Source organism: Nuphar pumila, chromosome 1 (assembly GCF_984573655.1).
Source record: "Nuphar pumila chromosome 1, dmNupPumi1.hap1.1, whole genome shotgun sequence".
Taxonomy (NCBI): domain Eukaryota; kingdom Viridiplantae; phylum Streptophyta; class Magnoliopsida; order Nymphaeales; family Nymphaeaceae; genus Nuphar; species Nuphar pumila.
In genome coordinates this window covers 173,833,444-173,957,371 of record NC_143249.1, presented here as the reverse complement: position 1 = coordinate 173,957,371, position 123,928 = coordinate 173,833,444, and the positions used below count along the sequence as shown (strand labels likewise).

The following is a 123,928-nucleotide window of genomic DNA, read 5'->3' as shown; positions in this document are numbered from 1 at the left end:
CATGTTATTTCTTATTTGCTTACTTCAATTTTTCTTCCGTATTTCCTTTTCATTCTTCATGCGCATGCATAATCGCTCCATAGTTGTATCCCACTTTCCACTCCATATTACGTTTTAACACTAGCTTCCACACTTCCGCTTCACGCATCGCTTCTTGTGCCCATTTTCTTTCATGTTAATTATGTGTTTAACTCATCTCATAGGTCAAATTTGCAAAAATGGCTTGTCTACATTGTATGGATGGTAAGAGGAATCAACATATATATGAAAAATGATTGTACTGTACGGCTAATTTGACATGTTTTCCGAAATGATTCATGATTTTTGCTTCTCCCTATATCCAAATTTGCAAATATTTGGTTTTAAAAAGACATTTTTACACTTCTCACATGCAAAGTTCTTAAATATATGTGAATTTTCTTTCAAGTATGTGACTATTTTTTGTAAAACAGTCTATGTTCTCATATCTGTATCTCTATTATCTGGCATCAAAAACTTGTGTTTTTATAGTCGTTGAAAAGTTGAGATACATGCCTATAACTTTTTGTTTTGAGTTACAACCAAAAAATTTTTTGGGGTTCCCAATTCTAAGTTTCAAAACCGGAATAGAAACATGCTCTACAGACTGAAATAGGCACAACTACACCTTTTTTGTCTAATCTATGATATTTTTCGATCACTTGCACTAAAAATAAAAAAATAAAAAAATAAATAGACATGTTGAGACGTAAGCTTTTCATTGCCACCAAGATCAACTTGATTTGATAAGCGGTTGGAGAGAAACATTATGTGGAAGATAGACTATTTGGTTGTTCCAGTCTGCACAACATGCTTCTATTTCAGTTTTGAAATACAAAATAGAAACCTTAAAAGGGTTTTCAGCTCTAACTCAAAACAGTAAAATTATAAGCCTATGTCTCAACTTTTCAGCGACTTTAAAAACACAGGTTTTCGATGTCAGATTAGAGAGATGCCGATCTTAAAACATAAATTATTTTACAGAAAATATATATGTGAATTTTCTCCTAAATATATGTGATTTTTCTCCTATATATGTGATTTTACTTCTATATATGTAAAGTTCCTCCTAAGTATGCATGCAGTTCCTCTCATACACATGATTTTCTCCTAAATATAAGTGAAGTTCCTCCTATATATATAATTTTTTTCCTAAACATGTGATTTTTTCTTAAATACGTGTGATTTTCTAAGTTTAACAGGATGTTCACATCTATTTTTATACAAACTTCTGAGGTGTATGCAAACTTAGTCAGATATTTGCAAAGTTTTAAAGTTTCAAAGTTTGAGTTTATTAGGATGTTCACACTTATTTTTATATGAACTTCCTCATTTTATGGGTATATTTTGTGCAAACTTTCTCATCCTCGTAAATATTTTAATCAAACTTCATCATTCTCACATATATTTTAGATGCCAACTTTTTCATTTTATTCAGATTTTCTCATCCCTGCTGATATTAAATAGTATATCTTTCAGATGACGTTTCTCTTTAACCGCTCATCAGATCAAGATGATCTTGATAGCATTAGAAAGCTAATGTCTCGATCTAACTTTTTTTTTTTGTTATTATTCTAGATTTTTTGGTGCAAGTGGCCGAAAAATATCATAAAACAGACAGAAAATGCGCAACTACGCTTGTTCATCTCTTGTTTTAGGAATGTTGTCGAGGTTGTATCTCAACGCTCGTTCATCATTTTTCAACGAATTAGGTGTCATTGAAAAAGTATTTATGTATAATTTTTTTTTTGCTTTTTCCAAAATCCTTCATTTTATGTATCAAAATATCCTCTCAAGACAGATTGTTTGATTGTTTTAGTCAGCATAGTATATTTTAGTCTGGTTTTGAAACTCAAAAATAGAAACCCTAGAAGAGTTTTCGGTTCTAACTCAAAACATGAAAGTTATAGTCCTATTTCTCATCTTTCCAACGACTATAAAAACATAAGTTTTTGACATCGGATCGAACAGATAAAGATATGAAAAGAAAGACTTCTAAAAAAAAGTTATATATTTGAGAGGATGTACAAAAGGTAAAGAGGTCCTTTTAAATACAAATATTTGCAATTTTGAATATGTAAAAAATATAAAAAAATTTATAAGGCATTTTAGGAAAACATGCCAAATTAGCCATACAATCAATTTTTGTCATATATATATATATATATATATATATATATATATATATATATATATATATATATATATATATATATATAATTTTTTTTTGTAAATCAGACTTTGAATGTAATATACTATGTTTAGTATGAAATGAGTTTTGAATCATGTGAGTTTTTCAAAGGCTTAAAAAATTAATGGTCCACAATGTATCGCAGTTTCATGACTTGAAAAATCATAATTTTATATTAAAAAAACATGATCTAATACTTGATCCTTAGTAAACAAACCATGCTAAATGCATTTATATGGTCAGATTGAGTAAATACGGCCTGCAACGTGTGACTTACAGCTCAATAGTTTTGCATATTCATTAGTACAAAATATAAGGGAAAATATTAGATACTAATGAAGGTAAGGAACTAATGAGCTAAAAATCATTTTAACCACGTGTTCAGCACGGTTTGTTTGCCAAGGATCAAGACTTGGATTGTGCTTTTCTGATGTAAAACTGTAATCTTTTGAGTTATAAAATTTTGGCACATTATGGGCCGTTAATTTTTGACACTTTTAAAGACCAAATTACTTGTCATAATCACATGATTCAAAATAAGTTTCCTACTAAAAAAATCATGTAGATCACATCCGTAACATTTGATCTACAAAAAAATAGAAATTTTCAAAGAAAAAAATGATTTCTACTTATTAGTTCCTTACCTTCATTAGTAGCCAATATTTACCCAAAATATAAGCCCTACATTAAGATTTGGTGCTACTGACCGCACAAACTATTAAATATAAATCACCTTATTTTCATATTTTTAAAATTAAGCCTTATGGATATGAATCATATGATCTACCAGGTTTGCTTAGTAGAAAATGAATTTTGAATCATGTGATTGTAGCATGTAAGAAGTTTTTGAAGGGCTTTAAAAATCAATGGCTCATAATGCACTAAAATTTTACTACACAAAAAAATAATATTTTTAGATTTGAATAACATAAAGGTTTGATCCTTAGCATACAAACCATGCTGAACACATATATGTGGTCAGATTTGGTCCATAAAGCTTGAATCTATGATTTTTAGCTCAGTAGTTATGTGCCTTCAATGGCACCAAATAGTAACACACACAAAACGCCCAACAAAACTGAGCATGTATAACAAATAAAAGAATTTATTTAATAGGGAAAAAATGGGCAGTAAATTGAGCGCCAATACAGCTATCAAGCAGCATGATACAAGATGACTGGAACAAGGGATAAGGAAAAACAATGAGAAGGCCGAACCCCAATAGTTCACCGTAACCAAAATAGCGATGCCTAGAAAGAGAATAACATGAGATGAAGAGAGGACGGAAAACTAGCTCCAAGGGTCATCCCAGCCTTTTGGCCCCTCTCTCTTAACAAAGTCTACAATTGTTTGCACTGCTTCTTCCACTCTATTAGAAAGAGAATGGTTCCCCCATTCAATCTCAACTTTCTCAGCTCCTCCCATGGCTTTGCATAGCCTGCAGAGAAGGGGAAAAGATAAAGAGTACAAGTTATTGGCCATTACAATGTTCAACAGTAGAAAACTGTTGAACTCGGGCAAGAAAGATCAACTGAAAGACAAACATAAAGGGAAAAAGAGGAGAAATAAAAAGATTCACCTTTCAACTAGTGCTTTCTTATTAACATACTCTGGAACATATTCATCGTTCATGGAGAAGATGACCTATAGATAATCAATATCTCAAATGATCAAATGCTTGACAGATACAATGCCAAACCAATAGAAGATATAGTATGGTGGTTAAAGCTTTAAGATACAAGCAATCACAAGTTTCCATAGATTGTCCACTTCAGATCACGAGACACAGAGCATCTAGTGGGTCATAATCGCTGGAATAGTACTCCCGTATCTAGTGACTTGCATGACCAAATGAGCCAGACATACAAGCCGGACTAGCCCATTTTGACTACGCCAAGACGGCCCAGTGTAACTCGAAACCCAGTCTAGGCAGGCCAGGCAAAAAGCTGTCCACCCTTTTAAAGGTCAGGCTAAACCACAGCGGCCTATCAATGGGCTGCAGCCCAATCAAAACAGCCCATCCATTTGGACAAACCGGGAAGCAGATCAAAACTTCAGCACAGGCCTTCCCTGCCCAACCTAGGTCCGTCTTGGATGACCAGTTGTTGATGGACAGCAGAAACCTAAGCCACTGGCCAGCCAGGTTGATGCTCAGCATTATCAACAGACATCAGATTCGACCCTGTTTCTAGCTTATAACATATATCGATTTATTTACTGATGCTACCCCAGTGCACCAGGGTTCATAAGTATCTAGCACCTCATGATTCAAATATACACGATCTTTATGACCAAGATATGTTACAGACCCATTTTCTACCCCAGGTCTGACCCAGAAGATCCGCCCCAATGGTAGCCACCCAGCTGGAGTACCGCCCGCTGAGACTGTGCGGAGAAAGAGATAGAAAGTCCCCCACTTCTTCCAGGATTTTCTAAGAGACCCAGCCCGGAGTCCTGCCCAGGCTAGGAATTTGGTGGGATGCCCCCCTTGGAATCTCATCCAGGAAGGAACTATGAATGTATATTACTCTTTTATCCTTTTGTTTTATAAATAGGCATGTATAGTTCCTTATTTTCTTAATGTAATTTATTGAGTTCAACCTCTAAATTTCGTTCTTTATGTATGTGATTGCTCCCCAAGGGAAAAACTCTGCTACCTCACCCGTTCGTCCATTCCTGCTCATCAACAGTAAGTCGAAAACGTATTTCTCCCATCCAGCTGCACCTACACCTTCCACCACGATCCCCACACCCACCAGGTGAGATCCCCTTCTTTCTGCCTGTCGAGTGTCGACTTTCCCTTGGTCGTGCCCCCTGCCCTAGGACACGCCCTAGCTACTCACCACCCCTCCCACGCATCTCTAGTCGTGTCCCCTCGTTGAGACACGCTTCTCTCACTTCTCGCCTGGCCGTGTCCTTGCCCGGCAACACGCCCAGCATGCAGCAGCGTGTCCGACACTTACCCAGACATGTCGTCGCGTCCTCCGTCGCAGCTGCTGCACTCCTGGCTCCGCTGCTGCACCCTTTGCTGCTATTGCAGCAACCCAGTGATGACCTCGGGACCAGACCAGCCCTAGTCGTGCCGATGGGGATTCTTTCTGAGTTCTAATCTACGCTCCGCAAGGCCAAAACCGATCCTTTGAGAATCAGGTTCTATCATAATACTTGTCAGTGTACCTTTATAGATTTTATATATGATCGCACAAATTGCCATCTATATATAAGAAGAAAGTCATTAAGATTGCATAAGGTGTTCAAATGCTGAAGAAACTGTCTTGACCAATTAGGTTGTGCAGGACAATACTTCAAAAGATTTTCAAGAATTAAAGAAAATGAGAAAATTTATTGAGCAATGAGCACAGGTTTGATTCCAGAATAAATTTAAAGCAAATATTAAGATTTTTAGATCAGATTCTAGAGGAGAATTTTTATCAAATGTTTTCAAAAATTATCTTGATCATCATGGAATTGTACATCAAAGATCATATCCCAATACTCCTCAACAAAATGGTTTAGCCAAAAGAAAACATCGGCATATTATTGAAACCACTAGGACTCTACTTATATAAAAAATGTTCCTTAAACTTTTGGAGTACGGCGGTTTATTTGATTGACAAAATGCCTTCAACTATTCTTGTAAACATTTTTCCTATAGAAAATTTGTTTAAAACTCCCCCCCCCATTACAAAAGATTAAGAGTTTTTTATTGTAAATGTTGTCCTCCCCAAAAAAAAATGATAAATTTTTCGCAAAAGCTATTCCTTGTGTATTTTTGGGATATGCAAAAAATAAAAAAGGATATAGATATTATGAGATTGAAATATACAAACTGCATGTTTCAAGAAATGCTACTTTTCTTGAAAAGGAAAATGGATTTGATAAGGTTTAGTCTAAGTTAGATTATGAGAACTCTTTCCTTTTTTATCTAGTTAATAAGCATGATGACATTAATGATGATTTTGATAGTAATATGCATGAGATTGATGATGTTGATGCTCATGATGTGCATGAGAGTGACAATGACGACACACATGAGAATGATAATGATAATAATGATATTCATGATGATATAGTTGAACCTCACAATGAAATACAATTCTATACTCGTCGTAATCATCTTCCATGTGCCTTAAAAAAGTATTTTCAAAACCAAGACATAGATCAACCTAATATTAGAAGATCCATGAAGATCTCCAAAACACCTAGTAAATTCATGTCCTATGAATCCTTTGAACCTAAGTATAAAGCATGTCTTATGGCCACCCACTCATCCATAGAACTATCTTTTTAAAATCAGGCTAAGAATCACTAAGAATGAATTGAAGTTATAAACAATGAATTAGAAGCCCTAAAAAAGGCAATAACTTGGAAAATTCAATCATTACCTAGAGAAAAGAAAACCATAAAGTGTATATGGGTCTACAAAATTACGATTAAAACTGATGGGACATTAGAAAGATACAAAACTACGATAGTGGCTAAAGGTTATGACCAAGAATATAGAATAGACAATGAGAAAACATTTACTCTGGTAGCTAGAATGACTATTGTTAGAATACTTATTACTATCACATCTATTAGAAAAGAGCCTATTTATCAAATGGATATATAAATAATTTTCTCGATGGAATCTTAATGAGAAAGTTTATATGAAATCTCCCCCAGGACTAGGGTTGGTACATGGAAAGGTCCTTCGCTTGCGCAAGGCCTTATATGGTCTGAAGCAGAGTTACCAGTCGAGGAAGCGGGAGCGGGAAGCGATACGGGAAGCGGGAGCGGGAAGCGAGGCACTTTAAAAAATTTAGGAAGCGGGGAAGCGTGGGACCACTTAGAAGAAAATTCCGAACCGTCTCGGAAACGACCTAGGAAGCGAACCGGAAGCGAGGGGAAGCGAAAAAAATGAAAAAATGGGGAAGCGAGGGGGAAGCGAGGGGGAAGCGTGGGGGAAGCGTGGGGGAAACGTGGGGGAAGCGTGGGGGAAGCGCGCTTCCCATAAAAGGGGGACGCGCTTCCCATAAAAGGGAAGCGCGCTTCCCAAAAAAGGGGGACACTTCCCCTCACGCTTCGGAAGCGCGACGTTTCGCGCTTCCGAAGCACGCTTCGGGGAAGCGCGCTTCCCCTTTTGCCTAGGCGCTTCCGGTAACTCTGGTCTGAAGCAAGCTCCTAAGGCTTGGTATGATCATTTTAGTAGTGTAATGGTAAAACTGAGTTTTAAATTTTGTTGTTACACTAACACAATGTTGTTTGTTAAATCTTCTGATATAAGTATAGTAATTCTACTTCTCTATGTGGACGACATGATTATCACAGAAGGTGATAAGCAGGGATTTAGTCATATCAAAGATATCCTCAAGACCAACTTTGATATGACAAACCTTGGTTTTCTTCATTATTTTCTTGGTATTGAAGTAGCATATTCACCTCGTGGTTATTTTTTATTACAGGCTAAATATGCAGCCAAGGTAATATAAAGATCGGGACATACTGATGAAAAGCAAATGAATACTACATAGGTCATCAATGCAAAGATCAAGAAAGATGATGGAAAACCCCTAAAAGATCCAACTCCATAAAGACATGATTGGAGTTCTAACCTATCTTTTTATTACTCAACCTGATATTGCAGATGCTATTCATTCGACTAGTCAATTTCAACATTCCACCACTACAGTATATATGAGTGTTGTAACGATGATTGTTAGATATATTAAAAATACTATTAATCATGGTTTATTTTTATCTTCTTTCCCATTAGAAGTAATTGAATATTCAAAATCTGATTGGAGAGGAGACATGAATGATCGACCCTCAACCACAGGTTTTTGTATCTTTGTAAATGATTCCTTAATATTAGGGGTGTCAATGGGTCGGGTTTACTCGGACCTGACCTGAACCAAACCCTATAGGTTTCAAGTATGGTGACAAATAAGAAGACCAAATTAAGACCCAGGTCCGGACCCTAAGGTCTGATTAATAGATGGACCCAGGTATAGTTTGTGAAATTTTATACCAAACTTGGGCCAGACTCGAGTTTCGATTAAACCCGTAATTTTTCAATGTAAAAATGATAAAAAATTATTTTATCGGTTATGGTCCGCATCTGATTCATGTAGTTCTTATCGGGTCCGAGTATTGTTTCTCTTATAGTATACCAATTAGACCCAGGTTCGGACCCACCCAAAAATCTAGTCCAAGTCCGGTTCCACCTGTGTCCGAACCAAACCTGACCTGTTGACACCCCTACTTAATATCATGGAAGTACAAAAAACAACAAAAGGTAACCCTATCATCTACAAAAGCAAAGTACTAGGTTATGACAACTATTACTTCCGAACTGGTGTGATTGATACAATTGCTAGAAGACATGGGAGTTCACATAGCAAAACCCTCAAAATTATGTTGTGACAACAAAAGTAGTCTACATCGCAGAAATTCAACATGTTTCATGAGAGAACCAAAAACATAGAAATGGATTGCCACTATGTTAGAGAAGAATTCTTGAAGAAGACCGTTACATTGTCATATGTATAATCTGAGTATCAACGGGCGGACTTCTTCACCAAGGCACTTCCATCTCCAAGATTTCACTTTTTTTCTTGACAAACTCTCGGTTAACATCGTGAGTTTAAAGGGAGGTGTTAAAATATTATTTGATATATATATATATATATTATTTTTCTATATTGTAATAAAAAATATCATCTAGGGGTATTTTGGTAATTATGCTTATGTAATAGGGTCTGCCCATTAGGGGCAGAACTGACTTTTTCCTTTTTATTTCTGTATTTTTTCATTTTTATTTTTGTTAGGGGCTATATGGTCTTTAAGACCACAGAGTCAATGGGACTCCCAAAGGGCTAGATTTCTAGCCATTGGGGCCTCTCCATCGGCTCTATTGGGCTCATATTGCCCTCTTGAGGTGTATAAATAAGGAACATTTGTTCCTCTTTTGGTCATGCATATTTTGTGCATTTCTTGTTAATAAACTTATTATTTTTTAAGTGTTTTTTTGGCCCTTAGTAGCTCTTGTGCTTAAACCCATATTTGGGTTGTGTGAGTGTCTCTTTGGCCCTTAGTGGCTCTTGTGCTTTGAACCCTTTTTGGGGTATGTGTTTTGCCTCTTGAGTAAGGTGTGAGAGCTCTTTCATCTCATTACAACCCTTACCTGGCATGGTGTATTTGTCATGTGGCCAAGCCTCAATCTCAATTGATCATCAGTAAGGTCTGAACTGAACATGTCATCATCTCCCATGTAAGCACACAGTGAGTAGTACCTGTACAAAAATCATTTATTCTCGTGAGCAGCAAATAGAGTAACAAAGATTTTAACAAAATATCCTTGACGAGCAGCCATGGTTATGCAAGAAAAGTCATTAATGAGTTGAACACAGGCACAGGTGTGTGTGTGTGTGTGTGTGTGTGTGTGTGTGTGTGTGTGTGTGTGTGTGTGTGTGTGCATGCGTATGAGTTTTGGGTCACAACCAGAATCTGAAACCAAATCCAATCAGATGTAATCTCCATTTTCAGGGATCCAGGTCTACTTCACATTCAAATCCATGTATACCTCATATTCATTCAAAGAGGGCTGAAGTGGTTTATATATTTGTCCTGATCATACTCCACCCCTTGTTAGCAACCAAACAAATTAAGCTCTGTTTGGGAGCTAGCATTGGAGTGGATATGAGATGGGCGACGGGAGTGGAGATAAAAATGGGTGAAGGAAGTAGAGTTGACAACTGCATCCTCGTGAGGATACAATTGAAATGGAGAGATGGAAGGTCATCTTCCAAATCCAGGATCCCAAACAGAAATAGTGTGGTGGATTCAATGAATCCTCATCTCTCAATCATATCAGGCTCCCAAACAGAGCCGTAATGGATGGAATTACTCCATGATGCAAGAGGAGAAAAAAATCACACACACACACACATAGAGAGAGAGAGAGAACACATTTGCCCTGATCTGCTATCTGTTAAGTTGTACATGTATATATATTTTATTTATAATGATGTAATAGGTAATACCCTCTAGGGGTATTTTCATCATTTCACAGAATTGTAATAGGTTCTGCCCATTAGGTGTACTTTAGTTCTTTTACTTTATTTTGTTTTTTTGTCTTTTTCTGTTTTTATAAGGACTATTTAGTCAAAGACCAAATAGAGCTGGTGGGTTCTTTTTGAACTAGTCAATGTAGAGTTGACTAGTCAATGGAGCTGTTGGAACAATCCAACAACTATATTTATTTGGAACAGTTCAACAAATATATTTGAGACTACCTCTTGTGTATAAATAGGGGTGAACCAGAGTTACCGGAAGCGCCTAGGTAAAAGGGGAAGCGCGCTTCGGAAGCGTGAAACGTCGTGCTTCCGAAGCGTGCGGGGAAGCGCCACTTTTAAATGGGAAGCGCGCTTTTTTTATGGGAAACACGCTTCCCTTTAATGGGAAGTGCGCTTCCCATTACGCTTCCCCAATTTTTTTAATTTTTTTTTGTATTTTTTATTTTTATTTTTATTTTTTTCGCTTCCCCCTCGCTTCCAAGGTTGCTTCCGGTTCGCTTCCTAGGTCACTTCCGAGACGATTCTCGACTCGCTCCTAAGTGGCCCCATGCTTCCCGCTTCCTAAAATTTTGAAAGTGCCTCGCTTCCCGCTCCCTCAACTGGCAACCATGGGATGAACCCCAACTTGTTTTTCAATGCTCTTCTAAAGCATTCTAACTCACATTGTGAGTATATTATGAATAAAATGTTATATATTTTATTCTTGCTTTTGTGCTTTAATGCATGGTATTTCCCATAGTGGCTGTTTGTATTGCCTATGTTGGCATCTTGTATTATCCCATGGTGAACTTGTGCATGTGCACGTTGTGTTTATGTTATCGTAAGCTCTTTGTGGTTCTTGCTTTTGTTTTTTCGCATATTTTGTGACATAGTATCAGAGCGAGGGATTCTTGATCTTGGTATCTTGTCCAAGTTCGTGCTTCGAAAGAAAATTTTGGATTGATATATATGGCTTGGACTCAAGGCTTTCGTGTTTTGGTATGAATCTCTTGTTTAATTAAAAAAATGTATTTATAATATATATTTCCTTTGGCTATTTTTTGGGTATGTAAAATGTGCTTTTTGAATCAATTGGAATTAGAGTTTTGTAAAATGTCTTTTAATGAAAATATTATTTTAATGGCTATTGTGTTTATTTCTTTTGACATTAACCCATAAGTAGTCTACTCTCGAACTCCTTATGCTAAGTTTTCCATCTTATTATTATTTTTAATACAAAAAATATATAATCTTATGATCTCATGTATGTATATATCTATATATATATATTTATTTATTTATTTATTTATTTATTTTGGGTTTTTTGGACTCCATTATGATTATTGGTGACTTTATGCCTGTGTCAAAGTATGTTCTTTGAATTCTATTTGGTGCTTTCATTGAGACGTGCTCATTAAAAAAATTAAAATTCTTGTATGTTTTATATCTTGAGTCATCATGACTTTAAGTTCATTAGTCATGCCATGGATGTTTTGTATGCTCTCATGAGATTGCTCTATCGACATATCTTCATATTTATGTGTTGTGGACATATGTTTATGCATGTTTTATGTGCCATTAATAATTATGTGTCATTTCAAATTGTTTTTGGTATTTTAGGTTGAAAAATTAAGCATTTGGGGTATTATTTTATGGTCTCAAATTAAATTGAAATCAGAGTTTTATCTTAAAAATCTCTTTTTAAGTGAGTTATTGTTTTATTGGATCTTGCGTAAGCATGATAAGTCAAAATATATTTCGGGTATGTTAGTATCTCATGTAATATCATGGTGTTCATATGAATATCTTATGTGTTTCTTCATATTTTTTTGTGGGTTTACACTTATTAGATTATTGCATATACTTGAATTTTGATCTCTTTGTGAATATCCATGATTAGTTGTACTTGTGTATACTCTTGGTTTTTCGTATGGTTCGTTCAAAATCTCTCTATATATTTTTTATTATCTTTACTGTTATATGCCATTGTTGTCTCATAATATACTTGCTTATATTGACCATGCATATAATTACATATAATTGCATCATTTGATATCTTGTTGTGCATATGATTGCACTATACTCATTCTAAAGTTTTCATCAACCTTTATTGGATTTGATTTGAAACTTTGTTTATTCAAATTGGTTCTTATATACGAACTCACTTATTTGAAAACTAATTTTCGTGAGTATGTATTGCCTCCTTATAGCATTTGTTTGGTCCATCACAGATTTTTATATGATGACTCATTTATTTTTAGCCTTGTTGTTGAACTAGAGTTGTTTGTTGCAGTGAATTGTGTGCACCTCAATTTTTTGTAAGTTTAGATTGTCGGCTTGTGGTTTGACTATAACTGACGATTGTTTGATCTCTGATTTTGTGGGTGTATCGTATCACTCATTTGTTTATTTGACCATTGTTATTATAGATGCTTATTTGTGATGACTATCTATTTTGAAACCATGATGTTTCGAAAGATTGTTAAAATTAATAATGACACTTAATTTTTTAGTGTCATTATATATAGATAAAAGATGTTTATTCACACCGTGTATGATTTTAGCCCATCGTTGGCATTATGATCATGCACTTGTTCTAGTCGTTGATACAATTGTTTTGAGTGTCATTATATATAGACAAGAGATGTTTATAAACACCTTCATGTGTGTCTTTAACCCTTTAATAGCATTATGTCTATGCTCTTGTTCTAGTCACTGATACACTTGATTTTTTGAGGTTTGGAAGTCTAGTGAGGTGTAGTCGAACTATTGTTGAGATTTGCAAAATATTATTTCTTGATATTTATAAGATTTTTAAATCTCTTTATATCTTTCGCAAATTGGTGTTGATTTGCATATAGCATTCCCTTTGTTATGTGGGATCTTTTAAAATCTTTTCATGAAATTTTTAAACTTTTACTACTTGTTTTTTCTTGTATGGAAAAATGCTTATCGATAAAATTTTATGCATTCCATTGATAACATATATATATATATAGATAGATATATGTTTTAAAATTGTTATTTGGTTCTCTGTATTTAAACTCATTCTAGGATGTGTGAGTGAATTTTAATGGGTTGTGATTTATGGGATTGCTCACATTCATTATTATGAGCATTAAATGCATTGCATATATATATATATATATATATATATGTTTCTAATTGATTATCTTGTCCACATTGTTGTATGTATACATTTAATTAACTCCTCTTTTCTTGAGGGTTTCTTTTTTGAAGTGTTACACTTTTTATGCTTGTTTTTAGTATAAATTGATGATTTGTTCTAATTGAAGTGTTTTTCTAAAATTTTGATATATTATTAATACATGATTGTTTATCTCTTCTTGATAATTTAAATGTTCTTTAAGTGACCCCAATGGACATTTTATTAGATTTTTATTATTTTTTTTAAAATTCCGACCATTATGCTTGTTTTTATAGGAATCAATTCTTGGAGCATTTGATTCTGATGCATGGATAGGTTTTTATAAGTTTCAAAATCAACGACATACAATTTTCATAAATTTTTGAGGCTTTAAATACCATTTTTTCTATCCAAAATTCATGATCCAAGTGTTGATTTAGAGTAAATCAATCATGTTGAACACATCTGTATAGTCAGAATTTTGAAAAAAACACCAAAAAATTTCCATTGGGGAAGTTTGGGAGGGTTTCCATTAAAGAGGTTTTCATTCCCCTATATAAATATATATATATATATATATATATATAATTTATAATGATGCAATAGGTAATACCCTTTAGGGATATTTTTGTTATTTCACAACATTGTAATAGGTTGTACCCATTAGAGATACTTTAGTTCTTTTACTTTATTTTGTTCTTTTTGTCCTTTTCTGTTTTTATAGGAACTATTTGGTCAATGACCAAATAGAGTTGTTGGGTTCTTTTTGGACTAGTCAACATAGAGTTGACTAATCAATAGAGCTGTTGGAACAGTCCAACAGCTATATTTATAGCTGTTGAAATAATCCAACTGCTCTATTTAAGACTACCTCTTGTGTATAAATAAGGGTCAACCCCCCTCTTCTAAAGCATTCTAACTCACTTGAGTATATTATGAATAAAATATTATTTATTTTATTCTTGCTTTTGTGCTTTAATGCATGGTATTGCCCTCAATGGTTGTTTGTATTGCCTATGTTGGCACCTTGTATTAGGTGATGGTGGACTTGTGCATGTGCACGTTGTGTTTGTGTTATCGTAAGTCCTTTGTGGTTCTTGCTTTTGTTTTTTCGTATATTTTGTGACACTATCATATTTATACAAAATAGCATGCATACTCTGTTTGTCACTTGTGTAATAGCCAAACTAGGAAGCGGAAGCAGGAAACGAAAGCAAAAAGTGGGGCATTTTAAAATTTATAGGAAACAGGAAGCGAAGTATCAATTTGAAAGCAAAATAGGAATAAAAAAAATGAAGCAATATGGTAACTAAATAGGAATGGAACAAGCAAATAAAAACTAAAATAAAACTGATTATTCTTATATTTCATGATTTTTCAATAAAAGAGTTAATTTTTTGTTAAAATCTAACAATAATGGTTACCAACTTAGAGAAAGTACATGAAAAGTGAGTGGAAGCGTGAGAGAAAATACATGAAAAACATGAAAAGAAATGTGAGAAAAGCATATAGAAAGCATATGTTAAAATATGACCTTGAATGCAATAGGTTAAAAAATGAACCAATAATCACGCAGATAAAGTGTGAATACACAAACCCATTTAAAGGGTTACCAAATGCACATAAAATGCAAACCCACAAAGGAGTTAAGCCAAAAGGTTAAAAGAATACATCTTTATTAGGAGAGTGAGGGTAAAAACCCTTCACACTAAAAGAAAAACACATTGTAAGGGAGGTTTACCCCATATTTATAAATGAAGGGAGAGCTAGGGAGAGCCAACGTCTCTCTACCTTTTTTACTAAAGTCAAATGTTGACTTTAGTCAAAAGGTTTACAAGGCCCAAAAAGTAAAAAATAAGAAAAATAAAAAGGTTTCCTAACTAAAATAAAAGGAGAACTAATTCCTAGTTAGTCTAGGGGAAAGGGAAATGACCAAAATGCCCCTGATGGGTATTTTGGATAAAACAGAAACACACACACACACACACACACATATATATATATATATATGGTGTACATCAATATTTTAACACCCCCCCTCAAACTTTGCGTGGGAAAACAAGAAAGTTTGAAGAATACAAGAGGAAGAATCTCAAGTCTTCAAGTAAAGATGCCATTTTGATTTGCAAAAGTCTTCCTCCAATTGTCTTTAATGGTGATAATCCTAAAGCATCTTTCATGATCTTATCAAAGGTACTTCTTCTGTCTCATCTTCAAAATCATGTGGAACAAACCAAAAAAAATGATCCAAGTAAAAAATATCTTTGCAATTTAATGAAGTAGAATGTGAAAATATCATTAAGAAAACATCAAAAAGCATAATTATCTTATTTAAAGCACAGGATCCATCAAGATAAGATAATTACTTATGCATGTAAGGAAGTGAAAATACACTAAAAAATATCTCTCGACAAGTTCTCACAAATACACCACAAGAACCATAAAGGTTCACAAAGAGAACTCAAGAACATAAACTACCCGAAAATGGGTATACAAACATGAAATAAATAAATTTAATGAATTGGGATAAAATACCATACAAAAGCAATGAATTACAAAGGGGATTAGTCCCTGAAAAAGGTGTTTTAGATGTACAGGTCTCGGGTCTAGATATCAAGACTCGAGACCCGACCCGCACCCATACATTGTATGTACAGTTTTTTTTTATTTCTTTCTTTTGGGTCCGGACATTATAATAGATCCAAACCCATACTATACACTTGCATATTAATATGAGGTTTAGGTCACGATTTCTAAGATAGAAATCATGACAGTTGCAGTCCCTTTCTTCCTCTATTCTCTTTCTCTTTTCTCCACATGTCCCAGAGCAGATTCACACATGGTATCAAAGCGAAGATCCGTCTAGGGTTGAAGAGGCTTCTGAAAGGTGCGATCGACCGATCAGAGGTTTGAGGTCTTTCTCTTGTCTTCTTCTCTTTCTCAGATTCTTTTAATTCTTTCTCTGATTTCTTTAATTATTTCTACCTCTCATTTCCTCATCTTCTTCCTGATTCTCCTCTGGTGAACTCATACCCACGTGGGTCTGAGGGGCTGATAACGTGAATTCACGGAAACCCTGTGCATCAAAAAAAGGGAAAAAGAAATTTCTTTTCATGTTGATCGCTGAAATCGATTCACCCATCCACGTGAAACCCCGATTCCCTTCACGTAAAACCTGATTCCTCCTTCCCCCTTTCGCCCGGTATTTCCAGATCTTGTGCACCGGCCATACTTTTGTTTTTGCACATCCCCCTCTTCGCATCTACCCTGCGTATCCAAATCTGACAACAAAGTTGTGTCAGATCTGAGATACTAAGCCCTCTTGTTGTAGGTATTTGCTGTGTGACAACGTTTTTAAACCTGATCCTCATCCCACTTGCGTTGCCAACTTAGGTCTGATCCCCCTTAAATCTGACAACCTCTGATTGTCAGTTTTAAGGGTTACACAGCCGCAAAAAAAAACTTCCCTGGCAAAAGACTGAGCACTTTTTTTATCACCCATGTTAATTTTACTTTCGCCATGGATTCTCATTCTTCTCAATCAAGTATTTCTTCAAGCTTTCTCAACCAACTCGTTTCCGAAAAGTTGAACACCTCAAACTTCTTGATTTGGAATAGACAAATCATTCCTTTTATAAGGAGCCAAGGTCTCTTAGGTCACCTGGATGGAACCACTCCAATCCCGCTAAAATTCGTTACGCGAGAAGAGAAAGATGATAAAGGAGTGAGTTCAATTGTGTATGTCAAAAATGCAGAATATCTCAACTGGGAAAGGAAAGATCAATCAGTAGTTGCATACATCACTTCTACATTGTCTCAAAAGGTTCTTTTTGCAATCCCCGACAATTGCACTGCCCTGCAGCTATGGGAGAGATTAGTTCAGACGTATTCACAAGTTTCACATGCAAGGATGGTTTTTCTCAAGAGGGAATTTCAGCTACTGAGAAAAGATTCCATGACCATCATGGAATATCTTAACAGGATGAAGACTATCACAGACCAACTTGCAGTTATAGGATGTGCCATGAGGGTCAGTAATATGGTACAATAAACTCTAAGTGGATTGGGATCCGACTATAATACGATTGTCACCTCACTATTGTGTCTGCTTGCCCTTCCTACTTTTGATGAGCTACGAGCTAAATTAATTCAGTATGAAATGACTCTGAAGGGTTTTTCTGAAGGAGCTCATGTTCATACAAATTCCCAAGAAGTTTTCGCCACAGAAGTGACTTACGGTCGAGGGCGAGGACAAGGGGGACAAGGGCGAATTGGACACAGAGGACGTGGATTGCTTCCCACCCCAAATATGCTCACTCATACACAGGGACAAATATCCATTCTCACTTGCTTCCTTTGCAACAAAAAGGGGCATATCAAGGCAAATTGTTGGCACAATCAAGAGAATAAAGGAAAGGCTGTACAGACAGAACCCAAAAGAAAGTCCACTAATACCAAAGACAGTTGAGAGATTAAAGATATGTTGATATCTGCGTTGTCAGAATTGAAGTTAAAGCAGAATGATCAAGGCACTTGGTTTGTTGACTAAGGGGCAGCAACTCACGTGATTGGTGATGCAGGTAAACTTTCTAACTCTATTCCTTATTTTGGCAAAAGTAAAATTGTCACCGACGATGGATCCCACCATCCTGTCTCTCATGTTGAAAAAATTGTCATTCCCATGTCACATTCCACTCTTAAACTTTCTGATGTCCTTCATACTCCCAACATCAAGAAAAATATTGTCTTTGATTCTAAACGTGTTGATGATAATCATGCTTCAATCAAATTCACTCTCTTCTCTGTGCAGGTCAAGGACCTTCGCACGAGGGAAACATTCGTTGAAGGAAAAAGACAAGGCAATATGTATGTCTTTGAAGAAGCTTCATGCCATTCCATCCGCCCTCCTCATCTGGATTTGAAGTCTTCGTTAGAGTCGTGTTCCCATCATTCTGTAAATGTTTTTAGTATTTCTGAATGTAATAAGCCTTTCTTATGGCATAGTCGATTAGGACATTGTGGGAGTCATTTTATTAAAAAACTTATTTCTAATAATCTCATTCCAAAAGAAAGTCTCAATGGAGATGAGAAAAGTCCTAAGTGTTCAAGTTGTCTTTTATGCAAGAGTCATGTATTGCCTTTTCATTCCATTAATAAAAGAGCTTCAAAACCTTTTGAAATAATATGTTCTGATGTATGGGGACCCGCCCCAATGGCCTCTAGCTCTGGAAGCAGATACTACATAATCTTTGTTGATAGCTATTCTCGATACACCTGGATATATTTCATAAAAAATAAGTCAGAAGTTTTCTTTTTGTTCCAAAACTTTCTTTCCTTAGTAAAAAATCAATTCTCTAAGTCCATCCAATTTTTCCAATGTGATGGAGGTGGGGAGTTCTCATCTAGTGACTTTATTTCTTTTTTCCAAAATAATGGGATAGGAAGAAGGGTGTCTTATCCATACACTCCTCAGCAAAATGGGATTGTTGAGCGAAAACATAGGCACATCATTGAAAGTGACATGAGTATGTTGCATGACAGTAACCTTCCCATCAATTTGTGGACAGAAGCCTTTCATTCTGCCGTACATGTGATAAATAGACTGCCTATGGTTGTTCTAGAAAATAAGTCTCCTTATTACTGCATTTTTGGAGTTCATCCTAGTTATCATGATTTGCGTGCTTTTGGATGTGTTTGTTATGTGCACATTGATCCGTCTCTGAGAAACAAGTTTCAGGACAAGGCTCAGAAGTGTAGATTTGTGAGATACGCAGATGACTATAAAGGATATAGGTGTTATGATCCTATCAACAGACACATCAGAATCTCAAGAAATGTTGTCTTTGATAAGCAAAATTTTGATGCTGACACAACGAAAATGTCCTCTAACACAACTGAAGTTTATTATCCTGGCTGAATTCAGAACTTTTTGCTAGTTCAAATGAAGATTGTTCTACAGATTGTGTGAGGCAAGAAGAAGAAATGTTTGAGACTTGAGACTACTGGAACATCGGGATCACAGAATGAGGAAGAAGTACTATCATCGGTACACAGCAGATACAAGGGCATCTCTTATTCTAGACAGAAAACAACAACATCAAGCCTTCTAAATCGCGCCCCAGCAGACAATCCTACTTCCTCTCACACTCTTGAAGTCAGAAGATCAAATAGCATACGACACCCTATTGATAGGTGGGTCAGCTATAACAACTTCTCTTTGGATTTTCAACTCTTTTTAACTGCTCTCAACAAGGAAGATGGACCTATTATGTACTATCAGGCAACCACTTCTACCAAATGGGTAAAAGCCATGAATAATGAAATGCAAGCCTTACATGAATGTGGAACCTGGGAAATTGTTCCCAGACCATCTGATAAAAATGTTGTCAGATGCAAATGGGTCTACAAAATTAAGTATAAACCAGATAGAACTATTGAACGATACAAGGCAAGATTGGTGGCAAAAGGGTTTGCCCAAGAAGCAGGGCAAGAATATGATGAGACCTTCAGCCCGATGGTGAGAATGGGAACGATTCGAATTATTCTTTCTTTGGTTGTTGAGCATAGATGGAAGCTGAGTCAGCTTGATGTGAAAAAATGCATTCCTGCATGGGGATTTGAAGGAGGAAGTATATATGGAACAACCCCCTGGATATCAAGAGCAAAATTGTAAAACTCATGTGTGCAGGCTAAAAAGAGCTATCTATGGTCTAAAAACAAACATCTCGCTCTAGGTTTGAAAGCTTCTCGCTTGATATTCAAAAGCATGAATTTTCACTCTCTCTACTAGATCACTCATTATTCATTTTTAGAGGTCAGGAAGTAATCACCCTACTGTTAATTTATGTTGACGATATTGTCATCACAGGAAACTCTAAAGCTCACATCAAGGAAGTTAAAAATCTACTTGGTCAAAGGTTCAAAATGAAAGATCTTGGTGCTCTGTGCTATTTTCTTGGTGTAGAAGTTGATAATCAGGCTTATGGTTTAACCCTCACTCAGCACAAGTATACAGTAGATGATCTCGGCAAGGCAGGTATGAGAGACTGCAAGCCTCTAGGAACTCCAAGTGTACTTCACCAAAAACTTAGCATTCATGATGGAGATCTGTATGAGGATCCCACCCGGTATCGCATTCTAAAAGGAATGTTACAGTTAGGGATGGCAGTGGACCGGGGGAAAGCGGGGCCCCGCCCCGCCTCGCCCCGTTTGGACCGGGGATGAAGGGTATGAAACGGGGATGGAGGCGGGGATGAAGGTTAAAATCCATCCCCGTCCGGGGGTGGAGGCGGGGATGGACTGGCACGTTCCCCCGCCCCGCCCCGCCCCGCCCCATCCCCGCCCCGGCCCCGCCCCGGCCCATCCCCGCCCCGCCCCCGGCCCATCCCCGTCCCGGCCCCGCCCCATCCCCGCCCCCAACTCAGATGAACTGTTTACTAACCCTAACTCCCTTCCCTAATTTCCTAACCCTGGAGCCGGGCGACGTTACTGTGCACGTAGGACGCCGGGTTCTCGATAGCGTACCGGACTCCGGCCTGGGCGGCGAGGTGCATCACGTGGGTGAAGGCGACGAGGTCGAAGAGCTTGGCCAGGAGCCGGGCGTCGTTGATGTCGCCGGCGATGACGAAGACGCCGTGGTCGCCGAGGATTCGACGGCGGGCCTTCTTGAGCGAGGGGTCGTAGTAGTCGTTGAAGTTGTCGAGGCCGACGACACCGTCACCGCGCTTCCGGAGGGCGAGCGAGACGTGGGTGCCGACAAAGCCAGCGGCGCCGGTGACGAGCACGCTCATCCCGCGGGGTCGGGGACGGGGGCGGGGTCGGGACGGGGACGGGGCGGGGGCGGGGCGGGGGCGGGGCGGGGACGGGGACGGGGCGGGGACGGGGACGGGGCGGGGGTGGAGGACATGAAACGGGGATGAAGGCGGGGGTGGAGGATAAAATCCATCCCCGCCGCGGAGGCGGGGCGGGGGTGGAGGATAAAATTTTGAGGCGGGGCGGGGGTGGAAACCTTGTCCCCCGCCCCGCCCCGCCCCACTGCCATCCCTAGTTACAGTATCTCACATTCACTCCTCCTGATATTGTTTATTCAGTCAATCAAGTGTCTCAGTTTATGCATGCCCCACGTACTGAACATATGGAAGCGGTTAAGAGGATTCTTAGATATCTGAAAGGGACCATTGGAGACAGATTGATATATTCACCGCAGTCGTCGGGCAAGGATGAACGCGAACTTATTGTATATTGTGATGCAGACTGGGCAGGAGATCCTAATGAACGAAGATCTACATCAGGATATTGTGTCTTTATTGGAAGGAATTTAGTCGCTTGGAGCAGTAGAAAACAAAAGGTTGTTGCTAGATCAAGCACTGAGGCTGAGTATAGATCCATAGCTGCAGCTACTGCCGAAGCCACGTGGGTCAAGCATCTCCTAACTAAAGTAGGAGAAACGATCTCTCGCTCTACCTTGTTGTGTGACAATCAAAGTGCTCTCAACATGTCATTCAATCCAGTACACCACAGTCGTGCTAAGCATATTGAGATCGACCAACATTTTGTAAGACAAAAAGTTGAAGAAAAAGAGATCGAGCCTGAGTTTGTCAACACTGAAAGACAAGTTACAAGCATATTTACAAAGGGCCTGGCAAAAGATCGCTTTTGGATGCTTAAAGACAAGTTGTTCATGGTTCAAAACCATGATCAACTTGAGGGGGGGTGAAAAAGGTGTTTTAGATGTACGGGTCTCGGGTCTGGATATCAAGACTCGAGACCCGACCCGCACCCATCCATTGTACGTACAGTTTTTTTTTATTTCTTTCTTTCGGGTCCGAACATTATAACAGATCCAGACCCATACTGTACACTTGCATATTAATATGATGTTTAGGTCACGATTTCTAAGATAGAAATTGTGACAGTCGTAGTCTCTTTCTTCCTCTATTCTCTCTCTTTTCTCCAAAAGTCCAAGAGCAAATTCTCACAGACCCCATATTTATAGGGAAGGGGAGAGGAGCCTCAAGGGAGTCTTTGGACTACCAACGGCTCTATTAGAGTCGTTGGGAGTCTAACGGCTCCCTTGTGGCTGCACCTTTTTGACTAGTCAAAAAGGTACTTTTTGACTAGTCAAAAGGTGAAGGTTATAAGAGTCCTAAAATGAACTGATTTAGCTAGTTCTAGTTAGGTTTCAACCTATGTCACACGGACTCGGCTCCAAGGTCGACGCACCCGCGTCGACACGCACGGACACGGGTGAGGCTCGAACTCGGTCAACCCGACCCTGGGTGGGGTCAACGCACCCAGGGTCATTTTGGTCCATCTTTTGAAGAAAAAAAAATTAAATTTTATGGGCTAAAGAATTTAAGGAAAAAAAAACCCTGAATCAGGCTTCACAACTCATGACATGTCTCCTAATGGGCACAACTTTGATGGAGTCGTTATATATATATATATATATATATATATATATATATATAGCCAAGTCCCCGTGTCCAAAAATTTTGAAATTGCGCCGCACCCGTATCGCACCCACACCCATGTGACATAGGTTACAACTAGAAACAACTAAACCAAATACTAACTAAAGAAAAAAGAAAATTACATGAGATTACATAATTTTAACAATGCATACAAAGTGTGTTTTCAAGAAGTCTCATATAGACCAAATTTCAAGATCTGAAAATGAGTAAAAGTGAGAATTTTAAAATATATGCGAAAATGTATAATAAAAATGCTTAGTGCATTCACACGGTCCAATAATGGACAAACAAGAACCCACAATGGGGAATATCAAAATAGTCCACAAAGGAACACAAGAAGCCTTCAAAGAGGCAACACATAAAAAATATGAACTTTATTGAATGAGGGCTTGAAAAGCCATTATGGGCATATGCATACGATATCATGTAGCTAAAATAAGTCATTAATGGACATGCATAATCACATTTCAATCAAGTATATTACTTGAGCTTACAAGAGGCAAGTGTTTATTGAATAGAGTAATTCTCCTGAAAAAGATTTTACAAAGGAAATGCTTAAATGATAAAAGAAAATGTATGAACCTTACACCAGAACAAAGATAAAAACACATGCAAGTCCACTTATGGGACAAAGATACTTCCTTAGATACACAAGAACACGTGCACATACAAATTATGCTTATAAAACATGAACATGAGTTAGAAAATCTCATATGCAAATGAAAACCAAATTACACAATCCCATAAACATGGAATTTTGCATATCTCAACAATAGTTCATCCATTACAAGCAATCACCTCATTAGACCTCCAAAACCAACAAATTAAGTGTATAAGAGACTAGAACAACATAAATATAATGTCACTAACGGGCCAAAGACACACACGGTGTGTATAAACACCTTTTGTCTACATATAATGATACTTGAAGTGAGTGTATCAGCGACTAAAGCAAGAGTACAACAGTCAACCATGGATTAAAAGTCACACACAAAAGTATGAACAAACATCTTTTGTCTACATATAATGACACTCAAAATCAAGTATGTTCAGCGACTAGAACAAGAGTACAAAGCCAATCATGTGCTAAAATACAAACGAAGGTATAACGAAACATCTCTTATCTACATAAAATGACACTTGAAATGAATGTATCAACGACTAGAACAAGAACACAAAAGTCAACCATGGGTCAACATCATACACAATGGTGTGAAACAACAAGACTTGTCAAAATATAATGACACTCAAAACAAGTGTATCAGCTACTAGATCAAGAGAACAAAACCAACAATGGGCTAAAAACACACACGACGGTGTGAACAACATTTCTTGTCTACATAAGGTAACACTTAGATAGGAGACATAGAAGGAGAAAGTCAATTAAGGTAAGAAGACTTGTAATGACAAATACTAATGCAAATAAAATTGACAATTTTAAACATATTTCGAAATACTATGGTTTCAAACCTTAGACATCCATCACAGGTATACATAATTAAGAGCATTCATAATAAAAACAATGGCAAGTCATAATCAGAGATCACATAACAAGTCATTTAAAGTCAAACTACACGTTGACAATCTAAAAAGACATACTACGAGGTGCACATAACTCACTTCAACAAACATCTCTATATAACAAAAACAAGGTCAAAAAGTGATGCATTAAATAACAACTTGTGATGGACAATAAGAGTGCCATAAAAGGCAAAGAATACTCTATTAAAAACAGCATTCTTTCGAACATGTAATGCTACGTGAAAGAACCATTTTGGGATAATCCAAGAATAAAACCAAGCTTTAATTAAGCAACTATATTCTCAACAAGTGCAATTCAATGCAAGAAAATGAGAACATGTTACGGCCAACATAGGCATCCTTTAATAGAAGTGATACAAGCAAGAGGTTTGGAAATCTCCTGTGAAAAATTAATACACGAACGAACAAGTTTATAAACTTGCATCATTAGAAGAAAATCCAAACTAAAGGATTAAGCTTAACATAGTCCATTCTTCAAAAATGAAATCTTTTATACCAAAAGATCTTATTATGCAATAAACACAATATGAAATTTTTGGCAAATAATGCATACTAAGGTTCTATATTATGTGAGAAATTCTTTAAAAGATCTTTCTTAATGAACACAATGGTTCATACAACATACCACAAAAACTTTTCAAGGCAAATAATGCATACTAAAGTTCTATATTATGTGGGAAATTCTTTAAAAGATCTTTCTTAATGAACACAATGGTTCATACAACATACTTACCACAAAAACTTTTCAAAAGAGACCACCAAGATTCTTAAATAAACCAAAAACATTGAAGGACCTTTACAATCCTTCTTTTCACAAGGATCGCGGAATTCTCATAAATAGTTATCACTAACAAGAACCACTTAGGGTTCATACAAAAAAGAAAGACAAAGACTTAACTCAAATGTGAGATATTCATATTCAAGAATTACCAAATTCATATATCAATTAAAAAGTGCACTAAGACACATAAACAAGACTCTGAGAGGTCCTCGATTAGGTTTCAAATGAGAGTCAAGTGCATTAATCAAATACCAATAATACTTATTTAGCAAGAAAATATATATATAATTTTAGAAGTTAACTTATAAGTCAATCATGAAACAACTATACAAAAATCATCAACAACAACAACTACGCCTTCATCCCAAAACAATTGGGGTCGGCGATATAAACCAACAAAGAAAATCATTCTGGGTCTTCCACATGAATCCTTCTCCTCCATTCATTTCTATCCAATGCCATGTCCTCGGTGAGGTTCAAAGCATTCATATCCTTTCCTATCACCTCCATCCATGTCTTCCTAGGCCTACCCCGACCTCTTTTAACTAATATATTTGTCCATTTCTCCATCCTTCTAACTGGAGCATCATTAGGCCTTCGTCGAATATGTCCAAACCACCGTAAATGATTCTCTCTTATCTTATTTTCAATGGGTGCAACGCCTACCTTCTTACGTATCTCCTCGTTCTGAATTTTATCTTTTATTGTATTTCCACACATCCATCTCAGCATACGCATCTCAGCTACACTCATTTTTTTAATATGATGTCTCTTGGCAGCCCAACATTCCGTACCATATAGTAAAGCGGGCCTAATAGTCGTCCTGTAAAACTTTCCCTTTAACCGCAATGGCATTCTACGATCGCACAACACTCCAGTTGCACTCTTCCATTTCATCCACCCAACCCTTATCCTATGATTTACATCTCTATCAATTTCTCCATATTTTTGAATGATAGATCCCAAATATTTGAAAGAATCATCCACCGGTATTTCTTGCTCACCAAGCTTCACTACACTCCCATCACTACGTTGCTTACTAAATCGACATTCCATGTATTTTGTCTTACTCTTACTCAACTTAAAACCTCTTGCTTCCAATGTCTGTCTCCATAATTCTAACTTAGCATTAACCCCAGCTCTAGACTCATCAATTAAAACAATATCATCAGCAAACAACATACACCACGTCACATTTTCTTGAATTGATCTCGTAAGCTCATCCATCACTATAGCAAATAGGAAAGGGCTTAAAGCAAATCCTTGATGTAACCCAACCGTTATAGGAAAATTGGTTGTCACCTCTCCACAAGTGCGGACATTGGTTACTCTCTCTATATCTCTCAATAAGTTGTCTAAGAAGATATATAGCTTCCATAGTTGATATTTCAGGCATAAAACCAAATTGATTCTCCGATATCATGACAACCTTCCTCAACCTATACTCAATCACCCTCTCCCAAAGTTTCATAGTATGACTCATGAGTTTTATACCACGATAGTTTGTGCAATCTTGTATATCACCCTTATTCTTATATAGAGGCACCAAAGTACTCTTCCTCCACTCATTAGGAGTCTTATTTGTCCGCCAAATCTTGTTAAAAAGATTTGTCAACCATTCTAAACATTTCTCTCCCAAGCATTTCCAAGCCTCGATAGGTATACCATCTGGGCCAACTGCCCTTCTTGATTTGATTTTCTTCAAAGCCTCTACAATTTCTTTATTTTGAATCTTGTGCATGAAGTCACGATTCATCTCATGAAAAGGAATGGAAAAGTCTCCAAGATCCTGAGCATTATTTTCATCAATCTTATATAATTGAAGACAACTATACAAAAATCATCAATCTTAAATAATTGAAGACAACTATATTTGAAAAAAACATCACTACCTGGAGGACCATAAATTACTATTATATGTTACGGGGTAATTGATGAATGTGTAGAGAAGTATGTGAATTATCACAATCCTTCATATGCTAAAATTTTCAATCTCCACCCAACTTTCTTTAAGAGCTTCCTACACATGTAATTCATGTTTTCAAACAAAGTTAAGTGTATACACAAGAGATAACTTTTAAAATACCAAAGTTACTTTGTAAGATTTAAATTCAAAGAGTCGAAGAATTTTATCACAACCATGTATGTTCATCTATATAAAAATTTCTATAAAAAGAGTATTTGTGTATAAACACAATGCCAAAAAAACAAGTGTGCACAACGGCACGGATACTCATGCACAAAGGCATGGAAAAAATATGAACTTCAATATATTGAATCCCAAAAGGGGCCTTACAAAAAGCTTTTAATACTTGAAGTCAACATACAAATAAAACATACACGAGTTCAAATAGGATTGACATCAAACTTAAAAGATAAACATGATATACGACCCATTTTTGAACAATCATATATCTAACAAGTTTACCAATTTAAAAAAATTTATTATTTAAAAAATATTTTTAAAACATGCGAACAAGTGAAATATGATATGTGAAAAGTAAGAGTTCAATGTTCAAATACCACAAGCACTAATTGTGCAAATAACATTTTGATTTTTAAAGAGAGCATAGTGATAAAGAAAACACATGCAAGAAAATAGTTTCATAACGCATGATACTTTAAAAAAAAAAATACATACTGAATAATCTTCAAGAAAAAGAAGAAAAACAATGAATACTTCACCATTCTTTGAAGTTTCTTGAGTGACACACTTTTCAATGCACCAAAAGACAACCTGATCACGACCTTGCTCTGATACCATGTCAAAAGATGACCTTGAATGCAATAGGTTCAAAAATGAACCAATAATCACGCACATAAAGTGTGAATACACAAACCCATTTAAAGGGTTACCAAATGCACATAAAATGCAAACCCATAAACCCACAAAGGGGTTAAGCCAAAAGGCTAAATGAATACATCTTTATTAAGAGAGTAAGGGTAAAAACCCTTCACACTAAAAGAAAAATACATTGTAAGGGGGGTTTATTTACCCCATATTTATACATGAAGGGAGAGCTAGGGAGAGAGAGTCGTTGGGCTCCCAACGACTCTATTTAGAGTAGAGCCGTTGGGAGCCTAACGTCTCTCTACCTTTTTGACTAAAGTCAAATGTTGACTTTAGTCAAAAGGTTTACAAGGCCAAAAAAGTAAAAAATAAGAAAAATAAAAAGGTTTCCTAACTAAAATAAAAGGAGAACTAATTCCTAGTTAGTCTAGGGGACTACGGAAAAGGGAAATGACCAAAATGTCCCTAACGAGTATTTTGGATAAAACAGAAAAACATTATATATATATATATGTGTGTGTGTGTGTGTGTGTGTCCAGAGCATTGGTGAAGACATCAGCTACTTGATCTTCGGAAGATATATGATCTGTGCAAATATAACCAATCTGAACCAAGTCACGTACATAGTGACAATCAACTTCAATATGTTTAGTCCTTTCATGAAATAGTGGATTGTTGGCAATATATGTAGTGGCCCTGTTGTCGCACAGCAACAACATAGGTAGAAATACTCTCACCTGAAGATCGGTTAGAACTGATTTTACCCACATTATCTCAGTTGTGGTTTGAGCCATAGCTCGATATTCAGATTCAGCACTCGACCTGGCTACAACAGTTTGTTTCTTACTCCTCCAAGTAATTAGATTTCCTCCCACAAAAATACAAAATCCAGTTGTTGACTTTCTATCTTCAATGGACCCCACATAATCTGCGTCAGAGTAAGCAACAACATCAAAGGAGGAATTTTGTTTAAATAACAGTCCTTTACCAAGAGATGACTTTAAGTACCTGAGAACCATCATAGCTGCATCCCAGTGAACTTTAGTAGGTTTATCCATGAATTGACTAATTTTACTCACTCTAATGAAATGTCAGGTCTATTAACAGTCACATATAACAACTTACCTACCAAGGACCTAAAACTGACACTATCCAAATATTCAGACTTCTCATCAAACAAATGAGTTTTAGGAACCATAGGAATGCTAGCTGGCTTCGCTCCTAACATTCCAGTCTCTTTTAATAAATCCAAAACATACTTCCCTTGCGACAAAACTAAGCCCTCCTTGTTTCTTGCCACCTCGATACCCAGAAAATATTTGAGAGGACCAAGATCTTTAGTAACAAAATGTTTCTGCAGATGAGCCTTTGTTGCATAAATATCTTGGGCACTGCTCCCTGTCAATATGATATCATCGACGTATACCACCCTAACAACATTTTCAGCACTAGTTTTCTTAATAAACAAGAAGTGGTCTGAAGCTGACCTGACAAAGCAAAAAACCGACATTACCTCAAATAATTTGTGAAACCATGCCCGAGGACTCTGCTTGAGGCCATAAATAGCCTTCTTCAACTTGCACACCTTATGACACTCCCCCTGAACCTCAAAGCCCAGGGGTTGATGCATGTAGATTGTTTCATGCAAATCCCTGTACAAGAAGGCATTCTTTACATCCAACTGACATAAGTGTCATCCATAGTGAACAACGACAGAAAGGACGAGATGAATAGTGCCAAGACGAGCAACTGGGAAAAAAGTTTCAAAGAAGTCAACGCCAGAAGTCTCAGTATAGCCTTTGGCAACCAACTGGGCTTTGTACCGTTCAATTGACCCATCTGAGTTGAATTTAATGGTATATACTCATTTGCAGCCAACAATATCAGCATCACCAGGTGGGATCAACCAAGTCCCATGTGCCCCGAGAGCAAAGGGCATCCATCTCATCTTGCATAGCCTGCAACCATTTGGGGTCTAAAAGAGCTTGACTGTGATGGAGCGAAACAGAGGAGGTAGACAGAGCGGAAATGAAATTCTTCAAGGATGCACCAAGATTAACTTCTGAAACAAACTGAGAAATGGGATGAAGGGTGCACTGTCTCTTTCCTTTGCGCAGAGCAATAGGAAGATCATCATCAAGAACAGGAACTTCAGTATGTTCAGGGATACTCACCTCAGGAGAAGTAGATAATGGGGGCATTGAGGTAGGTGGCAACCTGTGAGTGTATACTATATGAGGGTTTTGGTAGCGAGACACAACAGAGGATGGAGCCAAAGGCTGAAGAGGAAAAGACTAATGGAAAAGAAGGGACCGGAAGAGGAAGGATATCGCCATGGCTCTCCTGTAACCTTGGAGTAGTACTTGAAAAATAGGGAATAGTCTCAAAGAAGGTAACATCCGCACTGACATACTCTTTATGGGATATAGGGTCATAGCAACGATATCCTTTTTTATTCTTAGGATATCCAAGGAAAACACATTTAATAGACTGTGAAGCAAGTTTATCTCAATTAGGACCCAACTTATGCACAAAGCACACACATCCAAAAACTTTAGGGGAGATGGGAAAAAGAGGAACCTATGGACGAAGAATTTGAATAGGGATCTGGTCTTCTACAGAGCTTGAAGGCATGCGATTTATGAGAAAGCCAGCAGTTAAAACAACATCGCCCTAGTATGATGCAGGCATATTGGATTGAATCATTAAGCAACGAGCAACATTCAAAATTTGTCTATGTTTCCTCTCAGCCACGCCATTTTGTTGGGATGTATGAGGACAAGAACATTGAGGTTGAATCCCATTTGCAGAATAAAATTAAAGTCTTTGGATTTGAACTCAAGAGCATTATCAGTGCGAACAACTTTAACACACACATCAAATTGAGTCTTTATTTCGACAATTAAAGATTTGAGAACAGGAACTTGAAACCGATCTTTTAATAGGAACACCCACGATAACCTTGAGAAATCATCAACAATAACCAAATAATAACGACACTGAGACCTACTAGGACCCCATACATCCACATGAAGAAAATCAAACAATCTTTGACTTGACGGACTCTGACTGGAGAAAAAAGAGCTCCGGTGATGTTTTCCCAATTGACATGTTTCACATTGAAAAGAAACTGACGAAGATATATGAAGAATGACACGACAAAGTTTTGACACTGGAAGGTGACCCAGACGATGATGCCACAACAAAGGACTTAAAGATGATGCCACAGCAGAATAGACTGAACCCACTGGTTGATGTAGATAATAAACGGCACCTTCCTCATAGCCGCCACCAATCCTCTTTCCCGTCAGCAAGTCCTGAAACGTGCAACACATGGGATCAAAAATCACCCTACCGTTCAACTCTTTAGTTATTCGACTGACAGATAATAAGTTATGTGGAAATGAAGGGGCATGAAGAACATTTGACAATTGAAGAGTAGGGAAAATAGACATGTTTCCCTACCCTAAAATTGGGGAAGAACTGCCATCAGCAAGGACTACCCTTTTATGATCAGAAACAGGCTTCAAACTTAAAAAATTACATGAATTTCCACACAAGTGTCCAAATGCCCCTGAATCAATGATCCACCTACCACCTTGGCCAGATAGGCCATCACATGCAGAGCACGCAACATCATCTACTGGAGAGCTCAAAGTAGATGGACGTAAGGCCAGAAGCTCGTCATATTCAGCCCTGCTAAGAGTCACTGAATCATTGGTAGAATTAATATTGAAAGAATCTGCATCTGATTTGACCACTTGAGCCTTGGGAGCAGTTTTAGCCGTCGAAGGAGGAGGCCTCCCATGTTTGCCAAAGCATCTATCTTCTAAATGACCAAATCTGCCACAGAAGGAGCATTGAAACTTGCCCATGCTTCCAATACCACGACCACGACCTCTTCCTCTGAAATTCGGGACAATTCCTCGACCACGACCAAATAAAACAGATAGAGCAGAGGATTGGGTTTCCGATTGAGAATTAGGAAGAGACCTATGTCACAGGGACTCGGCAAAACAGGTGTTGCACCCGCGTCGACGCGACGCGACGCGGGATCGTGTGCGGGTGCGGCACCGGGTGCAGTCAACACGACCCTGGGTGCGGTCAACGCACCTAGGGTCATTTTTGTCCAAATTTTTGGGCGAAAAAAAATCCCCCCCCCCCCCGATGAAAAGGAGGAGGATTAGGGCAAAAAAAAAAATTTGCCCTAATCTCTCCGCTCTCTCCCCCTGAGCTCGAGCTCTCCCATCGCCGCCCCAGCTCCGCCTCCCAGACTCCTCCTCTCGGCTCCTCCTCTCGGCTGGCAGGTATGTCTCTCGTCTTCTTGGGTCGGCTGGGGAGGGGCCGAGCACCCCCCCCCCCTCTCTCGGTCTCTTGTTGGGTCGGCAGGGGAGGGGCTGAGCCTCCCCTGCTCCCTCATTTTTCGGCACAGGAGGGGCCGAGCCCCTCCCCCATCTACCTCTTTTTTTTGGGTCGACAGGGGAGGGGCCGAGCCCCTCCCCCATCTTTTTTTTTTTTTTGAGTCGACAGGGGAGGGGCCGAGCCCCTCCCCCATCTGTTTTTTTTTTTTTGGGTCGACAGGGGAGGGGCCGAGCCCCCCTCACTCTCGCTCTCTTGTTGGGTTGGCAGGGGAGGGGCTGAGCCCCCCCTTCTCCCTGTATTTTCGAATTGATTTGAAAATTGTAATGTATTTTTTTTTGTGTTTTCAGGATAAAAATGACGGATAAAGGGAAAGGACTTGCGTCATCCTCATCCCAACATATGAGTTCTGCTGTTAGTTTTGCTGATAGTTGCAGTGGGATTGATGATGTGGGGCCACTATGGGTACATGTAGATAAACTTGCAAAAACTGGAGAAGGAGGTGGTGGAAACAAAAGATTTCGATGCAAGCTCTGCGAAAAAGATTTTGTTGGGTCTTACACAAGAGTGAAGGCTCATTTGTTGAAGATACCAGGACATGGCATTTCAGCTTGCAGAAAAGTTGATGAGGCAATGTGAAGGCAATACAAGAAAATACAAGAAGAATATGAGAAGAGAAAGGCAATGGCCGATTTTTCTGCTCTTAGTGTGCCATTTGCAAGCCACCAAGAAGATACTGAAAAAAAAAGAAAAGTCAATCTAGGAGGTAGAGGAACGATACAAGCAGCATTCAATACATATGGAAGAGAAGAATTGGATAGAAAAGTTGGGAGGTACTTTTATTCTGGTTCACTCTCATTTAATGCGGCTAGAAATCCTTATTGGAAGGATTTAGTAACATCCATGGCAAATTGTAATTTGAGTGGTTATGTGCCTCCAAGTTCAGAAAAAATACGAACCACACTTCTTGCAGAAGAGAGGGCAAACGTGGAGAGGTTGCTAGAAATTAAAAAATATTCATGGGAGCAAATGGAGTTTCTATTGTGTCTGATGGATGGACAGATATTCAAAGGCGTCCATTAATCAATTTCATTGCTTGTTCGCTTAGTGGCCCAATATTCTAGAAAGCAGTTGATGCATCTGGGGAATATAAAAATGCAGAGTATTTGAAGGGATTGTTTATAGAAGTGATAAAAGAAGTGGGTGATCAGAAAGTGGTACAAATCATTACAGACAACGCTTCGGTTTGTAAAAGTGCAGCGTTGAGTTTGGAGAGTGAGTACCCTCATATTTTTTGGACTCCCTGTATAGCACACAGCTTAAATCTAGCCTTAAAGAGCATATGCAACCCCAAAGAAGAAGAAAATTCACAAGCATATGCTTTATGTTCATGGATTGAAGATTTAGAAAGAAATGTCAAAAGCATTAGGAATTTTGTTGTTAACCACCATCGTGCTAATGTTATATTTAATAGGCATTCTAATTTGAAATTGTTGAAGGTCGCTGAAACACGTTTTGCGTCCATCATTGTGATGATGAAGAGGATTAAAAGAGTGAAGAATGCTTTGATTAACATGGTGACTGATGAAAATTGGACATTCTATCGTGTTGATGATGATATGAAGGCTCAAGAAATTAAGAAATTCATTCTTGATGATGAGTTTTGGGACAGAGTGGTATACTTCCTTCAATTTACGCAACCTATTTGGGAAATGTTAAGAGAAGTTGATAAGGATGAGCCCATGCTTCACAGAGTTTATGAAATGTGGGATAATATGATTGAAAAAATACAAGCTATAGTTTTCATGCATGAAGAAAAAAATCCTGCATTGGATGATTCAGATTTTTTTAATCATATTCATTCAATTTTAGTCAGAAGATGGGTTAAGAGCAACACTCCTTTGCATTGCATGGGACATTCTCTTAATCCAAAATATTATGCAAATAAGTGGCGGGCTGGTGGTATTGGTCGTGTCCCTCCAAATTTAGACCCAGAGCTATCAAGACATAGAAATATGTGTATGACAAGACTTTTTCCAGAAGCACATCTTCTACATCAAGTCACACAAGAGTTTGAAAAATTTTCATCTTCGAGATTATATGCACCGGCATTATTCGCGAGAGAAGAAGATAATATAGATCCTATCACATGGTGGTCAACATTTGGATCGGAAACACCTCTTCTGCAACGTCTTGCATTAAGATTGCTATCGCAGCCTGCTAGTTCATCTTGTTGTGAAAGAAATTGAAGCACATATTCTCAAATCCACAACATGAAGAGAAATAAACTCACCAGCAAGCGTGCAGAGGATTTAGTATATGTTCATTCAAATCTTCGATTACTTTCGCGAAGCAATGATGAATACAGGTACTAATTTGCTCTCTTAGTTATTTGATTATTTCTTAGTTTTCATTCAAATATACTTGTATTGTATTTATCATTTTCAAATTGGGTTCATAATGCAGACAAGGAACATCCAAATTTTGGGATGTAAACCCAGAAGAGTGTGACTTCGAGGGAGAACATGAATTCAACGTAACAAACATGGATTTAGCTGAGCCCAGTATTCCTTCTAATGATGCATTTGATGATGAAGAAGAAAATTATTAGCATCCATTACTTCATCAGGATATACTTTGGTATGTAATTTAGTTCTTTTATGCATACTTATTTGATTGATATTTAGGTCGATTTATGTAATTGCTTTACTTATTTGATTGATAATTTGATATTTAGGTTGATATACTGCATGCATGATGAATCATATTATGAGTTTATGACAATGTTTACTGTTAAATGTTAAACTGTTAAAACTTCAAAATTTTATATATATATATATATATATATATATATATATATAATTTTTTTTTTACATTTTTGCCCCTGCCGCACCCCCGCACCCGGGTTTTTTGGAAGTGCCGAATCCCCGCACCCGCGCCCGCACCCGCTCCCGCACCCGCACCCATGTGACATAGGAAGAGACATAGCAAGCCTGCTCAGTCGATTATATGCATCAGCAAGTGTAGGAACGTCTGATCCTGTCAACATCTGAACTTTAGCCACCGAATACTCTGATGATAGCCCCTAAAGAAATCGAGCCAACATGGTCTGCTCCTGATGAATCTTGTTTGTTGCAGCACAAAGGTCTATGTGCATTCAGCCTCTCAAACGCAGCCTTTACTGATGCGTAGTATTGTGCCAATGTATGATAACCTTGCTGGGGTAGATAGATTTTCTGTTCTACCTTAAGAATACGACTCACATTAGTTTCTTGTGAGTATGTATCCCTCAAGTTATCCCACATCTGCTTGGCTGAAGAATAATAAATAAGACCATCGGCAATATGTGGCTGCACACTGTTCATAATCCATGACATAACTATAACATTGTCCTCTTTTCACGTTGCATATTTTCCAATTTTTTCTTTAGGTTCATACTCCAATAAAATATGCTTCCTGCGATGACCTGAAACTGACATCATAAATGTTCGAGACCATTTTGCATAGTTGGTCTCATCTAATTTTACTGATGTACCATACGAAAAAGGATTTGCGAAGGCTTTATAATCTGTCGAAGCCTCTGTTTTTTGCTCTCCTTTTTGTGAATCAGCCATTACAACAATAGTTAAAATATCACAGCAGCCACTGGACCTTCACACGGTCTGAGATCAGATTTCAGATCAGATATAACTCCAAAAAAAATATTACTATAGTCAGATGTCACCAAAAAAAAATCATGATGCACTAAAAAAATCTGATGGAGCAGATTAGGCAGACGCAGCTTTCAATGAACGGCTACTAATAAAAGGATGCAGCACGTCCAAACTGATCAAATTCAACGCTCTTTCCAAAAAAAATCATCCACAACACAGCTCTTCCTGACCTCACAAATTGATCCACCAACTGATATGATCTTAGATCTCAGATCAAACAAAAAAAAAATTGACTACTACACGATGTAGGGCAACCTTGCCTAGATGAGTCTCCAATCTTTTAAACAAATAAAACTGATCTGCTACATACCACAATCGTGCGGAACTTAATCCACTAACCTCTATTCATCTGATCTCTTTCAACTTTTAACAGCAACCTTCGCGACTTTCGACATCAACGATCAGATCTGATCCAGATTCCTGTCACGACACCATACCTATTTTAATGGTGTTTCGGCTGACAGAGACCCAATATCAGATCTGACCCTTCCTTGACAGACGTCCTCCACCCAAAATAAGCAAACCTAATCGATGATGTAGAAGACTAGGGCACCGACCAGATTTGCTGCTGCTGAAGAAGATGGGCAGACGTCAATAGGCTTCAGGCGGGAAGGACCTCACCATGCTCTGATACCATGTTGAAGTTGACTCCCATAGAGACTCCCAAAAGTGATTATCATATTAGGTTTAATCTCTTCTTAAATAGAAATTAAACATCTGTGTCAAATTACAAAAAGACCCACAGTATAAAAGACAATAACAAATAAGGGACAATAATACACAAACCCCAAGCTGACCTTATAAACACATCTCAACATATATATATATATATGGTGTACATCAATATTTTAACAGCATAAACCATGCGTGTGAAGCATAGAAGAAGCGTGGGGGAATCGAGATTCTCATAAAGTTTCAAAAGCGAGTATCACACTTCCGAAGCAAGTTTTTGGGAAGTGTGCTTTCCACCTACCTAAGAAGCTTCTGGTAACTGTGATCCTAAGCACAACTTTTCAGCATCAAAAGTTCAAAACCATGGTTTATGAAATCAATCCTTTTATTTAATTCATTTATAACATATGGTAATTAAGAGGTCTTCTAAATGCCAGCATTTTGGCCATTCTTAATGGTTGTAACCTGCATTCTAGACAAGGCTGATGATGTCAGGACTTGTTTCTATAAGTGCTTCACCTTTAGCATGGCAGTCAACGTTGTAGACATGGATCTGTCTACTGTGATTCAAGTGTTAAAATGTATATATATATATATATTCTATATATGTATATATATATATATATATTCTATATATGTATATATATATATATATGTATTTATCTATATGTATACATATTCAAATATGTATATATATATATATAAATATATACATATATATGTAACCAAACAAATATATATTTATCATTTTTATTCGTTATTTTTTATTTTTATTCTTCAGTTTCTTTTCTTTTATTTTAGTCAACTAAGAAGACTAGAAATCTAGTCGTTAGAACTAGTCTCCCTCCTTGTGTATAAATACGGGATCTTATCCCCTTTGTAAGTATGATTCTTGCATACCTTTGTGAAGATAAATAAATATATTTTTTATATTTTGTGAGCTCTCTTGGTGTGTGCCTGTAAACACTCCAAATTTTCCAAGTCCATTCCAGACATCTTCATTTCACAGATGTCAGTCCTCTGTAGGGCAGTATCGAGTCTCACCCATAGGTTTATCCCAGTTTAGAGACCAGTTTACCCCCCCCCCCTTTCAGTTAATAAAATTACCATTTTACCCCTAGGTCACCCTTAGACTTCTCGTTAGTTAGGTTTAACCAAACTCATCTCGGGTTCAGAAAAGTTAGAATGACTGTCATTTCTACCTCCTCTGAGCTCACCATGAGCGAATACTGACCATTTCAGCCAATTTAGCTCATTTCAGGCCAAATAAGCTCACTTTAGTTCAAATCTTAACCAAACTGTCCCCGAGTCAATCAAATCCAGTAGATCCCATCCCAGTGAGTTTGATCTAAGTTCACCAGGAGTTCGAGTAGTTCAGTTTCAGTTCAAAGTCACTTTTTCACACTCGGACCTTCGTTTCAGCTCATTCGAGCTCATTTTTAGCTCGTTTGAGCTTAAAACAATCCGGATCGAGCTGACTCCAGCTGGTTGAGCTAGTGATTTAGCTCCGAAATTAATTCATCTGAGTATAATTGGCTTCTGAATCAGCTCATTCTGAGCCAATCCAGCTCAAACTAGTTTAGTACCGTGTTTCTACCCCTGCAGGGCGAAGACCCAAAAAAAATAAAATTATCCGGGACACTGTTTCCAACAATTTCTGAATTGGGAAAAAACCCAAATTCAGACTCAGATTTATTCATTCACCTAATACTTCATCAATACCCGAGATCTGATCCATTTCAATTCAGATATTGGATCCAATGTTGGATTTGATGTCTAATTTCTTCCCAGACCTGGATTTTTTATCTGATTCGTTCAGAAATCCATATCCAGAGTCCGATTTCATTCTTTGAACCTGGAATATCTCATCAGATATCTAGGATCCAATTAAGCAACTTTGGATCCATTTCAGTATGGGTCCACCATCTGATCTATTCAGAAGTTCAATTCAATCAAATTTCTGAACTCAAATTCATTTAACATCTCAGATGCAATTTCACTTATTGATTTCTGATTCAGATCCAAGATTCAATTTCATTCTCAGAAATTGGATCCAAGATCCAAAATCAAAATCCCAAATTATTATGAATTTGAGGCTTTTCCATTTGTAATTCTTCAGAAATCCATAATTTAGGGTTCGATTCCCATTTTTGAACCAAATTCCTTCAAATCGAGATCCAGATCCAATCTTTTCAAAACTTCGGATCCAGATCCCTTTCAAAAACCCAGTTTTTATTCTAGTTTCAAAATCAATCTTGGGAGTTCAAATCAAAATTCATCATTTTGCAAAAAATCCTTTGAAAAACATCCTGGATCCAGTTCAAATTTCAATTCGGATTTCGAAATATCAAAATAGATCCAGTTTCAAAATCCAATTTTTATTTAAAGTTAATTGGGGATTTTCAAATTCAAAATCAAAATCCAATCTTTATCCCCAATTTTAAAGAAATAACCTTTTGAATTTCAAAAATCCTTTAAAAAATACCCTGGATGCAGTTTAAAATCCAATTTGGATTGCGAAATATCAAAATGGATCCAGATCCATTTTCAAAATCCAATTTTTTTTCAAAATCAATTTGGAGATTTCAATTTCAATTTCAAAATCAAAATCCAATTTTTATCCCCAAATTCAAGATAAATCTTTGAAATTTTAGAAACCAAAATCAATGTTTTGCAAAAATTCTCAAAATTTCAATCTGGATCCGGTTTTGCCAAATTTGGAATTTATAAATCAAAAATCGATATTTGAAGTTCAATTATTTCTAAAATCCCCTTTTTTATTTTCATATTTCATTCCCCTTCTTTCTTAAATTTTCACAATAAAAAACCAAAAAAATTATTTTCACAGAACTCCGCCTGTGTAGTTATACACTGCCGGTCCCAAGCCCGGATAAAGGAGGAGGGTTGCGGTAGGCTTGTGACAGCCAGCATAAAAACTTTGTCATATCCTATGAAAATGAACCAATATGAGAATTTCGTTGGGGCGTTCCCTACTGAGCGACGCGTTGTACTCTCTAGGCCCGGAGGCAGTGATAAATGTGCAAGGGTTGCTAGGTCGTCGCCCAGAAGCGACGCGTCACACCGGCGCCCGGGTGTGGTGTCAAATAGGCAAGGGTTCCCTCACTTTGTTGGACGGGTGGGGGTAAAGAAGTTAGTCCAAGACCATAAAATTAGGTTAGCCACTTGGAACATAGGGTCTTTAACTGGTAAGTTGGTAGAGTTAGTAGATGTTATGTGTAGGAGAAAGATTGATATTTTATGTCTTTAAGAGACCAAATGGGTAGGTGAGAAAGCTAAAGTGATAGAACCTTGGGGATATAAGATTTGGTATACAGGAATAAATAGGAATAGGAATGGAGTAGGGATTGTTATGAGTCGTCAGTTTATAGATAATTTAGTTGAGGTCCGTAGGAAGGGTGATAGAATTTTACTTATTAAATTAGTATTAGGTACGGATATTATTAATATTATTAGTGTTTATGCACCTCAAGTAGGTTTAGATGATTCCATTAAGCATCAATTTTGGGAAGATTTAGATGGAGTAGTACAAGAGACATCCTATGGAGAAAAGCTTTTCATCGGCGGTGACCTTAATGGACATGTAGGCATTAGTAGGGATGGATTTGAGAATATCCATGGAGGCTATGGTATAGGAGAAAGAAATGAAAGTGGAGAAAGGATTTTAGATTTTTGTTTGTCCTATGATATGATCTTAGCAAACACTTGGTTTAGGAAGAGGGAGTCTCACCTAGTAACATTTAAAAGTGGGGTTAATACGAGTCAGATAGATTTTTTCCTACTTAGAAAGAGAGATAGGGGTTGTTGCATCGATTGTAAGGTTATACCAGGAGAAAGTGTAGCTACACAACATAGAGTCTTAATTTTAGATCTTAGAATTAGACAATGCCGCAAAAGGGATAGACATAGGATAGATCCTAGAATTAAGTGGTGGGCACTGAAAGGAGCTAAACAAGGAATGTTTGTAGAGCAGGTAGTTAAGGAAGTTGATTGGTGTCTCGAGGAGGATTCAGAATCAATGTGGAATAAGATAGCGGGTGGTATGAGAAAAGTAGCTAAGGAGGTATTGGGTGAGTCTAAAGGCGGTGCACCACTAGGTAAGGATACATCATGGTGGAACGAGGATGTCAAATTAGCTATTAAGGTTAAAAGAGAGTGTTATAGAAATCTAAGTAAGAGTCGTGATAATGAGAATTTGGAGAAGTATATGATAGCAAAGAAGGAAGCTAAAAAAGTTGTTCGAAACGCGAGGGCTAAGGTATATAAGGAGGTTTATGACAAGTTGGATACCAAAGAAGGCGAGAAGGATATTTATAGGCTTGCAAAGATGAGAGATAGGAAATCGAAGGATTTGGGTATGGTTAGATGTATCAAAGATGAAACGCAAAGGGTTTTAGTCAAAGATGAGGAGATTAAGGAGAGATGGAAAGATTATTTTGATAAGCTATTTAATGATAGTCATGCTCAAGATCTTGGAGACTTCTCCATTCCTTTTCATGAGATAAATCGTGACTTCATGCGCAAGATTCAAAAGAAAGAAATTGCAGAGGCTTTGAAGAAAATGAAATCAAGAAGGGCAGTTGGCCCAGATGGTATACCTATCGAGGCTTGGAAATGCTTGGGAGAGAAAGGTTTAGAATGGTTGACAAATCTTTTTAACTTGATTTGGCGAACAAATAAGATGCCTAATGAGTGGAGGAAGAGTACTTTGGTGCCTTTATATAAGAATAAGGGTGATATACAAGATTGCACAAACTATCGTGGTATAAAACTCATGAGTCATACTATGAAACTTTGGGAGAGGGTGATTGAGTCTAGGTTGAGGAAGGTTGTCATGATATCGGAGAATCAATTTGGTTTTATGCCTGGAAGATCAACTATGGAAGCTATACATCTTCTTAGACAACTTATTGAAAGATATAGAGAGAGGAACAAAGATTTGCATATGGTTTTTATTGATTTAGAGAAGGCATACGATAGAGTACCTAGGGACGTTCTCTGGTGGACAATGATGAAGAAAGGTGTTTCTCTCAAGTACATTAGTATAATTAAAGATATGTATGAAGGAGTAGTAACCAATGTCCGCACTTGTGGAGGGGTGACAACCAATTTTCCGATAACGGTTGGGTTACATCAAGGATCTGCTTTAAGCCCTTTCCTATTTGCGATAGTGATGGATGAGCTTACGAGATCAATTCAAGAAAATGTACCGTGGTGTATGTTGTTTGCTGATGATATTGTTTTGATTGATGAGTCTAGAGCTGGGGTTAATGCTAAGTTAGAATTATGGAGACAGACATTGGAAGCGAGAGGTTTTAAGTTGAGTAAGAGTAAGACTGAATATATGGAATGTCGGTTTAGTAAGCAACGAAGTCGGGATGGGAGTGTAGTGAAGCTTGGTGAGCAAGATATACCGGTGAATGATTATTTCAAATATTTGGGATCCATCATTCAAAAGTATGGAGAAATTGATGGAGATGTAAATCATAGGATAAAGGTTGGGTGGATGAAATGGAAAAGTGCTACTGGAGTGCTGTGCGATCGTAGAATGCCATTGCGGTTGAAGGGAAAGTTTTATAGGACGACTATTAGACCCGCTTTACTATATGGTACGGAATGTTGGGCTGCCAAGAGACATCATATTCAAAAAATGAGTGTAGCTGAGATGCGGATGCTTAGATGGATGTGTGGAAATACAATAAAAGATAAGATTCGGAACGAAGAGATACGTAAGAAGGTAGGTGTTGCACCCATTGAAAATAAGATGCGAGAGAATCGTTTACGGTGGTTTGGACATGTTCGGCGAAGGCCTAATGATGCTCCAGTTAGAAGGTTGGAGAAATGGGAAAATATATTAGTTAAAAGAGGTCGGGGTAGGCCTAGGAAGACTTGGATGGAGATGATAGGAAAGGATATGAATGCTTTGAACCTCACCGAGGACATGGCGTTGGATAGAAATGATTGGAGGAAAAGGATTCATGTGGAAGACCCAAAATGAATTTCTTTTTTGGTTCATATCGCTGACCCCAATTGTTTTGGGATGAAGGCGTAGTTGTTGTTGTTGTTGTTGTTGTAGAAGGGCGCCACTTGGCATTTTTAACCAAATCGTTTTTCAAAGTACCTTTAAAAATCCCCTTTGCTTTTAAAAACCCACGTGAGCATCACCCACAAGGTGATGCCATGTGTCAGATTTTTCAAAAAAATCTCATTTTGCCCATCTCTAAAATAAAAAAAAGACACACATGGGCACCCCCTTGCAAGAGGGTGCCATGTGTCAAAAGATTTCACAAAGGGCACTTTTTCCCATTTACAAATTTGGGAAAAGACCCACATGGGGTTGGCGCCAACCCCATACGAGCCCCCCCCCCCCCCCTGCCACATAGACAACCATGGGCAAGCAAGGGTGCCATGTGCAAAAACTTTTCCAAAAGGACATTTATGCCCCTTTACAAAAAAAGAAAAATGCCCAAATGGGCTTGACTTCTACTTTTTGAGAATTTTTAGTCTCATATCTAAAGTTTTGCAAAAGCCAACCTCATTACTCAACTATAAATAGACCCCTTGGGGGTCTCTCTTCTCATCAAGTTGAAGATTGAGAAATTGAGAGAATAAAAAAAATCTCCTTATCTTCCCTTCTCCTCTCTCTTCTCTTTTTCTCATCTAGGAGTGAAGAGTTTTCCAAAGAAGAAAACTCCCCTCCTTGGCATTTGGTGGTTCAAGCTTGGAGTTAGTGGCTGGAGCAAGGAAGAAGAAGCCTAAGGTAGGCCATCTCTCTTCATTTCTTTTTTATTTCTTTTTCTCTTTTCTTTCTATTCTCTTAAATTTCTCAAAAATCCCCCCCCCCCTCCGCCCTTTCTTCTCTTTTTTCTTGCATTTTCTTTCAATTTCATGTAATAGTAATGTAGATCTAGTTTAATTCCATGTAAATTTTCATTTCCTATGTTTTGATTCATTCAAATTGTTATTTACATTATGTATTTCCATTTTAGCCATTTAGAATTAGGATTTGATCGTCAATAGATCAAATTCTATATTTTATGGGCAAAATCAATTTCAATTTATGTCCCAATGCTTTTGATTTCATTTCATATGCTTTCATTTATGTTTTTATATCATTTTCATTATCATCAATGATATAGAATGATAGATCTCACGTTTTGATCATTGGATCAATCTATTTTGAGATTCTATTTCATTCAATGGTGTTGAGATGATATTTTCAATTCTAGTTCGTTTTTTCCTTCATCATTTCGCATATAATTAGGTCTTATTTTGATCTCATTTTTTTACCACATCTTTATTAGTATGTTTTCAAGATCCACACCAAAAATCAGATCATTCTGATATGTTTTGATCCCTCAAAAAAATCAGGATTCGGACCCTGCTGTTTAGCCTCGTCTGGATTTTCACTGAAATTAGACCAACTTGTTTGAGTGATTCCTCCCTAACCAGAGATGACATTTCAAATCTGTAAAAAGGAAAATCTCCAGCATTAAATCTAGTTTCTTCATGTAAATTTTTATCAATTTCAAAGGTGTAGTGATATCTGATTTTGTCCAAAAACCGCAAATATGTTTTACTGTGTCACTTTTATGGTATAATTTTTAACCCATTTGGTTTCAATGATATCTACTTAATGGGAGATCATTTTTAAAATTTGTAAAAAGAATCGTCTTCATCTGCATGTTTAGTTTCCTCGTGTAAATTTTAATTCATTTCTATGGAATATTTTTATTTCTTTTTCATTTTAAGTTGAAACCTTGTCTGTTTGCAATTACAGTCATTATTTTGACTTAAAACCAACTTGTTGCATTCATATCTCCTTAATGAGAGATCATTTTTTAAATTTGTAAAAAGGAGTTTTCTCCTTAAAATGTCTAGTTTGTGCATGTCAATTTTCATAATTTTTCATTTATCATTCGGATCAAAAATCAGAAACATGTTGAATTTTCTTTCACAAGCTTTTACAGATTTTTGATCAACTTGATCAGATGAGATCTCCCTTATGGAAGATCATTTTTTATATCTGTAAATTGGAGATTTCTCCTTTACACCTCTAGTTTATCTCCATAAATTTTCAGTGATTTCTAATACGTTTTCATATCTTATTCTGATCAAAAGTCGGAACCCTGTTACTTAACCTTTTTAAGCATTTTTTTTGAATTTCATTTCAACTTGTTTTGATGTGTTCTCTTTAATGAAAATTCATTTTTGAAATCCGTAAAAAGAGTTTTCTTTCATTTTAGTTCTAGTTTATCCACATAAAATTTCATAATTTTTTGGCATGTTTATGGATTTTTCCTTTATTTTTTGGGGCATAAAAAAACTAAGTTATGGATTTTTCTTCAATTTTTCAATAATTAAAGAAAATCCATAAATGCCTACATTTATTTCTAACATGTTTGTTCATTTTGCAAGATTATTTCTTTTCTTTATTTTCAATTAATGTAATTCATTCAAGTATTGTAATAATACATTAATGAGAAAATTTACTTTATGCTTAGTTTAGAATGAATGAGCATCTTAGTTTAATTTTCTTCATTTTAATTTGTTGCATTTTTTTTTTCTTAAAAACACTATGGAAACATGAATGGCACGTGCACCATTTAATAAAAGATAAATAATGTTAAGTAAAGTTCGTATTCACGGCCATAGTCGAGATATGAATAATACTTAAAATTGTCATTCTTTGTTAAAATACAATTTATTTTAAAAGATCATCATATTTCAAATATATTTTCTTCCTTTATTAGAATCTAAAATAAAGATTAAATCAAAGTATATTCATGGTCATAATCATAAATATACGAAAATTTAATCTTGTTTTAATTCTATAAAGGCACAAAAATCCATTTCATTCTTTATTGAAATTTAGATAAAGATTAAAATTAGAATATGTTTGTGACCATAGTTATGAATATATTAAAGTTTTAATTTTGTTTTAATTCTATTAAAGAATGAAGTTTGATTTTAATTCCAATTTCAAATAAATTCTTTTTAAATACATTCATCATTTAAGATAGAATTGCATCAATATTTTCCATTTTTCCAAATTATCCAAGTATTTTCAATTTCAAAGTATTTTCCAAGTGATTTTCGAAGTTTAATTTTCATTTTGTTATCAAAAGTAAAGATCAAAACTATTTCGAAATTGAATTTCAATTTAAAATTTAAAATCATTTGCAAATTCAAAGTATCTTCAAAATCTAAAATAATTTCAATTTTGACTTCAATTTCCAATTTCATTCAGTTTTAAATTCTATTTTTAATTTTCAAAATTCAAATTTATTTTCCTTTCCCATTTTCGAAATTTAAATTTAAACTTCATTTTCATTTCAAATATTAACTTCAAATTCTTATTCAGATTTCAAATATTGATTTATTTCAATTTTAAAATCAATTTCAATTCTCCATTTTCAAATTTTAAATTTTAAATTTTGAATTTGATTGCAATCTCAATTTTCCATTTTCTTCCAAAATTTAATTTCAATTTTCTATTTCACTTAAACTTTAAATTTTAAAATTTGAATTCCATTTGAAATTCAAATGTCAATTTCAAATTTTCTATTTTTCAAATTTTCTATTTTTCAAATTTCAATTCTTTATTTCATTTCAATTCTCGATTTTTATTCCAAATTAAATTTTGAATTTCATTTTGAATTTCTAATTCTAAATTCCAATTTCATTTCCAAAACTTCAAATTTCAACTTTTTTAGTTTAAATTTCAAATTCAATTATATTTTCAACTTCTGATTTCAATTCTTTAATTTTAAATTCAAAGTTCAATTCTAATTTTCAACTTCAAATCTAATTCTGATTTTCAAATTCAATTCTAAAAGCAATCACAAAATTCCAAGTTTGATTCTGAATTCAATTCTCAATTCAAAAATCCAATTCCAAATTCAATTTTCAATCAATTCAGACTTCAAATTTCTTAACTTAGAATTCAATTTCAAAATTCAAACTGTCAAATTCATTTCAATTTCCAAATCTAAATCGATTTCTGAACTTCAAAGTCATCTCTTAAAGGATACTTTCAAATCCATTTCAAAATCACTTGGAAGATTCAGATTTCTGAAAAATTATCAAAAGCATACATATTCTCAAACTTAAAATCATAGCAAAAGCATGATTCAATGTGTATTTTAGGACTTAGAATAATTTCTTAGACAAATTTAGGCAAGTCAAAGGCATAAATTTAATCATTTGTTCAATTGCCCCTAGTAAAGGGGTCAAGAACGGTTGAACCTCGTACCGACGAGCGAATCCCGTCTCCCCATTTTCTCGCAAATTTCAAAACGAAGGCGAGTAATTTCAAAACATCTTTATAAAAGGTCAAGTGAGACGTTGCGAGAGTTTTTCTCTTTTTTCCTAAAAAAGAATAAAAGAAAATTTTTTGCAACGATCACAGTGCCCTTAGTAGCCTTTGTGAATGTGCCCATAGTGGCTGTTTGTGTGTGTTCATTTAGATACTTTGGTGGACATTTGCTCTCATTTGGTGACTCTACTCACTTTACATCAAGTACCCCATAGCCTTCTAGAAGAAGGCTTCTTGTCCTTGAGTAGACTTAGGATATGATTACAACTTACTGCAGTTTTAGGTAACATGCATCATCCTGTTTATTTTATCTTCCTAATATGCATGGAATGCCAAATTAACATATTACTGAGTATTTGGTTGCATATTTTCGGATAAACATATTTTACATAGTTATAATACCAAATTTTATGATATTCACACCTTATCCCCAAACTCACACCAACTCACATGTATGCAAATGTGCAAAAACTATCCAATCAGGTAAAAACTTATTATACATGGCAAACTTCCATGTCAGTTCTATAAAAAAATCACTAGAGGGTTCAACAAAACATCCCTATACGTTTACAATAAAATTACAGAAAGAACTAAAAGTGGCACATATGTGAGGGAAATATCAAATAATGAGCTCGGATGATAGAAAAAAGTTCTCTTCTAAATGATTATAAGGTGAAGTGAAATAATGGTTTTCAAATGAAAAAAAAATATCTACAAAAAAAATGTAGTAAGACACAGATAATGACAGGTAAAAAAGCTTCCAAATATAGAATCTTGTCATATTACCCACCTATAAGCAGTTATTGGAGCTTCTGGATTTGCTTCCCTGGGCATTAAATCCATTTCTCGACCTTCACTAATCAATTTTGCAGCCAGATCAATCATTGCAGCAGTTTCAGGAAGAGTTGCTCGATACTCCCGATCACTCACTGGTGCCTAAACAATATCAGTCAGTTGAACTTAGCTGTAAAAGAACTAGTAGGTCATCATACACTTAAATCAAGTACTATTGATGCTAGTCAAACTTCACAAAGACATCATTTCTGCGACATGGTTGATAGTTTCAATACTTGCACTATTCCCATTTCTTCCTCTTAGGCATCCATTAGGCATAAGCTTAGCAAAATAGGTGACAGACATAGTGTCACCCATAAAATATAGACAGTGAAATATAACTTTTAATCACCTATGACAATTTTATGGTCACATTCTAGACTAAATTAACAAAGATTCCCTGTATCTGCTTCGCTTGTTCAAAAAAAACATAATCTAGAAATGAAAACCAATTAATTTGGGTGAGCATGGATAGCCAATTTACATCACACAAGAATCCCCAGATCAGAAAAATCAGTATCACACATTAAAAAGTAAAAAACCACCACATTCTCATATGAATTAATGTGTTCTTCGGATCTGAAACGTTCAATATGACCAAATCTCTCGAGTTATATATAGAAGTTTCCTATATTTGTTTCCTGAACTTTACATAAATATGGTAACTTCAGCAGAGATGTGCTTGGTAGAGCTAATTTGGGAAGGAGGACGTGCAGTTGGCCCAGTGGGTAGCATGTACACGAGTCCAAAGTTTTAACCTTAAAGACCCATCTACACCCTATTGTTTTCTTACTCTTAGAAAGATCTTGAAATTCCTATGTCTTAGCCTTTTTAGAGCTTTGAGTTCATTTTCATCGCGAAATTACCTTTAACGATGTAGGTGATTATGGTGGTAAGTAGTACCTGTAAAATGGCCCCGCGCACAGCCCTGGAGCATGCAGTATTCGTACGCATGTAATGCACTATATCCTGACACATAGCACAAATGCAATGAATCCATTTAGTTTCATGAAAAAGAACAAGTAGAATTAACTTTTCAGATTCTGTCAAGTAACCAATCCATTACCTGACACCCAGTACTGTGACCAACCAATACCACACCTTCTGAGTTTTCCTTGTTTATTAAGTAGCTAATCAGTTGATCAATCTCCAGAGAGTCCTTCAGTGTGGACACCAGAGAAATATTAGGAAATGACATCATATATTTGTGAAGCTGATGACCATTCTAAAACCTTGAGTGTCTTTATGTAAGGATGACGGCATAATTAAGTAATGAAAGTACTTCCACTTCAGCTCAAAGAATAAAATAAATATAGGCCTTGGGATGGTAAAAAGCATTCCTTCTAGTTGCACATATAAATAAAAGTGCCAACCTATCGAGCAACATCCTCCTCAGTATAAGATTTGAAATGTATAGATCTAAAATTGTTATACCAAACAAGCAATCGCAATCCTAAATGCATCAAACTAAAGAATTTAAAGGCAAATGATCCTCCAATTCTCATGCAAAAGAAGCATTTTAGTTATATTGTAATAGCAAATTTTTGTGGTGTTGAGTATAACTGACAACTAACTACCATACTTGAATTATCATATTAGATTATTATTATTATACATCAAGCTGCAAAAAAGGTTCAATTTGGTTGCATGTAGAGAATCCCCAACCAGCAAACTCAAGCACAGAAAGTGAACATAGAATTATAGTACAAGCAGACTTAACTAGTAACAGATAGTGTGACGGAACTTCTGAGAAGAACACAAACACATCATTAGGTGGTAAAGGATGTAACAGCAATCAATGTCCACAAGTAGCAGACTTTAACAAGTTCACCCAGTCATTTTGCTTCAAAATCTTGAAATGGTGGTCCTCGTGCTTCATTTATGAAAAGTTTAAAATATCATCTTGAAAATGGCAGATGTGTGTGTGTCTATGTCGCAGGGATTCGGCTAGCAGAGTGCCGCACCCGCGTCGACGCGACTCGACGCGGGTGCGGCACCGGGTGCAGTCAACCCGACCCTGGGTGCGTTGACCGCACCCAGGGTCATTTTTGTCCATTTTTTGGATTTTTTTTTTTTAAAAAAAATTGCCCTATGAAATGGGCTGCGGAATTTAAAAAAAAATCTTTGGGGGGGGGGGGGGGCTGCCCCCCTATAACCCCCCGCCAGAGGGGGCCCCCCCGGACCCCCGCCTGCTGACCGCGCAGCGGGACCCGCGCCGGGGGGAGCCCCCGGACCCCCCTTCCTGCAAGGGCAAAAACAATGAATCAGGCTCCACAATCATCTTTGGGGACAACCATATAAGATAAAAAAATGGTAAAAAATAAGTTGGGCATAAATGTCATGGACCTTAACAGCTACCATGCATTCATACATATACACTATACATGATATATATATATATACATTTTTGCCCCTGCCGCACTCCTGCACCCGGGTTTTTTGGAAGTGCCGAATCCCCGCACCCGCACCCATGTGACATAGGTGTGTGTGTGTGTGTGTGTGTGTGTGTATATATATATATATATATATCATGGGAACATGTTGAAATCAATTTTCGACCAAGAGTGAGCAATGAACTAATGATTGGACAAAAAACTCCCTAAATTAATACCACTAGGATAATGTGGGCATCATGGTAACATGGGGAAATCAATTTAGAACAGTCGTGAGCAGCGATCTAAACGGACAAACTGCCTAAAATTAATATCACTAGGATAACTTGAGCATCAACAAGAACACTGAGAGAATCAAGAACAATGCGACTATACATGATAAATACCTAGAAAGGCTGTTGAGAACAAGAAATTCAGGGGAAAGACGTCCCTTTATATAGAAGAGAAGGTTATGATATCTCAATATAAACAAACGGACTAATGGTCCAGCTACAATATTACAGTCTATGGTGCCAATCTTAGGTACCCTTTCCTGAACACAACCGGTACCTTGTGACACCAAAATTAGAATTTATATACCACAGAATAACACTTTTTAACAATTAGTATGAAATGAAAACAGATAGGATATTGAGATTCCCATACAATATCAGCCCTTAACGGTGCTAAGGGTACTTCAATCTTTCATAAGATGCATGTTAGTAGATGAAAACTTACATGTGCTTTTGTTCTTTTATGGAGAGTATATCTGAGCATATGCACACATTTAAATTTAGAAAGAAGAGTCATTTGGTGCAAAGATTACACTTTATCAAAACTGTATCATGGCCTAGGAATCCAAACAAGGTTTTAGGGGTAACAAGTTTTAGGGCAAATTGACATAAAAAGAAGTCCAGCAAATGTTACTCAATATCTGTCTGTATCAGAGACTGCTTACCTGCTTCAAGCTAGAGATGCCATAGCCTGTATATGAGGATGACAACAAGGGTTGAACAAGTGACCACTTTTCATTTTCCATTGCAACAGATAAAGGTTCCAAATATCTGAAAAAATTTATCATTCTCATAAGAACAGAATCCTAACTGAAGAAAACTAAACCCATTCCATAATTATGGAATATATTGTTGTACAAATAAATAATGCATAATTTATGAAAAAAAAATGGCATAATCCAGGCAACACATCGTGTAGTATGAAAAGTTCATTAGTTTCATCAGGATTATCATTTTTCAGACTTAGATGATCCTCTATAATTATGAATATCACATTAGAAGACTGCTACAACACAACTACCATAGCTGATGATATATCAATTTATAGAAATTATTGCAACAAAACATGCTTAACATACAACATGAAATACATATTTTTTTTCGCATAAAGAAAGAAAGATTCAACAAAACAAGTAATAACAAATAAAATCAAAGAAAGGATAAAACAAATAAGAAAGGACAGGGCAGAAAAGAAAAGGTATATTAGTGATAAATGTCAGCCAGATAAAGGATGCTGCAGATATGCAGTTTTCCCATCCAAATATTTGAATATTTTCTATATTTCTTGTTTCCCCTGTGGTGACATCAGCAGCTAACATAGTGGAAAACCAGAAAAAAGAATCTAAAATCAACTCTAAAAATCGGAATTTGTGCTTTCTTCATATGCTAATTACACTACTTAGTTGGAGTCTCAAATGTGAAATGTGGCTTTCAAGAATCAAAGCTAATAAGCAACCTTCTTACTACCTTCAACCAAAAATACCCATGATTCCCAAAGCAAGAAACATATGAATGGTGGCCACTCTCAATCTGGTGGAGTGCAGCCCAATTTCAATAGGCATATGAAAGTTCAGAAATTAAAATAGGAGGTGATTGATGAAGATTTCAAAGGATAGAGCCCTCATAATGAATGAGGGCATCCGACATCATTATGTGTTTGAAACCCAAGATGAACAATTTCACTATTCTGCTTTTCTTGGAGGTGCCTTCTGTGACCTTTTCCAAAAAATTGCTTTTGGATAAAGAAAGTCTTACTTCATGTGCATGTGAACTTTTCATATCGCACTAACATGGCTTCAAAGCACCATAGAAATGAAAATTTCCAAGTGTATCACTCATTCAACTATGTATAAATACCATCTTTGATAGGTGTGTATAGTTCACAACACCAATTAACAAATAAGAAAGATTTTAATCACGTCCTAGAAACACAAAAGCAAAAGCATAAACAGAGGAAGACTGATGCAAATGACAAAAAGACTGCTCATGAGACGTGTGGATGATATCATAATTAGAACCAATTAAAGAATAACTACGTACAACTAAGCAATAACCTAATGAAGCAAGAAATAAAGGAGGGTTTTTCAGTCATTTCAGAATTAGTCCTCTCCCCCTTGTCATCTTCTTATGTAGTCGAAAATTCCAACTTGTATCTAATGATTCTCTAAGAATCCTAATTTGCAACCGGTTACAATTTAATCACTGTTAGATCTTGGACTTAAATTAAACACACACAGATCTTGATCTGGAAATGGAATAGATCCAAACTACAATGATGAGTTATATGCAAAATTTCTTTTTCCATTAGTATGCCAAGTAAATCTATGTACAGTAGGGTTCACTTGGCTTGGCATTAGGTCCCCAACTACATCCGCTGCAGAGACTGAATCACCCTCACTATGTTGATTTATATTGCAATCATAGACCATACAATCACTTGCATCATTCTCCCTTAGGCTTGAGTAAATTCATCTTTGGATGAAATCAGCTATTTATGGTATGAAGATAGATGAAATACATTAAAACTAGTCAAATTTGCCAATCATTACGCACCTCAATCAAATATCCATTATTCCAATTTCTTAACAACCTTAGTATCAAGAAAACATATTTTCTTGGCTTCCTAGATTATTCCCTAACTATTAATTAATAGATTTCTACGTTCAATTTTAATTCTAGCATTAAAATATACAAGCTTAAGGAACAATGTTCCTTCCTTCCACATCAATATCTTAGGAAAATTGTAAATAACAAAAATAAGCATAATATGGAAAAGAACTTCATACTTTGTTGCCAAAAAACCATCTGTAAGTCCACCAATAAAAATAACTTGTTGCTTGAAATCTCCAGTTTTAAATGCAACCTACATCATGAAAAAAGTTCACGGTGAAGTTTGACAACATAGAACAGGTATAAACAAAAAGGGGCAATATAAGAGAACATAACTAACAAAAGCAGTTGACAATAGATAAATGCATAAGAAAATTTAAATAGAGTAATCAACCCTCAAAGGCTCAAACTATATATATCCCACCAAAAACTAATCATTGAAGTATACAAGAAATAGCTACAAATCTTGTATTCATTTTGCTAATCCAACTCTAGCAGCTGCATTATTTATTGAGTGAGTTTGCACCACGCATTGTATATTTAAAGTATACGTGAAAACCCCTGGTCTTCCATGTGAAGACTAATGTGCCACTCCAGAAAGATGCAAAAATTTTCACTATGCAACAAACGAAAGTTACCTACTGAGCGACGCGGTGTACTCTATAGGCCGGGAGGGTTGCGGTAGGCCAGTGAAAGCCAGCATAAAAACTTAGTCACACCCTTTGAATATGAACCAATATGAGAATTTCGTTGGGGTGTTCCCTACTGAGCGACGCGGTGTACTCTATAGGCCAAGAGGCAGTGATAAATGGCCAAGGATTGCTAGGTCATCGCCCAAAAGCATCGAGTCACACCGGTGCCCGAGTGTGGTGTCAAATAGGCAAGGGTTCCCTCACTTTGTTGGACGGGTGAAGGTAAAAACGATAGTTCAAGACCATAAAATTAGGTTAGCCACTTGGAACATAGGGTCTTTAACTGGTAAGTTGGTAGAGTTAGTAGATGTTATGTGTAGGAGAAATATTGATATTTTCTGTTTACAAGAGACCAAATGGGTAGGTGAGAAGGCAAAAGTGAGAGACCCTTGAGGATATAAGATTTAGTATACAGGAATAAATAGGAATAGGAATAGAAATGGAGTAGGGATTGTTATTAGTCGTGAGTTTATAGATAATGTAGTTGAGGTCCGTAGGAAGGGTGATAGGATTTTACTTATTAAATTAGTATTAGGTACGGATATCATTAATATTATTAGTGGAGAAAGGATTTTAGATTTTGGTTTGTCCTATGATATGATCTTAGCCAACACTTGGTTTAGGAAGAGGGAGTCTCACCTAGTAACATTTAAAAGTGGGGTTAATACGAGTCAGATAGATTTTTTCCTACTTAAAAAGATAGATAGGGGTTGTTGCATCAATTGTAAGGTTATACTATGAGAAAGTGTAGCTACACAACATAAAGTCTTAATTTTAGATCTTAGAATTAGAAAATGCCGCAAAAGGGATAGACATAAGATAGATCCTAGAATTAAGTGGTGGGCACTGAAAGGAGCTAAACAAGGAATGTTTGTAGAGCAGGTAGTTAAGGAAGTTGATTGGTGTCTCGAGGAGGATTCAGAATCAATGTGGAATAAGATAGCGGGTGGTATGAGAAAAGTAGCTAAGGAGGTATTGGGTGAGTCTAAAGGCGGTGCACCACTAGGTAAGGATACATCATGGTGGAACGAGGATGTCAAATTAGCTATTAAGGTTAAAAGAGAGTGTTATAGAAATCTAAGTAAGAGTCGTGATAATGAGAATTTGGAGAAGTATATGATAGCAAAGAAGGAAGCTAAAAAAGTTGTTCGAAACGCGAGGGCTAAGGTATATAAGGAGGTTTATGACAAGTTGGATACCAAAGAAGGCGAGAAGGATATTTATAGGCTTGCAAAGATGAGAGATAGGAAATCGAAGGATTTGGGTATGGTTAGATGTATCAAAGATGAAACGCAAAGGGTTTTAGTCAAAGATGAGGAGATTAAGGAGAGATGGAAAGATTATTTTGATAAGCTATTTAATGATAGTCATGCTCAAGATCTTGGAGACTTCTCCATTCCTTTTCATGAGATAAATCGTGACTTCATGCGCAAGATTCAAAAGAAAGAAATTGCAGAGGCTTTGAAAAATATGAAATCAAGAAAGTCAGTTGGACCAGATGGTATACCTATCGAGGCTTGAAAATGCTTGGGTGAGAATGGTTTAGAATGGTTGACAAATCTTTTTAACAAGATTTGGCGGATAAATAAGATGCCGAAGGAGTGGAGGAAGAGTACTTTGGTGCCTATATATAAGAATAAGGGTGCCATACAAGATTGCACAAACTATTGTGGTATAAAACTCATGAGTCATACTATGAAACTTTGAGAGAGGGTGATTGAGCATAGGTTGAGGAAGGTTGTCATGATATCGGAGAAATTGATGGAGATGTAAATCATAGGATAAAGGTTGGGTGGATGAAATGGAAAAGTGCAACTGGAGTGTTGTGCGATCATAGAATGCCATTGCGGTTGAAGGAAAAGTTTTATAGGACGACTATTAGGCCCGCTTTACTATATGGTACGGAATGTTGGGCTGCCAAGAGACATCATATTAAAAAAATGAGTGTAGCTGAGATGCGTATGCTGAGATGGATGTGTGGAAATACAATAAAAGATAAAATTCAGAACGAGGAGATACGTAAGAAGGTAGGCGTTGCACCCATTGAAAATAAGATGAGAGAGAATCGTTTACGGTGGTTTGGACATATTCGACGAAGGCCTAATGATGCTCCAGTTAGAAGGATGGAGAAATGGGAAAATATATTAGTTAAAAGAGGTCGGGGTAGGCCTAGGAAGACTTAGATGGAGACGATAGGAAAGGATATGAATGCTTTGAACCTCACTGAGGACATGGCATTGGATAAAAATGATTGGAGGAGAAGGATTCATGTGGAAGACCCAGAATGATTTTCTTTTTTGGTTCATATCGCCGACCCCAATTGTTTTGGGATGAAGGCGTAGTTATTGTTGTTGTAATAAAGGAAAGTTACCCGTAAAGTTTCTCAATTCAATATAATAACAAATAGGCACTTTTAAGCTTTCTGACCTATTGTCTGCCTACCTATCTAAAGAAAGAATAATAAAAACTTGATATTTTAACTCGTGCAAAAAAAAGCCACTAAAAAAAGGAATGGTCAATGATGTGTTACCTTAGTTGTCATAGGCGCTAGGCGGAGAGCTCCTAAAAAGGCCTAGGTGGTACCCAAAATAAAATAAAAAAACATAATAAGAAACATGTATATTGTCTTCTCTTTCTTCTTCCTCTTCTTCTCCTCCTCGAAGAAGAAAACAAATGATGTCTTCAAAAAAAAAGCCTAGGCAGTGACAGCCTAGGCGGCAATATAGGGACCCACCGCCAAGACCTGGTCGCCCAGGCGGTGGGGTTGTGCCTAGGCCGCGCCTTTGACAACTAAGTGTGTTACTTTCAATTTTGTATTTAGAAAAGGCTATAATTACCATAAGAGAGAGAGAGAAAAGTTGTCAAAGTTAAGTTGGTAGCTATGTCACAGTGACAAGCCCAAATAGGCCTGTCTCACGGATGACATGGTCAAACACAAAGTCAAACACGTTTTGACTTGCGACATGTTGATGATGTAATGAAATCAAGCACAAAGCAAATCATAATGTGCATAAGCACAAGAACAAGTCCTACATGGGACATTATAAATGCCAAAGGCAATACAAAAGCACTTAAGTGCATATGTAATGGCTACAAAGAGCCTAAATGTGCACAAGCACAAGTCCACAAAGGGACAATACACAAGCCAATCAATGACAAACATAAGATCATAAGAGGCACCAAAGAGCATACACAAAAAACATAAAATATAATATCTTTATTGAAATAGAATGCTTAAAAAAGCAATACATCTATGGGACAAGAAGTCCCTATTTATATACAAACAAGACGGTCAAGAAGACCCATATGGCTGCTGGGAAACGCTCCAACAGCTAGAAATATAGTTGTTGGAGATTTTCGACAGCTATATTCACTAAAAAACAAAACTGAATTTAGTTGTTGGAGATTCCCAACAACTATATTGACTAAAAGACAAAACTGCCCTTCACAAAAGTGTAAAAGACAATAAAAATAAAATAAAAAAAGAGGTCAGTTCTGCCCCTAAAGGGCAGAGCCTACATGTACAGAATTATCATTCTGCCCCTAATGGGCAGAGCCTATTACATGTACAAAATTACCAAAATACCCCTAAAAGGTATTACCTATTACAAAGGGAAGAAAAACAATTTAAAATTATATAATATATATATATACTCATATACGAATATATATATATACGTATATATGAATCAATACATTTTAACACTCCTCAAACTTACGGTGTGAATACCGAAAGTTTGAAAATACAAAATAAAGGAAAGGATCGAAGTCTTCATTGATAATCTTCATCAAAATGCCTTCATCGGCTATCTTCATCTTCATGATATGATGCATCAAAAATAAAATTTCTTTCTCAACCCATATCATCTTTAAGAACTTACAGAGAACAAAATAGAGGTTCAACTACACAAAGGAAGATATCTTAACTAAATAGATTTAAATGAAAACGTTTTAACACAATAGTTAAAAAATAATTATAGGTTATATGTATATAGTTTGAAAACAAATATACTTTGAACAAGAATATATATATATATATATATGTGTGTGTGTGTGTGTGTGTGGAGAAAGGATGGTTAAGTTCCATAATAAAACAAAAAGGTACTATAAACTAAACAATTTTAAAAGTGAGTACGATATGCACCTTAATCAATAATTTAAAAAAAATAGAAATATTAGCAACAATTTAAACAAGATACAATAGCCATTAAGATGAACACAGAGAATTTTTTTTTAAGAATTTCACGTTTAGACAATCATAACCATAAAAATAACATATTTTCTTAAGGGAACATAAATTTTTAACATAGTAGAATTTTGATCACTAAAGTTCAAAAGACAAACACATATTAGACACAAAATATCAATAAGATATAAGCAATTTTGCAATAATGTCCCAAAGGCTTAGGTAAACATTTCAAATAAGAATACAACTCATTAATTATACTAAGTAAAACACGGCAACATGTATATTAAATGTAAGAGCTCAAAGGAGCTCACAAAAAGAAAAAGAATTAATTAAATTCATACAAAAAAATGCAAGATAACCATCATGGAACAAATCTAAATATTCTCAGCATATATATTCAACATGCAATTAAAGCATATTTAATGCACATAATAATGCATGATAACCCAATAGGGTTCATGTACAAGAGGCAAAAGAGTCACTCACACAACCCAAATATGGGTTCAAGCCACATTTGACAGTTGGGGAAGCGGAAGCAAGAAGCGAGGCACTTTCAAAATTTTAGGAAGCAGGAAGCGCGGGATGACTTAGAAGCGAACCAAAAATCGTCTCGAAAGCGAGAAGAGAAGCAAACCGGAAGTGACCTAGGAAGCAAACCGGAAGCAACCTAAGAAGCAAGGGGAAAGCGAAAAAAGAGAAAAATAAAATAAAAATAAAAATGAAAACACAAAAAAATGAAAAAAAGAAAGGGAAGCGAGCTTCTCCCTAGATTAGGAAGCATGCTTCCCATTTTTTTGGTGTTTTCCACCATGTTTCGAAAGTGTCACGTTTCACGCTTCCGAAACGCGCTTCGAAAAAGCGCGCTTCCCCATGTCCTATGGCACTTTCGGTAACCCTGGTTCAAGCACAAAAGCTACTAAAAACCAAGAGGACACACATAAAAATAATAATTTCATTAAGGAGAGAATGCACACAAAATGCATGTAAATTTTTTAAGGGATAACCATTTTCCATACAAGGATAAACAGACATCGAAAAGGATTAGGAAATACATGAAGATCGATACGAGCCACTAATAAACAACAAATGCTAAAAAAGCAAATGAGTCATACAACTCACTCATAGAACTAGAGGTCAATCAAAGCCAAAACAAATATCAATACGACACTCATAAACTTGGACATTTATATTGACAAGAAGATGGAGGTGCATATATAACTCACCCCAACAACTAACTCTGGCTCCACAACACTGAGGTGCACAAAAAAGCAATTGAGTGATACAACTCACTCATAGAACCAAAGGTCAATCAACTGTTAGTCAGAGCCAAAACAAGTGTCAATACTACACTCGTAAACTTGGCAATCTATATTGACGAGAAGATAGAGGTGCACACATAACTCACTCCAACAACTAACTCTGGCTTCACAATACCGAGGTGCACAAAACTCACCTCAAAAAGACCTAATAATAATAATAATGAATGTATCAAATGAAAAAGTGATGGACTAAACTATAGCAAAAAAAATGCAACAAGAAAAACCTCGAAAAACACTTTAAAAAAGAAATTATAAACAAGAGTTGACATGTCAATCATATGTCAAGATGCAAACAAGTCATTAAAAACCTCATGAGGCCACATGTAAGACACACAATGATATGCATCAAAAATTCAAAAAACATAAAGCCTTATAAGGAATGCAATGAGATGGTAATTCAAGAGGGAAATAACCAATAGTGAAATAATCACAATGCCACTAAGGGAAAAACATACAATAATTAAAATATTAATTTTATTAATTCTCACAAATCCACGTTTTTGGCCACTAAGGGCACACACACATGCCTATAAGGCAAAAAAACATAAGCCACTAAGGTTGAGAAAACACATTTTAAAAAAAAGTATTATTTCATTAAGCTCACAATAATGCATAAAGAAAGACATTATAATATCCAAATAACAATATGATCCTATAGATATAATGCATGTGAAGAATCAAGGAGCCTTCGATCATTAGCAAAAGTCCACCTGAAACTAAAAGTGGACAAGCACAAAGGTGGTCACTATGGACACACCCACAAGTCCCACAAAAAGGATACACTAAAAAAAGGCTCAAATAAAATAATATTTTATTGATCACTCAAATCATGCAAGAAACATTATGCTTAAATTCCCATGTGATGTAAAAACATGTAAGATAATGTTTACTAAAGAGTCATAAAACCAAGAAATAACACAATCACAAGGCATAAATGATACTAAGGTCTCCAAAGAGAACCCTCACAAAAACCTTAAAAATAAATAATTTTATTAATGATTATGATGCACTAAGCATGTAAGGCACAAATCATTCAAGTGCAATGAGTGCACTCACAATAAACACCTCCCAAGAGGCAAGAACACAAACCATAAATGGGCACAACAAGAGAGCACACAATAACACAAATTTTTTTGATAATTTTTTTTTAAATGCACATTTAGAATGCAGTCATAAACCTTAAAGAGTAGTTCAACATAAATACCATAAGTTTATAAGTCATGCTCAAAAATACTAGATCATATACATACATATTAAATAAAGAGAGCTCAAAAACCTACGATTTAAACTAGATCTCATAAAAGCATACTCATGTATAAATATCATTTCACATAATCAAATAAATATTATAAACCTTATAAAACATTTAATAAAGATTTTTTTAAAATAAATCCAATAATACATTTGAAAAGCATTTAAAGGTTTAGCTTTAAAAAATAATAAACAAATTTTCAAAGATAAGAAAAATGAGTGTTTTTTCATGCGTAATACATGACATAAACAACTCAAAAAATAATCATATATATAAAGATTTAAGATACATACCAAGTCAAGATCCCCCTTGAATCCAAGCCATACATCGATCATGATTCCTTCACGAAGCATGAACTCGACCCAAAGAGGCAAAATACCAAGAAATTTTTCTTGGCTCTGATACCATGTTATAAAATGAAGCGAAAAGCAAACCATAACATGCATAAGCACGAGAACAAGTCATATAAGTGACAATACAAATGTCAAAGGCAATACAAAAGCACCTAAGTGCATACAATGGCTACAAAGAGCCTAAATGTGCACAAGCACAAGTCCACAAAGGGATAATACACAAGCCAATCAATGGAAAATACATGAGATAATAAGAGGCAGCAAAGAGCATACATAAAAGAACACAAAAAACATAAAAAAAATTAACAATCTTTATTGAGATAGAATGCTTAGGAAAGCATTACATCTAATGGGACAAGAGATCCCTATTTATATACAAACAAGAGGGCCAAGAGGACCCATATAGTTGTTGGGAATTACTCCAACAGCTAGAAGTATAGCTGTTGGAGATTCCCAACAGCTATACTGACTAAAAGACAAAACTGTCATTTACAAAAGTGTAAAGGACAGAATAAAAATAAAATAAAAAAAGAGGTCAGGTCTGCCCCTAAGGGCAGAGCCTATTACATGTACTGAATTACTATTCTGCCCCCAATGGGCAGAGCCTATTACATGTACAAAATTACCACAATACCCCTAAAGGATATTACCTATTATAATGGGAAGAAAAACAATTTAAAATTATATAATATATATATACACTCATATACGAATATATAAACTCATAATGAATATATATATATATATATATATATATGTGTGTGTGTGTGTGTGAATCAATACATTTTAACAGATGACATGCCCCAAAACATGTCTGACTCGTTTCAGTTGTGTCTGAAATCTATTTTGGTAAAAAATGAACCCAAAAAGACAGAGCTTTTGCTGTTTGTGAGGGGCATCAACCAGTCCATGTGGAGACAAAGAGAGAGAGAGAGAGAGATGGTGTGTCATTAAAGAGACATGACATCTCATTTTTTTTATCTTTTAATAAAACACGCCACCTATGTCACACGGACTCTTCTAACAGGGCACCGCACCCGCGTCGCACCTGCACCCAGGCGGGTGCGACACTTGGACACAGCTTCCCTTGTGTTAGGTGAAGTCAACCACACTGAGGTCCATTTCTATCCAAAAGTAGATTCAGTTAACCCTAATCAAGTCCATTTTTATCTATATTATATATATAAATACATAAATGCACACAAATACACAGTGTTAACTTAAAACTGTTAAAAAATTTATATATATATACTCCCCGCACACAAGTTTTTTTAAAGTGCCGCATCCGCACCCTCGCCCGCACCTATGTGACATAGCACGCCACTAGTCAGAAAAGGTTCAATGGAGAGAGAGAGACAGAGGGAGGACCATTTCATCTCAGAGTAGATTTATAAAAATGTCATTGTAAGTGAGCAATATAAAATATTTTATAATAAATGTATTACATTGATATAAATATTTTTAAAGGTATTAATTACAAAACACAAAAAGAACTTTTTAAACTTAAATGAACAATAAACATTTTTTATGCTAATATAGAACACTTTATATATATAGTGTGTCGTCGTATCGCACTTTTCAAGATTTTGCCAAATCAATGTCTCGCTTATGAGTCACGTACACGTATCTTTGTGACAGAGGCTGGTAGAGTCACCAACTTGTCGTCTAGTATATAAAATGATAAAATTCTCAAAACCATGCATTGTGTATGGGACATGAACAATAAGACCTATCTCCCACTACTCCAATCCTTCTTTTACGAAAATGTTTATCGATCAACAAGTTTATCATAAGAATAACAACGCATTTTATAACAGTTTTATTTCATTGGTAGATTGCCTTCCAGGTGCAAATGTGAACTTCTCCATATTATTTTCCTTTATCTAGGTGGACCAAAATAATTTTTACACAAGAAATCAAAGTAGGGTTGTTTGCAAATAAGCTTTAATCTTAAATGTTGGTTTCTTGCATATACTTCTTAGTGAGCATGTTTCGAACAAGCAGCAAGTGAATCAGGAAATAAAGCAAAATTGGCGAGCAGTGTGATATTTAATTCTTTCATCTTACCATGACATCATGTCATTTTAATATTTACAGTGAGAGACTTACTTGGACATAATAAGCAGCATTGTCACATACATCAGTCTTGGCCATATCTGGGCAAGCAAAAATATCAGCAAAACAAAGGTTTTCTAATAAATCTAAAAAAATGTTTGCATTCAAAAAATAAAAAATATTAACATGATAAACAAGAAAAGAATATTATTGAAATAATAATGTGGCATTTCTTGTGATATTTTAAAATTGCCATAACATTTTATCTTTTAAATAGGATTTCCATTTTATGGTGCTAATATTGCAATATTTTCAAAATGTCAATGATAACTGTCATATTGATAAGAAGCTACAACCTGAACCATCATAGAATGAAAGACAACATTAAAGTATAAATATTAAAATGTCATCAAAGGCCTGTGCGTCTTGGACTATGGAAAATTGCTGCCAAGTAGAAGTGGTGCATGACAGGTTCAAGATGCCATGTATCACTCAAGCAGCCTCCCCAACCTCCAAGTATTGCAGACATGGCCCACATGGCACACTAAAAGCAATAAGCAGCCCTAACAGGCCAAAAAAGTCATGTACATGTGTTATAAACTTTGTAAGCATGTAAAGTTATAAACAGGTAGTGTCCTTGAGTGTTATTTTATTCCCTCAATGTAAATATAAGGTGCTCATCGAGACTAGAGTACCCATATGGAGCTCACCTTGTATCAAAGTCATGTTGACTCTGCATATCTTGTACACCAGTACTAATGCAACTTATATGGCTAACACTGGCCAGTTCTTGCCCATTCCATTAACTGCTTACATCTTGTCCTGCTTTCCTGACTGCTTTTTTCTCCTTTATTCGTTTGGCTGGTTGCAAATTTGCTTATGGCTGTTTGCATGATTGTTTTCACTCATTGTTTTCTTTGTGCATGATTGTTGCCCCAAAAATGCACTGTTAAACACCAAGGTTTGTCAACAATGCCCTACTCACTGAAATATTGCACTGTTGCCTAACATCGTAGTTTGACCAAAGAAAGTTGATATTAAAGCTCCAGTTTTATGTTCTTGCAGACATAGAAAATGGCAACTTGAAAAGGCAAAATGCTAACATGAGGGATGCAACTCCCAACATGGTGAAACAACATAGGTGAGAATGATCTGCAAAGAGAGCTTCCACCAAAAATTGCCTTAAGTTGGAACTTGCTTTGATATATTGTGAGGTGCAGCTTCACACATGAAGAATGATGCAACTCAACCCATAGACACTGGTCAGAACCTTGAATAAGACATGAAGTATGCCATCAAGGTATTGAAGGCCCATTTTGGTGATGCTATTGATGATCTAACCAATGAAGTAGAGGAACCACAAATGCACAATGTGATCTTTAGGATTATTGCAAATGGCAATGTTGCTCATGAAAAAGGATCTCTTCACCTAAACTTTGGGGATGCAAAGGTGCTTGTAATGCCAAGGAGCTTGAAAACTACCTATAGCAAATGGCACGACACTTAAAGACCAAAAAGATTAATGAAAAGGAGATGGAAGTTACTATGGTGATCATGTTCCTTGATGATGACAGTATTTGTGGTGGAATCACAAGTATAACGATGTCGAGTATGGGTCATGCATAGTTGACACCTACATGATCTAAGGAGGGAGTTGTATAAACGATTCTTGAAAATATCAGATGCATGATGCATAAGATTTTAGCTCCTTCAATCTCAAGAAGACAAAATAGGATTACATGAAATATTTCATACTGATCACACTCAACATTACCAAGATGACAGAGGACACCAACTATTGCCTTCATCAATAGTTGCAACCTGAAGCAGAAAAGTGGCCAAAATTCTGTAATTGTATTGACTTGGCATTGGCTTTGGCAGTAGCAAGGTGTTTGGTTAAGAACCCTAGCAAAGAAGACAGCAGGGCTCGGACATTGTTAATGATGAGATGAGAGGCCAACATGGACAACAAGGTTCCCTTTTGTGATCCAATAATTACACTTTGTTGATTGTTTTCATGACAAAGTCCAAGTTTTGAATATCGGCACTAAAGTTTATAATTGCATTTGATCTCACAGACATATATCAAGCAAAGGAAATTGATGTCTAAGAAAACATAGTGAAGAAAAGCATGAAAAGAAGAACATGATTTGTAGAGAACTCTAAACTCTTATAAGAGAACCAAAACCAATAAGATGAAGAGTTTGTGCAAAATATCAAGACTCGTCGATAGTCCTCCCAATATAGGGTTTTATGAATGTGTTCCTCAAACACTTCACCCTTCAGTGTTCAAGCACACAAACAGAAGCTTACTTAAGTAAAATTAAACCAAAAAAGAGGGGAAAAAATACATTTTGCTGATGAGGCCATTCCTCACATTGGCCACACCCTTCACAGGTAAGATGCAATTCAAAAAAGACTGACAAAACGAAAAGATCAAAGCATTTCAATTATAGTACATGAAGGTGGTCCAGGAAGTTCCATGCAGGAAACATCAATCCAAAATAGACAAAGATGCAGGAAACAACCAGTCATTCAAAATCGGATACATAACATGAAAAACTTGCAAAAAGTCAAAATGGATAGAAAAGGTTTAGCTAAAACCATGGTTGGCAAACTCGTAGAGTCAAACCATTTGACTTGGCAACTTGGTTCAAGCTAGGGCCAAATTATTTCTAGTACGAGATAAAATAAAAAACTACCAACACTTGGCATAAACTGGTTAATTTGCCTGAGTGCCAAGATTATGAAGAACCATGTGATTTGGGCACATTTTTGCATTTTTCTTTTTAGAAGTTGGATTTGAGAAAGAAAGAGTGATGTCAGTTGAGTTTCCAAATGCCATCTTATTCTTGTTTCCAATATCCTAATAACTAATTACTAATGTGTTGCCTTCTCGATATGCCATGCAACCTTTGAGAAGAGGGCATTAGAGCACACGTTGTTGTGTCCTCTTGATTGCTCTAAAAGGTAAAAGCTATGATGAGGTTGAGACCCATTGAGAGTGGGACTTTCAGTTTCATGTTTGTATTAGTTCATTTGCTATGCTCAGAGAGAGAGAGGTTACAATTTATGATGTTAGAAGCATGTGTAATTTTTCAAATTATAGAAATGGTGTACTTAATGATTTTTGTGAACTAAAAGCTTGTTATAGGATTTGTTGTTCCAACTAAGCTTAGTTGCATTTCAAGGAAGTAGATTTCACGATCCATGTTCCATGGCAATTTTGTAAGGAAGAGAATGTAAAGTATTGAGAACAATTTATTAGAGCATACAAATTCTTGAAAAGAAACAGGATGTACAATCACGGCTGATGGTTGGAAGGGTTGCAAGAATAGAACTTTTATTAATTTCTTGGTCTATTGCCCACATGGTTTATGCTTTGTTAAGTCAGCTGATATATCAGGGATTGTGAAGGATGAAAACAACCTTCTCAACATATTAGAAGACAAATGCTTCTAATAAAATTCAAACAAAGATTCTACAAAAAAACAAAATAGAGCCAATGGTCAAAGGCAATACACATTGTTGCTCGAGATGACAAACCACAAATGGGATACATATATGAAGGGATTTTACAGAGCTAAAATGCCAATCAAGGATGTCTATTGTATTGATGGAAGCAAGTACAAATGTTATTGGAACATAATTGATGATAGATGGGAGTTACAACTTACAACTTGGACATCCACTTCATGCGGCTGATACGTCTTTAATTGAGACGAAAACAAAGGCAAGATAAATTAGAAAGAACACTAATTTCAATTACTTGTGTTATATTGTTACATTTAACTTTAACATGCTTGAAAAATCTAATATAGTAATTTTGTATTTTGATGACCTGCATGAGGCATCAATGCATCATGCACCTCGAGGGATCCAGAAAAACAACTTTCACTAGGAATGAAAGGTATCACATCTTTTAAATATTATGAAATTTTACATGTTTGGTATTTTTGGTTTTTGTCTTGATGCATATACAATTCCTTCAATGTGAATGTTTACAAGCTTGAGGATTTCATGAATGCAATTGCTCACTTTGGAGATCCTATGACCATTAGATCTAGAAAAAGGCAATTGAAAGGTGATTATTAACTTGGTGTATAAGATTTTTCAGAGATGATATCATTTAATTATGCTAATCTCTGATTTGAACCTTTATTGCTTGCCAAATTTCTCTTTAATGAGAATATCTAACTTCTTATTATTGTCTTCAAGTCAAGGTTGTATGTATTGTATCGTAACCCGCATTGTTCGGGCCCAAAATAAGATACGTATCGTATTGTATTGTAAAAAATCATAAATTTTGCAAAAAAAAAAACTTAAAAACTATAAAAAAACATACAAAATCAGAAGAAAAAAAATGCAAAAATTCTAAAAAATCATAACACAAAAATCAATGATGAAATGCACAAAATGCAACCATAAAGCTCATTATTTGAGTGTCCCATTGCCATGCCGGATCATTTGATGCCATCTTCCCCCAAAAAAGCTCAATAAGAAGCAAAAAATATGTTTTTTTTTACCTTAATCCACTTCCTTTAGTGGAAAAATGGTGGAAATGCACTCTTACTTGATGAAATCGCAAAAGCCCTCTCCCTTGCGCATGGATCGGCCCCCCAAGTCGCTCTCACAAGTCCTAGGGTGTGTGGATACCTCTCTAATGGCCTCTATACAAATGAGGGAGTCGGCCCTCAAGAGGTATTTAAAACCCAAAAAAGAAAAAATTACTTTTCAGTCCTTTTTAAGTGTGTCATACCCGTATCGTACGATACGCACTTGTATTCATTTTTCTATATAGTAACGATGCAGACAACCTTGCTTCAAATGTTTGGTCGAAAATACATGGAGTAGGATCCATAGAATTACAAAATGTTGCTTTCCGTGTTTTTAATCAAACTTGCTCATTGTCTGGATATGAGCAAAATTGGAGCATGTCGGACCAAATCTATACAAAAAGAAGAAATTGCTTGCAACAACCAATGTTGAATGATCTTGTATATATGTATTAGAATTTAAGGCTGTGAGATACGCAAATGATGAAAAATTGTGAACTATAATGTATGACCCAATATTACCATATAACATTTGCTTGGAAAATCCAAGTGTTGAGTAGGACACGCCAACTAATTACAATGATGTTTTCGACATGGGCATTTTGTGATTTCAATATCAATCATATGATGTTACATGTTCATTTTCAAAAACAATGTTTCATGTTTACAATGAACTTTGTATGATTTTATGGATAAAGTTCATGTGGTCTCTGCATCATTCAAGGATGATAATGAAGATGATGGAGAAATCATTGGTTGTAACTCTTTCACGAAAGATTATTCAATTGAGATAGCAAATCCTTTTGCTGATGATGATGATTGTTATGATAGTTTTCTATCTTAGCAGATTGGTCATTTTTAGAATAAGCCATCAGTTTTATGACGATGCTTTGTAGACTTCTATTTTGTTGGTTGACGAAGCATCTATGAGGACAGAAGTCTCAAATGCACTTTGGATAGAAGTAGAAAACATTATATAATATGCATTTTATTTTAGTTAACCTTTTAAAAAGCCTTTGTTATAGTTAATATTATGAATTGATATAACTTTAGATATTTAGTTGCTTAAAATTTAAATTTTGAAAAATTACTTCATGATTTTGTATGATATAAGTATATTCATATTTCAGGTTCAAGTGTTCCATATGCTTAGTTCAACTCAACCCTATGGTATGAAATATCAAGTACGCCCATTGTGTTTAATTTCCATTCTAATTGTGACTTTTAATCTTTCATCTTAATCCCGTTCCCTTTTTTTTACATTTTAAATATATCTTTATTTTATGGAGAATTTTATTTTTAAAATATATAAAAGGAAAAATCCTTCCGAGTCATCCAAGTTGACTCGCCAAGTCGCGAGTTGCAGGTCACCCGAGATTTGCAGGAGTTACTGGATCGGACAACCATGGCTAAAAGAAGCGAAAAAAGATAAAGAACACATCAATAGAAAAAATGGGCAAGATGGGCATGTAAGAAATGGGGGGCTGCAAAGCAAATCTCTCTCAAAGGAAGGGTGATTGCGAAAAATCACGAACTGCGAGCCTCGTTACGCAATCCACCAACACAGCAAGATTATCAGGCCTCCGAATATTAACAATACAAATGCAAAACTATCCATTGATCGCATTGCGTGCGCAATGTGCAACAATCAAACGAATCGACCGAAAGAGATTTCCAGGATTCATAAACCAAAACGGACGCCAACCATGCAATAACTCACGATTCTAAAATACTACGGAAATCATCACCATCAAAAAGCACAAACTGAAAAAGAGAGAGAGGGAGAGAATGAGAAGAATACCTGGACGGGGTTAGAGCCATACTTGAAAAGAACTCCCCCGAGCTGGTTCTTCCGGTGGACGGAACCGGAGAGGGCGTCCCCGGAAGCCGGTTTTCCGGGGTTGGCCATCATGGGCGTGCTCGTTTTAATGGTGTAGCTGCGAACGATACTCGACAACCAAGAAGACGAGGAAGAGGAGGAAGAGAGGGGAGGGGAAGGATTCATCGCAAATTCTCTTCGCCCATCCAACCAATTCCAAACATTGAAGTCTCCTGGAGCCGGATCGCTTTCCCCCCTTTCCACTGACCAGGGGATCGGGAAAGCCCTAGAGATTTCGCACAGTGAGGGAGAGAGAGAGTACGGGTTTTCGGGTTTTCTCGGCTACGGAAAATATCGAGATAAATTTAAACAGTTGACTTTCCCTCGAGAAAATATAAGCAAAATGTCCTGTGATATTAAAGAATATAAAGAAGCTTTGTTAAAAAAAAAAGTATATAAAATAGTTCAACACATGAGAAGATATAAAAACAAAAAGTCCCAAGTGTTAATATCGTTATAAAAACGAGATATATCCAGAATAAGCGATGTTTTCAGTTTATCTTATTGCATACTTTAAGATATCTCCGATATTTTGTTACCTTGGTGGTCACGGTCCTCAGAGGGGACGCACTGCAAAAATTAAATTATTCACATGTGCTGACACTCAAGCCTCAGTTATGGCAGGCAACGGGTCGGATCGATTTGGGGTTAGGGTCGGATCCATTCTGCGTTACTCAATTACTGATGCAACAACCGTGATGGTTAAATAAGGGTTCCAAACGTGTCGCACAAGGCCCGTGTCATATGGATCAGATTTTAAGCAGCAGGTATAAATATAAGTCATGATTAGAAGTAGATCCGATGTAGTTGGATCCCGATTTGAACTTTACGTGGTCATAGAAGTAAAGCAGTGGAATCAGGTGGGTTTACGTGTAAATATGGATCCAAGATAAAATATTGATGTGACATTTCAAAATTTAAAAGTCAAAAATTTATAATAGCATAGAGTCAAATCACTCTAAAAGTATTATTTTTAAATATTTTAAACCAAGTTACTTGAGTGCAGCAAACCCAAAGCAGGCAGTCCATGATCAAGAGAAATCATCGTAAAAGCATAACAGAAAATATGATTCATCCTCGAACAGGCAGTTTGTTAAAAGCATAACAGAAAATATGATTCATCCTGGATTAATTGTGGTAGTTGGAGATTTATCACTTAGAACACGTAAATAGCCTCGGCCTCTAAAAACCCACGAGTGAGTAGAGACCAATAGAACACTTCACTCTAAAAAATCATAACAGAATCTAAAAAGTTATCTTTGTTACAGAGATTATTTTATGTATCATACACTGTGTAGGCTAGATTAGGGTTCAATAACCCAAGTACCCATTTTTTGGGTTATATCCAGAGTCCTGTGTGTACCTGACCCAATCAGTATTTGCTTTATATATAAGAGCATTTTGACAATGAGGCAAATCAAAATCTTAGGTTTGTGTGTAGGCATGTTTTATTCATTAACATATTGATGCTTATAAATTTTAAGTTAATTCAAATTCGTGCATGAGTCAAATTCCATAACAAAAACATGTCCTACACACCACTCTCTGCTTATGACACCAAAAAGGTCTCTTAGAACCTTGGCTTCTTTCGAGCTGAAACTAACTTATTTTTATTCAATGTCGACTATTTTATTGTGAGTAGAATTCTCTGCACCCAAAGCTCTATTCTTGAGCTAAACAGAAATGCATGTTGTTCTATGCATGCTTTAAATATAAAATATTTTTATATATGAAATGTAAGCAAAATTTATTATTTTATTTATAATACAATGCATGCATATTTATTTTATTTTATTTGGAGTATGATATGTGCAAAAATTATTGTTTTATGGAAATATAATTTTTTTTGTTCAAAGTATGATACATACCAAAAATTTTATTCATAATATGATATATATTAATTTATTCAAAAATATGATACATATATATTAATTTATAGGAATTATTTTATGTGTCTTACACTGTGTAGGCTAGATTAGGGTTCAGTAACTTAATTACCCATTTTTTAGGTCATATCCAAAGTCTTGTGTGTGTACCTGACCCAATCAGAACTTGCTATGACACCAAAAAAGTCTCTTAGCACCTTGGATTCTTTCAAGTTGCAATTGAGTTCTTTTTATTCGATGCCAACTATTTTATTGTTGGTAGGATTCTCTGCACCCAAAGCTCTATTCTTGAGCTAAACAGAATTTCATGTTGTTCTATGCATGCTTCAAATATAAAATATTTTTATATTTGAAATCTAAGCAAAATTTATTATTTTATTCAAAATACAATGGATGCATATTTATTTTATTTTATTTTATTTGGAGTATGATGCATTTAAAAACTATTGATTTATGGAAATACAATTTTTTTGTTCAAAGTGTGATACATACCAAAACTTTTATTCAAAATCCAATACATATATATATTAATTTATTCAAAAATGGTACATGTAAAACTAAGATTTCATTTGAAATATAATTATTTTATTCATAATACTATTTTATTCAAAATCCAGTATGTATATATAATATTTTATTTGAAGAACCATGTAGATATATTGTATTCATGACCAGGCGAATATTGCATGTGTAACAATTCAAATATAAGCAAACATATTTGTCTCAAATATACATTTAAATATTCAAAAATCACACACATTTGGCGATGGGAACTTACTTTGTAAGGCATGTTGATGAGAGACGAAAAAATTCCCAAAAGTCTCGGGAGAATTTTTCCTCCAATATAATCTTTGACGAGCGGAGATGATTCAGACCGCGTTGCGAGTTGCAGTTGTTGTGAATTGAGTTGAGTTGGCGATGTTTGAAATCTGACCGAATCAAATAGTGTGAGGAACCTGGGTATCGAGGACAGTGCATCGGGTCAGGTTTAGGGATAAAACTGGGTCTGGTAGAGGGAATCAGGTTGCCTAGGGGTGAACCGGTTAGCCAATAGGTGAACCGGGTCAGGTTTAGGTGTAAAACTCAGTAGGCTAGTAAGGTGCAGACCAGGTGTGGGTGCAGGTTGGTATGAGCCTAAGTGGGTGCAACGGGTTCGAGGTCAGCTAGATGTGACTGGCTAAAGTAGGCTATGGTCAAGTGTATAGGGAGGTCGAGTGCAGACTTGAGCTTGGCAGGGTTGTGTTGGACCATTGAGCTCGATAGGGAACCAGACTATGCTGAGGTCGAGCACAGTTTGGTGCAGGGAACTGGAGCAGGAGCAGTCAAGGGAAAACTGGGCTGACCTGGGCGAGTGGTAATGTCAGGTGGAGGGTCGATCTTGCATAGGACTAAGCTCGGGTGTCACTGGGTCAGGTTGCAGCGGTAGCACCGGTGGGCAGGGTCACATGAGCTGGTGTGGGGTTTATACGAAGGTGGGTCAAGGTGACTGATGGTGGCAGTGAGCACCGTGGGATGAAAAAAAAAAACAACAAAAAAAAAAGAAAATGAAAAGACGGAAGGATAGAGAGTGAACAAGGGTTGAAGGAGGTGGGAGATGAGAAGTCTTGTATGAATACAAGAGGAAGGGAAATGAGCCCTTTATATAGGGAAGAAGAGTAGGCCAAGCATTGCCAAATGGCAATGCTTGAGCCAAAAATGTGGTATGCTCCTTTTAAGGGGCATACTACATGTGATTTTTTTTCAAAATCAAGGGGAGTAAAACGGTGGGCACCCATTTTGGTGAGGGAGATGGATCCTGGGTTGGATCCCTTGTGATCCAACCTGGGTTTAAGGTCAAGTTGGTTCAATTGGCTGAACTGGACTGGTTGCCCCCACTTAGTTACATTAACTAAGTGAGCTTAGATAATATAACTAAGTTTTATCTTATGTATTTAAACTATATATATTATATATATGTGGTGGGTGGATGAATATGACCTTATTGGTCATAAATATCCCTTCAATAATTATAAAATAGTTGTTTTACCCTTTAATATTGTTGGGTGCATTACGAGAGCATACAAACTCTATTTTTGACAAAATCACTTTCATTCTTCACGAAATTGTGATGTGGTCACAACTGTGTATTTGAAAATCATAAAATGGTTATGCAAAATATCTATTACGTTTGATATTTATATTTAATCAAGAATTTTTGAAAATTAAAGAAGCATATATCCTTTCCCTCTAAAGAAAAATTCCATCCTCAAAATTTATCATATAAGTTCTAGATGAACAGTTCAGGGTGCTTTTTTCACATATTGGATTCAGGTTCTCAAGTGCATTACTGTATTATGTGATGTTGCCACTTTATTTTTATGAGAGAAATGGTCTTTGTTCGTAAAATCTAATCTCTTTGATCGATAATATCCTCTCTAACTTCTATGTTTTCACATTGGATGATGTGTAATGGATTGTGCACATACTTTCTTAACATCGAAACATTAAAAACATTATGAATGTATGCGTACAGGAAAGGTATGACCACACTATGGGTGATTTTGCCAACTCGCTCAATAATTTCAAATGAGCAAACAAATCTAAAATTCAACTTTCCTTTTTTTCAAAACGAAACACTCTTAGTTGAAAATACTTTATGAAAACTATATCTCTCATAGAGAAAATAAGCTCCCTACATCTTTCATTCGCATAATTCTTTTGTCAGCTATGGGAAGTATGCAGTCTGTCTTGAATTATTTTCACTTGTTGAGTATAGTGCTGCAGAACCACAAGAGAATATGTAGTGTGATCTTCAACTTCATCCCAATGAATTAGCGATCGGCAAGGCCTTTCATATAGAACTTCATATGGAGCCATGTCAATACTAGCATGAAAACTATTATTGTAAGAGAACTCAGTGAAAATTATGTGTGCATCCTAGTCTCCTTTCCATCCCAAAACACAAGCTCTTAACATATCTTCAAGAGTTTGTATAGTGCATTCAGATTGATCGTCGATCTGGGGATGAAATGTTGTACTAAACTTTAATTTTATCCCCAAAGCTCATTGAAGATAACCCCAAAATCGAGATGTGAATCTTGGGTCACGATCGGAAATGAACGAGATTGAAACTCCGTGGAGTCTAACAATCTTTCAAACATAAAGATCTGCAAAAGTTTTCAATGATTACTTGATACAAATTGGTAGAAAATAAGCAAACTTGGTTAAACATTCAACAATCACCCAGATATAATCATCTTGCTTTCGAGTCATGGGTAATTTAACCATAAAATTCGTCCTGATATCTTCTTATTTCCATTATGGTATCTCAATCTTTCAATCTTTTGCATCATTCTGCTAGGTTATTGGTGCTCTATATTTATTTGTTGACAGGTTAAATACTTTGAGACATAACTTACAATGTCTCTCTTTATACTATTCCACCAATAATTTCATTGCAAATCTTTGAACATTTTAGTAACTCCTAGGTGGATGTATATATGCTATTATGAGCTTCTTTTAAAAGTTTATTTCTTAATTTAGGGTAAGATGAAACCCCAATTTTATTCTTCATCTAGATACTACCGTCTTCTTCGAGACTGATGGATGTATCATCGTCCATCAGAGCCCTCACTTTTAACTTTACATATTGAGGGTCTTTGTTTTGCTGTACGACTACCCTGGTGAGGATCTCTGATTGAACTGTCAGACTGGTCAATTGAATCTTTCCATGCTCTACCATGAATGATCTCTAGTTGACAAAATCTTCTATAAGCTTCAAACTCTTTCCTAAGAGGCTGGCTAAAGAACCTCTAGTCTTACGGCTGAGGACATCAACAACAATGTTCACCTTTCCCAAGTGGTAGGAAAGGATGAACTCATAATCCTTCATATACTCCAACCAATATCATTGTCTCATGTTCAATTCTTTCTGTGAAAATAAATATTTGAGTCTCTTATGATCACTAAAGACTTTGAATTTCACTTCATATAAATAATATCGCCAGATTTTAAGGCAAAAACTATTGTTGCAAGCTCTAGATCGTGGGTTGAATAATTTTTATTATGAATCTTTAATTACCTTGATGCACAAGCAATAACTTTTTCATGTTGCATCAGCACGCAACACAGACCCATTGTCAATGAGTCGGTATAAACAATAAATCCACATTGATCCGAAGGTAAGGTAAATACAGGAGCGATGGTAGGTTTCTTTTTCAGAGTCTAAAAAAATTATTCACATTTAATATCTCATTCGAACTTGATCCATGTTCTTAATAACTTGGTCATTGGTGATGCAATACGTGAGAAATCTTGAATAAATTTTCTATAGTATCTAGCAAGACCAAGAAATTTTTTAATTTCCAAAATATTCTTTAGTTGCTTTCATTGCAAAACTACTTCTACCTATTATTATACTAAAATCTATTATAAAGATCTAATTTAACGCATTTAATCAGGAATCTAATTCCATAATTATGAACAAGATCGTTACCTTGGTGAGATCCATAAACACTCCATCATTTGAGATCACGTGTCTCAAGAACATGACCTCTTTATGCCAAAATTTGTACTTTGAGAATTTAGCATAAAGTCATTATTTCCTCAGAATTCCTAGAACAATTCTCAAGTCATCATGACATTGATTCATACTCTCGAAATATATTAAGATATCATCTATGAAAATGATCACGAAGGAGTCTATAAAAGGTCTGAATATTCTATTCATCAAATCCATGAAAGCCATTGATGCATTTGTGAGTCCAAAAGGCATAACTATGAACTCATAATGCCCATACCTCGAATAAAAAGCTGATTTCAGAATATCATCCTCCTTGATTCTAAATTGATTATATTCGATCTTTAGATCAATCTTTGAGAATACTCTGGCCTTTTTCAGTTGATCAAATAAATCTTAAATATGCGACAATAGATACTTATTCTTAATGGTTGAGCAGTTTGTAATCAATGCACAAACATAATGATCTATCTTTCTTCTTTACGAATAACACAAACGCTCTCTAGGGTAATATACTAAGCCTGATGAAACCTTGCTTTATAAGTTTTTGCAACTACTTTTTTAATTCCTCTAGTTTTGTTGGCACAATCCTATGTGGTGCTTTGGATATTGCAGCAGTACCCAATTATAGCTCGATGCTAAACTCAGCCTCACAATGTGCAAGGAGTTTAGACAACTTTTTCAGAAAAACATCTGGATACTCTCAAACCGCATCTAAACTTTCAAGTGAAACCGTTATTGGATCTGTTAGAGCAACATTGATTGGAAATATGGTGCAACTCTTTTTCAAATATCTATGGGCTTTTATTGAGGATATCTTCAAAGTAAGTCTAGATAATCAGAACTCTACCCTTGGAAGCCTATGTTGAGAGAGTATCTTTCTCTCATGGCACAATATCTTAGCTTAATACTTATAAAGTCAATCCATACCTGAGATGATGTTGTACTCGGTCATATCCAGTAGGATTACGCTGGCAAGTAGATTCTGCCCTTCTAATATTATATCTATGTTGGGTACATAGTTTACACATATTCCCCTATCCCTCAATGGGGTGTATACTTCTAGGTCATAACTTAGAGATTCAGTGGGTACACACAGTAGTTTGTAGAATTCTATATAAATAAATGAATGTATGGCATAACAATTAAATAAAACCAATAATGCTCAGTTGGCAACTAGTACTGTAACGCCCCAAAAATCATGGACTTAAAACCTTTTATGAAAAAGGTTGAAAGCTTTGAAATCAATCATTTATCAGAGTTTAAAACAGAAGTTCAGCGGAAGATCGGGTTTAAAACAACAAGTCCCTAGACCTTGGGCGCATTACAACCAAAAGCAGATCCTCCCTTACAAACCGATTTGCAGTTCAAGTATATATTTTATTGAAATGAAAAGAAGAACCACGTTTTGGTAATACAGTTCTAGAAATCCAGAGTTTAAATCAGAAGAGATGCTTTCAAGAAACTTCATACCACATCTTTCAAAAGTATCCCCAGGAGCACAACGTCAGGAAAGGGCATTGCCTTGAATGCATCGCGTTATCGTGTCATCGCAAGCTGTCGCAACCTGTTCACCACCTGCCCATGAAATGGGTCAGTCTCACAACAGACTAGTAGGGGTGCAAAGGACAAGAAAGAACAAAGGCTGCAATAAGTAAGATAAATGCTAGCTCAAGCAGGAACAAACAAGACTAGTAGATCTAACCAAAGTACTGTGAGGTAAGCAAAGCTCTAGTAAAGCAAACAGCTAAATACAAGAGCATGAAGGATCATAGTGCTAAACAAGCAACTATAGTGATCCCACAGATGCTATAGGTGGAGAGCAACTAACTCTATCCACCAGTCAAACAAAGCAATTGCATAAGACAAGTATTCATGACAACACTCGTAATACAAGTATTATTGGATGGATCAGCCCATCGACAAGTAGCTACATTAATCGTAAGACACAAGCTATTGCATCACAAGCAATTCATAAGTTACATATGATAAGCAATTATACGGTAGCAGCTATATTACAAAGGTAATAACTAGTATAACACTACTAGTATAAGGAATTGACTAGTATGAGAAGCTAGTCATTCCTTAGCAGAACTGCGCAAGCAGTTTAACCAACTAGAGTAACGCCTCGACAGGCGTACATAGCTCAACGAGTAGCGCACCGAACTATCGAGCTAACAAGCAAGCAAGCAATGAACGTCACAACATGCATATGTCATGATCATGTGTATAAGTTATATCTTGTCTCATTAATGAGCAGGCCGTTGTGGGTACGCACAAGGCAAAACATAGAAACAACCGAATCGATTCGGGGGTCCATTATGCTATGTATTTTATTATACCCTGAATGACTGACTGAGTCCGCTTCTTAAGGGGACGGTCTGTGACCAAGAGAGTAAATCCCCAAAGGCAAACAAAAGACCCAAAGGATGCGCATCCGAACTTCTGCAGAAGTGGCTCGAAGGATTTCCCCTAACCTCCGATGACTGGGGAAGGTAAGATCTTTGCCCGAGATTGCCATTAATGACTGTCTATTGGAGTTTTGTACCATCCATCCTCTCTCTTGATGAACCGTCCCAAATGAGCACGACGGAGGGTTTCTTAACCGCCGTCCCATTCTCATGCTCTGGTCTTTCAACCCAATCGAGCATCTTACATGTGAAGGCGCATGCTTATTATTTAGGTGAGTTATACGCGTCATTGCGCGTTCGAAGCAACTACACAATTCTCATCCTACTCACCGCAGTGCGCATCGTACCTATTCAAATGATGAAAGGGGTCAATCCATAGTGACGATAGAAACATCACTCTTGTGATCTCAAACACATGCCATTGCATGTTCGAGGTAGACATAGACCTCTCATCCTACTCATCGTAGTATGCAATGTACTTGTTCAAAAGTACAACCACGATGAGAGGGGTATGGATCTCTCGCGGGAAATCCCAACACTTCTGCTTTACAGAGGCCCACAGTGAACTCATTCCAGTTCCAACTGATCGTGCTCGGGTCCTTTAGACAATCGCAAACAATCGGCCTATTAGGCGAAATCAATATGACAGGATTAGTTTAATGTGTCACTACACGCTTAGAGGTTACTATAAACCTCTCATCCTGCTCTTTGTAGTCCAAACATATCATACGTAACTAAAGGTACAACTACAAGAGGAGGAACATGGATCCCTCATAAGAGATCCAACAATACCTTCACGAAGGAAGGAAGGCGCTACAATATGGGTTTGACCAGAAAGCCTAAAACTAGGTCTTGCATCAGGAGTGATGCACACTGATCTAGCGATGACCCAAGTACCTCGCTAGGATCTTCGTCCTACTCGTGCATAGGCTCCTAAACAAGGTTATCTAAGTTGTATCGGATAGGAGAGCTGAGGTTGTAACACGTCTTTCCCAAATACATCTATTTGGGAGATCTGGCCACTATCACTGCTTTACATAGCTATACATCCTGAAAATAGGTTTGCACCTAAGTCGATGTCTTTGGAGAACCGAATTGCATAAGTGTGTGTTGTGACCTATAAGACAAGTGAAACGATATACACTATACACTCGAAGCTACACTCAGGGAGTGCAAGCTGACAAGCGGCAAACCCGTGTACAAACTAATACAAAGGCAAATCGAGGGGCAAGACTCGATGTGTGAAGCCGCACCACAAGGGTAGAACGCTAAAGCTCCACACGAGGTATGATATCATACCTCGATCATCGTAACGCACAAGCAGACAACTACGCAAGCAACTCGTGAGGTATGAGATCTTATACTGACTACACCAGTATAAAGGATGACTCACGAGGCATGGGGTTGCACCTCGATTAAACTATAAGCATAAGCAAGAAAATAAGCGTGCGACAAAGATAGGATACATACACGAACAAAGCATATGCACGAAGTGCGACAACAAGGTACAAACAAATACATACAAAAGATAAGTGCAAGAGCAAGCACGACAACACAGTAACGTAAAGTATGGAGAGTAATGCAAGAAGCAAAGCCATGGCGCATAAAGCGCAGGGCAACAAGTAAATGCAAGAAAGTAAAGTGCAAGAACGTAAAGGAGGACCAGGATGTCCTGGAGTAAAAGACATACATATACAAGTAAATGCCAAGGCGCAAAAGCGCAGGGCAGCAGAAAAGTAAAGTGCGGGAAAGTAAAGAGGACAAGCATCGCGAAACTGCGTCCATGAGTTAAAAGACATGAAATGTAAAGACAAGAATGAAAAACCTAGGCACATATAGCGCGGCGACGACAGAAAGAAAAGTGCGAGAAAGTAAAGAGGACAAGGATCGCAAAACCGCGTCCTTGAAGGTAAAGACATACGTATATATAGTATGCATACACATATATCATCCTCTCTTAGTTATCTTTTATTATTTTAGCAGTTATCAGTTCATTGTCCTTTCACGCAAGAATCCCCTACCTTAAGGGGTTGCGGGTCCTCGTACGCATGCAGCGTAGGCAAACAAGAGCTCGAGCCACAAACGGCGAGCAGGATCCACCGTTCAACCTAGAGAGCTCAGAACGTTAGTATACATCATAATAGAAACGAGAAGCAAACACCTGCACAAAGAAAGGCAGGGGAGGGGTTAGCAGCAGCAGAGGCAGGGAGCAGGAGCTCCCTGGCTGCTAGCACAAAGAAAGGCAGAGGAGGGAGCAGAGGCTCCCTGCCACACCTGCCACAGCAAGGCAGGGGGGGAACACCCCCTGTCAGAATACGAGACAGGGGCGCAGTCCCCTGCCGGCAGCAAGAGCAGGGCAAGGGGGCAAAGCCCCTTGCCGGAGAACAACGAAATGCAGAGGGCAAGCCCCTGCTCAAAAACAGGAAAGCAGGGGGGCTTCGCCCCCTGCCGGCAAAACGTAGGAGGCAGGGGGACAGAAACCCCTGCCGAGAAGGAACATGAGAGTAGGGGGGCTTCGCCCCCTGCTGGGACACAAATGCAGGGGGAGCTCCATCCCCTGCAGGCAGGCACAAGGACAGAGGGACAGAGCCCCCTGCCGAGGAGCAACAAGCGAGCAGGGGGGCTCCGCCCCTACCGGGACAACAACATAAGGCAGAGGGCGAAGCCCATTGCCGAAAAACAAGAGCAACGACAGGGGGGCCTCGCCCCCTGCCGGCAGGCACAAGGACAGGGGGACATAGCCCTTTGCCGAGACAGAAGGAGGCAGGGGCTGGAGCCCTTTGCCGACAGACTCCCAAAAAGGAAGGCAGGGGAGGGGTTAACCCCCCTGCCAACAAGAGGTGTCGACAAGGCTCAGCCCTCCTGTCGACCAAACCAAACACAGAAGAGGAGAGGGGAGAACAGGTTTATACCTCGAACGGTCGCAACAACGGAGGAGAAGCTAAGAGGAGACAGTGGCGACTGACGATGAGTCGTCGGCGCTCGACGACTGCAGGGAGGATCGCCGGTCGTCGTCGACTGAGGATGCCGGCTGCGAGTCGCCGGCGGCTGAAGGGGAGACAGTGGTGGTCGGCGGCTGGGGATCACCGACACTCGCTCAGAGGGTGGGAGGCGATGAGGAGAGAAGAGAAGTCGAGGATAGGGCGTCGTCAGAACACGAAGGCCGTCAGCGGATTCTGCCGCAACCGGGACAAGGGTGGTGGCCGACGCAGTCGACAACAGACAGGGGGAGTCCTGAAGCGAAGCTCGGAGGCACGATCGGCAGCTGCTCTGGTCGTTGGTGGCCCCAGGGGAAGCGACAGAAGCGAAGAGGTGGTGGTGTGCTCGAAGGTCGCCGGCGCTGATCGACACATCGTCGAAGGTCACCGCCCTCACAGCAAAAAGAGGGGGAAGAACGTGGTTGTCGGCGGAGGATCGTTGGAGCTTGCGTCGTCGGGAAGCCAGCCGGACAAAGAGGTGGCCGAACGGAGCTGCTCGCCGGCGTCTCCGATCGCCGGCGGCGGCAGCGCGAGAGAGATGACGCAGATGAGAGAGAAGGGGCGAGGGTTTTAAACCCTCGCCCGAGACGCCTGCGTCTTTTAAAAGACACAAGTTCTCAAGGATTCGAGAACCCGTGTTCGGGTTGGGCTCGGATCCAGTTCGGACCCGGATCCGGGCCCGACAAAGCGACCCAGACTCCGACACGTGTCTGACACGTGCAGGGCACGTGTCTGACATGATTTTTTTTCCACGAGCGTTACAAGTACGGTGCCTTATACAAGGTCAACCTTTGTGAGTTGTTCAATTGTGGTAGTATATATGCTACCAATTGTTGCTTGCCTTTGTTGTTGTGGTTGGGGCCTGGATTCACCAGCACCCTTCCTTTGATCATCCGTAATCTTCTTGCAGTAATCCTTGATGTAGTAGCCCTTCTTGCTACAATATAAGCAGTCACTAGTCTCCCAACAGTAGGGTCGTTCGGGATGGTTGTGATTACAGGTATGACATAGCTCGGTCAGTTGTTGCTGTTGCAATTATTGTGGCTGAGGTCTTTTTGTAGCCTCTGCCTCTTGGCAAGAGGAGCAAACTTTTTATCCTCAAATATCTTCTTGGGCCAGCTCTTTTGGCCCCTAGATGATGGTACAAATTGATGAGTCTACTATTTGTAGGACTCTTCTCAGTCATCGTGAAGTACCATGACCACTTCAATGACCTTGTCCAGTATTTCTGGCCCATGAGTGGGAACTTTATTTTAGAGGGTCGATTTTTGACCTCATGCAAACTTAATTGCTCTATCTTCCTCGTTAGTGAATACCTAGGGATAATATTTTTCCAGGTTTCTGAACTTGGAAATATATTCTGTCGAGACCTGTCCACCCTACTGCAGCTCGAGGAACTCCCATATCTTGCGGCTCATCTTGTGCTTAGAGAAATATGCGACATAGAACACTGCAAGAAACTAATCCCATTGTACTGACCCATTATTGAATTTAATTTCTAAGGTGGTTTCCCACTAGCGTTTTATATTATCTCACGAACGATAGGCCCCAAAATCTACCTTTATATCCTTGAGGACAACAAGTATGAGGAAAGCCTTTTCAATTTTCTAGATCCATGCTTTAGCTACCTTGAGATCTCTCTAATGTTTAGAGCAATGCTTTAGGTGAAAAAATTGAGTTGACTGAAATGTATGGATCAACCCACATAAACGCTAACGATGACTTTCTAAGCAATACTGCATCCAACCGTTATGCAAGTAATTGAATTATTCCAAGGTCTTGTATATGTAAATATGTGTTTAGACTATAACTAATTCAAGTATACATTTGTGTTGCAACATGCGATGAAACAGTTGGCATCATAGGACTCCAATATGGATGATTCTGCGATACTTAAAGAGGTCATTGGTACATGACCTGGCTATATCAGAGGTATGAGGAGTTGTGTTATACCTGCCCAAGCATTCTCTTCTATCAATACATCGAACAATGCCCTTAGGCATGCACTTGAATCAACTCAGCAAGAATTAACGAACAACAAAGAAGAGTTGGCTACCACCAAAGAAGAGTTGGGCAACTTGAAAGGTACGATGGTTAATATGCAAGCTAGGTTGACGCAGTTTGAGAGCATGAAAGCTAGGTTGATGCATTTTGAGGGAATGGTTGCAACGATTTTAGAGCAATCACGAAGTTCAAACTAAAAGGTATTATTAAACAATTTCAAATTTTAATAATAATATGCTAGTATTTTATTGTTTTTCCACACCAGCTAATAGATATTGTAATGCTAGTTTAATAACTTTTCCTTTATGTAGTTAGCTGCTCAAGTTTATTTACTAAATATATATTATGTTTGCTATGTTCTTTGATTGTTCACATTGCACTGAGATTCTCATGTTCATTTTTTTTTATGCAGGTGTGAACATGTGCTGAATTTGGATGGTTTTGCTTTGTCCTTGTTTTTACTTCGATGAAAAGAAAGTGAATGAAAAAAAGTTCTTGATTTATTTTAATGTTTGATTGATGGTTTAGACTTTGTAACAATTGAAGTTTATTTTTTGTTTCTACTATTTAGGTTGATCAACCAAAAAATATTTTATTGAGTTGACATAAGATGTTTGTGTCTGAAGATATAGTGTGCACATTCTTATATTTTACTGATTATCGATGTAATTTCTTATTGTATATTATTAAAATTATTGTAATAATTGTTGTTATGGTTTGTTTTCAATTATATATGTCTGGTTATTTGAATTAAAGAGCAATTTCTATAATAATAGGAAAATCTGAAATTTGAATTAAAGTTTAAAGTGTTTTGTAATATCAGAGATTGAAGTGTTATATTTTTCTATAATAATCGACGAGTAATTTAAGTAAGAACAAGAAAATTTACATGATTTCATATGATTTTTTCAAGAATTGAGCAACTTTCTATATAACTATGCAATTTTTTTATAAAAATTCACATTTATGCACATTTTCTTCTAATTAAGCCAATTTTTATCAAACTATGCAGAAATTCTATGCACATTCGCATGATTCCATATGATTTTCCTTTTAATTGTGTAAATTTTTATCAAATTACGTGGAAGTTCTATGCAAATTTGCACTATTTGATGCAATTTTCTTTCTGATTGATCAATTTTTTATCAAACTATGCGAAAGTTCTATGCAAATTAATTTGATTCCATATAAAAACTGTGCCAGTAAAAGTATTTTTTTTAGAAAAGAAACTTTTCTTGACAATATTTATCATCGATTTTCTTAATATAACTTACGATATTTATCATCAACTATTTGAACATATATGACTTCTCAATATATATACGATAATAATTATCGTTGAGTTTAATCTATACCTGACAATATTTATTGTCGGATATTTTTGACATATATATATTTAATATAAATACAATGATAATTATTATCGCGTTTAAAACAGAATTGAGGATAAATATTGTTGGTGTGATTAATTTTAGTCAATGATATTTATTGTCGAATTTAATTATTATAAATGATGATATTTATCATCGTTTATTTGAATATATATGATTTTTTAATATCTCTATGATGATAATAATCATCGACTTTTGATATATAGTCGATAATATTTATTGTAGATTTTAATTAGTATAGCCGACGATAAGTATCATCACTTTTAATTACTATTACCGATGACATTATAGGGCCAACTATTTTATACCAAATATATCATTTTGTTGAATTTATTTTTAAATACATGACAATATATAAATATCATCAAAAATAGTAATATAAATGACTATAAAAGGCTGGAGATACAGGCGATGATATTTACCATCGTTTATATTATTGGCTACCATAAATCATATATTGCCGATAATAAATATCCTCAATAGTGATGTGTTTTCTTATAGTGTTTATTTTTCTTTCCTTTAAACAATCAATCAAGCGTGATATCTTGCTATTAGTTGCATGAAGTCTAACAACTTAAAGTGAAATTGAAGAAATTTAAGTGAGATGAATTGTCTCTATTGCAAACACATCTTGTGGATCAACCGCTTTGCGGTTTGCCTGCCAATTATGCATATTTGTTTCATAATGTACCTTGCCTCTCTGGGCCATTTTGCAACAGGTTATGGGTGATTTATATGAAATGTTGTATATGATCGTGCAACTGTTTGTAAACACCCTAAATTTTCACCCTTATCCAGTGCTTACATTTCATGTGTCATTGCTTATCATTGCATGAATTCAGCATATCATTGCATTGCATTGCATAGCATAGCATTGCATGTCATTACATCTCATTTTCGAGATCCAACACTCTTGTTTTCAAAATATTTAATCCAGATTCGGGTTTTAAAACTTTTCTTTCACAATCAATTTTAAAACCTGGGTTTTTAATCAACATTATGTCACTTGCCAACCCCCAGGACCTTATATTTTGAAATACTTTCTTAGAAAACGATCTGGATTCATTTTAAACTCAATTTTCAACTGATTTCAATTCTCAGATGAGACCCATTTAGATGGTGTCCCTTCTGGATTCCTTTACTTGTCAAAACTCTTCAAAAATTTCAGAGTCCTAGTTGGATCAGGACTCTTTTTCCAGAGTCCAGTCGGATCAAAACTCTACTTTTCACTACCTTTTTACGTGTTTTTGAAGAAAACCTTTTAAAATCTTCTGTTTTGGCCAAAATCTCAGAGTCCTGGTTGGATCAGGACTCTTCTTCAAGAGTCCAGTCGGATCAGGACTCTTCTTCAGAGTTTTAATCGGATTAGAACTCTAATCTTGCACAACCATTTTCAATCAAATCTTTTAAAATCTTTCAAAATGAGTCAGAAACTCAGAGTTTTAGTCAAAACAGAACTCTGTTCAGAGAGTCCTAGTTGGATCAGGACTCCGATCCTAATTTCAAATTTTGAAAGAATCTTTCAAAAATCTTTTCATCTATCAAAACTGTTGCGCTTTTATCAAAGAATTTTAAAATTCTGGGGTTTTATCTCAGAGTCCTGATCAAATCAAGACTCTACCCCAGAGTCCTGATCGAAGTAGGATTCTATCCAAATTTGATTTTCTCACTTCATTTTCACTGGTTTTCAAAAGCTTTGCTTAAATTCCATCACTTACTTATCAGAAAATCCAACAATATAAGAGTCCTAGTTCAATCAAGACTTTATCCTCAGAGTCTCAGTTGAATCAGAACTCTGTTTTATTCCAGTATTAGTTATTGTTTTCACTGTTTTGATAAGTTCTTTTATTTGTTTTTCAGAAAATACCAAAAAAATCTAGAGTTTTAATCCGATCAGGACTCTGTCCCGGAGTCCTAGTCCAGTTAGGAGTCTGTTTTGAAGTCTGTTTTTATTCCATTTTCATTTATTTCCATTTGTTTTAAAAAATTAGGTCATTTTGCAGAGTCCAGTTAGTTCAGGACTCTATTTCAGAGTTCTGATCGAGTTAGGAGTCTAACCCTGACTGTGTTTTTTTGACTCATTTCACCATTTTCTGATAAAATCTTTCAAAAACCTTTCATTTGGCTTTTTAAAATCTAAAATCTCAGAGTCCTGAGAGTTCAGGACTCTAACTCGGAGTTCCAGTTCGCTTGGGACCCAATTTTCAAAGATTCTGAATTTCAATTATTGATTTTAACCCCTTTTGAAAGTTATTTTTAGTGTTTATTTCAAATTTCTCAAAACCTGATGTGGGCCCACTCAGTCGGCGCCACATCCAGAGGAGTTCTAACCCAGTTGGAACTGTATGTCATTTCAAAACTTTTAATTTCAAGCTTACTTTTGAAAATCTTTTGAAAACTTTCTCAATTTCAATTTTAAAATCATTTTTTTTTTAAAAACTCAAGTAGGGCCCACTCGGGGTGGCGCCATATTTGAGTAAGTCAAGGCTAGACTAGGGTTAGTCAGTGTCTTGGTTAGTGTTAGAGGTTTAAAAGGGTCAAAAGTTATTTTAAAAACTCATTTTGAAGTTTGGATTTTAAAACTAGTGTTTTTAAAGAACTTTAAAAACCCAAATGTGGAAAATGCCAAGTGGCATCACATTTAGGGATTTTTTAGGATTAGCTAGGGGTTAATTAGGCATTATTTAGGATAATTTAGGCTAGGGGTATATAGGTCATTCCACCCCAAAATCGCCCCCCCCCCTTTAGAAGTCCAAAAATTTCAAAATTGCTAATTTTCAAAACCTAAAAAGTTTCTATAAATTGAGACCCATAGGGGGTCGATTTTTCCAGCCACCTTTAGAGCAAGTCTTGGAGCTTCTGTCTCCTCTCCAGCCCTTCCTCCATTGCTGCAACTCCAAGGTGAGAAATTTTATTAATTTCTTTAGTTTTATTTAATATTTTTCATGATTTAATGCTAGTTTAACCATTGGTACCATCTATTTCATAGATTCAACCTCAAGAACCATCAAGAACTGTCCAAGAAGATGATCTAACATTGTTTTTAGTGTTTTTCAGGGATTCTAATCCATTAGAATTGATTTTAGCACTATTCTTTTTATTATTATCCAATAAAACATGTGATTTACCCTTTTTATGGGTTAAATCCATGTCTTTAAAGGTAAAATCAAATTCTAGTCATTGATTCCTTGATTTTATTTTATTTATTTGTTTATTTATGTTTATTTTACGTTTTCCAGTATAGAAATAATTTTTATTTACTGTTTTATGGTTTGTTTTATTGTTTTTCATTAGTTAAGGCATGATTTCTTAAGTTTCTTAGATTTCTGTGTGTTTTTTATTTTAGAACAGTAAAAAGCATGCTGTTTCGGATTGAAATATTCTTTGTTTATTTCTGATTTTTTCTCAGAGGTTTTGGACCTCGGGAACCTCGGGAACTACTGTAAAAAAATCAGAGGTTTTGGACCTCGGGAACCCTGTCAGAAAAATCAGACATCAAATCGGGTTTTTAAAAATTTAAAATCATTGTTAAAATCAAGAAGGTAACTTGCTGTTATGATATTTTTCTCATCTTATATCCGATTTTAGATCTGTAAAATGCCATGGATTCACATTGATTAGATCTAGCTACTGTAAAATTTTCAAAATTTTTGATTACAGTTTAGTATTTTTCCTCTATCAGAAACTCCAATTTTCAATTTAAAATTCGTTAGGGTTTATCAAAACCCTAATCAGACTTGTGTTGTTTATAAATCCCAAACCACAGATCCGATTCATGATCTGTAAAAAGTAAGTATTTTATTTTTCTGTCAGCTGTTCACTGTTAAAATCTCAAATATTTTGAATGAGTTATGCTATTTATCCCGGAATTTTCAATTGAAAGTATCAGTCAGGACAAAAGATAAAATCAATATATTCAAGTCCGGATTGTCGGATAGGTATCTCCCTGGTTTTAAAGGATTTTTCAGATCTGTAAAAAAGAAAAGTTCTATTTTTCTGTCTATTTGATCTCTGTCAAAAATCAGAAATTTTCATCGAGTTTTGACCCCTGGTTCAGGTCTTGGACTGAGACTGGTTGGTGAACTAGGTCAAAAATAGCATATTTTTAGGGTTTGATGCTATTTTCGGATTAATTTAATTCCAAAAAAATATTTTTATAATTCTAATTTGATATTAGGGTTATAAAAAGTGCAGGTACCAATTTTGAGGATTTTTAGAATCCGTTTGATGCTTGAATGACTTGAATTGCAAAACAGGGTACCCGAAGAATTCCAAAACACTGCAAAAATTACAAAAATTGTGATATTCTTGGATTTTCATGCATAAGCATGTATTTTTAGGGTTTAATCATATTCATAATCATATTAGGTTGCTTTAGGTTTAATTTGATGCTCATTTGATTTCATTTAGTGCATAAAACCTAAGTTTTTACCAAAATATTTTCTAAAAACCCTGATTTCAAGGCCATAGTCTTGCTATCGGGGACAATTTGGTCATTTGACCTAAATTTCGAAATTCCTAACCCTAATTTTTATATTTTAAATCATGTCACATCATATCTAGTTTGATTTATCTTCATTTGAACTTCAAAACTTGCATTTTATCAAATATCTTTCTGAAAACCCTAATTTCAAGGCCATAGTCTTGTTATTAGGGGTATTTTGGTCATTTTGACCCAATTTAGAAATTTCATATCTTATCTTCGTTATTTATTCAATTTTATTTCATACTTTATCAATTTTGATTTAAGGGAATCATGGAAAAGGCTTATATCTAGCAAAATCCAGTAATTTCTATATATTACTGGATAAACCTAGAATAGCCAACATATTTTCATTAACCAAGTTTTCTAGTTTTGCAGGTACATTGAAGACTTTATTTTTCATGTATTTAAATTTCAATAGTGATGTAAACTAAATTAAACTTTGGAATAAGAATTTATATTTCCTGCTTAGCTTAGGCAACAATGCATATAGTTTATTTTTTTAAATAATGTTAATGTGTGATGGATGATGATTCATGCATATTCAAAACTCACCATGGTCTACACGAATGGCACATGCACTAGCTTTTATGAAGTTTATAAACTTGGTGGAATTCGTATTTATGGTCATAGTCAGAATATGAATGATACCCAGATTTATGATCTTCACATTAGCCACATTCAGCCTACACTCTTAGGCTAACTTCAAAATGCACTGCATTTCTCAAAAATACAAAAAAATATTTCTTAATTCCTCAAATCCATATTCATTCATTTCATGCATTTGCCAATTCCAATTCAAATCTCAATTCAAATAAGTTTATTTTTCTCAAAAATTTCCTGTCTTATTCAAAAATCGATTTTCTCAAAATATGGCTTTGCCAATGATATTTCAAGTATTTCCCAAGTTCCAAATTCGATTTTCTAAGTTAGATTTTCAATTTCAAAGTTTGAATTCAAAGAAATCGAGTTTTTCAAAGTTATTTCACATTTCTCAAAATCGATTTTCACAAAATCCTTATATTTCTTCAGAAATCGATTTTCACTTTCTCAAATACAGCATCTCAAAAATAATTCACAATTTTCAAAGAGTTTATTTTCCAAGAATCTTCCAAATATTTTCCAATCTTTGAAGCAAACATCATGTTTTCAAATATGCATTTTCAGAAATTCATAGCACATGCCTGATTCTTTGTGCATTTAGAAATTAGAATATGATTTAGACAAGTTGAATAGAGCAGAGCAGTAGGTTGATCCTTGGTTCAATTACCCCTGGTAAAGGCGCCAGGAACGGTTGAACCTCGTACCGACAGGCGAGTCCCATTCTTTGGAATAATCCCGCATTTTAAAAACGGAGGCGAGTTATTTTCAAAATCTTTTTCAAAGGTCAGTTTGATTTGCAAAAGTGAAATTTTGCGATGATAACAGGTTTGGCGACCGATATGGGACCTGTCTTCGCCTGATCTATCTAATGCTCTACTTAGTTCAAATTGTCAAAATCGATTTCCATGGAATGTCAGCTTTGCTTTATGATATCATGTGAACCTAGGAGCCTAGACCTGAACCCAGCTGACATGGAATGCATATAGACTAGGTATGGTTTGGTTGGACCATATTGAGGAGAATTATTCATGCTCATATAGACTTAGGTCTAATACAACACTCCTCAATTTAGGAATTATATGAAAACAATGTTTGCTTCTTCAAATATTTCAAAATTCTATCTCTTTAGGACTTAGAGTCTTCTGTTTGATTGCATGTGATCATGTTTTTCAAAAACCACCCTACCTATATTGTCCCGGTCTTCACGTTGCTGGGCTCTCTTCCAGAACCATAGTTCGGGACAGAGCCTCACAACTGGGCCACCTATTTGGGTGAAAACCCCCTGCCACGTACCAAGGGCCATAGTCCAACGTATATCGGCAGGTGCTCAAGGATGTTGGAAAACTTGAACCTAGAACCAGAGGAATTGATTTTATGCCACGTACATCGAGCCTTGGCTTGAGTATATAGGCATAGCATGATTGGACACAGATGATCTGAACCTTAGAGTTAGGATTAAGGTCCTACAAGTATTTCAAAATTTGTGCATCTAGAGTCACCTTTTAGGGAATGTTGTATGTGCATACTTGATTGTGTAGGATGTGTTTAAATGTGTTAAAGTCATTTGTTTTTTTTATTTTCCATATTTTCCATATTTTCTAAAATACTGGACAATTTCCAATCCATGTCCATATACTGTTCATGTTTTAAACCCTGGACGATTTTCAAATACTCCATTTTATGAGATATTAAAACCCTGGACGATTTTCATGAAATTCCTCTATTTTCTTCAAAACTCCAGGTGATTTCCAATCTTTCCTGTCTTCTGGATCTCGAATTTCCTACTTTATTTTTATCCTGCCTGCATTTTCCTCAAATTTCCTATATTTTTCAAAGTCTTATTCCAATTTTCCATGTTTTCCAGTCTGATGGCATACAGTCAGCTTGATTCAGTCTTCCCTGAGGGTCACATCTCCTACGAGGTGCGACAAAGTCTTTCCGAACATCGAGTTCTCAGCACCGGATCCTTCTTTCCCCGATGGTACTATTTATGGTTCAAGAATTTCTCTCGTATGTTTCCGGACCACTTGGACGATTGTGGGTTAGAACTGGCATCCGCAGTGGGAAAGCAGACAGTCAACGACAACTTGATCCATGCACTAGCAGAACGGTGGAATCCGAGCACTTCTACCTTCTGGTTCCCGTGGGGCGAGATGACAATACTGATGGATGAATTTTCAGAAATCATGGGATTGCCCGAGCCAGCCGGTCAACCTGGAGATCCATTGGAGAAACAGTTTTTGATCAATGTCTAGGGTCTGGATCCCCGAGACGCTTTAGCCCGCATGACAGGACGCAAGTCTTGGCCATTGATAGAGGAGGATGGAAATGAATATGTGGACCTGCTCGAAATCTACAAACAGTATGGGACATTTATAGAAGTCAGCTCGTTGTCCAGGACAGCTCGAGAGAGAATCCAGCACGCGATGGTTCTGTGCACGGTGGGATTAGCCTTCTTTCCTGATGGGCGGAATTATATAGATATCAGGATAGTTCAACTTCTGCGAAGGTGGGGAAGTCGACAGACCAACCGCCTCTCCATAGCCATGGTCGCACTCGCTTTTCTATACCGAGGGTTGACTCGTTTCGCACTCGGAGAATCAATTCTAGTCGAAGGGTGCACCTATGCCTTGCAATCTTGGTTCCTCCAGCATGTGCCCGCCTGAGCCAGTTCATTTAGATACAATGGTGAAAAGCGTCTTCCAATTGCTCGATACCGGTTCTTGATCGACAACCTTCAGGAGGAAGAAGTCGTATGAGACTACTTTGATCGTCAGGAATCACCTCCTAGATACACTTATGCATATGGCAAGCGGTTCAGGCTACTTGGCCCATTCTTCTGCGCATACTATCACCCGGAGCGGTGTGTCAGACGGTTCTCTCAGAGACAAAAACGTGTAGAGATTCGTCCACTATCGGGGGTCTTGCCAGAGTTCGATCTCACATCAGATCAGTGGTCCGGAGCATACCATTCTGCAGACATGGCTGGAATTCCTTTATTACTCTTACTATTTTTCCTGGTCCTCGAGTGTCCTCTAATTATCAGGAGTGGTGGAAAATTGTCCGTCCCCCTCCCCTTTGTCGAGTCTATTATTAATAAAATCATGTCTTTTTTTTTCTTCAATAAAATTCCTTTAAATTTCATCCTATCTTGGTTTGACGACCTCGCCTAGGTAACAAGGCATATTTTTCAGTTGTTTATTTTTGCAAAGGAATAACAACGCAATTGTCGTAATCCCAGCGACGACTCAATCCCTAGTAATGGGATACTCTTTCAATTGTCTACCAAAATTCTCAATAAATATTTTCCTCCAAACCGAACTTCCTTCAAAATCCTAATCATCAGTTCTGCCTTGCAGAGAGCGTTAGCAATCTCCAGAGAGCGTTAGCAATCTCCAGAGAGTTGTCGTGACATTCAATGGTTCATACAAGGTCCGGAAAGAAAACCGCAGCAGTTGAAGGCGTTGCGTACTCAGTCACTTTAGAAGAAGAAATGGACTCCCCCCGATCAGCCAAAAGTCAAGGACAACAGGTGGAGGATGACGTGGATCCCCAGATGTACATCATGTTCAAGAAAATGATGACCAAGATGCTGGCAGAGCAAGCTGAAGCCAGTACTGAGCAGACTCAGACCAAGCAGAAGGATAGGGGTCACGCGGCCAGAAATGTGAAGATCAGTAAAAAGCAGAATCGTCATGAGGTAATGTCTGATGAGTCAGAATCAGCAGATGATACTGATAAAGAATATGAAAACAAGCAAGAATTCAGAAGGTCGACTCAGGGGCAGGGGTCGGCCTACAAATCCAAGAATCAGTCTGTTGACGACCCTACACAGTCACAACTCAAAGATGTGATGAAAATAGTTAAGGATCTTCAAACTCGTGACAAGGGCAAAAGAGTCTTTACAAGCGAAAACTTCTATGATGGACTAGATGGGGATGATGATCTTGATAATCTCCCCAAGAAATTTATCAAGTTTGATGGTTCGGGTGACCCAAAAGCACATCTCGCCCTATTCTTCGCAGAATGTTCCAGGTTCAAGAGGAACAATCGTGCCTTATTTCTCTGCTTTCCTCGTAGTTTGGAAGGTGTCGCAGTAAAGTGGTACTCAAAGCACATTAATCCGATAGAACTGAAAGAATTCGACAAAGTGGTCAATTTATTTATTGAGCGCTTTCTATTCAATGCTGAAGCACTCCCGACTCTCAGTCATCTCTGCAGTCTGAGGCAGAAGGAAAACGAGAAGGCCAGAGATTTCATTCATAGATGGAGATTCGCTTGCAATATGATGTGTGAGCCAATAGCAGAAAGACACGCACTATCTTTGATCCTGAGCAACTTCTCGCAACCCCTGAGGGGACTTATTTCCACATCTCCATCGAAGAGCTTCATAGAACTGATAGAACGAGCCGAATGGCTTGAGTTGAGTATGGAGAACGGATCTTATGAAGGTTTTATGTTTACAAAGAATAACAGTCAACAAGAATCAAAGAAGAAAGCCCATTTTACCTACTCTGCCAATAACAGTAAGAATCAGAACAAAGGAAATGAAAAAAATCACAGTTATGCTTCAGGAGGGTCAAATCCCAACAAAAGTGATCAGAAAGGCAAGTCGATTACTCAATATGATAAGCAGCCACAACAGACCCTCGAACAGAGATCAAGACCACAAGAAAAGCCGAAGCGGGAAGGATGGAGTTATAACCGCAAGTTTACTCCTCTAGACCAGTCCCTCGAGACGGTATTGGAATATATGCTCGGCAGTGATATGATTAAGCTTCCAAGGGTAGCTGACCCGCCAGTGGTTATGGGAAAAATGAAAGACAGATTCTGCAAGTTCCACCAAACTGTGGGACATGATACCGAGAACTGTTTCGTTCTAAAAAACATCATACAAGATTATATTGACAAAAATCTGTTGGTAGAAGGGGCTGAAGATGAGAAAATGGAGATTCTAAAACAGCCTTTCTTGCAGCACTCAACAACAATGATATTCGATCATCCCTTTCAGCCACAAGATCATATCCGACCATGCCCTAGCAGTGATACCAAGGTGCAGCATCAGGTATTAGTGTTGCATAAGGCCCAGTCCAGTTCTCAAAAGATGGACCTCGTTTCAGCATTCAGTAAGCTGAAAGTTTCGAGAGAGCCCGCTAGAGTATCTCCAGAGGTAGCCAAAAGAATGCCGTGGATACCCAAGAGCCTTGTCAAACCTACTTCAGAAAAAGGGAGAACATCAGAAGAAATGGTCGATACAGTGCAAAGACCAATCACTGCCCTCTCTAATATCCCTATCCTTGAGTTGGCACGTGCCTCTCCTAAGCATCAGCAAGTCCTGGACTATTTACTGTGAAAAATCAAGGTCAAGCCAGGCACCACACCTGAAGACATGGCTCAGATCGTTAATCAGGCCATGACCAATGCTCCCATAACCTTCTCAGATGAGGATCTGCCAAAACCTCACGCATTTCATAACAATGCTCTGTACATTGTGGTGCGAACCCGGGGAATGATTGTACCCCACGTGCTTGTAGATGGAGGCAGTAGCCTCAACATTTGTCCTGAAATGACTGCCAAGGCTCTGGGTATAAAAGAAGAAGAGTATACACCGGATCCGATCACTATTTATGGGTTCGATAATCATGGACAGACAGCAAAGGGAAAGATCTTCCTGGAAACATTTATCAACTACTCTGTTCATACAGTGCTTTTCCATGTCGTTAACGTGCCACCAATGTATAATCTTCTACTGAGAAGAACATGGATTCATAATGCCAACGCCGTACCATCCACTCTGCATCAGTGCATCAAATGGTCTAAAGGTGGCATGATAACTACTGTTTTGGGGGAAAATCCTGAAGAGAGGCTACCTCAGCCTATGATCCATAGGCCAACTTATACTGCTGATATCCCCAACATTAGGGAAAGTGAAGAGGTTGTTCTCAGTGAAAGCCTTAAAATGCTAAAGTTAGAAGCAACATCAGAGACAAATCACACAACAACGATGGTCCAATGGCAAGGACCACATTTCTTTAAGATCGGAGGTCGTCTCGATTACAGTACTTTCAAAGACCATCCTCTCTTCCCGCAGTTTGTTAGAACCAAGAAAGGACTTGACCTATTACTGAAGCATGGTTATCAGCCTTTGATAGGATTGGGCAAGAACGGAGATGGCCGTCTAGAGCCAGTGATCCCTGATCATCATCCGCGCAGGGCAGGACTGGGATTCATGGGCAAAAGATCTCACAAAAATACTGTCTGCATTAAAGGGATCCATTAAAATTTTTCTACCATCTGTCTTTTCTATTTCATTCAGTTGATTTCTGCAGTTTGTAGGGACAATGTCCCATTTCAGCTTATTTTAAATGTCCTTATTTCATTCCAAGTCTTCAATAAAGTTATCAATTTTCTCGTCTATCTGGATGTCATCTTTCTCTTATTCCTCTGTAATTTGTCTTCAAAATTCATTATTCTTATCTTTTTTATTCTCATACAATTTATGTCATAGTGAATGAACTTTTTCTAAAAGCTATTCTTTTTCAAAAATTTCAGAATGTCTTCTCAACCGATAAAAAGATTAGTCATCAATCCTTCAATCCTATCGAAACCGGCAAAGATACATCGGGTCCGGGTAAGAGCAGAGGACAGTAAGGTCACAAAGTAGTCAGAAGAAACGGCAGAATTTGATTCGTCGCTTCCAGAGTTGCCAGAATTTGCAGCGATTCAGAAATAAGATGAACCATCGACCCTAGTCCAGGATCCGACTGAGGACATCAATATTGGTTCAGAAGATAGTCCAAAAATTCTCAAGATCGGCACCAGCCTAACTACAGATGAGAAGGAAAGGCTCATCGACTTTCTCAAGCAGTACCAAGAAGTATTTGCATGGACTTATGAAGATATGCCAGGTTTAGATCCTAAATTGGTGGAACATCGACTCGTTCTGAAGCCTGATGCGAAACCTGTTAAGCAGAAGTTAAGAAAAATAGATCCTCGAATCGAGCAACAGGTCAAGGAAGGACTTGAGGACTTGCTTAAAGCAGGATTCATTCGAGCAATAGATTATCCGGACTGGTTGGCGAATATCGTTGCAGTTCCCAAGAAAAACGGCAAAGTGCGAATTTGTATTGACTTTTGCGATCTCAATAAAGCTACTCCGAAGGATGACTATCCACTCCCAAATATTGATCTCCTAGTTGATAGCACGGCTGGGCATGCCATGTTCTCCTTCATGGACGGATACTCCGGATATAATCAGATCAAGTTAGCCACTCGTGACCAATCCAAAACATCATTCACTACGCCATGGGGCACTTTCTGTTATACAGTCATGCCGTTTGGGCTCAAGAATGCTGGGGCAACCTATCAACGTGCAATGACTGCCATTTTCCATGATCAGATGCACAAGACTATGGATGCATATGTTGATGACATCCTGGTCAAATCCAAAGAAGAAGATCATATCGATGCTTTAAGTTAAGTCTTTAAGCTACTTATTCTTTACAAAATGAGACTCAATCCTCAGAAATGTGTCTTTGGGGTTGAATCAGGCAAATTGCTAGGCTTCCTGGTCAGCAAAAAGGGTATAGAAATGGATCCCGCTAAAGCAAAGGCCATCATTGACATGCCACCTCCAACTACTCTTAAGGAATTGCGTAGTCTTCAGGGACGTATGCAATCGATTCAGAGATTCATATCCAACCTTGCCATGAGATGTGAACCTTTCAATCATCTACTCAGAAAAGGAGTGAAATTTGAGTGGGGACCAGAGTGTCAGCAATGCTTTGAACGTATCAAGAAATATCTTCTAAATCCGCCCATTCTGAAGCCACCAGAATTGGGAAAGCCTCTCTTGCTATATGTTTTAGTTAACCAAGCCGCTTGTGGTGGATTCTTGGCACAGTATGAGGAAGGCAGTTTGATTGAACATGTCATCTATTATGTAAGCAAGACCTTCATTGATTACGAGAAGAAATATTCTTAGATAGAAAAGACATGCCTAGCACTAGTATGGATGTGTCAGAAGTTGAGACATTACTTGTTAGCATCAGAAGTCAAGATTCTCTCAAAACTTAATCCTCTCAAGTATATTCTCGAACAACCATTTCTCAGTGGACGGATTGCTAAGTGGCAAGTCCTGTTAATGCAGTATGATCTGGGGTATGTTTCTCAGCAATCTATCAAAGGTCAAGCAATTGCAGACCAATTGGCAGATTTTCCTTTAGCAGAAGATGTTAAAATCGAGGATAGTTTTCCTGATGAACGGATCTGTAATGTTCAATAATCCCCAGTTTGGAATCTATTTTTCGATGGATCCAAGAACATGGCCGACATAGGGATCGAAATCTTGCTGATCACACCAGAGAAAGAGATGATCCCCTTTTCTCTGAAACTGGATTTTCAATGTACCCATAATATGGCTGAGTATGAAGCTTTAATACGAGGTATGAGTATTTTGCAAGACTTCAATGTTAAGAGGGTACACGCTTTCGGTGATTCATTGCTCGTAGTTAGCCAAGTCAAAGCTGAATGGCAGGTAAAAGATCAGAAGTTGCTCCCTTACCAAAAGATCGTTTTAGCCCTTATCAACAATTTCGAGGAATTTCAGCTTTTCCATATCAAAAGAGAGTTTAATCAAATAGCTGATGGTTTGGCCAGTTTGGGCTCCATTATGTCTTTCAGAAATGGAGAATCCTATCTCTCTTTTGAAATCAGTAGACTTGACCAACCTGCCTTCATTCGAGTAATGCAAGTCAACCAGGCGGAACAGAAAAAGAAGCCTTGGTATCAAGATATCAAAAACTTTATTGAAACTGGTGAGCTTCCACCAGAACTATCAAAGAAGGAGCAAAAAGCAATTCAGCATATGTCCGCCCGCTATTTTATCCTTGCCAATGTTCTTTATCGTCGTGGGTTCAGTTTTGAGTATTCCAGGTGCTTAGACGAAGAAGAAGCAAAAGAAATCGTGCGAGAAGCGCATGAAGGTATTTGCGGTGGTCATGTCGGCTACCAAACCCTTGTTAAACAAATCATTCGGGCATGATACTATTGGAGAACCATGCAGCAAGACTGCTATCGTTTTGTGAAGAAGTGCGTTCAGTGTCAGATACACGTACCTTCCATTCATGCGCCAGCCACGTACTTGCAATCAGTCGTGTCTCCATGGCCATTTTCTATGTGGGCCTTCGATGTTGTAGGACCCATCTCTCATTCAGCTTCTAATGGTCATAAATATTTCCTTGCCGCAACAGAGTATTTCACCAAATGGGTTAAAGCCGTCACTCTGCGTACAGTGGAAGGTCGACATGTAGTTTCGTTCATTCATAAGAACATTCTTTGTCGTTTCGGTATACCGCACGACATCGTGTCAGATAATGGCGCTCATTTCAAGAATGAGAGAATGAAAATCTTTTGTTCAAAATTCAGAATTCATCATCATTTTTCAACTCCTTATTATCCACAAGAAAATGGTCAGGCAGAAGCAACAAACAAGAGTTTGATTCACATCTTGGAAAGAACTGTTGAGACGGGTCGTGATTGACACGAGAAAATCCATGATGCACTTTGGGCATATCGAACTACCATTCGAACCCCAACCAATGCGACTCCTTCAGAACTTGTTTATGGGACTGAGGTGGTGTTACCCCTTCATGTTCAGAAGCCCGCCCTTAAGTTCGCATCTCTTTTAGAGTTACCACTCGATCAGTATCAGCAACAAAGATTGGTACAGTTAGATTTACTCGCTGAGAAAAGACTCAAAGCAGCAGAGCAAGCTCAGTCTTATCGTCAGAGGATAGCTAGGCAATATGCCAAGTCAGTCATCGAAAGAAGATTCCAAGTTAATGACTTGGTCCTTAGATCAACGGCTCATCTCAAGCATCGTCCACGTGGCAAATGGTCACCAAACTGGGAAGGTCTCTACGTGGTGAAAAAAGCGTTGCCCCGTAATTCATATCGTCTGATTAATGCAGACGGGGTAGAACTATCCGACCCCATTAATGCTCGACATCTGAAGAAATTCTATATCTAGAAAATCTCTATTCTATCTTTTGTATTCTTCAAAAAATTCCTTTCAATAAATGATCAATTATTCTTTTGTCAAAATATCTCTCTTCCCCAGAATATACTGGGGCATTCTTGTTAAGGTTGCCTTTTATCCAAAACAATCTGTGTGCAGGCAGGATCTAATAAGTCTCTCATTTTGCACGCATGTGCACTCAGTTGCATCCATTTGCATTTGCATGCATTCATTCGCATTCATCTGAATCAATTTGCATTGAATTTCCCATTCAGGATAAGGGATAAATCCTGAGACCCTGGCAAGTCGTCCAAGTCATCATCAATTGATGACCCTTTAAAACCCAGTGCTCGTACTGGTAACCTTTTAAGACCCAGTGCTCGTACTGGTAACCTTTTAAAACCTAGTGCTCGTACTGGTAATCTTTTAAAACCCAGTGCTCGTACTGGTAATCTTTTAAAACCCAGTGCTCGTACTGGTAATCTTTTAAAACCCAGTACTCGTACTGGTAATCTTTAAAAAAAAAACCTAGTGCTCGTACTAGTAACCTTTTAAAACCCAGTGTTTGTACTGGTAATCTTCCAAAATCCAGTGCTCGTACTGGTACTCTTCCAAAATCTGATGCTCGTACTAGTTGAACTAGTCCCAAATGTCATCTTTATACTTATCAACTTTTCTTTCCTCTAGATGTCTTAAATTGCTCTAGAAGAGTCGAGTTCCGATTCAAATCTTCTTCCAAATCCAATTCAGATATGGTCTAGAAAATCCAAGTTCCGACTTGAATTTTCTTACAAATCCAATTCGTATAATTTTCTTTCCTCTAGATGTCTTGAATTGGTCTAGAAGAGTCGAGTTCCGATTCAAATCTTCTTTCAAATCCAATTCAGAATTGGTCTAGAAAATCCAAGTTCCGACTTGAATTTTCTTACAAATCCAATTCGTATAATTTTCTTTCCTCTAGATTCTAGAATTGGTCTAGAAGAGTCGAGTTTCGATTCGAATCTTTTTCCAAATCCAATTCAGAATTGGTCTAGAAAATCCATGTCCCGAATTGAATTTTCTTATAAATCCAATTCGTATAATTTTCTTTCCTCTAGATTCTAGAATTGGTCTAGAAGAGTCGAGTTTCGATTTGAATCTTCTTCCAAATCCAATTCAGAATTGGTCTAGAAAATCCAAGTCCCGACTTGAATTGTCATTCAAAATCCAATTCATCTAGTCTTTCCTTGAAGATTTGAATTTCGATTCGAACCTTCAAACCGAACCCAGTCTTACACCGGTCCGATTAAATCCAATTTTCAAAATTGGTCCTTTTATGAAATCCAATCTCGCCTTGGTTGCTTTACCAAATCTCGTATTGGTAATCTTTTAAAATCCAGTGCTCGTACTGGTAATCTTTTTAAATCCAGCGCTCGTACTGGTAAATCTTTTGAAATCCAATGCTTGTATTAGTGATCTTTTAAAATCCAGTGCTCATATTGGTAATCCTTTAAAACCCAGTACTCGTACTGGTATTTTAATTCGGTCTTCATACTGGTCGCAACATGACTCTCACATTGAGGTTCAGACTTGATGTTAATCTTCAAACCTGCGAACCAAACAATCTGTATCAGACCCTTGGGTCGTTCCATTCTGTTAATCTGACATTCGAGTTGCCGATTTTGTCAGACCTCTAGTCATTCGTGTTATCAAGCAGTTCTTTGAGTTATCAAAAGCTATCAAAATCAATCGTCAAGTATTTCTCTTGCGAGGGACCCTTTTTCCAGTGAGAGTTCGAGGGAGCTCATTTCTTTTCGCATGTCTTTATTGTTCGTTCGTTGAACCCCTTTTTCTAGGGAGAGTTTGAAGGGACTCATGCTTCACGAACAGTTTGCAAAACAATCTTTATTGTCACACAAGGAACCCTTTTTCCATGGAGAGTTTCGACGGAAGCTCGTCCTCCTTGTAACCCTAAATGTCTTTTGTTAGGCCACCCCTCGTCGTCGAGGACCCTTTTTCCAGGGAGAGTGTGATGGACTCGTTCCTCTATGATATCCTTTCAATCTTTGTTAGCGGCCCCCTTTCCATAAGAAAAGCCTAGAAATAGAGAGTTTTGACGAAAACTCTATTTCTCTTCAAAAGTTCGTTTTGCAAACACCTCATCTTCAGGGAAGAGAGGAGTATCTTTTGTTACCCGTTTAGGTAAGGGTCAAGCCTGAGTCTTTCCTTTGGGAAAAGGAGAGGATAATCTAGCCACAGATGTGTCATTTAGATCTCAAGTGATTTCTTTCACCAAGGATTTCAGGAATATTTTGCCAATTTGTCATGAAAAATAAATATTGATCTCAAAATCTTTACTGCATAAAATTGTACCTCAGAATACCTTTAGTATTACTTTCGAAAGGACAAAGCTTTTGTGAAAAAGGATTCAAAATTCAAAATCTTTCTATTGGCCAACCAAAAGGATGAAAAATAAATCCGCAATATGGCCAGCAAAGAAAATTCAATGTTGTTGCAAAGCCATGAGTGATTGATATTGATCGCAGTCAATGACACATTTTTAAAGACCATTCTTGGAAAATAAGCAGTCAAAATATCCTGGGTGATACAGAAAAATCCACTCAATTTCCATATCTCCTCAATCACCTAAGCTGCAATTAAATATCTGCAAAAGGGATCTCTCAATTGTCATCAAGATGAAGACAAATTATGCGAGTCGACCCCCGGGGCCAAAGAAGATTTGGATCATCTCCAAGATGACGGAGTTTATAACGGATCCTTCCAGGGAAAGTTCAGATCACCGTCGAGATGAAGGCGAGTGTGATGAGCCTACCGACAAACCCTAAAAGATATTTAATTCCAGCTATCATCAAGAGATTTCCTACCAATGAGCCAATAATTGTCATGATAATCCCTGAGAGAAAAGAAGGATCAGAACATCTCTGAGATGAAGGAGTTTGTGACCTACCCTTCCAAAAAAATAAAGAGAGAAAAAGCTAGGACATCTCCAAAATGAAGGATGATGTAATTTCCGAAAAATCCAAGAGAGCTCCAATTCTGTTAAAAAGAGAGTGCAGAAAGATCATCATGAGAAAAGAATCCCAGGATATCAGACTGCCGAATCTATAATGAATCTTTTTTAATTTTGTGAAATTCTTTTATCAATATCCTTTCGCTAATAGCTCTCGCAATATCAAGAATACATTCTTTTCCGTCCATATCAAGAAAATTGATAGCCTCCTTGAAGGAAAGTCAATTGCAAGTAATTTGAATTCGAATCTTGATTCTACGAAGTTAAGTCCAATTGGAGGTAATACTTCAGGTAGAAAAGAGGGAATATTTTTTTATATACATATGTGCTTATCATTCTTGAATTAACTACAATTTTTTATCTTATTGGCAATCTTTTCAAGTTATTCTGACATGAAGTGAGAACTTGATGTTTTTTTTTATGTATATAGGCGTTGTTGTTATCCCTTTTAGGATCCGATGATGGGAGTTGTCCAAGATCCTTCCCTTCTTGTTTTGATCTGAGCGCCTGGGCTCTTAGATTAGCACACTTCCCTGTGCTCCCCGCTGTCTCACCATAGGCAGTTCCCGTTCAGGTTAAGGGTTAAACCTGAATTTTTTGCAAAAAGGTCTTGTCTTAAAAGCCATTCAGTCTCAGCGATGAGACGTCCAAGATCAATCCCTTTTCAAGCTTTAGGGAACCCCCTTTCTTCCTTTTGCAAACCTCTCTCGGATTTATTGTGCAAAATTTGAAGCCCCATCATGGTTTCTTCATTCGAGGAATCCGTATATCGTCCCCTTTCAGGTTAAGGGTTAAGCTTGAGCCTCGTTTTTCCACGAGGTATCATCCCCTTTCAGGTTAAGGGTTAAGCTTGAGCCTCGTTTTTCCACGAGGTATCGTCTCCTTTCAGGTTAAGGGTTAAGCCTGAGCCTCGTTTTTCCATGAGGTATCGTCCCCTTTCAGGTTAAGGGTTAAACCTGAGCCTCGTTTTTCCACGAGGTATTGTCCCCTTTCAGGTTAAGGGTTAAGCCTGAGCCTCGTTTTTCCATGAGGTATCGTCCCCTTTCAGGTCAAGGGGTTAAACCTGAGCCTCATTCTGATGAGGTATTTCATTTGTCGTCCCATCCAGGTTAAGGGCTAAGCTTGAGCCTCATTTCGATGAGGTGAATCTTCTTCTTTATTCTTTATGCTATATCTACCACCATCATTTGAACTAATTCTTTCATACCCAGTCAAATCTATCTAACTGGGGAATTTTTATAGTCTGAATTTGGTGTGTTTTTCTTTGCCACTAAGCTCGACTTACAACCGGCTTAGTAGCAAAGAGGGGCATCTGTAAACACCCCAAATTTTTACCCTTATCCAGTACTTACATTTCATGTGTCATTGCTTATCATTGCATGAATTCAGCATATCATAGCATTGCATGTCATTACATCTCATTTTCGAGATCCAACACTCTTGTTTTCAAAATATTTAATCCAGATTCGGGTTTTAAAACTTTTCTTTCAAAATCAATTTTAAAACCTGGGTTTTTAATCAACATTATGTCATTTGCCAACCCCCAGGACCTTATATTTTGAAATACTTTCTTAGAAAACGATCTGGATTCATTTTAAACTCAATTTTCAACTGATTTCAATTCTCAGATAAGACCCATTTAGATGGTGTCGCTTCTGGATTCCTTTACTTGTCAAAACTCTTCAAAAATTTCAGAGTCCTAGTTGGATCAGGACTCTTTTTCCAGAGTTCAGTCGGATCAAAACTCTACTTTTCACTACCTTTTTACCTGTTTTTGAAGAAAATCTTTTAAAATCTTCTATTTTGGACAAAATCTCAGAGTCCTGGTTGGATCAGGACTCTTCTTCAAGAGTCCAGTCGGATCAGGACTCTTCTTCAGAGTTTTAATCGGATTAGAACTCTAATCTTGCACAACCATTTTCAATCAAATCTTTCAAAATCTTTCAAAATGAGTCAGAAACTCAGAGTTTTAGTCAAAACAGGACTCTGTTCAGAGAGTCCTAGTTGGATCAGGACTCCGATCCTAATTTCAAATTTTGAAAGAATCTTTCAAAAATCTTTTCATCTATCAAAACTGTTGCGCTTTTATCAAAGAATTTTAAAATTCTGAGGTTTTATCTCAGAGTCCTGATCAAATCAAGACTCTACCCCAGAGTCCTGATCGAAGTAGGATTCTATCCAAATTTGATTTTCTCACTTCATTTTCACTGGTTTTCAAAAGCTTTGCTTAAATTCCATCACTTACTTATCAGAAAATCCAACAATATAAGAGTCCTAGTTCAATCAGGACTTTGTCCTCAGAGTCTCAGTTGAATCAGAACTCTGTTTTATTCCAGTATTAGTTTTTGTTTTCACGATTTTGACAAGTTCTTTTATTTGTTTTTCAGAAAATACCAAAAAAATCTAGAGTTTTAATCCGATCAGGACTCTGTCCCAGAGTCCTAGTCCAGTTAGGAGTCCGTTTTGAAGTCTATTTTTATTCCATTTTCATTTATTTCCATTTGTTTTAAAAAATTAGGTCATTTTGCAGAGTCCAGTTAGTTCAGGACTCTATTTCAGAGTTCTGATCGAGTTAGGAGTCTAACCCTGACTGTGTTTTTTTGACTCATTTCACCATTTTCTGATAAAATCTTTCAAAAACCTTTCATTTGGCTTTTTAAAATCTAAAATCTCAGAGTCCTGAGAGTTCAGGACTCTAACTCGAAGTTCCAGTTCGCTTGGGACCCTATTTTCAAAGATTCTGAATTTCAATTATTGATTTTAACCCCTTTTGAAAGTTATTTTTAGTGTTTATTTCAAATTTCTCAAAACCTGATGTGGGCCCACTCAGTCGGCGCCACATCCAGAGGAGTTCTAACCCAGTTGGAACTCTATGTCATTTCAAAACTTTTAATTTCAAGCTTACTTTTGAAAATCTTTTGAAAACTTTCTCAATTTCAAGTTTTAAAATCATTTTTTTTTAAAAACTCAAGTAGGGCCCACTCGGGGTGGCGCCATATTTGAGTAAGTCAGGGCTAGACTAGGGTTAGTCAGTGTCTTGGTTAGTGTTAGAGGTTTAAAAGGGTCAAAAGTTATTTAAAAACTCATTTTGAAGTTTGGATTTTAAAACTAGTGTTTTTAAAAGGTTTTTAAAGAACTTTAAAAACCCAAATGTGGAAAATGCCAAGTGGCATCACATTTGAGGATTTTTTAGGATTAGCTAGGGGTTAATTAGGCATTATTTAGGATAATTTAGGCTAGGGGTATATAGGTCATTCCACCCCAAAATCGCCCCCCCCCCCCCTTTAGAAGTCCAAAAATTTCAAAATTGCTAATTTTCAAAACCTAAAAAGTTTCTATAAATTGAGACCCATAGGGGGTCGATTTTTCCAGCCACCTTTAGAGCAAGTCTTGGAGCTTCTCTCTCCTCTCCAGCCCTTCCTCCATTGCTGCAACTCCAAGGTGAGAAATTTTATTAATTTCTTTAGTTTTATTTAATATTTTTCTCGATTTAATGCTAGTTTAACCATTGGTACCATCTATTTCATGGATTCAACCTCAAGAACCATCAAGAACAGTCCAAAAAGATGATCTAACATTGTTTTTAGTGTTTTTCAGGGATTCTAATCCATTAGAATTGATTTTAGCACTATTCTTTTTATTATTAACCAATAAAACATGTGATTTACCCTTTTTATGGGTTAAATCCATGTCTTTAAAGGTAAAATCAAATTTCAGTCATTGATTCCTTGATTTTATTTTATTTATTTGTTTATTTATGTTTATTTTACGTTTTCCAGTATAGAAATAATTTTTATTTACTGTTTTATGGTTTGTTTTATTGTTTTTCATTAGTTAAGGCATGATTTCTTAAGTTTCTTAGATTTCTGTGTGTTTTTTATTTTAGAACAGTAAAAAGCATGCTGTTTCGGATTGAAATATTCATTGTTTATTTCTGATTTTTTTTATATGTGATGCATGCATATCTAAAGGAACTACTGTAAAAAAATCAGAGGTTTTGGACCTCGGGAACCCTGTCAGAAAAATCAGACATCAAATCGGGTTTTTAAAAATTTAAAATCATTGTTAAAATCAAGAAGGTAACTTGCTGTTATGATATTTTTCTCATCTTATATCCGATTTCTCATCTTATATCCTCTGTCAGAAACTCCAATTTTCAATTTAAAATTCGTTGGGGTTTATCAAAACCCTAATCAGACTTGTGTTGTTTATAAATCCCAAACCACAGATCCGATTCATGATCTGTAAAAAATAAGTATTGTTATTTTTCTGTCAGTTGTTCACTGTTAAAATCTCAGATATTTTGAATGAGTTGTGCTATTTATCCCGGAATTTTCAATTGAAAGTATCAGTCAGGACCAAAGTTAAAATCAATATATTCAAGTCTGGATTGTCGGATAGGTATCTCCCTGGTTTTAAAGCATTTTTCGGATCTGTAAATAAGAAAAGTTTTATTTTTCTGTCTATTTGATCTCTGTCAAAAATCAGAAATTTTCATGGAGGTTTGACCCCTGGTTCAGGTCTTGGACTGAGACTGGTTGGTGAACTAGGTCAAAAATAGCATATTTTTAGGGTTTGATGCTATTTTCGGATTAATTTAATGCCAAAAAAATATTTTTATAATTCTAATTTGATATTAGGGTTATAACAAGTGCAGGTACCAATTTTGAGGATTTTTAGAATTCGTTTGATGCTTGAATGGCTTGAATTGCAAAACAGGGTACCCGAAGAATTCCAAAACACTGCAAAAATCACAAAAATTATGATATTCTTGGATTTTCGTGCATAAGCATGTATTTTTAGGGTTTAATCATATTCATAATCATATTAGGATGCTTTAGGTTTAATTTGATGCTCATTTGGTTTCATTTAGTGCATAAAACCTAAGTTTTTACCAAAATATTTTCTAAAAACCCTGATTTCAAGGCCATAGTCTTGCTATCGGGGGCAATTTGGTCATTTGACCTAAATTTCGAATTTCCTAACCCTAATTTTCATATTTTTAATCATGTCACATCATATCTAGTTTGATTTATCTTCATTTGAACTTCAAAACTTGCATTTTATCAAATATCTTTCTGAAAACCCTAATTTCAAGGCCATAGTCTTGTTATTAGGGGTATTTTGGTCATTTTGACCCCAATTTCGAAATTTCATATCTTATCTTCCTTATTTATTCAATTTTATTTCATACTTTATCAATTTTGATTTAAGGGAATCATGGAAAAGGCTTATATCTTGCAAAATCCAGTAATTTCTAGATATTACTGGATAAACCTAGAAAAGCCAACATATTTTCATTAACCAAGTTTTCTAGTTTTGCAGGTACATTGAAGACTTTATTTTTCATGTATTTAAATTTCAATAGTGATGTAAACTAAATTAAACTTTGGAATAAGAATTTACATTTCCTGCTTAGCTTAGGCAACATTGCATATAGTTTATTTTTTTAAATAATGTTAATGTGTGATGGATGATGATTCATGCATATTCAAAACTCACCATGGTCTACACGAATTGCACATGCACTAGATTTTATGAAGTTTATAAACTTGGTGGAATTCATATTTATGGCTATAGTCAGAATATGAATGATACCCAGATTTATGATCTTCACGTTAGCCACATTCAGCCTACACTCTTAGGCTAACTTCAAAATGCACTGCATTTCTCAAAAATACAAAAAAGTATTTCTCAATTCCTCAAATCCATATTCATTCATTTCATGCATTTGCCAATTCCAATTCAAATCTCAATTCAAAGAAGTTTATTTTTCTTAAAAATTTCCTAAGTCTTATTCAAAAATCGATTTTCTCAAAATATGGATTTGCCAATGATATTTCAAGTATTTCCCAAGTTCCAAATTCGATTTTCTAAGTTAGATTTTCAATTTCAAAGTTTGAATTCAAAGAAATCAAGTTTTTCAAAGTTATTTCACATTTCTCAAAATCGATTTTCACAAAATCCTTATATTTCTTCAGAAATCGATTTTCACTTTCTCAAATACAACATCTCAAAAATAATTCACAATTTTCAAAGAGTTTATTTTCCAAGAATCTTCCAAATATTTTCCAATCTTTGAAGCAAACATCATGTTTTCAAATATGCATTTTCAGAAATTCATAGCACATGCCTGATTCTTTGTGCATTTAGAAATTAGAATATGATTTAGACAAGTTGAATAGAGCAGAGCAGTAGGTTGATCCTTGGTTCAATTACCCCTGGTAAAGGCGCCAGGAACGGTTGAACCTCGTACCGACAGGCGAGTCCCATTCTTCGGAATAATCTTGCATTTTAAAAACGGAGGTGAGTTATTTTCAAAATCTTTTTCAAAGGTCAGTTTGATTTGCAAAAGTAAAATTTTGCGATGATAACACTGTTCAAGTTGACATGCAACACGTGCAATAGGTTCTGGGGCGTCTGGTTTCACTATCCATGTAAATATCACACAAATGTTAGTCAGTGTAAGGAAAATAACAAGATTGTAAGATAGGCAGGAAACACAATAGTAGGCAAGTAAGAAGCAACTATAGGATTCCTCACCGAAGGAGGTTATATGTTTCCCCTGGAACATGCAGGTGCGTGTTCTCGGGTCTGAATGAGCGCCACATATGTAAGCACGTGGGGTTTTTTTCTCCGTGTGTGTCTGCATCACTTAGCATCGAAGTCCGGTGCGTTTGCAAAGACTTAAGTATCCTTTCCCAGCATTAGCGCCATGAAATGACATTTCGAGTAATGTACCAAAATGTTCTCTAGCCAGAAAATGGAGGATAACCTTTTGTTTTTGCCCTTAGCAGTAAACATCTCTGCATGAAGAGTCTCAACCTCGAAATATGTCGCCCTTTTCGTTCTGGATCGCCCTTACACCTCCAGAGAAGCACCCTTTGCTGTCGTCTGCTGCCGTGGGAGCACCCTTTGCCGTCGTTTATTGTCGGAGCACCTTTTACCGTTGTCTGCTGCCGGACCATCGTCTGTTGTCAGACCACCCTTTGTCGTGCAACTGAGGATCTATCAGATATTAAATCAACAAGAGTAGATTCAAAAGTATACTCTGCAGCTGGTAGCTCCATGTTCTTCTGCAGAAGTTCTGACAACAACTCTGTATCAGGGGTTAGATCCCATATATCCTTTGCAAGCAAACAAGCTCATTCGTAATGGCAGCCCACTGCACCATTCAAATCGATACAGTTTCTTAGATGTTTGTTATGTTCAATATTGTTTCAATTGGTAGTTGTACATACTCATTGAAGAGAAATAATTGAAGATCTTTACAAAGAATGGGTTGACCCTGCCAAAGGAAAGGTGATTCAGTTATTTGTAATGATCTTCGAGTTATTATTTACCATGCCAATAAAAGTAACAATTTATAGTATTAGCATATTTTGACGTGATTCATAAGACAAATATCACAATAATTGACACTAGCAAACACATAATATTTATTTACAATGTTTCATACTTCAAATAATATGCAGCGATTTTAATAGAAATCGCTAATTGAGCAACGATTTGAACACACAAATCGATGTACATATCACATAATATACTACCAATTGATATGATAATTCAACATAATCGCTTATTCATACTACAAATTGATACAATAAACGTAAGTACTGTTATGCCTCACAAACCCTAGACAATAACAATCGTGGTAATTTCATAAATCATAAATACAAATCGCGGAGCCTGATCCATCAGATATTGAAGATGAAAAGCAAACGACGAAGGATGAGGAAGAACTAAAGATGATGAAGAAGAAAAAGGATGACGAAGAGAAGGAAAAGCAAAGGAAGGAGGAGGAGAATGAAAACTCGATATACATATCGCATAATATATTACAATTCGATACAAAAATTCAGCATAATAGCTAACAAATCGATATTAACAAACAAAACAATATCTCTCAAATTGATAGTATATTACTACAACTGCGATTTGTGTTATACTATTCCAATATTTTCTATACAAAGGCAAATCGTTGTGGCCGACATAGACGTCATTGCGTAAATCTCATAAACCATCAACTGGAATACAGGTCTCACAAGGCATATCGATTTTTGACAACGAGTGGGATGTGAAACGATGTTTCTTTTATAAATGAATGACACATATTTTGGTAATAAAGCCAAATCGACACGATTTATGATTTATACATTTAAAGCAACAACGATTTATACATTTAATGCAGTAGCGATTTATGATATATAAAGTTACCAAGATTTGTACTCAAGTTTGCTAAATCGTACAACGAGGTTTACTGTTGAAGCCCAAACGTTTCAACAATATGTACTTATGAAGGGTGCGATTTATACATCGATTTGTAAGTTTGAAGCAACAATTTGTATGTTTAAATCAGGAATGATTTATATGTTTGATAAAATAGCGATTTATAATTGTTGATGATAGTGATTCACGTGACAACTATTTAATTACATGTATGCCTCTTTAAAGTGATTTCCATAGAAATCGCTAAATGAGCAATGATTTGAACACGCAAATGGCCACCTCATGTCGCTACAATTATTATTACGGTAAACCCTAACGGTAAACCCTAACGGTAAACCCTAAACCCTAAATCCTAAACCTAAACCCTAAACCCTAACCCTAAACCCTAAATATCTTACTAAACCCTAACGACAAACACTAAACCCTTAATATATTACTAAACCCTAAGCCTTAAACCCTAAACCCTAACCCTAAACCATAACCCTAAACCCTAAACCATAAATCCTAAACCATAAACCCTAAACCTTAAAACCTAAACCCTAAACCCTAAACCCTTTACCCTTTTCCCTAAACCCTAAACCCTAAACCTTAAAACCTAAACCCTAAACCCTTTACCCTTTTCCCGAAACCCTAAACCCTAAATCATAAACCCTAAAGCTTAAATCATAAACCCTAAACCTTAAATCATAAACCCTAAACCCTAAATGCTAAACCCTAAACCCTAAACCCTTAATATATTACTAAACCCTAAACCTTAAACTCTAAACCCTAAATTATAAACCCTAAACCCTAAACCCCAATCCCTACAACATAAACCCTAAACCCTAAGCCCTAAACCTCTAAACTCTAAACTCTAAACCCTAAACCCTTAATATCTTACTAAACCCTAATGCTAAACCCTAAACCCTTAATAAATTACTAAACCCTTAACCTTGAACCCTAAACCCTAAACCCCAAACCATAACTCCGGACCCCAAAACCCTAAACCCTAAATCCTAAACCTTAAATATCATGTCAATTTGTTCTTTAGTAAGTCTAAACATTGTGTTGATTTGTTTACAACTATTTCCTTTGCGCCTTTTATGAATCAATCATTAGGTAAATCGTGATACGACATATCGTTCACGTAGAAAATGCTCGTAAAAGCAAATCACGATAGAATATCGTTCATATAGACAAAGATGATATACGCAAATTGCGATAGGACAAATCATTAATGATTTAGGTTCATTGCTGCACAGATTTTGATAGAACACTTCTTCTATATAATAGTGATAGCGATTTACAACTTTTTAATACTTATCAAGTTGAAAATCGATTTATACTTTACTAAGTCTAAATGTCGTGTCGATTTGTGTACACGTGGGTAAAACCCTATTTTATGTAAAACACTAATATAGATCTGTGTAAAACCCTATTCTATGTAAAACCCTACCCTACCCTATCTGACCCGTTGTCCATGTCTAAAACCCTAATCTATTTAACCTCTCTTCCTCTTTTCTACGGCAGCGTAAGTTCTTCTTCTTCTTCTTTTTCTCCTTCGCCTTTTTCTTCTTCTTTTCCTTCTTCTATTTCTCTCTTATATTTTTCTTTCTTCTTTGTTCTTCTGTGTTCCTTCTACCTGTGCTTGATAGATAGGGTTTGATGCTGATAACGTAGTTGTTTCACGTCATGAGGAAAGATCTGTATAATCTTCGATGATGATTATGGTTGTTATCTTCTGTGTATACATTGATATATTCATGACACATACGACTATGGCATATTTTTCGTGAAGTATATCGAAGTTTACGCAGAATATAACGACCATAATCATCTTCAATCGTTGCCATCATACCGGAACATGCACAAATATTCTGCATGATAGACAGGGGGTGATATTGATGTTCATCTATTTGATCTATTCTTACTGCTGGACCCCCCATTGTTCGCAAACCATAATTCGTAGTTAGAAAAATATCTGCCTAACTTCGATATACTTCATGACAAATATGCACATAGTATCGGTTCCTTCTAACAGTGAGTGCCTGAGCATTGGTTTGTGAAGCATATTTTTAAGAGTGCGCTCATTTTCTGCTGCAAAGCAATCCTATGTGTTGATCACATATATATATCTCTAGAGCTCTTGCTAGCTGGAATATGAACTTTGTGTCAGGAGTGATAACATTGGAGGATCTCTGAAAATAAAGAATGTGCAACATTCTGAAAGCAAAGAATGTGCAACACTCTGAAAGCAAAGAATGTTCAACTGAGGATATTTGCATGAGAAGCAAAAAAATGTGCAACACTCATATATTTTGTAAATGAATGTGGTTGTAATGTATCATTGAAGTTAACTTGATTTATAGTTTACTATGCCTAAACATCGTGTCGATTTGTTTATTGTATTTTCATTTTCACCTTTTATAAATTAGTCATTATATAAATCACGGTAGGACATGTTCACTTATACAAAGCTCATAAAATTAATTCGCGAAAGGACAATCAGTATCAAGCAAATCGCTTAGACAAAGCTCGTAAAGGAAATCGCAATAGGATATTCAATGTATAAATCGCAATAGACAAAGCATAATATATTAATCATCGATACGACAATTCAGCAGAATATCGATTTCTATCATGATTCTGTATATCAATTTAAGATATTGTTTTGATTAGTAATATCGATTTAAGATATTGTTTTGATTCTAAATATCGATTTTTAAGACATCAATACGAATTTTCAAATCGATTTATGATATTGTTCTGAATCTAAATATTGATTTCTATGCTGATTCTTAATATGGATTTAAGATATTGTTTCATTCTTAATATCGATTTAAGATACTGTTTTGATTATAAATATCGATTGTTAAGATATCAATACAAATTTACATATCGATTTAAGATGTTTTGATTTCTAATATCAATTTAAGATATTGTTCTGATTCTAAATATCGATTTTAAAGATATCAACACGAATTTCCAAATCCATTTAAGGTATTGTTCTGAATCTTAATATTGATTTATATGCTGATTATGAATATCGATTTAAGATATTGTTCTGATTCCTAATATCATTTTAAGACATTGTTTTGATTCTAAATATCGATTTTTAAGATATCAATAGGAATTTTCATATCGATTTAAGATGTTTTGATTCTTAATATTGATTTGAATCTAAATATCGATTCATATCTTGATTCTGTATATCGATTTATATGCTATTAACAATAATTTTCATATGGATTTGTATGATATTTTATCATCTGATTGCATTGTACTATGACAATATTTTTGCAACAAAGCTAGATCTTTGTGGTCGACAACGACGTCATTTTAAAATATTTTATTATAAGACGTGAACCGCCAAAAATGTGAGCCGACAAAAAATCTTTACTGGGTCCCATAAGCATTAAACTCCTTAGCTATAAAAGGAGTTCATTACAAAATTTCCCCTTAAACGTTCCACAAAAATTCTAACACTTTATCTTCTATCGCCGGAGCACCCTTTATCGTCTCAATAAGTTTTTGTGTTGTGCAAGTTTTCAATGGCTTACATTCCTTAGAGAAGAAACACATTGTCGTCAGCGGGGCAAACTCTTGACGTAATCATCCAAGAGTATGCTTTGTATGAGCAAGTAGAAGTGTACTACAAAATAATGAAAATTGAGAATGATAAAGAAAGAGAGCAATTGCTAGTAAAGTATAGATTGGAGCCTAATCCATCAGATATTGAAGATGATAATCCAATGATAAAAAAGAAGAAAAAGGATGATAAAGACATGCAAAATGAAATGAAGGAGGAGGATATTGAAAAAAAAGCAAGGCAAAGCAAGGAGGAGTTGGAGGATAGGGGAAAGCAAATGAATAATAAGGAGAAGGAAGAGAAGCGAAAGCAAAAGGAGGAGGAGGAGGAGAGGGAAAAGCAAAGGAAGAATAAGGAGAAGGAGGAGAAGCGAAGGCAAAAGAAGGATGAAGAGGAGAGGGAAAAGCAAATGAAGGAGAAGGAGGACAAGGAAGAGAAGGAAAGACAAAGGAAGAAGCAGGAGGAGGAAGAAGAGAGGGAAAGACAATTGAAAAAGGGTGAGGAAGAGAAGGAAAGGCAATTGAAGAAGGAGGCGGAGGAGAAGGAAAGGCAAAAGATGATGAAGGAGTATTTAGCACAGCGAAAGAGGATAAGGCAAATGAAGAAGGAGGTAGAGGAGAGGGAAAAGCAAAAAAATAATAAGGAGAGGGAAAAGCAAAAAAATAATGAGGAGAGGGAAAAGCAATTGAAGAAGAAAAAGGAGGAGAAAGAGAAGGAAAGCCAAATGATGAAGATGAAAGAGGAAAGGCAAAGAAAGAAGTATCAGGATGAGAAACAAAAGGAAAGGCAAAAAAAAGAGAAGGAGAAGGCAAACAAGGAAGAGAAGAAAAGACAAAAGAAAGAGAAGGAGGACGAGAAAGAGTGGGAAACACAAAGAAAGGAGAATGAAAGACAAAGGAAGGAGAAGGCGGACGAGGAAGAGAAGGAAAGACAAATGAAGGAGAAGGAGGACAGGGAAGAGAAGAAAAGAGAAAGAAAGAAACAGGACTAGGAAGAGAAGAAAAGAGAAAGAAAGAAGCAGGACTTGGAAGAGTAGAAAAAAGAAAGGAAAAAGCATACAATGGTCATGAAGGATGGAAGGAAGGAAGAAGTATAAAAGCAGAGAAAAGAAGGGGATGAAGAGGAGAAAAGTGTGACTAAGGTACGTTAATCACTATTGTATATCGCGGTCTACTGTTATAGGTATTATTATGTATAGCGATTACTATGAATAACGATTTCTGTGTATAGCGATTATTATGTATAACGATTACTCTGTATAGCGATTAATATGATAACGATTACTTTATATAGCGATTACTGCGATAGCGATTACTATGTATAGCGATTAACTGTAATATGATATTTTGTGTTACAGACAGGTCATAAGAGAAGTAGAGCAGCATGTGAAAAACTAAGAGGATGGTGTCAGTGGCCTGTAGTTCTGTCATGGTTCAGAAAGCTGAGTGAATATCAGAAGGACCAATTACGAAAGATGCACTTCTGCGGCCTTCTGGACCAACATTATTTTAAAAATTGTTGGAACACCATGACCCACTTGGTCAATAAGTGGAACCATAAGACGAATACATTCTAGTTTGGGGTTTTTGAGATGACCATGACCCTAGAAGATGTGGCACAAATTACGGGTCTTAAGTGTCATGGAAGTGCTGCCCTAACACGGGATTCAAACTATAACCCAAGAGACATATGCACGACCCTTCTAGGAATGTTGATGGAGGAATGACATGAGTGTATTTCTGGTGGAGGCAATCCATCATCGATGAAAGTTCATTTTTTCCGTAATAAATGGAAAGGCCGATCCACTGCATATGCATCTGAAGCAGCTGACCAAGAGTTGTGCAGCTTCCTTATTTATTTTTTTGAACTAACTTTATTTTCTAATTGTTTTGGTTCGAGAATAAGTTACTTGTGGTTGTAGTTCCTGGAAGACTTAGATGAAGTCGACAACTGGGCATGGGGTGCTGCTATGCTCGCACACTTGTACAGTCAATTTTACATTGCGAGTAGGGGTATGAAAATCGTCAGAGGGTTTTGACCATTTGTTCAGGTATTTATTTATTACATATTTAGTGCTTGTGGACTAAGCTCGTTGAAGGTTGTAGTCTTACTAATATATTGTTTTTGTAGACCTGGACTTGGGAGCATATTGTCGCCTTGCATCCTCAATGTGGCCCTGCGGTTTGTGGTTTTCCCATGCTCGGCGCGTGGGCTTCAATAAATGTCAAGTGCGAAAATGCTCAATTCATTTTAGATGGGCTGCAATTAAATGAGGTAAATGGTTTAAAATCGTTGTAATGTTTAACATTCTTAAGTAATCATCGCTTTATGATTTTTTCTTCATTAGTATAAATTGTTATTTTCTTTGCATCTAACTTTCATTAGCGTACATCGTTATATGGTTTAGCATTCTTAAGTAATCCCCGCTTTAGGAATTTGTTTTCCTTGTTAAAAATCATTATAGTATTTGCATTAACTTTCATTACCGTAAATTATTGTAATGTTTAACATTCTCAAGTAATCATCGCATTCAACATTTTGTTTTCCTTAGTACAAATTGTTATCACATTGGCATCTAATTTTCATTTCCGTAAATCATTGTAATGTTTAACATTCTCAAGTAATCATCGCATTCAATATTTCATTTTCTTTAGTATAAATCGTTATCGAATTTGCATCTAACTTTCATTATAGTAAATTGTTGTAATGTTTAGCATTCTTAACTAATAATCACATTCAACATTTTGTTTTCTTCTGTATAAATCGTTATCGCATTCAGCATTTTGCATGAATAATTATGTCTATATCTAAACCACAATCTCGATTGTATAGGTTGTGTGGAGACCTTATAGGGTTGAGAAGGACGAGGACGACGAGGTTATTGAGGCTGCGAGACTGTCTGTATGCGATATTTGGCTCTTTAGCAAATGTGAAGTCGAGATGCAGCATGGTAGTCGAGTACTCCTATAAGCTGGCTTGGGACAATTGATAAATTGCCTGTAGCATTAAAAAGGAAGATGAATAGTGGTGGGGCCATAAACATGAATTGGCACTAACGCTTCAGGAAACTATTGGATAGCTAGAACAAAGGAGCTATTTGTGCCTTACCATATGATTATAAAGAACGACAATATGGCCCCAACTATTTCAAACAATATTGTCAACCCATGCATGGAAATCAACAGATTGAGGAGAAGCAACCTAAAAGTGAGGTCACTCTTGTTCCCAAGCGTATCATCCTCTAGCATAGATGCAACGTCCATCATGTCCATTTGGCGGATACTATGATTCCATTTGATGCAGTACACGATAAGGGGAAAACACAACTCCCACAGGAGAATGTATCGTCTGTCCAAAGGTTAGCGATGTTGGAGAAGGACGTGCAAAATTTGAGTAAACAAATTGGGTCGCTGGTTGAGATGATTACGAGTGGGTTTTATAAGATCAAGGGAACGAAGAGGCCACCAAATAAAGAGACTCCACCAAGTCCAAGAAAGAGACGAGTTATATGTCCATTTGAGTCATCAAGCGCAAGTGAATAAACATATGTGATTTGTGTATCCCGATAATTCTATGTTGTAATTCTGACATTCTTTGTTGTAATTATATAATTCTTTTCATAATAAGTGTAACACAGAAGTGCCACTAAAAAATCGACAAGACTACATAAACTTAGGTTTGTAATTATATAACTCTTTCATGATTTGTACTTACGTATAGCGATTACTGACTTAGGGTTTATTATGTATCGTGATTCCTGTGATAGTGATTACTCTATATAGCGCTTAATATGTATAGTGTCTAGGAAGTTACAACGATTTGTACTTACGTTTGCTAAATTGTATAGCGATTACTAGCTTAGGGTTTATTATTTTTAGCGTTTCTTATGATAGCGATTACTTAATATGTCGATTACTCAGTATAGCGATTTGTACTTCCATTTGCGATTACTTAGTTTAGCAATTAATAGGTAAAACGATTCTGCAGTTACCATGATTTGTACTTCATGTGATAGTAATTATAGCGATTACTAGTTTTGAGTAATTAATGTATAGCGATTCCTTTAGTTGCAAGAAACATAGCATAACATTAGTATAGGGTTTAGGATCTGACACGCTACTGATGTTATGCTACGTGTCATTCATTTACATGTACTAACATTGTGTCGATGATACTAGCAAATGAAACAACGTCTTTTAATTAATGCACAATGTAATTTATTTATTTGTTAATATTTTTTTGCATGATTTTTAAAAATTGGCGGGATGTGAAATGACGTGAACAATAAATGAATGAATCGTCGTGTTCCACAAGGCACACAAGACGTTTTCTTTAATAGCATGGAACAAGCGACGTTTCATTTAAGGAAGAAAAGGAGCCTTTCCTATAACCTGCTTCGTGAGCAACGAACAGAAAAACCAACCTTTCCTCTAACCTCCTTCTAAGCGCATGTTGTATTGATGTCAAAGAAGGACGCTACGATTCAGTCGAATGTCCGTAAAAAAGGGTACCTTCGATTTCTATAACCTGCTTTATCTTTTTTATGTCGTTTACAGTTCGTTTACTGAATATAATGCTACAGTTATTTTACAGAATATTCAGCTAATTTCAGTGATGTATCTACAAAACAAGGTGCCAGAAAACTCAGCAAAGTGCTCGAAGTGAACATCGATCGAATGCGAGATGAATTTGCAGGACACACTATCAGTAATTTTGTACGTATGAAACCACTCTCAGTTATACATTAAAGTATGCCATGGGTATGTATATTAACAAATGCACATTTGTTCTAAACAGACTATACACAATTTCGTCATGTATATTCAAAGCAAGGGAAGAACCATGTCGGTCCGCATCGTCACCCCTTATTTTATGGTATATCGGTTATCTTATATATTTATTTTCTCATTTTATTTACTAATGTACCTTCGTGTTTTAAACTTACTATTATTATTGTTCCGTTCAACAGAGTATTGCCTGCCGAATGCCATACGCGACTGGATTTCTAGACAGAATACAATACTGGGGTGATGATGACCAAATGGCAGACTTTTTTTTAAGTGAAAAGGTTTGTGACCATATCGATTTGTAAGATGTTAAATCTATTTAAGATCTTATTTTGATTCTTAATATCGATTTTTAAGCTATCAATAGGAATTTGCATATCGATTTAAGATATTGTTGATTCTTAATATCGATTTCTATGTTGATTCAAAATATCGATTTTTAAGATATTGTTGAGATTCATAGTATCGATTTCTATGTTGATTCTTAATTTCGATTTAGGATATTGTTTTGATTCTCAATATCGATTTAAGATATTGCTCTGAATCTTAATAACGATTTCTATATTGATTCTTAATATTGATTTAAGATATTGTTTTGATTCTTAATATCAATTTCTATGCTGATTTTTAATATCTTTTTTTAAGCTATCAATAGGAATTTTCATAGCGATTTAAGATGTTGTTTTGATTCTATGATGATTCCTAATATCGATTTAAGATATTGGTTTGATTCTTAATATCGATTTATAAGCTCATTCTTAACATCGATTTTATGGTATCAATATGCATTTTCATATCTATTTTTAAAGATATTTTATAATCGATTTGCAGATATTGATTCCTACCTTATGGCAATCAAAAAAGCATTGGGTCTTATATGTGTTAGATGTACGAGAACAAAAATTATGGCTATACAACTCCTTGAACTATGACATTGGTGTAGACCGTGACATTGTGCATTTGGTAAGTTTTTATCTTTAAGATTACTGTATCTTGTACCGTGGCTCAGAATTTACTTGCTTTTGCATAAACCACAGGTTGAATTTTTCAAAGACATGTTGGGTGTTGACATTGGCCCGTGGAGGCTTCACATCGCAGATGATGCTCCTTTACAAAATAATGGCGTCGATTGTGGCGTCTTTGTAATGAAGTATATTGAAGCAATATACTATGGATGAGCACCAGAATTCACCGATGTATGCTCTACACTTAAACATTATTTATTAACCTATATTATTGATTACTATATTTTTATATTGTTCTCATTTTCATTTTTTTTTCAGGATGATATACCTGGATTCCGCAAAGAACTATGCGAAGAATTGAAGGATTTTCTAGTTGAGGATGATACAAAAACCCAGACTGCAAGATTACCTAGAAAGCTATGAAGAACACGAGGCCCCCAGAAGTAAGAAGAAGTCATTTTAAACGTCTACCTATTCTCAAGGATAACGTGAAGATGGTTACGTTCTACTGCTGAGAGAGAGATAGCAATTTTTAGTTCAACTTTCAATTTCCATTTTTTTTGTGTATAGACATTTGTAACAAATTTTATAAGACTGTGTACAAAATTCAAATTGATCCAAAAACCAAAATTATGAACCTGGCACACGTGTGTTGAATACGCAAATCGCCACGTCAAGCACCCAAATCGCAACAATGTAAATTCTGCAACAATTTAAGATATTATATCAATTTTTGTGAGATATTGTTTTGTTTGTTAATATCGATTTGTAATATATTATGCTGAATTGCCGTATATAGATTTGTAACATATTATGTATTTTCTAGTGTCCATTTGTGAGATATTATTTGGTTGTTAATATCGATTTGTAATATATTATGTTGAATTGTAGTATATCGATTTGTAAGACATTATGCTGAAATGCTGTATACCGATTTGTAATATACTATACTGAATTGTCATATATCAATTTGTAAGATTATATATGTTTTCTAGTATCGATTTGTGAGACATGATGTTTTTGTTAACATCGATTTAAGTGTAGCACACAAATGCCACTAAACAAATCATTGTAATGATATGCGTTTGAAAATAAAAATCAAACAAGCATTTAGCCTTATGTAGCGTGAAAATGCCATTGATTTGCTTTTATGAGATGTGTTCCTATCGTGATCTACATAATGATTGATAAAAGTCTAAAATGATTTGCACAAACATTGACCGTGCAATTTTATCGCAATTTGTACACATGCACAACACAATTTTTATTCAGATGTGGCCGACATAGACGTTATTGTGTAAATCGTTATACCATTGCAATTTACACAATGAAGTCTGTCTTTTAGACAATGAGCTTTGTCTAATTGAATGACATGTACCATCGCGATTTACACAATGACGTATGAAGGCTACGTGTTGTCGCGATTTGCTTTTACGGGGGGCTATGTCTATGTCAACGATATTTCCTAATCGCTTTTACGGGCGATTGGGGTTTTGGGTTTAGGTTTAAGGGTTTTGGGTTTTACTTTAATGATATAAATCGCTAATCCCGTTTGTGATTTTCATCTCTAATCCCTTTATAAGCCTTTGTACACCGCATATATCGCTAATCCCTTTTGTGATTTTCATTCACATAGGGTGAGCATAACAACGATTTCTTAATGGTACACATATCTAATCCCTTATTGAATTTTCATTTATGAAGGACGAACATTACAAGCCTTTGTTCACCACATACACCTTTAATCCCTTTTGCAATTTTCATTCACGTAGGGTGAGCATCACAATGATTTATGAATAATACACGGTCTCTAATTGCTTATTGGATTTTCATTGATAAAAAGCGAACATTAGAAGCCTTTGTACACCGCATACATCACTAATTCCTTTGGCGATTTGTAAGATATTATGTGTTTTCGAGTATCGATTTAAAAGATATAGTTTTGTTTGTTAATATCGTTTTGTAGGCTATTATATTGAATTTTCGTATATCGATTTATAAAATATTATGCTCAATTACTGTATATCGATGTGTAAGATATTATGTGTTTTCTAGTGTCAATTTTTATGATATTTGTAGTATGATTTCTATTGTAAAATTACAACAAAGAATTATAACATTACAATACAGAATTATCAATTTATAACAAAGAATTATAGAATTACAACAAAAATTATCGATTTACAACAAAGAATTATAGAACTACAACAAAGAATTATAGAATGCTAAACATTACAACGATTTGTAAGATATGAAAGTTAAATGCTATAACTATTTTGAAGCTGAAGAATCCACACGCGATTCCTGTGTTGTATTGCTCACTTTTGAATTGAACAGAGCCTGTCATGAAACAAAACAATATCAGACACTGTATTAAGTTCAACAAGAAATGCTAACATCCTCCCAAAATTTTCACATACCAAAAGACTTGTCATACTGATGTCATTGTTCCACACAAAAAGGTCGGGTGGATTGTAGGTTCCAACATTGTAGTGCACATCTGTATGGTATTGCTGCATATTGGAAATTAGACAAGTAAGATATTGATAGGTTGCACATAATACAATTTACATGAGAAGCAATATACTGTATTACATACCTGTTCATGCGAAGGGCTTGGTCACTTAGGGGTTGGTTGTTTCTTAGACATTTTCTTGGCAACCAATTTTAGTGCACCCTTTGTCCTTCGACGATTGCGATCAGAGGTAGGTTTCCTTTTGATACTCTTCGCTAGGTGAATATTCCCATCATAATCTACAACGTTTACTCTTGACTTGTCGAAGATGAAGTTTACGCTTCGGTGCAACTTCTCATAAGGGTCAAAGGAAACATGATTTTCACCTACGTTGTTCGATCCTATTTTCTTAGATTGGTCTTCACGAGCTACAACAAACTCATGGTAAATTAACTGCACTTTTTCAAGTAATTTCTTTGACACGTTTTTCATACATACATAGGCTTCTTCGCTTTTCGATGTCAAATCTGCAACATGCATAAGTGATCTACATAGTTGTTGGTAACAGAAGGCTATCTGACACTTCTCATCGACACTAGATGGACTTTCATTATTTGTCTCTAGCAGTTCAATCTTTGCTTGTCTCGTCCATCTTCATATTATATGACTTAGGTATTTCTTGTATCTTCTCTTAATTAAGTGCCTTCAATGCATGACGACATAAAATACCTTTGAATTCAAACATTTTGCATGTACATTCAACTGTTTTGTTATCAACATTGTACGTAACATGTGCTTTTTGCCTTTTTGGATACTTTTCGCCATCCCATACAACATGGTATTTGTGCATATTCCCATATTGCATACGTCCTTCTATATTGCAATTCATGACCTGTTTAACCTCCTTCTTAGTCCATTTAAATACAGTTAGTGTATATAGATCTGCAGGTCACATTAATATTTTTATGCCCAAAGTTTCAGGGCGGGTGTTGAAGTATTTCACATCTTGTTCAAGCTCCTTCTGTCTAAGACCGTCTATAAATAATTCATACTGTTCCATGAAACGAAACATTGTTAAACATGAATACAATATTTTTTTTAGTGTGGCATGCATAGATTCAGCTCTTTGTGTGCTTATCATACCTACACAAAAGTATTGTCTTTCATATGCCAATGCC

At 36.5% G+C, this 123,928-nt stretch overlaps 1 protein-coding gene across 2 annotated transcripts; it reads right to left on the bottom strand.

The window, feature by feature from the left end:
- Positions 1 to 3,298: 3,298 nt before the first annotated feature.
- On the bottom strand, positions 3,299 to 69,707 carry LOC149851314 (UPF0613 protein PB24D3.06c-like). Of its 2 annotated transcripts, XM_090014637.1 has the most exons (10): positions 69,387 to 69,507; positions 63,084 to 63,130; positions 53,346 to 53,422; positions 51,225 to 51,330; positions 48,961 to 49,053; positions 48,798 to 48,863; positions 47,851 to 47,996; positions 9,375 to 9,483; positions 3,789 to 3,853; positions 3,299 to 3,647 (listed from the first exon to the last, which is right to left on the bottom strand). In XM_090014637.1, the coding sequence occupies exons 2-10, from the start codon at positions 63,126 to 63,128 to the stop codon at positions 3,500 to 3,502; spliced, it is 855 nt and encodes a 284-aa protein (XP_089870763.1). In that variant the 5' UTR covers positions 63,129 to 63,130; positions 69,387 to 69,507; the 3' UTR covers positions 3,299 to 3,499. The 2 variants fall into 2 exon arrangements, with proteins under 2 accessions (XP_089870763.1, XP_089870758.1); XM_090014632.1 differs by lacking the exon at positions 63,084 to 63,130 and having other exon boundaries at positions 69,387 to 69,707.
- Positions 69,708 to 123,928: the final 54,221 nt, after the last annotated feature.

Bases quoted from the DNA above. Each gene is read 5' to 3' on its own strand.
- LOC149851314 (XM_090014632.1), bottom strand. From the start codon at position 69,590: ATGAATCCTTCCCCTCCCCTCTCTTCCTCCTCTTCCTCGTCTTCTTGG. The intron at 51,331-53,345 runs GTATGAAGTTCT...AAATTTTTTCAG, and splicing joins GATGGTTTTTTGGCAACAAA to ATATTTGGAACCTTTATCTG. The intron at 9,484-47,850 runs GTGGGTAATATG...ATTTTTGTACAG, and splicing joins GCTCCAATAACTGCTTATAG to GTACTACTCACTGTGTGCTT.